Source organism: Orcinus orca, chromosome 2 (genome assembly GCF_937001465.1).
Source record: "Orcinus orca chromosome 2, mOrcOrc1.1, whole genome shotgun sequence".
NCBI classification, from domain to species: domain Eukaryota; kingdom Metazoa; phylum Chordata; class Mammalia; order Artiodactyla; family Delphinidae; genus Orcinus; species Orcinus orca.
This window is the reverse complement of record NC_064560.1, coordinates 117,616,155-117,758,545: the sequence shown is the minus strand read 5'-3', so window position 1 is coordinate 117,758,545 and position 142,391 is coordinate 117,616,155. Positions and strand designations below refer to the sequence as shown.

General features: G+C 45.7%; 3 protein-coding genes and 1 long non-coding RNA gene across 15 annotated transcripts in view; 2 read left to right on the top strand and 2 right to left on the bottom strand.

Moving 5' to 3' along the window:
• The window catches only part of BMF (Bcl2 modifying factor), a 21,186-nt gene extending 17,530 nt beyond the window's left edge, over nt 1-3,656 (bottom strand). For 2 of the 4 annotated variants that reach the window (XR_004485443.2, XM_012534526.3), the window contains exons 1-3: nt 3,501-3,656; nt 2,991-3,118; nt 524-820 (exon numbers count right to left, since the gene is read on the bottom strand). Coding sequence is in view for 3 of the 4 variants with exons in the window: in XM_012534526.3 (XP_012389980.1) it covers nt 524-815 (292 nt within the window). In the remaining variant the exon portion in view is untranslated. The other 2 variants (XM_049705748.1, XM_033435827.2) reach the window with 2 other exon arrangements.
• A 33,563-nt stretch (nt 3,657-37,219) lies between these two features.
• Nucleotides 37,220-94,778, top strand: BUB1B (BUB1 mitotic checkpoint serine/threonine kinase B). 3 transcript variants are annotated; one of them, XM_004274006.4, is made up of 23 exons: nt 37,220-37,459; nt 39,984-40,130; nt 46,782-46,841; nt 47,202-47,346; nt 51,289-51,485; nt 58,723-58,892; nt 60,319-60,533; nt 60,706-60,797; nt 62,333-62,562; nt 68,976-69,088; nt 69,621-69,736; nt 70,319-70,368; nt 71,497-71,557; nt 71,689-71,794; nt 74,877-75,151; nt 83,404-83,537; nt 83,835-83,975; nt 84,332-84,432; nt 86,707-86,856; nt 88,481-88,623; nt 91,519-91,690; nt 92,697-92,803; nt 94,225-94,778. In XM_004274006.4, the coding sequence occupies exons 1-23, from the start codon at nt 37,425-37,427 to the stop codon at nt 94,454-94,456; spliced, it is 3,192 nt and encodes a 1,063-aa protein (XP_004274054.1). In that variant the 5' UTR covers nt 37,220-37,424; the 3' UTR covers nt 94,457-94,778. The 3 variants fall into 3 exon arrangements, with proteins under 3 accessions (XP_004274054.1, XP_049561101.1, XP_049561092.1); XM_049705135.1 differs by lacking the exon at nt 37,220-37,459 and adding an exon at nt 38,519-38,618; XM_049705144.1 differs by lacking the exon at nt 83,835-83,975.
• Nucleotides 88,773-103,846, bottom strand: LOC117202910 (uncharacterized). The gene is made up of 3 exons (XR_004485442.2): nt 103,709-103,846; nt 97,028-97,099; nt 88,773-88,857 (listed from the first exon to the last, which is right to left on the bottom strand). It is a non-coding gene; the product is annotated as an uncharacterized LOC117202910 (long non-coding RNA).
• Nucleotides 103,847-106,878: 3,032 nt separating this feature from the next.
• On the top strand, nt 106,879-141,844 carry PAK6 (p21 (RAC1) activated kinase 6). 7 transcript variants are annotated; one of them, XM_033435821.2, is made up of 12 exons: nt 106,879-107,509; nt 108,257-108,329; nt 118,039-118,154; nt 127,098-127,307; nt 129,409-129,617; nt 130,481-131,116; nt 136,698-137,195; nt 137,319-137,452; nt 137,819-137,945; nt 138,046-138,171; nt 138,644-138,778; nt 140,246-141,844. In XM_033435821.2, the coding sequence occupies exons 5-12, from the start codon at nt 129,414-129,416 to the stop codon at nt 140,411-140,413; spliced, it is 2,028 nt and encodes a 675-aa protein (XP_033291712.1). In that variant the 5' UTR covers nt 106,879-107,509; nt 108,257-108,329; nt 118,039-118,154; nt 127,098-127,307; nt 129,409-129,413; the 3' UTR covers nt 140,414-141,844. The 7 variants fall into 7 exon arrangements, with proteins under 7 accessions (XP_033291712.1, XP_033291711.1, XP_033291713.1 ...); XM_033435820.2 differs by lacking the exon at nt 127,098-127,307 and having other exon boundaries at nt 106,881-107,509; XM_033435822.2 differs by lacking the exons at nt 108,257-108,329; nt 127,098-127,307 and having other exon boundaries at nt 106,881-107,509.
• Nucleotides 141,845-142,391: the final 547 nt, after the last annotated feature.

Sequence of the window (142,391 nt, the reverse complement as noted above, 5' to 3'; positions counted from 1 at the left end):
CTTTCTCCAGTTCCCCTTCCAAGCACAGAAAGTCCCAAGTGACAGCTGGGGGCCACCTTCTGCCTTCAGGAACCTACCCTCCCAGAACAGGCTGGGTTTTTCCCTTCAGTGTTAACAGCGAGTCACAGATCCCCCAGCCTTCCCCACGCAGCGTTAGCCACTTTACAGAAGGTACATCACTATCACTACACAAAGGGCTGGGCCACACAACAGGCCACAGGATGTAAAGGCCGAGACCCAGGTACCCTTCTTCCAACCCAAGGAGACACCATGGACCCAAAGATCCTTCCAGAAAGGGACAAAAGAGCAGAAAGAATGGCAAGGCAATCTGCCCTGCTTGGGGCCTGAGGAGCACAGGTGAGGAGCAGTAACAAGCAGAGAAGCAGCAGGTGAGAGCTGAAGAATCGATAGCCCTTGCTGCTCAATTTGGGGAAGGAAATAGCAAAGCGCAGGTTTGGGGAGGGAAAGTCCCCTCTTTTCCCCCAATCTCTAAGGGAGGAGTCCTGAGGCTAAGAGCACTCACCATAAAAGAGTCGCTGGGGTTCCTCAGTCACCCCACAAGGCAGCATGACACCCTGGCTTGGGGAGGCTGGACTGAGAGTCTGGGTAGCCTTGTCTTCCTGGCTGGTGGGTCGAAGCCCAGGGCCACAGCAGTGCGTGAGAGGGAAGAGCTGCAGACGGCTGAGGGGGCAGTCCAGCTGGCTCTGGGCAAACAGGTCAGCAGAGAGCAAGCTCCCAGGCTGGGTCCCCGGCTCCCCATCCTCTGGCTGGAACACATCATCCTCCAGCTCCTCCACACACTGGGGTGGCTCCATCTCCCCTGTTAGGGTGCAATGCAGGCATCCGGGAGGCTGCCCCCACCCAGGCTATACCTGGAAGGACTCCCCTCCCCTTCCTTCTCTCCTGCTCCCCCTTCTTACGTGGAGAAGCGGGGTCAGGTACTGATGACAGACAACCCTAGAGCTAAAGCACTGCCAAGGGTGACACTGCCCCCTCATGTGGGCTGCCTCGCAGTTCTGAGACTCTCCACGCTTCTTCCCTGGGCCCACTCAGAACCACCTTCCCTCCCCTCGGCCTCTTCTTCTAACCCAGGCTGGTCACGGTCATGCAGTTTGACTGCTATCGACTCTGAGCCATAGAGGGGTATGATCAGCTGCTACAAGGTACCTGGAGAAATGTCAACAAGACTAGCCTCTATGAGTAGCTGTGGGAGGGCAGAGGGCGCTGTGACTGGCTGTACACACAGTGCTCACAACACACACGCACACTCACTCACCGGCCTGAGGAGTAACCACCAAACTCTCATCTCACTCTGAGCTGAGCTCCGGGCTCAGCAGCAAAAAACAAAAGCCAGCAGTCCTAGAGTGGCCAGGTTCCCTCCAAACCTGCTAAGCCCTACCCAAGACCCTAGTCTCCACCCCCTGCTTGCTCAACACAACAAACAGGCTGAACGATGTGGTAAGAGTGTGTCCTGGGAGAGAGAGCGGAGAAAAACCCAGGTTAGTCATTGCAGCTGCCTTCTCAGCAGAGTACAGCTGTCTGCCCACCACAGCTTAGCCTAGAGGGGAGGTCCAGCATCCAGCAAAGCGGCCAGCCTACCCCAGCTCAGTCTACTCACTAGTCTCCACAACTTCAAATCTTCCCCCACAGCCTACCACTCCTGTCAGCGCTGAACCTGAGATTCGTACAACCTGCCTCACAGAAGGAAGTGAAATTTAGCCCTCTGTCTGTGACCTCACTCGCCGCCTAAACTCCTCAGGTTGTTGACATGAGTTTCTTGCTGATAAAGAAGTTCCACTTGCTCCACCCGATGGCTCTTGGAAGTCTGAGCGTGGAGCCACGCAGCATCGTGAGCTCCCAAGCCAACCCCTTATACACACACCAGGAACCCCTTAGGGTCCCTGAGGCAGCCAGAAAAGCAACTACCTGAATGGTTAAGGATACAGAGAGACAGTGTTTGTCATTGCCAGAGTCAATTAGAGGTCCCCTGGGAATTCTGTCTCCCAGTCTCTCGCCTTTGAAGAACAAGCCAAATGGTCTGTGGGTTGGTAAAGTATTTAAGAAAGCTCAGTTAAATTCAGAAATCTTGGCTTTCTCAAATGCGAGCTCTCTCTGAAGTGCTTGCTTCAACCCTCCCTCCATCCCATCCTGTCCTTGAGCTATCTGTGGTCCCTATCCTGCCCTCTTCCCTGGACAGCGAGGAGATGCCCGCTTGGATGGCAAAACAGGCACACGGTATTCTTTGGACAGTGTTTCCCAAAGGGGAGTGAGAGAACTACACTTTATCAGTACCAGGAAACAAGGTTTCCCGCTGAAAGGGCCAAGTGCTGTCCTGCCAGTCACCTGGCAGGGGCTCCCCTCCTGCCCTTCCACCTCCTCTCTGCAAGTTGGCAATCCCAACCTAAGATGGGGCCCTCCAAAGCCAATCACAGTCAGGAGTCATTGTCTTGGGTTTTCCTTTGAAGCCTATCACCTCCCCCACCCGCTCCCAGCAAAGCCCCAAATTCCACCCTTGCCTGGACTGGACAGTGGGGGAGGTGCAGCCAGAGGGTGTGGCTCTGCAAGCCTGAGGGGGACCCTTCCCACTATCCACAGGAACTGCAGGTGGCTCTTCTGCAGGTGGGAGCCTCTGGACAGGTGCTGGACAAGGTCAAGTGTAAACTGAGATACAGTAAAGAGACCTTCTTCTCCCCTTCCCCTGAGCTGAAGAGGTGGTGGTGCAAACCGGCAGGAGAAGGGCACTTCCTAAGTGCACTACCAGGGAAGTCTTTATTCCTAGCAAAGGGATCTAAAGCCTGCTGGAGCCGTCCCAGCCCTTAAGGACTCTAACAGGGATGCTGAACTCAGAGTCCTTCTCCTAGGAGAAGCAGTAGCTAGACATTCTGAACCTCGACGAGGGCTAAAATCTGGGAACGCACACATACATACACACACACACACACACACACACACACACACACACTCACGCACTCACACAACACACAGCAGACCTGGGTGACTCCAGGAGAGAATCTCGGCCTCCGAGTCGTGATGCCAGGGCTCCGCGCCAGGGTCCAGCGTGATGAGCACTCGGGGGCTTGGCGCCCAAACTCAGTTGGGAAGGAGGGAAAAAGCCCGGCTGTTAAGGAGAGGAGCCTTCAGACTCCGTAGGGATGCAGGACGTCCCACAACTCCCTGCCCTACCCCAAAGTCAGATCCAGAGGCCGGGCCATTCTCGAGCGCCCAGGTCTGCTCAGCAGTGCACCGCAGGTTCCCCTGCCCACCTGGACCCAACTCCTTGGAGCCTCAAATGCTACTACCCCCACGTTCCTTCGTGGAGCAGCGCACTTAGATGTGGGTTTTGTACCCCGTTCCCATACCCCAGCGCCCCAGTCCATGGTCACTCTAGACGCCCGCAGCCCAACCCTTCCCGGGCCCCCACGCGCAGCGCGATCCTCTCCCCACTTCCCCAAGGAGGTGCGATCCAACACCGCCCGGCCCCCTGCCGCCCGGGCGCTCACCGGGCTGCGGCGGAAGGCGGGAGGCGGGAGGCGCAGGCAGGGGCGGCGGCGGCGGCAGGCGGGCTGGCGCGGGTGGAGGCCACTCTGCACCGCGCGGTATTGTTTCCAAAATACGCCCGCTCGGGGCATCCCGCAAACAGCTGATGAGGCCCCGCCTCTGGCGCGTCACACCGACGGCTGGCCAATGGCGAGTGGAACCCCAAGTCCCGGGCTGGGCGGCTGCCAGGGACGGTCACGAATGTACGAACCTTCCCTTGGAAACACTGCAAGGGGCCGAGCCAAATTCCGACCTCCTGCAGAAACGCAATTGGAGCGCCGTCGCCCACGCAGGTTCGGTTCCTAAAGCCGGCTCGGGAAGCACTCGAGAGCCCTTGAGTCCTCCCTATTAGGAGGGAGACAGAGGGCGCCAAAGTGACTTTTGTCTTCTCTTTCAAGGGGCCGAATAATTTTGGCGCGTCCAGAAAGGGAGTGGAAGAGGAGGAAGCGGGGAGTGGCAAAGCATCCTCCTGGCTGCTGGGCAGGTCAGAAGAAAGCTCCAGCCCCAAAGCTGTAGGAAGGTTGAGAACACGTGTGTCTGACATTGTTATCGAGTAACATTCAGATCAAACACATCCAAAGGGACCCTCATGTCCTCTTCTTGACTGGGCGTGGATAGTCAACATTAACATCTGGCCGAGGAGATGCAGGGGCTGCTTGGGCAGTTGACACGCGTCCTGTTCATGGCAGCACCCAGAGATGGTTCTGGGGCTGCAAGGAAAGCAACGTGTCCTGCAGACCGCAAACTATCGGCAAGGGAGTCTCTGGGCTATTTCATAAACATTTATTGAGCACCTACATTGTGCCAGCTACTGGGCTAGGTGCCAAAAACCTGGTGCCTGCCCTCAGAGAGCGTATAACCTACCTAGAGAAGTAGACCGGAAAATAATGGAAAGCAACATGAAATGTGTTAATGCCAGGGATAACGGCTGCTGGGAATGCAGAAAAATTCAGAATGCAGACTGGGGAAGGTTTCAGGGAGGTGGCTTTTGACTTGGACCTCGAAGGATGGGGCAAATTTTCAATCAGGAAAGCCAGATAAAATAGCCAAGACCTAGCTTGAGCAGGATAAAGAGCTGAACTGGAAAACTTGTCCAGGGAGCAAGGGCAGGCTTGAGGACAGGATCATTGGGTACACACCCGGATTGAGGAAGGGTGGGCATGGGCAGGGAGGTTCAGATCAGATTACAGAAGTGTCCCTGGAATGGCAGGCTGGGGAGTCTGCATTTTATTCCGGAGGCAAAGGGGAGACAGCAAAGATTTTATAGAAGATGTCTCACTTGACCAAGCCTGGACTTGAGGAAAGATAAACGAAGAGACCAGAAATCAGTGAGAGGGAGCAGTCCCTGCAACAGATTAGGTGATCAATGATGGGACCTGACCCAGGGGACAGTGGGGACTGGCAGTGCTCTGACCACCAAGATGCTCTTTCTGGGTTGTAAACTCAGACAGATTTAAGCTAAGTGGAGCTGGAACTCTTAGCTCAGTGGAGTCTGAAGTCTCCTTGTACCTTTTTCCTACCAATTCTTTCCCTAGCTCCCTCGAAGCGTACCTGAAAGAGAGTGGACAAGGCATGAGGGCTGTGGTTGCTAGAATAGGAAAAACTGTCCCCAAAAGGATGGAGAAGAGGGAAAAGGGAAAAGGGGGAAAGTCAAGCTTGGCCATCAGCCCAGTCCCCACAGAAGTTGACAGATGTCCAGAAAGAGGTGCCGGAGCAGCTTCCCTGGTGGCGCAGTGGTTGGGAGTCTGCCTGCCAATGCAGGGGACACAGGTTCATGCCCCGGTCCGGGAGGATCCCACGTGCCACGGAGCGGCTGGGCCGGTGGGCTGTGGCCGCTGGGCCTGTGCGTCCGGAGCCTGTGCTCCGCAGCGGGAGGGGCCGCAGCAGTGAGAGGCCCAAGTACCGCAAAAAAAAAAAAAAAAAAAAAAGGTGCCGGAGCCAAAAGGAGGTATGTTATTTTACCAGGAGGCTTGGCCAAGAAGGAGTGTCAGAGCTGGTCAGGGTGACCTAGCGCTCATGCCATATGTGGGCAGATGAGAAGACCAAGCCCAGCCTCCATGCAGGGCACTGGGGAGCCCTCACCATGTTTGCCACACACACACCTCCTTCCGTGCATCCTACTCTTCTTAGTGGCTCTCCTCCTGGGCCAGTATCTCAGGCAGGCCAGTTGGGCCTCTGGGCATTACTTAGGGTCAGGAATAGAACTGAAGGACAAACCAGCTCTGAGTCTGTCCTCTGGGGCAGCACAGGCTCCAGGGGGCAGGGGTCATCTTGATTCTCCCGACCCACCTGCGCTGCAAAAGCTCTGTCTGCTTCACCATAGCCCTGCAAGGTGGAATTGGGTTCACGAGGCAAGGAAGCTGATAGAGAAACGTTTTAACCTGGGATCCATGTATTTGCCGGACTCACCAGGGTCTCCTCAGCTTTAGGGTCTGTGAACCCCTGAAACTGGCTAAATGGTGTTTGTGGGTTCACACAGATATTTTTGTGTGGGGGGGTGGCTCTGTGGCTTACAAAAGTTTCCCAAAGGAGTCTGTGACTCTATAAAAGGTTTAAATACACCACTGTAGGGGAATGAGGCTGGGGAGCAGAGGGGATCATCTTAGTGGGTCTGGGCAGGTTGCAAGATAGCAGGGTCACACCCTCTAGTGACATTTCTTCTCCGTCCTCTCTCCCAGGCCTTCCCAGCCTGCTCCCTCGGGTTCCTTCTGAAGGACACCCCGTGGCTCGGCCTCCTGTGCTCTCAGCCTCTAAGGTCAAGCAGCAGGGGCCCAGCCTTCTGAGCCGGAGGGACCAGAAAACACTGTCAGGGATAAAGGGGTCAGGGAGGTCAGAAGCCTCACTCCCCACTTCTCATCACCGTCAAAGCAGACCCCTCCCTCTGTGCCCTTTCTCCCCTTCCAGCACAGGGCAGACTCCGCAATGTCAGGACCTGCTGGGCTGGAGATCTGGGCTCGGAGCCCCCTACCAAGAGCAGCACCCTAGGAACAGAAGAACCCTGGACTGGTGACTGGGCTCAGAGCAAATGTACCTTGCAGCCACAGCAGCAGTTGTTTTGAAGAATCTTTTCTCTCTCTCTCTCTCTACCCACTCCTTGCCCCAGCTTGTTTTTCTTCTCTGCTAACTGATGCTGGCTCTAGGAGGCAAAACTTTGCCCAGAGAAAAGCAAAGTTACTCCGAAAGGCATCGGCTGGAGGCCTGAGAGGGAGGCACACCACTCCCGACAATCGGGGAGGGAATGCAAAGAGTTAAGGGGAGGCTGCTTTCAGCAGAAGAGAAAACCCAGCTCCCTGTAGAAAGCAGGCAGGAGCCCCCTCCATTGTTTCACCTGGCTATAGGGTTTCTCTCTGAGACAAGGAATGGGCTCTAAAACTCTGGTAACGGGATCACTGGGAAGGGAGGTTTTTAAAAAAACAGCTGACAGCTGAATAATAGGAATTACCAGGCAGGCCGCCCTGGGGTTACTGAGGTTTGTAACTCAACCCCAAGGGAGGGGTTAGATTGGAAACTGATTTATGGGTAAGGTGGGTGTCTTGGTGGAGGAACCCAGAGTGCTCGACCCTCTTGCCTCTTAACTCCCTCTGGGAGGGATCATGTGTGTAAGAAAGGCCAGGAACCTGGAAGGCTTGGTGTCCTCCCTTGCTGGACTTGCTCTAACAGAGTGAATTTATCTCTCTGTGCATCATTCCATCTGTCTGCAAAGGAATAGACCCTCTCTTCTGAGTTGCAGAGGTGTGTGTGTGTGTGTGTGTGCATGCGCGCATGTGTGGCGCAGGGGGGAGCGGGGGTGGGGGTGGGGTGGAACCTACCTAACAGACAGATTGGCTTCTGCTAATTGAGTAAGTGGAGAGACTTGATTTCCTACTCAGTGAACTCACTCCTTACCAATCACTGGAGAGTGGGATTCAAATCAAAAAAGCAGGCGCTAAAGAGAAAATATTTGGGAATTCAGAGACCTGGATGTAAAGGGAAATGCAGAGACTGAGGCTACCATGCGAAAGCCCAGTGGAACATAAGAGATTAGGTGAAGTCTGGGATCACATGCTTATGACAGGCAGCACATAGTTTTGTTTGGGGGAATACTCAAAAAATATTTGCTGAATGAGTGAATGAATGTACATCTCCACATTTAGAAAATACAAATAATTTTGTGTTTGGGGAGTGGGGAAAAAGCTGCAGTGGAAGATTTTCCATAAATGTCCTATCTACATTGTCTTGGCCTCTTAGCATGGCTGGCCTTACCTGAGTTTCTTCTCACCAGCAGAGGCTCCTCTCAGGAGGCAAAGGTGATGCCATCAACATCTTGGTACCCTCGGACCACCCTTTTCCAGGCTTGGCACGTGACGGAATTTACTAAGTCTGTGGAGACGAATTTACAGAAGAACTACAAGCATGGCCCTCGGGAAGTGTCCTCAACTCTTGCCCAGTCCAGGACTCAGCCTGCCCAGCCCATGGAAAAGAAGTTGGCTTTATCCTGCCAAGGAATGAAGAAATCCAATCAAAATACTCTTCCTTTTACTCTACATCCCCCAGGATGCAGCCTCTTTCCTGGGCAAAGTTATGTTAGTATGTTAGTACATACTTCTCCTTGGGACTGGCAAGGACATCTCAGAAATTTCCAGCTGAGGCCAGAGAACAATCAATTGCTATCAAGGAAACCTGCCACCGGAAGAGCTGGGGACCCGTTCTTTCTGGGCTTAGAGTGCCTCTCAGGTTTTGAATCTGGTGTTCAAGAGGCTCTGGGCTGAGAAGTGAGTTGGATCAGCTGTTTCCCAGCCAAGCTCTCTGCCCCTGCTGTCCTGGAGTGGGAGAGGGCCACTATCTGACAATGAGCGAGGGGCTCACTCACCCAGTGTGAGTTCACCAAACATTTACCAAGCACCTGTCATGTGCTAGGCTCCACACCAAGGGCTAAAGGTGCAGATACAATCCCTGGAGGGGGAATCCTTGAGCATATCTGCACCCTTTCTTCCCACACATGAACCTTCATCAACACACCTACACACAAGCTCAAAGAGAAACCGGGGGCAGGAGGAAGGTATGGCAGGAAGAGCTGCAACCGCACGAGCTAAGGGAAACCCGCTTCCCGGGGAGGCTGAGCATCCCTGGAAGTGGCCTTGCCTTTCTTTGCACAGAGCATCCTGGAAATGCCTGATGCCCCACTTCCCTGTTCCTAAAGCCCACCTATCATCAGGTTGAGTAGAAAGAGCTCTAGACTAGATGTTCAGTTCCCAGCTCTGCCATCAACAAGTGACCCTCCAGCACTCACATCTCCATCCTTGCCCCTACAGATTCAGACGTGGCATAACTTGGGTAAACACGCTGGCTCAGGAGGGGCAACACCAGCCTCTTTAACCAATCCTGCCTTAGGTCCCTGGGCTATAATCAAAACAACTCTCACCTGTTGAGCATCTACTGAATGCCAGACACATGGCAAAAGACAGTTCATTTAATCCTAAACAATGCCAAGAGGGATCTATCACCATCAGTGCCATTTTACATTCAAGGAAGCTAAGGTCCCTTCTCCAAAGACAGGCAACAGAACCCTCAGATGTGATTTAAGGTCACATCTGTCTGGCATGGAAGCTAGCGCTCACACCCCCTTATCTACGGCCTTAAAGACACACCCAACCCCTCCCCACAGGCAGGATTCACTCCCCTTCCCCCTCAATAACACACTGTCCCCAGTGCCCCCAGAACAGGAAGGCCAAGCCTGAGGCAGCCTAGCGAGGTGAATTCCAGCCTCTCTTAATTGCAAACACTCCCACCACTGCCACCACCTGCAGCAGAAGCGATTGCATCACCCGCAGGAAGCGGTCCAGCAGCCCAGCCTCTGCTCTGGGGCACATTTTCAGTTCCTGCTTCTCTCCTTGCATACGTTGAGCACACTACCTTATCTTCTACTCCTGCGCTGGCTCCGTGGGTTCAAGCTAACGTGCATGTCTGGACAAAGGACTGTGGTTTGTTGCTTGGATGGGATTTGTACGGGACCGACAGGGGCCTCTCGTCCTTTTTCTGAGCGCTGCTGGATGGGGGAGGGGAGGTCAGGCTGAAGGGGCTTTCCCAGACAAGGACCAATCAGAGATCCCGTGGGCTCAAAGAAAAAGTCCTCTTGGATGCAGGAGACAAGTCCCAGAAGCCACCATTACCTCGCATCTGCCTTTCAAGGATGAGTGCCCACGTCTGGGCCACGTGGGCTGTCAGGTGGGCCAGCAAGAGAAAGGGGCTGAAGAGCCCGCCAACACAGCCAGGATGTCTCTGGTGTGGTGTCTCAGGCCCATTAGACAGGCAGACACACTGCACTGGGCTATGCTGCCCTCCCTACATTGTCATGGAATCTTCTGGAACAGAGGATAGATCCTTGCCCCTGCAGTTCCTCTTCTGCCCATCCTGGACTTCCTTTCCCTCTCTGCCAACTTCCTTCTCCCTCTCCCCCGTGCAGCATCTGTCTCCTTAATCTCTCTTCCTACCCTGCTTTCCTCCTGCATTTGTCACCTCTCTCTGGCCTTGCCTTGGGCCACAGCAAGAGCAGTCAGCCCTTCATGGGCTCATAAAATGCTCAACATTTTAGTGGAAATCATCCCGTGTGGAGGTTGTGTGCTGCTTTTTAAAATTTTATTTTTATTTTACTTTACGTTGTTTTACTTTTAGTCATGTATTATTTAATTACGTTCATAACTGGTCATTAAAGACAAGCAGAAAATACAGCAATGTTGAAATACAAATTAATGAAAATGAATCTGTTTATTCACTTCAAGATACTCTTCACCATATATCTAAGCTGTATTCATCCAAAGTCCTCATGTAGACCACTGAGATGTCTCCAGTTCGAAGATACTGGTGCCTCTCAGAGAGGGAATGGAAAAATCACGAGGCTGCTTCTTTTAACGTTATCATCCCCATTTGAAAGTGGTTTGCCTGAGTCTGAGTGACATTTTAAACAGCTCTACGAGTGGGGTTATTACTGTCTCTTCACCCAGAGAGATAGCTATGCTAAACCAGTGACCCTATATGGATCTCTCCCAGCTCTCAGATGCTCTTTGTACCACAAACCTGACTTACTCCTTGGCAGGGGTTAGGACACCAAAATCAGTGATTTGAATAAATATCAAGTTGTTCTTTTAGGACCAGCCCAGCCTTAAATTACCAATACTGGTTTACTTTGTTTAAAGAAATGTCAAACTGCAACATGAAATTGGGTAATGATAGCACCATTTCAGACTCTCTCCTAAGGATTCAGAGTCATTAAACCTGTTCTTGATGTGATAACCTCTATGGAATGAAGGGGGAACCCAAGGACTCTCAACTCTTCCCCCAGATCAGACCAGGTTATGGAGCCTATTCCAGGTTTCATATAAACTCCTAAGCATCATCTGAGACTATGTAACTTGTAATGAAGAAGCTAAGTATCGGGATCAATCCTGGTTTTCACAACTGGAGAAAAATTCCCAGATGCTTCAGAGTAGAATCATTTTTTCAATCCTGATCCCTCTCACAATAAAATAAACAAAACTGACCTCTATATAAAGCCCCTGGCATAAATTCTTACTGACTTTGGGGAGAAACTACTTCCCAGCTTACTTCAGCTCCAAGACAGGGTCACGGACTATGACCTTCACTGTGACTTTGGACTAGGTAAGCTCTCAAAGGGGAGGAGAACAAAACAATCTCGGGTTTAGAATGTAGTCCCTACGAAAGCATTCCTGGAGTTTACCAGTTTCCTTGTCTGCAGGAAGGAAGTTTTTGCTTAAATGTTTATTGTTCAAATATTCCCTGTAGGCAGAGAGCTTCTGTATTCCGTTTCTTTGTACTTGAAACAAAGTTTGTGTCATTATCTTTGAAATGTGATTTTTTTAAAAAATTAGTCTTATGTTTTGGGGACCTTGTTTTATTTGATCTTTTTTGATTCTTTGGCAATGGGGCCTGCGGGGGGAGGGTCTCTTCCTATTTCTACACATCCCCAACAGGTTTAACTGGAATCACTATTGCTTCTTCTCTGCAAAGAAACTATCTCCTTTACATTGAGTATTTATTGAGCACGTACTATGTGCCTCAGACTATCTGAGGAGTGTAGAGAGGCCATGAGGTATAAGACACATTTCCTGCCTGCCTTCTCATTGCCTGCCCTTATAGTCTTTATTGAGATATAATCGAGTTATAATCCACCTACCCTAAAACTCATCCATTTAAAGTGTACAATATAATGGTTTTTAAAATATTCACAATTTTAGAACATTTTCTTCACCCCAAAAAGAAATCCCATATGCATTAGCAGTCACTACCCAGCCCAAATAACCAAGTAATCACTAATCCACTTTCTGTCTCTATAGATTTGCCTATTCTGGACATTTCATATAAATGGAATCATATACCGTGGTGTTTTTTTTGTTTTTTGTTTTTTTTTTTGCGGTACGCGGGCCTCTCACTGCTGTGGCCTCTCCCACCGCGGAGCACAGGCTCCGGACGCGCAGGCCCAGCGGCCATGGCTCACGGGCCCAGCCGCTCCGCGGCATGTAGGATCTTCCCGGACTGGAGCACGAACCCGTGTCCCCTGCATCGGCAAGCGGACTCCCAACCACTGCACCGCCAGGGGAGCCCCCGTGTTGTCTTTTGTAACTGGCTTCTTTCAGTTAACATAATCTTTTCAAGATTCATCCATGTTGTAGCATGTATCAGTACTTCATTCCTTTTGATGGCTGAATAATATTCCCTTGCATGGATATATCACATTTTGTTCATTTGTTCATCAGTTAATGGACATTTGAGTTGTTTCCACCTTTTGATATTATGAACATTCATGTACAAGTTTTTGTTTGAATACATGTTTTCCATTCTTTTGAGTATACATCTGGAGTGCAATTGCTGGGTTGAGTGGTAACTTTATGTTTAATCTTTTGGAGAATCATTGTGCGTTTGATTTGCATTTAAGTAATGACTAATGCTGTTAAGGAAGTTTTCATATGTTTATTGGCCATTTGTATATCTTCCTTAAAGTAATGTCTATTCAAATCTTTTGCCCATTTTTAATTTAGGTTATGTGTCTCTTTTTTTTGCTGAGTTGTAAGAATTCTTTATATATTTTGGATACAAGTCGCTTATCAGATATAAGATTTGCATGTGTTTTCTCCTGTTCTATTAGTTATCTTTTTACTTCTTGCCTTGATGATGTCATTTACAGAACAAACATTTTAAATTTTGATGTAGTTCAATTTGTCTGTTCTTTCTTATGTCACTTATGCTTTTGGTGTCATATCTAAGAAACCATTACCTAACCCAAGGCCACAATGATTTACTCATATGTTTTCTTCTAGGAATTTTATAGTTTTAGCTCTTACATTTAGGCCTATGCTCCATTTTAGCTAATTTTTTTTTCATTTTAGCTAATTTTTGTATAGACTATTAAAAAGGGGGTTTACAAAGTTCAGTTTTTTATGTGTGGATATCCAGGGGTCCCAACACTATTTGCTGAAAAGACTATTCTTCCCCCTGTTGAATGGTCTTGGCAGCTGTGTTGAAAAATCAATGTCCAGGGTTTATTTCTAGACTATCAATTCTATTCCTTTCTTTTATTTATTTAATTTTATTTTATTTTTAAATTTTTGGTTGTGTTGGGTCTTCATTCCTGCACGTGGGCTTTCTCTAGTTGTGGTGAGCTGGGGCTACTCTTTGCTGTGGTGAGCGCGCTTCTCATTGCTGTGGCGAGCGCACTTCTCATTGCTGTGGCTTCTCTTGTTGCAGAGCATGGACTGTAGGCACACGGGCTTCAGTAGTTGTGGCACGCAGCCTCAGTAGTTGTGGCACATGGGCTTAGTTGCTCCACAGCATGTGGGATCTTCCCATACCAGGGCTCGAACCCGTGTTCCCTGCCTTGGCAGGCAGATTCTTAATCACTGTGCCACCAGGGAAGCCCTATTCCTTTCATCTACATGTCTATCCTTTATTCCAGTACCACACTATCTTGATTACTGTTGCTGTATAGTAACTTTTGAAATTGGGAAGTGTGAGTCCTCCAACTTTGTTCCTGTTTTTCAAGATCTTTTGGATATTCTTGGTCCCTTGCATTTCCATGTGAATTTCAGGATACGCTTGTCAATTTCTACAAAAGAGCCATCTGGGATTTTGATTAGGGATTGCATTGATCTGTAAATTAATTAGGAAATATTGCCACTTTAACAATATTAATTCTTCCAATTCATGAACATGGGGTATCTTTCCATTCATTTAGATCTTAATTTCTTTCAACAATGTCTTATAGTTTTCAGTGTATACATTTTACACATTAAAAAAACTTATTCCTAAGTATAATATTTTAATTTTTGGTGCTTCTATAAATACAATTATTTTCTTAATTTTATTTTCATATTGTTCATTGCTAGAGCATTGAAATACAATTAATTTTTGTATATTGATCTTGTATTCTACAATCTCACTGAATTCATTTATTAGTACAATAGTTTTTGTTTGTTTTTTTCTTTTTTGAGGACTCCTTGAGCTTTTCTATGTACAAGATCAGATCATATGTGGATAGAGATAGTCTTACTTTTTCCTTTCCAATCTGTATGTCTATTATTTCTTTTTCTTGCCTAACTACCCTGGCTAGAACCTCCAGTAAAATGTTGCACAAAAGTGACAAGAATAAACATGCTTATCTTGTTCCTGATCTTAGGGCAAAAGCTCTTAGTCTCTCACTATTACGTATGATGTTAGCTGTGGGGTTTTTGTAGATACCCTTTATCAGGTTGAGTAAGTTCCCTTTTATTACTAGTTTATTGAGGGTTTTTATCATGAAAATATGGTGGATTTTTGTCAAATGCTTTTTTTGTTTCTATTGAGATGCTCATGTGATTTTGTCCTTTATTTTATTGATATTGAGTGCTATATTGATTGATTTTATATATTAAACCAACCTTGCAACCTTACAGATTCCACTTCATGTATAATCATTTCTATGTTGCTAATAACAGTTTGCTAGTCTTTTTTTACTATAAATTTATTTATTTTTAATTTATTCTTAGCTGTGTTGGGTCTTCATTGCTGCGCTTGGGCTTTCTCTAGTTGCGGTGAGCGGGAGCTACTCTTTGTTGCTGTGCGCAGGCTTCTCATTGTGGTGGCTTCTCTTGTTGCGGAGCATGGGCTCTAGGTGTGCGGGCTTCAGGAGATGTGGCACATGGGCTCAGTAGTTGTGGCTCGCGGGCTCTAGAGCACAAACTTGGTAGTTGTGGTGCACGGGCTTAGTTGCTCCGCGGCATGTGGAATCTTCCCGGACCAGGGCTTGAACCCGTGTCCCCTGCATTGGCAGGCAGATGCTTAACCACTGCACCACCAGGGAAGTCCCAGTTTGTTAGTCTTTTGCTGTTATATTCTTTTGAGGAGATACAATTTACACAGAAGGGATAGAAGACATTAACACAAAACAGTATGTAACCAAGTACTATAATATAAGGTAGAGAGCATCAGTGCTATTCTAGTAAATATATATTTATTGTGTACCAACTATGTGTCAGGTATCATGGTTTGAGGGCATAAAAGGTGCAGGGGGGCTTCCCTGGTGGCTCAGTGGTTGGGGGTCCGCCTGCCCATGCAGGGGACACGGGTTCGTGCCCCGGTCCAGGAGGATCCCACGTACCGCAGAGCGGTAGGGCCCGTGGGCCATGGCCGCTGAGCCTGCGCATCCGGAGCCTGTGCTCCGCAGCGGGAGGGGCTGCAGCAGTGAGAGGCCCGAGTACCGCGAAAAAAAAAAAAAAGGTGCAGCGGCCAAGGAGCTTTTGGTTAGCTCCCTCCCTGCCATTCTAGCCTGCATCCCGGAAGTCATCAAGACCCCACCCCTACCACTTCTCCACTCCTGTCATGCCCAGGGACCACTGAAAAGGGAGCTAGGACTCCTTGGGGATTTAATTAGGTGGCCAGAGATAATGCTGTGACCCAGTTAAGAAACCAAAAGGTAAGAAGAAAACTTTGGAGTCAGACAGATAGGCATTCAAATTCCAGCAAAGGCACCTACTGGTGATTTGGGACAAGTAAATTAACCTCTCTGAACTTAGTTACATCACCTGTCAGATAGAGATAATTATAGCTCCTCCTCAGGTGGTTGTTGGGAAGTAGAAATTGTAATAAATTATACAAAACACCTAGCAGAGTGCTTTGGTACATAATAGATGCTCAACAAATCAGCTATTACTATGTGTTCAGCACTGTGTGACAACCATAGGCTAGGGAAAGAAAATCCAGAAGAAGAATGGAAAAACCCTTGACCCTGTTTTCAGAAGGTGCATGTTCCAGTTAGGGAGTCAAACCTAGCACATACAGAATAACTGAAGCATTATAAAAACAGCATATAAGATACCTAAAAAATTATTATATAGAGTATGACTACTATAGGAATAAATGAGGCTATAATATGTAAAATGCTTAACACCAAAGTCTTAAGTGACATATAGTAAGTACTCAATAAGTGGTAGTAGTTATTATTATTAACAGTTGCCTTCACCTTAAGAGTCTGTCTAGAATAGTGGTTTTCAAAGTGTGGTCTCTGGTCCAGCAGCAACAGCAGCACCTGGAACTTGTTAGAAATGCTAATAATTCTTGATCTCCTTCCCAGACGTACTGACTCAGAAACTCAGAGGGTGAGACCCAGCAATCTGTGGTTTAATAAACCCTCGAGGTGATTTGGATGCAGTGGTTTTCAACATTAGTATTACCTGTGGAGCTTAAAGAAAATCCCAGTGCCCATTGCTGCCCTTAAGACCAATTAGAATCTCTAGGGATGGGATCCAGGCCTTAGAATTTTGTAAAGTTCCCCAGATTATTCAAATGTACATCTGGAGTTTAGGACTATACATCTAAATAGAGCCTTGCATTAAAAAGGAGAAGAGACGAAGATTCAACCTTTAAAATTAATACTTACTAATGCAGGTTGTGGAAGAAGCCCTAGAATACCCCTTTTCCGTCTTATGCCCCTTCTCCCAAATCTGCCTTACAAGAAGAGAAAAACAAGAGAAAACAGAGCCTCTTCCCTAACCTGAGCTTGAGCTAGGGGGTGTGGAATAATGCATCCAGTCTGTTCCCCTCCCCTTAGGTGGACTGCCATCCCGGGGAGCAGACACTGAAAGCTCAAGCCTGATGTTCATTTTTTTAAAAAATATATTTATTTATTTATTTTTGGCTGCGTTGGGTCTTTGTCGCTATGTGCGGGCTTTCTCTAGTTGTGGCGAGCGGGTTTCTCATTGTGGTGGCTTCTCTTGTTGCGAAGTACGGGCTCTAGGCGTGCAGGCTTCAGTAGTTGTGGCACACGGGCTCAGTAGTTGTGGCGCACGGGCTTAGTTGCTCCACGGCATGTGGGACCTTCCCGGACCAGGAATCGAACCCGCGTCCCCTGCATTGGCGGCAGGTTCTTAACCACTGCACCACGAGGGAAGTCCCCTGATGTTCATTTTTAATCACTCATGTTAAATTCCCTCTGGAGGACTAGGTCTGCCTTGAACACAGAGGGTCTCATGTCAGCCAAATCCTTAACTTATTCATGAAACAAGAAAGATCCTTCATCAGCCCCAATCGTGCACCAGAGGAGCCTGATCCAGATTGTCCCAAGATGCAGCCTGTTCACCACATGTATGCTGGCCACACCCTGCCTGACCTGGTGTACCTTTGGTGCCTTCAAAGTCCAAGACTCCTTCTCAGACAGAAAGAGAACCTGGTGTGGAGCTCAGCCGAGTGTGGAAGTGAAATGGAAGCCAGGGTAGCCTAGAGCCCATGTGTCATCCTATGTAAGTGGTTGTGCAAGATACGGCCTCTGGAAGCAGCAGATATTTGCCCTTAGCCTTGCCTGCAATTATCAAGAATAGCCACCAGTCTCCTGCCAGTAAAGCAGAAGCTTCCTCTGCCACAGGCCGTTTTAGGGAAGTAGCTAGTAGTGAAAAAGGGTGTGGAATCTCAGACACGAAGAAATCCTGCTGTGCCCCTTATAAGTTACTTAACTTTTTTGTGTCCTAGTTTCTTCATCTGTTTATAAGAACTGGGGATTAAAAATGAGATGACATACGTGCATGTCCTTAGCCTGGTGCCGATTACATGGATGCTCAGGAAATGTTAGTTTCCCTTCCCTTTCCCAGAAAAGGGAAGGAGCAGGAGGGGTATGATAGGTCAGCTGCCTGAATCTCCTCTGTGACCTCCCAGAGCCACCAGTGTCTCTGCAACTCAGTGTCTGTGTCTTTCAGAGATATTACTCGTTAGAAACAGGGTAAGAGGGGCTTCCCTGGTGGCGCAGTGGTTGAGAGTCTGCCTGCCGGTGCAGGGGACACCGGTTCGTGCCCCAGTCCGGGAAGATCCCACATGCCGCGGAGCGACTGGGCCCGTGAGCCATGGCCGCTGAGCCTGCGCATCTGGAGCCTGTGCTCCGCAACGCGAGAGCCTACAGTAGTGAAAGGCCTGCGTACCGCAAAACAAACAAACAAACAAAACACAGGGTAAGATTTACGTGCTAAATACCGCTCTGGTAATTCTCCAGCCAGGGCTGCAGCAAACTTGTGGTTTAATCCACTTTCAGTGCATTCTCAGTACATAATTTAGAAACTCAAACTTCAGAACATAAATTTTATTTTAATTCCAAAATGATTATTGTAAAAAATAATATGACAATCTTGTGACCCTATTTCTTCACATGGGAGACAGTGCCTTACAAGCTGTACCTATTCCCATGAGGACTGGGGGCTTTTTTCTAGGCTTTCAATTTTGGGTTTGGGTTCACATTTCTCCATTCTCTCACAGAGTCTAGGGCTGAATTTCTAAAAGAAAGAAGAAAAGGAAGTACAGGGAAAATGGGCTTTTTTAAGAAGGAAATGGTCCCGTCTTTTAAATTCCCCCAGCCCACATGAACCCCACATGAACCCCACATTCCCAGCCAGGGAACCTGAACAAAAATAACACCAAGCCTCTTGGGATAGCCACAGATGTTGTGCTTATTTGCATACATTTGCATACACTTTTAAGCAAATGTGCACAGTGAATTAATTCGGGTGCCCAGTGGTGATTGCAATCAACCCTAATATTACAAGCTGGCCTGTGAAGCAGGTGGCATGACCACAGGGCAGAGCAGGACAGTGCTACAGCCCAGAAGTAGCTACTGCTCTGGGGTCTCCCTGAAGTGAGGCCAGAAGCCCAGTGCCATAGAGACCTAGTGTTCTCCCTTGACCTCGCTACCGTCTTAACTTCCCTCTTCTTCCCCCTTCAGATCCAGATCCATCTGCCCTCCCCTCTTCTCCTTCCAGATCCAGGGGAAGCTCCCCTGACAGCACTGAGTTAAGGCAGGCCTGAGCCCCACCGGATCCTCAGGCTGCAGGGAGCTCCCCAGTCTGGGAACAGGGGACCTGCCAGGCACATATCCCTTTGGCAGTGCCCACACACCCAAGAGAATATGCACAGCACCTACCGTGGGACAGACATGTAGGAGCATGCCAGCAACATGGAGCCTTGTAAGGAAATCTCCAGGAAGGCAAGCAGAGGAGCAAACCTAGGAGCCGGGGGTTTGGGGGGTGGGGTGGAGTTTGGCCCTGATCCATTACACCTGCCTTTAAAGTACACCATTAAAGTTTCACGCTGTTTTCTTCTGCAGAGCCCTTTGTTCTCTGGCCATTGCTGACCAGCCTGGCCCCAGACAAAGCCAGACAGATTGTTCTGAAGTTTGGATTTCCACTGGCTCTCTGCATCTAATGAGCTGTCACTCAGAACTCTGCCCTAGAAGTCTGGCAGTGCCTGGAGGAAGTGGGAGGGGACAGCATTTATGGCAGCATCCACAGCTGGGCCTGAGCCTCTCAGGGTTAGGAGGAAGTCTGACCTCTGGCCTCATAGTCCACTCTCAAGGAGCTCTGTGCCCTTAAGCCACTGAGTTACCTGGTCTCCTGAGGTCAGAACCCAACCGTGAGTAAGGTCTCTAGATCCTGCATGACCCTTAGGCCAGAGCCACCCACATGGCATTGCTAAAGTTATCTTCTCTCTTCACAGGATTGTCCACACTTAGACCAAGATGGAAGTTGTCAATGTGGAATGATGTGAGAAGTGTCCCCAAAACTCTGGGTTCCCACAGCCTTCTCTGAGGCCTGCAGATACCACAATTGGAATCCTTCTTTTGGAGTATCCAGAAGGTCCTGTTAAGATGCAGTTGCAGTTAACATTATAATGTATTTCTCCCAGTCTTTTTCCTTGCATAAATATTTGTAGTCTATTTTAAAACATTGGAATATTTCTGCTTAATGTATTAAAAATATCTTTTCCTACCTTAAAAAAAGAAAAAAAAGATGCAGCAGTTGCTAGAAGAAAGTCTTAGAAAAAGGAGCCGTCGCCTCCCCTATAGGAGGTGCTGTAGCTTCTCTGGGGTAAAATTCAGCCACAACCTCCTCCCGAGGACCAAGGGATTTTTCCTCCTTTGACCAAAGCCATGGGCCAAAACCTCCCTTTTTACCTTCCTCCACTCCCCTCTCCCACAGGGGCTTCACACCTCACGTGTTCAGTTGGTCATCATGGGACAAACTGCTTTAGTGCGGTGTGCCTCATAAGCGATTAAGCAGAATCAGCAAGTGGGGTATAAAACTTACTAAGGAGGATAGTTACAGCCACAGTGAGGAGAATGCCAGGTGCATGTCCACAATCCCTCATCCAAAATTCTGAAAGCCCAATGTTCCAAAATCTTAAACAAACAAAGAATCATTTGGCATCAAAGCCTATTAAAATGGTGTGAAACTATTCATAATTCCTATCCCATTTAGGGTGATTAATACTATATTTTTTCTGCCAAATTAGCAAAGCATTTACTAATGGAGTGCTGGCCCAGACCCTGCTGGAGGTGGTAACAAAACACATGGCATATTGTCTGGCCCCAAAGTGTTCAGATAAGGGATTGTAAACATGTATGAAAAGCTATTACAGGTGGAGAAGAAACTATACCAAGATGTATAATTACTAGGAGACTATATAGACTACGTTAAGAAAGTAGGCTGTGACTGAGACCTGCTGAATTCAAATCCTAATTTTACCATTCACTAGCTGTGTGACCTTGTAAACTTTGTGTGATCTCTCTATACCTCCTTTATGGATTGAATTGTTTCTACCCCAAAATTCATATGTTGAAGCTCTTACTCCCAGCGCCTCAGAATGGGACTATATTTGGAAGAAGGTAATTAAGTTAAAATAAGGTCATATGAGTGGACCCTAATCCAATCTGACTGGCATCCTTATAAAAAGAGGAGAGTAGAGTACACAGAAGACCCTGGGGAAGCATGCCTATAGAGGAAAGGCCATGTGCAAACCAAGGAGAGAGACCTCAGTAGAAACCAAACTGGACTTACTTACTTAATCGTGGACTTACAGCCTCCAAAACTGGGAGAAAATAAACTTCTGTTGTTTAAGCCACTCAGTCTCTGGCATTTTGTTATGGCAGCCCTAGCAAACTAACATACCTCCCTTTCGTGGATACTAATAATAGAACCTAACTCTTAGGGTTGTTGTGAGGACTGAATAAGTTAACATTTGTAAGAACACAGTACAATGCCTGGCAGAGTAAACAATAAATGTTAGCTACTAATATGTTAAACCAGACTGATGGGATTTATTGCATTCACACACTCATTTATGAAAACAAAAAAAAAAAGTGTATAAACCCAGCCCTTTTCTCTTCCCTGAACTGCAGATCAAGGGCCTCCTCAACATCTGTACTTAGATGGCTAAAGAGTACTTCCAACAAACTTGCTCTTCTTCAAACTTCCCCATGGCAACCAGCAACTTCATCCTTCTGGTCACTCAGGCTAACACTTTGGAGTCATCAGTTCCTTTTACTTCACATGTAATCTGTCAGTATACCCTGTTGGCTCTGCCTTCAAAATGTATTCAGATTTTAACGCTTCTCACCATCTTACCACTATTCCAAGCCACCATTATCCTTTGTGTGGACCGTTGCAATAACTAGCCTCCCTAGTCCTTCTCTTGCCCCTTATAGTCTATTCTCATCCCAGCATCCAGACTGGATCCTGTTAAAACCCATACCAGATTGTGTCATGCTCTGCTCAAAACCATCCAGTTGCTTCCCATCTCACTCAGAGTAAAAGCCAGTCTTTCCAATGGCCTACAAAGTTGAGCACAGACTGACTCCTGGTTGCCTCTCAGACTTCCTCTCCTCTTCCTCTACTCATTCATTCTGTTCCAGTCATGTTGATCTTCTTGCTGTTCCTCTAACATCTAGGAGAGTTCCACTTCCAGTTAAGATGTAGAAAGATATGGAAAGCTTTTGCTTACCACGGTCCCAACAAGAAAAAACAGACAAAATTAAAATCATACTTTTCTACTGAGCTAGTAAAGAGCAGTGGATGCATGGAAGCCTCGATGAATTGAACCCCAGGAAGAAACAAGTCTTTCCCAAATGTGCAGAAAGTCACAATAGCTTACTTACCTGGGGGTGTACCCAGTCTGGCTGGGTACAATCATGGCAAACCATAGACAGAGACTCTGTAGGGATGAGAGGAAATCAGCTGAGCTGTATCGTGGGCTGGCATGACATATTGGAATCTGGAAGAGCCCCAATGTAAAAACAGATCATTTGGCCTAGTAATTCTCCACAAACACCCCCCCACACACACACACCCCTCCTGAATTTTGCCACAAAAGTGGCAGCGGATGAGGCACTGGAGAGAATAGCATAGCCCTGCACATTTTCACGGTGCTTAGATTCCAGGGTCCTGCCAGAGTTGAGTCCAAAGATGATTCAAAAATATCTGAAACTGGGGTTTCCCTGGTGGCGCAGTGGTTGAGATTCCGCCTGCCGATGCAGGGGACATGGGTTCGTGCCCCGGTCCGGGAGGATCCCACATGCCGCAGAGCGTCTGGGTCTGTGAGCCATGGCCACTGAGCCTGCGCGTCCGGAGCCTGTGCTCCACAACGGGAGAGGCCACAGCAGTGAGAGGCCCGCGTACCGCAAAAAAAAAAAACCAAAACAAACAAACAAAAAAATATCTGAAACTGTAGCCTACCCACTCTCACCTCAACTACTAACACATAAAAATGAGGCAGAAGTTTGGGGGCTAGGCTAATCAGAACTAATTAGAATGCAATATAATTAAAAAGCAGTTCAACTCCAGCTCAATTCTACCCTAGAAGAAATCTGAATGGTCTGCTTCTCAGCCCAAACACTAGACAGAAGAAAAGTATTGCACTTTCTGAGAAATACACACACACACACACACACACACACACACACACACACACACACACACACACACATATTAGCCTGTAGTGTTCTTTTATACAAAATTTCTGGAATACTATCTTTTAAAAAAACATGAAGTGATTAAAGAAGCAGAAACATGTGACACATAATCAAGAAAGGCAGATCCACAGATGATCCAGTTATTGGAGTTAGCAGATAAGAGCTTTAGAACAATTATTATAAATATGTGAAAGTGTTCACAGGAAAAGATGACTATAATGGGTGGATAGAAGGGTTATTTCAAGAGAGAAATGTAAACTCAAAAAAAAAAAAAAAACGGAAGTTCTAGAACTGAAAAATATGATATATGATATCAAAAATTCATTGGATTGGGGGTTTCCCTGGTGGCACAGTGGTTAAGAATCTGCCTGACAATGCAGGGGACACGAGTTCGATCCCTGGTCTGGGAAGATCCCACATGCCGCAGGGCAACTAAGCTCTGTGTGCTACAACTACTGAGCCTGAGCTCTAGAGCTCACGTGCCACAACTACTGAAGCCTGCACGCCTAGAGCCCGTGCTCCGCAACACGAGAAGCCACTGCAATGAGAAGCCCGCACACCACAACAAAGAGTAGCCCCCTCTCGCCACAGCCAGAGAAAGCCCGCACACAGCAACAAAGACCCCATGCAGCCAAAAATAAAAATTAATTAATTATAAAACATTCATTGGATTAGCTTAATAGCATATCGGACACTAGAGAACAAAATATCAACAAACCTGAAGATTAAATTATCAAAATTAATCTAAATTGAAACAAAGGGAGAAAAAATTAGTGAACAGAGTATCAATGACCTATAGGATAATATCTAGTAGTCTAACATCTGTAATTGGTATCCCAGAGAAGAGAGGAGGATAAATAGTTTCAACAATATTTCTGAAGAAATAATAGCCAGGGACTTCCCTGGTGGCACAGTGGTTAAGAATCCGCCTGCCAATGCAGGGGACATGGGTTCAAGCCCTGGTCCAGGAAGATCCCACATGCTGCAGAGCAACTAAGCCTGTGTGCCACAACTACTGAGCCTGCACTCTAGAGCCCACAAGCCACATCTACTGAGCCTACGTGCCACAACTACTGAAGTCCGTGTGCCTAGAGTCTGTGTTCCTCAATAAGAGAAGCCACCACAATGAGAAGCCTGCGCACTGCAACAAAGAGTAGCCCCCACTTGCTGCAACTAGAGAAAGCCCACACAGCAACAAAGACCCAACACAGAAAAAATAAATAAATAACTTTATTTTTTTAAAAAAAGAAAAAGAAATAGTAGCCCCAAAATTACAAATTTGATGAAAAGCAGCAACCTACAGATTCAAAAATCTCATCAAATCCCAAGTAGGATAAAATACACATAGGAACGTCATAGTCAAATTGTTGAAAACCAAAGATAAAAACCAGCTAGAGAAAAAAAGGAATATTATAATGATAAGAATGATGACTAACTTCTCTTTAGAAATAATGCAAGCCAAGAGACAGTGAAATGACATATAAGGAAAGAAACAGAAAATCTAGAATTATTTCTTTTTCACTTTTAGAAGCACAAGAAAAATAGCTTTTAAAAGTGAAAAAGAAATAAAGACATTTTCAGGTAAGCAGCAGCTGAGAGAAATCCTTGCCAGCAACCTGCACTCCAAGAAATACTAAAGGAAGTTCTTCAGGCTGAAAAGAAATGGTATGAGTGGGAAGCTTAGATCTACCAAAAGGAATGAAGAGGACTGGAAATGGTAAATATGTGGGTAAATATAAAAATTATTTTAATTTATTTTAAAAGACGATTGTTTAAACATGAATAGTAACCATGTATTATGGTATGTTTTTACATATACAGAAGTAAAATAAATGATGAAATAGCCAAAGGATGGGAAGAAGTAAATGCAAGCATAATGTTATAAATGTCTTACATTATTTGCAAGGTGGTATAATATAGATTCAGAACAGACTACAACATGTTAAAGATGCATATCACAATCCCTAGAGCAATCACTGAAAACAAAACAGAGGTGTAGCTAAAAAGAGATCAAGGCAACAATATGGGATATTAAAAAACAATCAGTCCAGAAGAAAGGAGGAACAAAGAAACAATGAACACATGGAACCAATAGAAGTTAATAGCAAAATAGTAGACTTGAACCCAAACTGTATCAATAATTAAATTAAATGTAAATAGACTAAACATGCCAAAGAAAAGGCAGAACTTGTCAAACTAGTTTAAAAAGTAAGATCTAACAATGATTGTTTACAAGAGATGTACTTTATTTTTTTATTGACGTATAGCTGATTTACAATATTGTGTTAGTTTCTGGTGTACAGCAAAATGATATAGATATATATATATAGATATATAGATATATAGATATATATGCGTTTTCAGATTATTTTCCTTTATAGTTTACTAGAAGATATTGAATATAATTCCTTGTGCTATACAATAGGACCTTGTTGTTTATCTATTTTTTATATAGTAGTTTGTATCTGCTAATCCCAAACTCCTAATTTATCCCTCCCCCTTTTCTCCTTTGGTAAGCATAAGTTTGTTTTCTGTATCTGTGAGTCTGTTTCTGTTTTGTAAATAAGTTCATGTGTATCATTTTTTAGATTTCACATGTAAGTGCTATCATATGATATGTCTTTCTCTGTCTGACTTATGTAGTATGATAATCACAAGAGATGTACTTTAAATAGTAAGACAAACTAAAGTATGTAAAAGTAAAAGGATGGAAAAAGATACATCGCACAAACACTAATCATGAGTAAGCAAACATGATTGTATTAACATCAAACAAAGTAGACTTTAGGACAAGGAGTGTTGCCAAAGGTAGAAGGAATATTTTATAAAGATGAAAGGATCAATTCTTCAAAAGAAATAGCTATCCTAAATGTGTATGTAACCCAATAACAAAGCTTCAAAATACATAAAGCAAAAGTTGATAGAACTAAAGGGAAAAATAAATCAGTAATTGTAGTTGGAGATTTTATCACTCCTTTTTCAGTAATTGGTAGAACCAGTAGACAAAAACTCAGTAAGGATACTGAAAAAGGTATAGAAAATTTAATAATACTGTCAACCCACCTAATCTAATTGATATTTATTAATCACTATAAGAATAACGGTAGAAAGCATATTCTATACACATGGAACATTTATCAAGATAAACCATATGCTGGGCCTCTAATATCTGGACGTGCTCCTACTGCAGAACCTTTGTACTTGCTGTTCCCTATCCCTGGAAAAATTTTCCCTCAGCTATCCACATGGCTTATTTCCTCACAACTTTTATATCTTTACTCAAATGTCACCTTCTTAAGGGTCCCTTCCCTCACTATCTTATTTTAGTTTGTAGCTCCTCTCCAGAGCAACTCCCAATTTTTCTTTCTGTGGCCCCAGAGGAGTTGGCTATCCATGGAGTGCCAGATCTGGGATATGCTCACTCTTCCCTGGCTTGAGCCTAAGGCCTGAGACCTCTGAAAGGGCATTGCCCAAACACTGCAGCTTGTCGTGAGCAGTAACAAAACCAGGCACCAGATGCCTTATCATAGCCCTTTCTATTACTAAAAGTTCACAGCTGATGTAGAATGTGTAATAAGGGGCTCAAGATGTCCCTGAGGACTTGACCATGTAGCCAGGAGGGCTGGAAGGTGAAAGAGGAGAAGGCAGCTGATGGACAGGGGCTAGGAAGGGGAGGAGAAAGAGCTACCATTGCCATAAATTATTATCATAAACACTCTTTCTGTGCTGAGGTCCCCCTACCACTGGTGGCTGCTAACCCTCCATATCACCTGATCTCTCTCCTCCTCTGCTGGCATCTACTCATCAGAGGCAGAAGAGAAGGTGACTGGAAACAAAACAGGTTCCCAAGGCAACACACCAGGCTCTGTCCTTCCTGGGCAATGGCAATGGAATATGAGCTGGGGAGGAATGTGTGAAATCTACATAATCCCTACCCTGAAGAGCTTATAGTTTAATGCGGACAGTAAAACAGACACACAAAGCATATCATTTCAAAAGTGCATTGCCTCTAACCATCCATACTGTATACCCACCTCCTCGCTCAAGCCAACATTTAAAGAGTGTTATGCTGAATGCCTAGGACAGTGTGCTCAAACCTCACTGAATCACCTGGAGATCTAATTACAATGTAAACCACACTTTGATTAGCAAGGCTGTAGAGGATCCAAACACCTTCCCTTTAAGGTAAGAAAACACCAGACTCAAACCCAGGCCCAGTGTTCTCTGGAAGAGCCCACAGTGCTTCCCTTTCCCTGGAGCTGAGATCGTGAACAAGGACAGCTCCACAGTCCTCATAGAATCATCCCTGTACCCACTCTGCAAGGTATGAGGGACAAAGAGAAGAGAGGCAAATCCTCTGCCTGGGGTGGAAGGTGAGGGGCGAGAAGGATTGGTTTATCAGTTTGGGGGCCATCCTCAGAGGCCAGTAGGCAGGACTGTGTGCCTGGTGACTCAATCTCAAGAAGCAGAACCACTTGGCTGCTGAGAATGGTAGAAGTCATCCTAGACTGCAATCCCCCAACATGATGGAGGGCCAGCAGGAGTCGGGTCCAATGGGTACCACCCCAGCGTTAGGAAGACCTTGTGTCTGGGTTTGCCTAGGACAATCCCAACACATAATATACAACTGCTACCCAAGCATAATTATTAAAAGTGCCCCCTTTCGCTACACATCACTACTATTATTTTAGACAATCATTTCTCTGGTCACCATGGAGTAGCTCCAAGTTTCTATCTGGTGTCCGGGTCCCCCCTTTGGTGAGAGTTATGGAGAGAAACCCTAGACAAGGTCAGAAGTTTGCCCTGCCAAGTCTTCCTCAGAATTACTCCCTCCGAATATGATACTTCTGCTGAATCACTGACCCCACTGTATTGCAATTTTCTTTCCCCCTAGGCTGTCGTCACCTGCTAGGCTCGGCGTGACTTGGGACAAGGATCGCATCTTATTTGTGACCCCATTGCGCAGTTGGTGCCTGGCATGTAGTAGCAAATGCTCAATAAGGATTTGCTGACTGAGTGACTAAGCGAGCGACTGAATAAAGGAATGCGAGTTGGGTTGTGCTCTCACTTTTGCCCCCATTATACTGTGTGACCTTCTAGCAAATAACTTCTCTGAACCTTGGTTCCCTCGTCCGTCGATTGAGAGAGTTGCACTAGAAGATCTCCAAGACTTCTTCTCATTCTGACACTCGGCGATTTTTAACTCCCATCACAGACCAAAGAACTCCCACTTCTGGAGTTGTTTCTTTGGATTGAGGTATTAGCTATGCAGATATCTCCTGTTAAAATGTGCATACAACCACATGGGGAGGTTATCATAATAAAAAAATACAACAGCATCACTGAGGAAAATTCTCTGGTGTTTATAAATAGCGGGCCCCAGAAACAGGTGTCTGGAGGAAGGGGGCAAAGGGGAGGTCAGTGTTGACGTGGATAGGAGAGAAAGTCTGAAGCAAGGTGAATTGTGTATACTGGGACTAACTGAGATTCTGCAAGAAATAGAAAGGAAGCTAGGAGTCTGGGTAACTGGAACACAGGGGACATAAAGACACTGGAGAATTGTGGGACACAGAAAGTTGCCAGAGAAAACACCATCAGCTGCCTAGGTCTGTCTAGCAGAATAGCTGAGCATGACCAGCCAGGCTGTGGATCTCAGAGTCGGGTTGGGGCAGGGATGGATACCTTGTTCCCAGAGGGCAGACCAGGGCACCTGATGGAAGGCACCTCTGGGGAGCAGGTTGTCAGGATGTGGCCTGGAGGCATTGACCTTCCACTGTGATACCCCATGGGACAGTCCTTGCATGGCTAAAACTGAGCAGAAGAGGGAAAAGCCTGTCTCCCGCGCCTTCCAGACCCACCTCCGCTCTGCCCGTGCAGGGAAAGAGTCAGACCCAAGACAAGTGGCATCTTCCCAGGGTGCCTACTTTTGTCTTTTTGCTTAACCTGTCACATTCTCTTCCCCTCACAGATATTTTTGCCATGAATATAATGGTATCACTTTATTATTAGTCACTGACCCTGCAAGTTCACATTTTTTTTTTAACCCCAGGTACATTGGATTAATCACAATCCTTTGTCTATAGCTCTCTTTCTTCACCGATCCAGGTGTGGCCCACCTTTGTGTTTATTTCTGTTTAATAAATTGTTTATTTCAAAATAACATAAAAAACACCCATGAACACCCAGTGCTAGAACTAAAATATGGACCACAGCCACCTCTACATATGTGCTCCTTCTTCATCCTATCCCTCTCCTCACCACCCACTACCCTCCACAGATTTTTTTTTTTTTTTTTTTTTTGCGTTACGCGGGCCTCTCGCTGCTGTGGCCCATCCCGTCGCAGAGCACAGGCTCCGGACGCGCAGGCTCAGCGGCCATGGCTCACGGGCGCAGCCGCTCCGCGGCATGTGGGATCCTCCCGGACCGGGGCACGAACCCGCATCCCCTGCATTGGCAGGCAGACTCCCAACCACTGCACCACCAGGGAAGCCCCCTCCATAGATTTTTTAAAAATTTGCTCTCCAGGGCTTCTTTGGTGGCTCAGTGGTTAAGAATCTGCCTGCCAGTGCAGGGAACACGGGTTTGAGCCCTGGTCCAGGAAGATCCCACATGTCGCAGAGCAACTAAGTCCGTGTGCCACAACTACTGAGCCCGCACTCTAGAGCTCGCACCACAACTACTGAGCTCGCGAGCTACAACTACTGAAGCCCACACGCCTAGAGCCCGTGCTCCGCAACAAGAGAAGCCACTGCAGTGAGAAGCGCACGCACCGCAATGAAGAGTAGCCCCCGCTCACCACAACCAGGGAAAGCCCGCATGTAGCAATGAAGACCCAACGCAGCCCAAAATAAAAATAAATAATAAAATAAATAAATTTATTTAAAAAAATAAAAATTGGCTCTCCAAGGTTGATGAATTATTACACCTACTACCAGAGTTTACTCACCAGGACCACAACCCAGTGCTTCTGATTTCCAACTGGCTGGATGTGCTTATGCTCAGAGGGGCCCCAGACTCAGTGGATGACACGTATTCACAGCATCATGGCTGGAGTCACCAACTTACTATAATATATTTCCCATTGTTTTAACATTTTATCTAAGCCTGGGTTTCTCAGCCTTGGCAATACTGACATTTTGGGCTGGATCATTCTTTGTTGTGCAGAACTGTCCTGTCCATTGTTGGATGTTCAGCAGTATACCTGGCCTCCACCCACTAGATGCCAGTAGTACCTGTGCCCCCGCTCCTCTAGTTGTGACAGTCAAAAATGTCCCCTTGGGGCTTCCCTGGTGGCGCAGTGGTTGAGAGTCCACCTGATGATGCAGGGGACACAGGTTCATGCCCCGGTCCGGGAAGATCCCACATGCCACGGAGCGGCTGGGCCCGTGAGCCATGGCCGCTGAGTCTGCGCGTCCGTAGCCTGTGCTCCACAACGGGAGAGGCCACAAAAGTGAGAGGCCCGCGTACCGCAAAAAAAAAAAAAAAAAAAATGTCCCCTCAGGGAGGAGGCAAAAATCACTCCCCATTGAAAACCACTAATCTAAACAAACATTTGGCAATATCCAGTTCAACAAATTCTGCAGATAAAATGCCCCCCTTAAAAGAAAAGACATGCACATTTGTGCTGTAAAGCCTTGCTTTGAAAAGTGCGGTCTTGAACAAGCAGCGTGAAAAACACCTGGGAGCTCATGTGAAATACAGATTCTCAGGCCCCGACCCAGGCCTACTGAGTCAGGATCTGCATTGTAACAAGATCCGCAGGTGATTCATGTGCTATGAAGTGTGACGAGCCCTGCTGCAGGGATTACACAAACTGCACCCTGTGAATAAGGTGGGCCCCGATGCAGTGTCTCCCAACAAGGGAAGTTACTGCCTTTTGGGGGGGACAATCCATTGTTCTGTTGGGTTGTCCCCTGCTTTACAGGGTATCCCTGCCCCATCCCCATTAAATGCCCACACAGTGCTCCTTGGTCTCCAAGGCAATCAGAGCTACCCTCACCCTCCAGATGCCCTCTGAGGAGCAGAACCACCTCAGGGTACAGACCCCTGGAGGGGCGTGTTTCTTGCAGCATGGACAGTGTGTCCGACAGCGGGCTGCCTCAGTCTACAGATGGGTCCAGGAGGCAAGGAAAGATGCAGAAGTTAAAACACCGCAGTGCTCTTCACCACACCCCCGAGGGGTGGAGGGTACCAGCTGAGGAGCGCTGGCCCTGGAGGAGCCACCCCAGCCAATGGGAACATGGCAGAGCTGGGGTGGCGGAGCAGAGGAGGGGAGCAGGGGAGACACAGAAGCCCTGTGCAAGAGACAGAGCTGTGACTGCAGCCCAACCAGTCAGACCAGCTGGGGCAGTCCCCCCTGGTCCTGGCAGCCTCAGTGGCCTAGTCGAGATAAAGCAAATAAATGACAACAGGTGGGCATCCGAAAGGCCCGTCTGAGCTGTCTGAGGTGAGGAAGGGAAGGCATCCAGGTGGGCGAGGTGCCCATTCTGTGCCCTGCCCTGTCCCCTTCTCACCTGGGATGGGGGAGAGGGATCCTCAGGCCCTTCCCAGAGCTGGGAGGAATAGGTGGCTCAGTAGCTGGGAAACCTGAGAGCTCTGTGGAAGAGATCCAGCTTCCAGACTGCAGCTGGACGCCTGCCCTAGGCTGGAGCAGAAAGGGCTGGGTTTGCCCTCCAACCTTGCCATTTGCCAGGTGCAGTGAGTGAGGGCATCCTCAGCCAGGTCTGCACACCCCTCCTAAGCTCCTCCCATTATGACTACCTGCAGGCCCCTCAGACACCTGCACACTCTCTCTTTCTCAGGGAGGCACATTAGCTGTGCTGTTCCTTCTGCCTAGAAGCCACTTCCTCTCCTTCCAGTATCTCCTACTCATTTTCCAACACCCCTCTCGGGGAGTTCTTTCTGACCTCCCCTTCTCTCAGCCCCTCAGCAGAGGAAGGAACTATATCCTCTTTTGAGTTCCCCTAACTCTAGGCACATGCTGGGTTTTAGCTCATAAGCTGCCATGCTATAGATTGTTTTTTCAACCATAGGACTTGTGCTATTTTTCATATTTACATGAATATGTGTCCATACCTGTCAGGTACAGCACCTGACATGAAATATTTATAAAGTGTTTGTTGAGTGAATGAAGGACATCCTGGAGTACTTGGTCTACCAAGGTCATGCCACAGAAGTAGAGAATGGACTTGAGGACGTGGGGAGGGGGAAGGGTAAGCTGAGAGGAAGTGAGAGAGTGGCATGGACATATATACACCACCAAATGTAAAATAGATAGCTAGTGGGAAGCAGCCCCGTAGCACAGGGAGATCAGCTCGGTGCTTTGTGACCACCTAAAGGGGTGGGATAGGGAGGGTGAGAGGGAGACACAAGAGGGAGGAGATATGAGGATATATGTATATGTATAGCTGATTCACTCTGTTATACAGCAGAAACTAACACACCATTGTAAAGCAATTATACTCCAATAAAGATGTTAAAACAAACAAAAAAAAGCTCTTCTCTTTTGTTTGCTCCTGTCAGTCAGTCAGTTAACCAGTGTTGATTGAGCACCTGCCTTGGGCCAGGTCCTGGGAATTCAATGAAGAGCCAGAACTGCCACACCCTGTCTCATGGCTCTTACACTCCGAGGGACACACGGAGGAACGCAGAACCTTTGGCTGCTCGGAGGAGCCAGCAGGTCCAATATCTGTTGGCAGTTGAGGAAGAAACTGCCACCCACAGATGGGAGGCCTGAGCCTCTCTCATACCTGACTGTGAGGCGGGGTCCTCCCCATGACAGCCACCATAGGTAATATATGCCCAGGGTCTGTCTGTTCCAGACACACGTCTTACAATTGGCAGAAGCCGGCCTTTCAAATATCACAGGTCCCCTGGTGAAATCACAGCTGGCAAACGTCCCTGCCACTTTTCTTGGCATGCCCACTGCCTTCTCTAACTCCTTATAAAGGGGCTGGATAGAAAATCAGAAAGAGGATCAGATTGTCTTTAGCTGTCACATTTGTCTTTAGCTGTTAAGAGATGATGTTTTTCTAACTCTGCCTGTCCCTGGATTCTCTTCTCCCTCCTTCAGTTTGGGAGCCTGTGTTGCAAGAAAGACATTGCAACTTCCCAGAGGCAACATGTCCTGAAGACCTCTGTGGAGAAAGGAAGCTTGTGTGGTTGTGATCTGGCTCAAGAGCCTGGGGTTCTTATCACTGGCATGTTCAAGCCCAGGAGTGAACCTGGGATTCTGAAATGTGAAGAGTTCCTCTAACATTGCTCTAGAAGTGGCCCAAATTCAGGTTTCCCACTGGCCCTCAGTCTCAGAATTGTTTTAAGAAAGGAAGAATGTTGACCAGTCCTGAGAGGACCCACACCTCCAAGCAAGGACCAAAAAAGGACAGCTTTCAGGGGAAAAGGTGGAGGTGGCAGCAGAGGCCAGATCGCTTGTCACCTCACTTAATTCTCTGAATCACCTCACATCTAGCCATGGCCACTTCTCACTGTACAGTCCAAACATTTCCATGCTTGGCTCCCAAACTAAGTTGTTTCCACTCATCTCATCCTGTCTCAGCCTGGGGGCCTCTGACCTCTGACCATTTCTTGGAAAAGCAGCGCATAGCCCAGATCCGCAGAATGTCTCCCACAGCTGGGCCCCTCAGAATGTCAGAAGCAAACTTTCCACAGTCTGCACCAGGTCCCAGGAGGCAACATCTGAGAGAGGGAGCGAGGAAGCTTGCCAGGTGTACAAGCCATGGGAGGTGGGGTACCCACGCCTACACACTCCATCCTCCTGTCAGTTTCCCATATTGGTTGGCTCTGCCAAGTGCCATCCCAGGTGTTGTCCCCCTGTCATGGTATCAATACCTCCTCGAATAAGGACAGACCAGTACATAACTCATTCCTCAAGCCTCAATGTTATGCAGCCACGTGAACATGAGTAATGAAAATTCCACTGGCTCTTCCATAGGATCTCCAGGCCCAGGGTCATGGCTAGCACACACAGTGCTTTGTGTGAATTAGGAAAAGGAGGCCCCTCTGGGCAGATGAATTTTTTAAGGTGCCTACTCTGAGCGAATGAAGCAGGAAAAAGTGTCTCCATTCATGCCTCTGGCCAGGCACTCTTGGGTGTGGCATAAATTGAACAACTATACATGCAGCCCTGAATCAGCCTCCCTTTCAAAGCCTCCCCCAGGTCATCTGGGTGTTTTCCAGAGCTCTGGCTCTCACAAACCAGTCCATTCCCCACTGCAACCACCCAGTATCTGCCATGCTCTTCCTTTCCTGCTCTAGCTTCCGGGCTGATGGCCTCTACCTCTGAGGCCACTGGAGGGTCTGTCCCCTCTGCTGCATCCTGCTGTGAGGGTGCTGATGACCGGGTCCAGGAGTGGCCTCCCAGTGTTCTCAGAACGGCCAGAACTTGAGATGCTGGAGCTGGGCTGTACCCTTGGCACCTGGGCATGAAGACAGTGCTGGTGGAGCCCAGCATCACACAGTACCAACTTCTACAGCCTTTGCCTACCAGCCCTCTCTCTACGAGGCCAGGGGTCCTTGGGGCCAGGCCAAGGAAGGGTCGCTGCTCAAGACAGATATCAAGTGGCCCTCCCCATTCCAGTTCTCCCCAAGTCCGCGGTTCCACTGTTCTTATTCCTCAAAAGCACACAAAATTGCCTGCCAGGGGCCCCACCCACTGTTTTCTGGAAATATCTAACATGTTAGGGTAAGTGGAGGCTCCCACTCCGTATGATGCTGGTTTCCTCCCCCAGAATTTGGCACCCAGAAGCTGACGTTTATTAAACTTGGGTTGAATGAATTAAACATAAATTAAGGTTGAATCCCTTAATTTAGAGCTTAGGTTTGTGGCGCCCAGAGTACTGGGTTGGAAGTAAGAAGCTGGCAGTATTCAGATCCTACTCTGTTCTTCCTTAATAGCTGACTCTCATCGACACTTTACTTCCTTGAGGTTGAATCAGCTCATGTGCAAATTGAGCACAAGGATGAATATTTGGGAACCTTCTAGATTCTCCAAGACCTTCCTGGAGCACAAAACTCTGGTCAGGCTAATTCCAGGGCAAAAGAGCCTAATTTTGTACTTCTTATTAGCAACATAGCTTATTTAGCTCTACATCTTAACTTGTATCTTAACAGCCCTGCCATATGACTGCTTCTGTTCTCAGCTTGTGGTCCATTCTGACCTTTTGGTCCTTTTCTGCCAGATGCAGAAAAGTTGATAACTGATATCTTCTTGTTCAGTATGTATATTTTTTACATATATCAGTGTGGAAATTCTGGGTCAGGCAATTTCCAATGATTTGAGAAGACCCATGAAAAGTAGGGTGGTTCTGCAGAAAAGCAAAAACAGAGTTCAGAAAGAAGTTTCCATGGAACTGGAGAGAGACCCAGCTCCTAGGAGATTCCCTAATACCCTGTAATAACAGCTACTGTGAGATGCAACTAGGCAGCAGCCAGTAGCCTCCAGCCTTGGGGCTAATGCATCTTTTCACCCTTCACCTCCCTTCCTCTTGGCAACACAAGATGGTTTGGATTATTATGCCTCCTTCTCATTGGTTCTTCTACCTCATCACTGGTAAATAAAAGACGCAGCTGCTGCTCTGATTGGCTGATCTGTTGCTGGGGTAAAGGCCAGCTTGGTGATGCTGCTTTGCCAGATGTGGTCTCCTTCAGGCCCTGAACACACACACCCTCATTCGGTCTCTCTTGACCTTCCTCCCACCCCCAGATAGTCCCTCTCTCTTCCTGTGGTTGCACAGTAAACAAGCAGTTCGTCCAAGGGTTCCCTGGAGACCCAGAGGTTTTCATCTTTGTAGCGTTTAGCCTGCTAAAGTAGGACTTTGCATAACCCATGAAGGCAAAGTTGGGGAAAATCAGCCTTTGACAATCAAGAACACACACATCTCCACAAGACCAAGCAAGAGATCATAGATTTTGACACCTAAATCCCTCTAACAGCCACTGATGCCCATAGGTATGGCTTTGCATATAAATGGGTGAAAATGAGAGTCCCCAACAGCTACCAGTTCCCACTGTACCTGAAATTCCACCATTAATATTTATTCCGTTATGAATTTTCTTCTCCTGGGACCTACTGTTAAAACACAAAGAGCTCCAAATCTGTTCTGAAAGATGTGTGAAAAGGTTTATGGTCAAATAAGTTTAGAGATGCCAACATATTTTAGCACTCCCTGTGGCAGGCAGAATAATGGCCCCCAAAGACGTGCATTCCTAATCCACGGAACCTGTGAATATGTCAACTTACATGACGAAAGAAACTTAGCAGGTGTGATTAAGGTTCAGGACCCTGAGACAGTTTATATGGATGGGCCCAATATAATTACATGAGTCCTTCAAAGCAGAGAGATTTTCCTGACTGTGGTCAGTGAAAGAGATGTGATGACAGTCACTGGGTCAGAGAGATGCTATGCTGTTGGCTTTGAGGATGGAGGATGGGGGCCACAAGCTAAGGAATACCCATGAGTGTTTCTAAAAACTGGAAAAAAAGAAACAAATTCTCCTGAAGGGCTTCCAGAAACAAAGTCCTGCCAACACCTTGTTTAGTGTGAAACTCGAGTCTAATTTCTGACTTACCAAATTGCAAAGTAATAAATTTGTGATGTTTTAAGCTGCTAAGTTTATGGTAGTTTGTTAGAGCAGCATTAGAAGATGGAGTGCACCCCCTCCCTCAGAGATTCATAGTGTGCTTTAGCTATTAAGGGTCTAGAGAGCCTTTCAGGACTCCAGTGTAGCTGGGCTTGTTCAGCTTCCCAGCTACATCTGAGGCTACCATAGTTTCTTCCTTAGGAAATCAGAACAGTGGAGGTTGGTCTGCTGAAGGGGAAAAGAGGTAAAACCTAGGGAGCTGTGGAATAGCTCCGTTTTCTGTCTGGGACTGTGCAGCAGAGAAAGCAACGCAATATCACCGCATTATAGACGAGGAAAATCAAAGGTCAGAGAGATTATGTGGCTTGCCTAAGGTTGCACATTTGGTACGATTCTTACAGAACTAGAATCCGGCTTTTCTCAGTTCAAGCGTGGGGCAGGAAACAGCTGGGTCAGAGCCGCCCTAAGAGCTCATGTGTGAGACTTGGGGCAGAGGGGTGGTCATAGCCTGGCCAGCCACCCCAGAAAAAAGGCAGGCCAAGCGCAAGCACTCAAAGATATCTCACTATGCTCATGACATCAGAGAATCCTGGTGCTTAAAATGTCCCTCGCTAGGCTCAAAGATTAGCTCTAGAGCCTGGACGCAGAGAGCACCTAGAGAGAATTTACACCGCCTAACTCTGCAGCACCTGGACAGCCACAGTCCCCCGGAAACTACCACTCCCACTATGCACGGCGACAGCGTGGACTAAACCTGGGATAAACTACAACTCCCAGAATTCCTTGGGTGGGAGGCGCGAGCGCGGAGGAGCGGAGGGGCGTAGCACGCTGTCCGCGCGGGACCGTTAAATTTGAAACTTGGCGGCTGGACCTGAGGGCTTGAGGTGGCTGGTTCGCGAGGGAGTCAGGTGCGTCGTTTTTTCGGGAGCGCCCTCCGGTCGCTTCAGTACGTCGAAGGGCAGGTTGCAGAAGGACGCCCAGGCGGTCTGCGGCCCTGAAGAAAGGCCCTCGGCAGGACGAGGCCCTGAGCCGGGAATGCAGGATGGCGGCGATGCAGAAAGAAAGGGGTGCTCCGAGGTAGGTACCGAAGAAGGGCGGCCGGGAGCTGGGCCTGCGAGCTCCGAGGGTGCCTGGCAGGTGACAGAGGCTTCGCTCAGAGCAGCCCAGGAGAGCACCGGCACGGTCAGGAGAAGAGCAGGCTCGGCCGGATCCTCCTCCCTGCTGGAGTCGGACGCAAGCGGTGGAGGTGAAAGCGCAGAGCAGGGTTAGCACCGACCTCAGTGGGGTGAGGGCGCGTGAGAATCATGCTGCATCCAGCTTCAAAGCCAAGGAGGCTGTGGGACGCCAGGGGTCCAAAGAGCTTGGAATTTGTCGTGTGTTCTGTGTTGGTATCTCAGCCCAGACGTTTGCTAGCTCTTTGACCTTGGACACGTCTTAATATGGAAAACGCTGCTGCTAACGCTACCATGCCGGGTTCTGGGAGAATTCAGAGTAGCTGTAAAGTAACTGCCTCCAAGTAAGTGCTCAGCACACGGTAGGTGCTAGCATTAAGCTAGTAGCACAGTTAGAAATCTAAAAAGCCCTTGTCTGCATGCTGGCTGCTCTTCCTTATTTATACATATATAAGCTCTTACTCCTGCCCTCCTGAAGCTTAAGTTCTGGGGTGGGATGAGGGTAGGGGCAACAGACAATAGACAAGATAAATAAGCTAAAAGATGGTGGTCGGTACTAAAAAAATAAATAAAACATTTGGGGGGTGCAATTTTCGATAGTTTTGAACAGAGGGCCTCACTGAGAAGGTGTCATTTGGGTCAAGACTTGAAGGAAACTCAAGAGCTAGTCCAGCGTAGATCTGGGGGCGGGGAAGTACAAAGGCTGGTGGGTGAGAGTTGCGGGAGGGAGGTGCACTGGGCCAGTATTTGGAGCAGAATGAACCAGAGTAGAAGGAAGCGAGGTAAAAAAGGTGAGGATGCAGACATTGTAAGGACTTGGCTTTTACTCTGTAGTTGAAAGTCATTGGAAGGTTTTGAGCAGAGGAGAGACATGATCTGACATGTGTTTAAATGGGATCACTTTGGCTGCAGTGTTGGAAAGACTAAAGGTAGAAAAGGGTGGAAGCAGGGAGACCGGTTTAGAGGTTATTGAAATATTCCAGGCAAGAGAAGATGGTGGCCTGAGCCAGGCTGGAGACAGTGGAGATGGTGAGAAGAGATTAATTTCTGGATATGTTTTGAAGGTAGAACCTACAGGACTCACTGAGTGACTGGCGGGGTGGGTGGTGGGTGAGTGGAGTGTCAAGGTTAGCATTAAGAATTTTGACTTGAGCAACTGGAAAAATGAAATTGCCATTTATTTGAGATGAGGGAAGGACCAGGTCTTTGAGGAGGCAAGAGGAGGAGGAGGAGGGATGGAGGAAGCAATCCAGCTCAGTTTTGGATACTATTTAATAGAGATAATGGGCTTCCCTGGTGGCGCAGTGGTTGAGAATCTGCCTGCCGATGCAGGGGACATGGGTTCGTGCCCCGGTCCGGGAAGATCCCACATGCTGCGGAGTGGCTGGGCCCGTGAGCCGTGGCCGCTGAGCCTGCACATCCGGAGCCTGTGCTCCGCAACGGGAGAGACCACAGCAGTGAGATGCCCGCGTACCACAAAAAAAAAAAAAAGAAAAAAAAGTAGAGAGAGTTTAATTGCTATTTTAAAAGCAGGAGAAGAAATTTAGATGAACTTAGGAAATATTTATTCAGTGCTAACTAGTGTTAGATCCTATATTAGAGCATGAGAAAATAAAAATAAATGACATGGCCCTTACATTTACAGGATTCACACAAAATAGTTAAAAAGATATGAGTAGTTAAAACCTAAATTATTATTAATCACTTACAGTTTACTTTCTTGAAGGAAGTTTTCAGCTCTCATCTAGACTGAGGTCTCACATAACTTTCACTTTGTTTTGAAGAATAGTGCCTATCTGTTTTAAACCCAGAAATAGTGTCTCTCAGCCAGAATTAAGCTTCTCTTTGACCATTGCAGAGCTCTGAAGTTCAGAGTACATACCCTTTGTAGTGATTACCTCCAAAAACCTTTTGGGGATTCCCCCCATAGAATTGGTAGAATTGGGGTAGCCATTTGTGACCAGTAAACTGTATTTTTGTCTGTTTCTGCTCTTGGCTACCCGTATACATAAACTTCAGTTTTAAGTCATCAGTTGAAACATGGGGTGTTAGTCTGATAAACACGTTGCTAATTTTAAATTAAACTAGATGATGCATTCAGTTGTAGGCATCGAACTGCTTTTTGTCTACTTTGCCAAATTTATAATACTTTTTTCCCTTTTTTCTTCCTGCCATAAACTTTCTTCTTATAATATTGTTCACAATACCCTAGCCATGTTCTCTCCTCCATTAGGCAATAGTACAGCCGTAAACTTGGCAACCAGGTCACAGAAAGGCTCAGAAGCTTAGGAGTATAATAACACTACTAATGTGCCAACCCACTATATTCAACCCAAAGATCATGATCACTTTTCTGAAAACATTTACAATAATCTAGTGTTATAATAACTCAGTGTTGGTATGAGATTTACTTTTGTTCCTCTTCGCAGTGAAGTCATGTCCTTGGAGGGAGATGAATGGGAGCTGAGTAAAGAAAATGTCCAACCTTTAAGGCAGGGGCGGATCATGTCCACACTTCAGGGAGCACTGGCACAGCAAGAAGCTGCCTGTAACACTACTCTTCAGCAACAGAAACGGTATGTAGAATGGTTGGGGCTCAACCTGTCATCATTTATCCCCAGTTTGGTAGGTAATGTGGGTGTGGACCCGTGCAGTATGGCATGAGGAGTACTAAACTACTCTTCAAAAGCTGGTAGCATGAGACTCTGTTCCTCTCCTGCTTTCTCATCACACAACAGCTATCTAAAGATCTCCTCAAGTGCACTTAAGAACAAGAGCTATGGGATTTCATTTCATTGTGGAGCAGCCAAACTCTTGTATCAATAGAAATATTTCTCAAACAGGGGGAACTGATAAGTAAAGCAAGTATCATTTTACAATATTTCACAAAAGTATTATGTCATTCTGGATCCCTAAACAGAATGAACTCTTTGAGAGTAATCAGTTAATGAAATTGCTTCTTTGGATTCTGAATACTGAGGGAGAGTGAATCTGCTATCTTTTATGTGTACTCAATTATTAACTTTCTAGGAAAGTATTTTCGAGAATGTGCCAGAAAGAAATAGTGGTCTCCAAAGAAAATGTAAACCTCAGAGAAACTGAATTTAACAAACTCAGGATAATGAAAAGCTGAAAAATACCACTACATTATTCAAATGGACCTATGGAACTTGCTCTCCTCTGACAAATGTTTTGATAAATATACTTTTTTCAAAAAAGTAAAGTATCAGTTTCTACCTTCAATCTCGTGACAAAATTCTGATATTATAGGCAAATTATCATTTTTTATACATACTTTATTTATTAATTTTTTGGACGTGCCACGTGGCATGCGGTATGTTAGTTCCCGGACCAGGGATCCACCCCACAACCCCTGCAGTGTAAGCGCGGAGTCTTAACCACAGGATGGCCAGGGAAGTCCCCAAATTATCATAACTTTGATAGAATGTGATGAATATCCTTGTTCATCTCTTTGGATCTGTAAAAGCATTGAATTTTATGGCTTTGTTTCGCAGATGGTGTTCTATTCTTAAAGCTTCTTGGTTCTGTGACGTTGTGCTAGTTTTTCCACGTCACTAACTACTCTTCCTTTTTTCTTGTTGGCTTCCTACTGCATTTTATCTAAGTCTCTGTTCTTTGTCCTCCGTTCTCATTCCATATTCAAATTTTCCAGGATTGTTTAACTACTATTTACATCTCTTACTTGCCTTCTATTGATAAATGTCTTTTTATCTACCTGTAACATATAATTAGATAAATGTTTCACTAATATATTAAATACTGAATCTTTTCTCTCATAAATGACCTATCTTTTTGTACTCCATTTTGATTAATGGTACCAAAACTCATCTGAATGATCTTACCTCACTGCCCTCTCACTCTAATTTTATTTAGTCAATTACTAAGGATTTGTGGTTTAAAATTTTTATTTATTTATTTATTTATTTTTTGCGGTACGCGGGCCTCTCACCGTTGTGGCCTCTCCCGTTGTGGAGCACAGGCTCCGGACGCACAGGCTCAGCGGCTATGGCTCACTCGCGCAGCTGCTCCACGGCATGTGAGATCTTCTCGGACCAGGGCACGAACCCGTGTCCCCTGCATCGGCAGGCGGACTCCCAACCACTGCGCCACCAGGGAAGCCCATGTGATTTTTATTTTTAAAGTATAATTTACATGCAGTGAAATGCTCAGATTTTTAGTTAGTTTTAAGACATTTCAAGACACAGAACATTTTTATTACCTCAGAAAGTTTTCTCATGCCCCTTCCCAGTCAATCTTCCTCTCCCTCATGAAGCAACCAGTGATTAGATTTCTATCACCATAGGTTATTTTTGTTTATTCTAGAATTTTATATAAATGGAATCCTACAGTTCTTTCAGTATGTTTTTTAGCCTTTTTCATGTTGCATGTATCAGTAGATTTTTTCCTTTTTATTACTGAGTAGTATTCCATTTGTTTATCCATTCAGTTGATGGACAAGTAGATTCTTTCCAATTATGTGCTTTATGAATAAAGCTGCCATGGGCATTCTTGCATAAGGCTTTCTGTGGACATAGATTTTCATTTCTCTCGGAATAGAATTGCTAGGTCATAGAATAAATGTATGTTTAATATTTTAAGAAACTGCTGGTTTTCCAAGGAGGTTGTAACATTTTACACTCCTATCAGCCATGTATGAGAATTTATTTGCTCCAAATCCACTCCCATATTTGATGGGGTCATTTATTTTCATTTTAACCATTCTGGTGGGTGTATAATAGTATCTCATTATGGTTTTGCTTCCCATCTCCCAGGTGACTAATGATGGTGAGCACTTTTTCACTTGCTTGTTGGCCTTTTATATATCTTCTTTTGTGGTGCATTTGTTTAGATATTTGGCCTAGTTTTAAAATTGGATTGCAGGAGTTCTTTATATAGTCTGTATACAAATCCCTTATCTAATATATGTGTTACAAATATTTTCTCCCAGTCCATGGCTATCTTATTTTCTTGGTGGTATTTTTTGACAAGCAAAAGTTTTTTGTTTTTGTTTTATTTTTGAATTTTATTTATACAGCAGGTTCTTATTAGTTATCCATTTCATACATATTAGTGTATATATGTCCATCCCAATCTCATCCCACCACCACTTTCCCCTTTGGTGTCCATACGTTTGTTCTCTACACCTGTGTCTCTATTTCTGCCTTGCAAACCGGTTCATCTGTACCATTTTACTAGGTTCCACATATATGTGTTAATATACGATATTTGTTTTTCTCTTTCTGACTTACTTCACTCTGTATGACAGTGTCTAGATCCATCCACGCCTCTACAAATGACCCAATTTTGTTCCTTTTTCTGGCTGAGTAATATTCCATTGTATATATGTACCACATCTTCTTTATCCATTCGTCTGTTGATGGGCATTTAGGTTGCTATCATGACCTGACTATTGTAAATAGTGCTGCAATGAACATTGGGGTGCATGTGTCTTTTTGAATTATGGTTTTCTCTGGGTATATGCCCAGTAGTGGGATTGCTGGGTCATATGGTAGTTCTATTTTTAGTTTTTTAAGGAACCTCCATACTGTTCTCCATAGTGGCTGGATCAATTTACATTCCTACCAACAGTGCAGGAGGGTTCCCTTTTCTCCACACCCTCTCTAGCATTTACTGTTTGTAGATTTTCTGATGATGCCCATTCTGACTGGTGTGAGGTGATACCTCATTGTAGTTTTGATCTGCATTTCTCTAATAATTAGTGATGTTGAGCAGCTTTTCATGTACTTCTTGGCCATCTGTATATCTTCTTTGGAGAAATGTCTATTTAGATCTTCTGCCCATTTTTGGATTGGGTTGTTTGTTTTTTTAATATTGAGTGGCATGAGCTGTTTATATATTTTGGGGATTAATCCTTTGTCTGTTGATTCGTTTGCAAATATTTTTTCCCATTCTGAGGGTTGTCTTTTCATCTTGTTTGTAGTTTCCTTTGCTTTGCAAAAGCTTTTAAGTTTCATTAGGTCCCATTTGTTTATTTTTGTTTTTATTTCCATTACTCTAGGAGGTGGATCAAAAAAGATCTTGCTGTGATTTATGTCAAAAGAGTGTTCTTCCTATGTTTTCCTCTAAGAGTTTTATAGTGTCCAGTCTTACATTTAGGTCTCTAATCCATTTTGAGTTTATTTTTGTGTATGGTGTTAGGGAGTATTCTAATTTCATTCTTTTACCTGTAGCTGTCCACTTTTCCCAGCACCACGTATTGAAGAGACTGTCTTTTCCCCATTGTATATTCTTTTGCCCATTGTGCTTCCTTTGTCGTAGATTAGTTGACCATAGGTGCGTGGGTTTATCTCTGGGCTTTCTATCCTGTTCCATTGATCTATATTTCTGTTTTTGTGTCAGTAACATATGACAGGCAGAAGTTTTTAATTTTTTTTTTTTTTTTTGGCTGCATTTGGTCTTTGTTGCTGCATGCGGACTTTCTCTAGTTGCGGAGAGCGGGGACTACTCTTCGTTGAGATGCGTGGGCTTCTCATTGCAGTGGCCTCTCTTGTTGCGGAGCACGGGCTCTAGGCGCACAGGCTCAGTAGTTGTGGCTCGCGAGCTCTAGAGCACAGGCTCAGTAGTTGTGGCGCAGGGGCTTTGTTGCTCCGCAGCAAGTGGGCTCTTCCCAGAGCAGAGCTCGAACTCGTGTCCCCTGCATTGGCAGGTGGATTCTTAACCACTGTGCCACCAGGGAAGTCCAGAAGTTTTTAATTTTGATGAAGTTTAATTAATTACTTCTTTCTTTTAGTGCGTTTTGTATCTTCTCTAGGAAATCTTTTCCTGCCCCAAAGGTGCAAAGATATTCTCCTGTGATTTCTTCTAACTTTATTGTTTTAGCTTTTATGTTTAAATTTATCCTTGAGTATGGTGTGAGGTTGGAGTAAAAGGTCTTCTGCATCCACCCCCACCCCCACCCCCACGTGAATATCTAGTTGTTCTGCCTCCGTTTGTTGAAGAGATTATTTTTTTCTTTCCCCATTGAATCATTTGACTGTATATGTGTGGATCATTTCTGAGCTCTCTATTCTGTTCCGTTGATCTAATTGTCTTTCTTTTCACCAATTATATATTGTCTTGATTAGCTTTATATAGTAAAGACTAGAATCAGGTAGCGTGAGTTCTCCAACTCTTGTTCTTTTTCAAAATTGTTTTGGCTATTCTTGGTCCTTTGCCTTTCCAAATTTTAAAATCATCTTGTCAGTTTCTAGAAAAGAGACTGCTGGGATTTGGGTTAGATTGCATTGAATCCATAGATAAATTTGGAAGATTGCTGATTTTTATCAGTAGTGTACATAATTGTGTCACCTTAGCTACATAATTGTGTACCCTTTTCTAAGTTTTCCTTTTCTTATAGTGTTGTTACCACCCAGGGTTCTTGGACTCTTTAATCAATAGAAATTGATAAGGGGCCAGACCAGAAATTCAGGCAAGGCTTTATTGGGACTCGTGCTGCAGGGAGCAAATAACAGGTTCCCCTGAGCTGGGGCGAGCTGGTTTCTTAAATGGGGTGAGGATAGGAGTGGGTCCAAGGGTTGGGCCAGAGGGGTGACTTGGGTGATCTGCCCACCCCCTTGGTGGTGCTGTGTGCAGGGATCATTAGCAGTACTCTGCTTTTGTTCCTGAAACCTCAGAAGTGGTGGGTTTTGGGTCTTTTTGGATCTTGTTGTTCATAATTTGCCCCAACTGCAAATGTACACAGTTATTTTTAGTCCCTTATAGTTTCTTTGTATTCTGTTGCACAAGGAGACTTTTGTCCAGGTGCCAGCACTGCGGCAAAGGGTCCCAGGTTCCAGCCTGTCTCAGTGTTACCTGATTAGTCTTTTTGAAATCTTTACTTACCATGTTCAAGATACTCTCCAATTGAAGAACCACTAGTGGCTTGAACAGGTAGAATCCAAACTCTTTAAATTTACATTTAAAGCATTCCCTTCTTACCTCTCCAGATACCTCCATTTATTCCCAATACTGACTTTATGTTATAGCTTAATTCCCTCTGGGTTAACTGTCCCCTTTTGACAATTTTATTCAATACTGATTTCCCTCTCTCTTGGAAAATTCCCTTTTTCTTTCAAATCTTATGGTTCCTTCAGAGTCTCACCTTCTAAGATTGCTTCTATGATACCTCCTTTTGACTTCATAAAGCCTTTACTATCCATTCTTGGCAATTGTAATATACTGCTCTGTATTATTAATTTTTCATTTATGTATTGTCTTTCTTATTAGGGCATAAATTCCTTTGTGTCAGGGACTATTCTTTATGTCAAACATAACCCGTTATACAGTTTTTTTTTTTCCTTTTTTTTTTTTTTTGCCCCGGACGCGCAGGCTCAGCGGCCATGGCTTGCGGGCCCAATCGCTCCGCAGCATGTGGGATCCTCCCAGACCGGGGCACGAACCCGAGTCCCCTGCATCGGCAGGCAGACCCTCAACCACTGTGCCACCAGGGAAGCCCCTTATACAGTTTTTATTGATTAAGCATTTATCTAAATTGTGGTTTATTACCCAATACTTCCCCTCTATTCTAACTGGTCTGTCTTAACTTAGTCTTAGCCCTCTGCTTTCCCAGCTCTTTACAAAGTCATATTTTGCACTTTCTCTGAAGCATTCCTCCGATTTATATGTGGTTTAATTCTTCTCTGACTAATGTTACCCATGGAATTTTTCTTTAAGATTCTTATTTCTATATATATCTGTATGTGTGTGTGTTTAGTTTTTTTTCAGTGCTATCAGATACATATAAAATAATAGCTGTCATTTATTGAGTACTTACTATGTCTAAACACTACACTTAAGACTAGTCAACCTAATAAGATAGATAGTATTATTATCCCCATTTTATAGATGAGGAAACTGAAAACAGTTTAAATAGCTTTTCTAATGTTAACTCAGCTAGTGATTACTGGAGCTGCATTGGAACCTAGGGAGTCTTGTTCCAGAGATTTAAACTGCTGTGTAATACTTCTTTTCTATATGTTGTCTTGGAATTTCTCTAATTTCTGTATATTTTATTTCTTCTGTTATATTATCAGGCAGAATCCTGATTGTTTCTATTCTTTTTCTTTCTGTTTAATAAGCCCTCAAACTCCGGTGCAGTTATGTAGGTTGATATTAAACACTTAATAATGAATAAAAATGAAGGTGATACTTATTCATTTGGCTTTTATCACTATTGCTTATGCTCACATTTTCTGTTTAAATTTCAGGGCATTTGAATCTGAAATTCGATTTTATGCTGGAAATGACCCTCTGGATGTTTGGGATAGGTGAGTCTTTTTATTTAACAAGGGCCATAGAAACTTAACAGGTGAGCCTTTATGGCCATGCATCTCAAACTGGATGTTTTGCAGACACAGATAAGCAAAATAATCATAGTGTATCTTCCTGAGGTGTGACTGTGAGCTATACCTGTCTATCACCATCCCCATTATTTCCCACAGGTATATGTTAGCAATATTTGGAAAAGTTTGAGGTATACAGGCTTAGGGCATGTCATTGAGGACCTCTAAATATACTGGTAAATATATCAGTATATTAGATATTTCTGCTTTAAAAAGTCCAGAATGGGTCTTGGAGCAAGATAATGTTAAACTTGAAAAATATTCTTTTCCTCTCTTCTCATTCAGGTATATTAACTGGACAGAGCAGAACTATCCTCAGGGCGGGAAGGAGAGTAATATGTCAACATTATTAGAAAGAGCTGTAGAAGCACTACAAGGAGAAAAACGATATTATAATGATCCTCGATTTCTTAGTCTCTGGCTTAAGCTGGTAAGTCTTTCTCAAGTGCCATCTGAGTTTAAAATATTAAACCAAGAGATTTTCTCTAGAGGTATCTTGTACACCAAAAAACTGAGCTGTTCAGTAGATACTAAACATTTAATAAATATTCAATATTTGTTAAATTGTTTCTACTTTAGAGGTGGATTTTACTATAAGGTTTTTTTATCCCTTTAAAAGTGATCATAAGGCCTGTCTTATTTCTCTGTAGGAGTGGGTTATTTATTGATTTTAAACATCATTGGGCCATGCAACTGTACTGGGGGAGGATGTGTAGGAGCCAACACATGGCAGTGGTACGATTGTTTGGGGAAACGCTTTTGTAGGTGATTCTGGTATCCCTTTCTCCCAGCTTTTGAATCTTCACCATAAAAAAAAGTGATGTTTATTTTTCATCTGTCTTTGGGTTTCTTTCACCTAGTATGTTGCTACAATTAAAAATATTGACCTGACCACTTTGTACTATCTTACTTGACATGTAGTTCTTTTAAGAACACTCTTAAGGATTTTTTTATGAAAATGTCTTTGTAAAAATTATGGCCAGGGTTTCTTAGACATTAATTTCATTGCTTTTATCCTAAAAGAGATTAGAAAAAAAGCAAGTGATAAATATTTAGAATAGAATTTTAGATGATAGAATTAGATATTGGATAAAAAAATTTTAAGTAAAATATATTTAAAAATTAAAAATACATTTTTAAGAATTAAAAATTTATTAAAAATAAGTAATTAGATAATTCTAAATAACAGAATATTTACAACCATTGTAATATGTTAAAATACTAACACTGGAAATTAATAAGATTTCTGGCTAAAATATATCCCTTGGGGAGGACTTAACTTAAACTTCAAATAGTTACTAATACAGGAAGTTAGGTGAATCCTGAAGATATCATTATCTTGATTTCTGCAGGACATTTGACATATCTTGGCATCCTTATACAAGTTGGTGAAATTACCTTAGGGATAGTAGTTGGAATTTATAACAAAAGATGGCACACAAAGAATTCTAAACAGATTTGTTAGTATGGAGACTGTGGTTTCTGGTGGTATACTAATGGATTTTGTTCTTCATTCTATTCTATATAATATTCTTATGTGTGATTTATTAGAAGGTTGAACTAAATAAACCTCTAAAGTGACTTTTAATCCCAGGTTTCTATGACTATATTTAGTTGGAGCTATTAAAAGTAACAATTGGAATAATTTCTCTGTTCACTTGTGTTAACCTGGTGCTTGGACTGAAAAGCAGTGATTATCATAGAGTAAAAGATACAGTCTAAACCAGTACTCCTGAAAGAATGGTCTGTAGACTGTTCAAGATAAGTACAAAAATTGAGAGTAAGCATTTAGAAATTTTGTTAACAGTTTAGCATTGGCACAACATCTAAGCACATCCTCATTTTTCTGGTAACTTCTCTTTTTATTGTATTTTTAAAAAATATCAGTCAGTACCTTGATTTCAATGTGGTGAAACCTTGAACGGGGAACCCAACTGATCCTGACTCAAAAAACTGTAAGACAGTAAACTTGAATTGTTTTATGCTACTAAATTTGTGGTAATTTATGATACACCAATAGATGAATGCAATGGAAAAAAAAATCAGCAATGGAATGGAAACTTTTAAACACACACACACACACACACACACACACAACTGTCTCCTTCACCACAGGTAATCTGAGAAGGACTGGTCTAGATAACCGTCAAATTCAAATTATCAGCCCTAGAGTGATCAGCAGTAATTTAAACTTTGCACCTGGAAAATAAGGTCCATATGAAACTATTTTGCTGTCTTTCTTAGTCAAGAGGAGTAAAGGTGGGTTTCTCACACTACTCTTTTGATTTGCAGAAAGATTTCTGCAGTCAGAGGGTTTTTTTGGGTTTTTTAAAATTTATTTTATTTTATTTATTTTTATTTTTGGCTGTGTTGGGTCTTCATTGCCGCATGCCGGCTTTCTCTACTTGCGGCCAGTGGGGGCTACTCTTCGTTGCAGCGCTCTGGCTTCTCATTGTGATGGCTTCTCTTGCTGTGGAGCACGGGCTCTAGGTGCGTGGGCTTCAGTAGTTGTGGCACGCAGGCTCAGTAGTTGTGGCACACGGGCTTAGTTGCTCTGCGGCATGTGGGATCTTCCCAGACCAGGGCTCAAACCCCTGTCTCCTTCATTGGCCACCAGGAAAGCCCCAGTTATTTTTATAAAGGATAACTACAATCTAGCTAAGGAAAAATTTGTTCTTAGAAAATATCCAGTATTTTTAGTTAAAAGTGTAAAATTGTTTTAATTTGGCTTTTTAAGGTTACCAAAAAGGTATGTTTAACTTTTGAATCTATTAATCTCACCATCTTATCCTTTTATTGATATTTATGTTATTTCTTAAGTGATCTCATTCAGCAGTCTGGAATAACCTGATATGTACTGGCTATCCCATGCTGTACCACAGCTATTCAGAAAGCCGTTAACGAAGTGCAGTCAATTTTAAGCTTTATTTATGTAGTAATAGATATCGAGGACTGGATCTTATACTGATAACGCATTGAGAATTATAACTTTGCTTGAAACACCATCACATATGGGAAAACATCTCTAATTCGGATAAGCAGAAAAACTGCATTTACTAAATTACTGCAAAATTAAAGTATAAAATACTAATTGTTTTTGTCAAAGATATAAATGGAGCATTTCATTTTTTCAGGCTTTTTCTACCAGACTCTGGGTAGGGACCTGAATATAGTAGATAGCAATGTTTTCTGCCTTCGTGGAGTTTACTTTTTTGAGGAAGACAGATGGTAAATGAACAGGAGAAAATGTTATCCTCCGCAGTAGTGAAAGAACTCCTAACTAGAACACTGAAATGCTACTTTCTATATGAAAGGAGAAACTTTTAAAAATAAGTATTATCTGTGAAATTATATTTGGGAATAACTGCTAACATTTTAAATTTGTAAAACCGTCTTAGAAAGCAATTTACTTTTTAACATAGTTCTACTTATAGGAATTTAAGGGAATAATGTAAATTGTGAAAGGCAGTATGCTTAAGGATATTTATTATACAATTATTTATATTAGGCAAAATTAGAAGTGGTTTATCAAAAAAATAGGGGAATAATTAAATGATGGAAGATCTACTAGATGGAACATTTTTCACCCATTTAAAAATAATAATGAAGAGTAAGTAGCCGCATGGAAAAATGAATGATGCACTATCAAATGGAATAAAAACATTTAATTATGATTAAAACTGTAAAATGACAAAAATCCTTTTATCCTGGGTAAAATGATATATGTTCCTTTTTTTCCCTAAGGGAAAAACAAAGACTGAAGAAAATACATAAAACTGTTAGTGGTGTGGGATTTTTAGTGATCCCTCTCTCCTCCCCTTCTTGCTACTAGAATTATCTACATTGTAACTGGTCTTATAAGGTCCCTTCTAAAATATAGATTTGACCATGTCATTTCTTTGCTTATAGCTCTCCTACCCCGACACATATAACATTGACTATCAAGTATATTTAAAATTGATTAGCTTGACTTTCAAGACTGTTCAGACCTTTTTTTCCCAAACTCCTGTCTTGCCTACACCCCTACAAATTTCTAGTCTTTAGTGTCTTTGCTTATGCTATTTTCTCTGCCTAGAATGCCCTTCGTTTTCCATTGTCTACCTTATGTAAGTCTATTCTTCCTTAAGTGCCACACTCAAATGTCATACCTTCTTAAAGTCTTTCCTCCCTATCTCTTTTTCTTACAAATTAATCTCTTTTGTCTATGTTTTAGGTCCTCCCAATATATTCCTTATAACATTGTATTATAATAGATATATTTTTTTCAGTGCAGAAACTACATATAGTATCTCCAGTGATTGTTTGGCACATAATAGACACTCAGTAAGTGAAGAGAAATTGGTTAATTGCTAACGCTTTTCATTTGTTACAGGGGCATTTATGCAATGAACCTTTGGATATGTACAGTTATTTACATAACCAAGGAATTGGCATTTCACTTGCTCAATTCTATATCTCATGGGCTGAAGAATACGAAGCTAGAGAAAACTTTAAGAGAGCAGATGTGATATTTCAGGAAGGGATTCAACAGAAGGCTGAACCACTGGAAAGACTGCAGTCCCAGCACCGGTAAACTGCTTCCCTGGAGCTTGTCTTAACTCGTTAAAACTAATAACAGTCGTTTTGCATCTGAATAAAGTGCTCTCTATGGATTGGCAAGTTAACTTCATTACTATTCAGTTTTTTAAAAGACATATTTAAATATTTTCCATTTAACATTCTGTAAAATGTACTCTTTGGTGTACAGTTCTATACATTTTCACAAGTGAGTAGAGACATGTAACCATTACCATAATCAAGATATAGAATAATTTCATCACTCCATAGAATTCCCTCACGTTATCCCTTTGTTGTCAACACCTACTCACAATCCCAACCTCTAGCAACCACTGATGTGTTCTCCAGCCCTATAGTTTTGCCTTTTCCATAATGTCATATAAATGGAATCATACAGTATATAGTCTTGATTCTGGCTGCTTTCATTTAGCACAATGCATTTGAGTTGTAAGAGTTCTTTATATATGCTGAATACAAGCCTTTTGTCAGATGAGTGATTTGTAAGTCTTTTCTCCTAGCTTAAGTCTGGGAGTGTTTTTTATAGACCAAAGTTTTTAATTTTGAAGAAGTTTAACTTACAATTATTTCTTGTATGGATCGTGCTTTTGGTATATCTAAGAATTCCATCTAGCTGAAGGTCACAGAGGTCACTCCTATGTTTTTATCCTGAAGTTTTATAGTTTACTTTTTACATTTAAATCTGTGATCCATTTTGAGTTAATTTTTGTAGAAGGTATCAAGGCTGTTTTTTTTTTTTAAGGCTGTTTTTTTTTTTATTTTGCATATGAGCCTCCATTTATTCCTGTGCCACTTGTTGAAAAGACTTTCTCCATTGAATTACCTTTGCATCTTTGTCAAAAAGCAAGTGATCATATTTGTATAGGTTTATCTCTGTTACTCTGTTTTGTTCTGTTGATCTCTGTGTCTGTCATTGGTATATATCACACTATCTAGATTGCTGGAGTTTTATAGTAAGTCTGGAAATCAGGTAATATGAGTCTTCTAACTGTTCTTTCTAAGTCTTCTAGTTCCTTTGACTCTGTGTATAAATTCTAGAATCAGCTTCCTGGGATTTTGATGAATATTGTGCATGAACAAGGTATATTTCTCCATTTATTTAGATCTTTGATTTCTCTTAGTGGGCTTTGGTAGTTTTTGTCTTTCAAGGAATTGGTCCATTTCATCCAAGTGATGAGTTTATGGACATAGAATTGTTCATAGTATTCCTTTATTATCCTTTTAATGTCTGTAGGTTATGTAGTAACCCCCCTTCTTTCATTTTTCATATTGATAATCCTGATATTGGTCTTCTCTTTTTCCTGTCAGTCTGGGTAGAAGTTTATTGATTTCTCTTGATCTTTTTAGGGAATCAGCTTTTGGTTCCATTGATTTTTCTCTTAATTGATATTCTGCTCTTAATTTTATTAATTTCTGCTCTTTATTATTTCCTTCTCTGTGCTTGCTTTGGGTTTAACTTGCCCTTCTTTTTTTAATTTAAGGTGACACTTAGAGCACTAATTTCTAGAATTTTCTTTTCTAATATAAAAAATGTCTGTCTAAGGACTGCTTTAGCCGTATCCCACAAATTTTGATATAATATTATATTTTCATTTTCATTCAGTTCAAAATATTTTTTAATTTTCTTTATGTCTTCCTTTTGATCCATGGGTTATATAGAAGTCTATTGTTTAATTAGGACATGTTCGGAGATTTTTCAGATATCTCCCTGTTACTGATTTCTAGTTTAATTCCATTATGATCAGAGAACATAATTTGTATGATTTCAATTCTTTTGAATTTATTAAGGTTCATTTTATGGCCCAGAATATGGTCTATCCTTGTGAATGTTTTGTGTATACCTGAAAAATATGTCTTTTCTGCTGTTTTGGAGTAAAATGTTCTGTAAATGTCATTTAGGTTAAGTTGATTGGTAATCTGTTCTAGTCTTCTGTATCCTTGCTGATTTTCGGTCTACTTGCTCTATCAGTTACTGAGAGAGGAATTTCGAAGTTTCTTTTATTGTGTTTTGGTTGTTTGTTCGTTTTTCTTGCCGCGTGGCTTGTGAGATCTTAGTTCCCCGACCAGGGATTGAACCTGGGCCCTCACCAATGAGAGTGCAGAATCCTAACCACTGGACTACCAGGGAATTCCCTCTTTTATTGTGAATTTATGTTTCTTCTTTGAGCTCATATCAGTCTTGCTACATATATTTTGAAGTTCTGTTGTTAGGTTTATACACATTTAGAATTGATCCCTTTATCATTATATAATGTTCATCTTTATCCCTGATCATACTCGTTCTGAAGTCAGCTTAATCTGATATTGATATAGGCAGTCCAACTTTCTTTAGTTTGCATGGTACATCTTTTTCCTTTCTTTACTTTTTTTTTTTTTTAACAGTTTTAGAGTTGTGCAGCCATTGCCACAATCTAATTTTACAACATTTTTAACACCCCAAAATGAATTCCATACTTATTAGCAGTCACTCCCCATTCCCACTCACCCCAGTTCCAGGCAACCACTAATCTGCTTTCTCTCTCTGCATTTGCCTCTTCTGGACATTGCACGTAAATGGAATCCTACATTATGTGGTCTTTTGTGACTGGCTTCTTTCACTTAGCATGTTTTCAGGGTTCATCATAGATGAACATAGTTGTGGCATATATCAGTATTTCATTCCTTTTTACTGTTGAATAATATGTCATTCTATGGACATACCACATTTTGTTTATCCATTCTTCAGTTATTGGGCATTTAGGTTTTTATTTTTGGCAATTATGAAATAATGCTGCTATAAACATTCACATTACAGGTTTTTGTGTGGATTCCCTTTTACTTTTTTCTTTTTAACAAAGGGAGTTCTTTTTTTTGTTGAAGTATAGTTGATGTACAGTATTGTAAAAGTTACAGGCGTACAATATAGTGATCCACAATTTTTAAAGGTTATACTCCATTTATAGTTATTATAAAATATTGGCTGTATTCCCTGTGTTGTATAATATGTCCTTGTAGGTTATTTTATACCTAATAGTTTGTACCTTCCAATTCCCTACCCCTATGTTGCCCCTCCCCCTTCCCTCTCCCCACTGGTAACCACTAGTTCTCTATATCTGTGAGTCTGTTTCTTTTTTATTTTATTCACTAGTTTGTTGTATTTCTTAGATGCCACATATAAGTGATAGCATACAGTATTTGTCTCTGTCTCTGACTTATTTCACTTTGCATAATCTCCTCCAAGTTCATCCATGTTGTTGCAAATGACAAGATTTCATTCTTTTTTATGACTGAGTAGTATTCCACTGTATATGTATACCACATCTTGGTTATCCATTCATCTGTTTGTGGACACTTAGGTTGCTTCCGTATCTTGGCAATTGAAAATAACACTATTCTGAACACTGGAGTGCATTTATCTTTGCAAATTAGTGTATTTGGTTTTTTTTGGATATATACCCAGGAGTGGAATTGCTGGGTCATATGGTAGTTCTGTTTTTAGTTTTTTGAGAAACCTCCATACTCTTTTCCATAATGGCTGCAGCAATTTACATTCCTACAACAGTGTACAAGGGTTCCCTTTTCTCCACATCCTTGCCAACATTTGTGATTTGTGTTCTTTTTGATGATAGCCATTCTGACAGGTGTGAGGTGATACCTCATTGTGGTTTTGATTTTCATTTCCCTGATGATTAGTGATGTTAAGCGTCTTTTCATGTGCCTTCTGGCCATCTGCATTTCCTCTTTGGAAAAAAGCCTTTTAAGGTCTTCTGCCCATTTTTTAATCAGGTTGCTCCTTTTGCTTTTAACCTGTCAATGTCTTTATATTTAAAGTGGTTCTTACACGCTAAAGAGTTGGGTGTTGTGTTTTTCTCAGTTCTTGCAGTATCTTTTATGTGGTATACTTAGAACATTTTAATGGAATTATCAATTTTGGGGGATTTAGATCTGTTATTATTTGTTTTCAGTTTGTTCTCTGTCTTTTGTTCGTCTGTTGCCCCTTTCCTGTCTTCTTTTGGATTATTTGAATTTTTTTTTTATTTCATTTAAATTTATTTTATTGGCTTTTTGTCTGTTACTTTTTTAGTGGTTGCTCTAGGGTATATTATACATATATCTAACCTTTCACAGTCTCCTTAGAGTTAATATTGTACCTTCAAGTAAAATATAAAAGCTTTATAACCATATAGGTTCTTTATCTTCCCGACTTTTTTGATATACTGGTTGTATGTATTATATTTACATACATTGAAAACCCCATCCGGGACTTCCATGGTGGCGCAGTGGTTAAGAATCTGCCTGCCAATGCAGGGGACACGGGTTCGATCCCTGGTCCACGAAGGTCCCACATGCCCCGGAGCAGCTAAGCCCATGAGCCACAGCTGCTGAGCCTGCTCTGTAGAGCCTGCGCTCTAGAGCCCGTGAGCCGCAACTACTGAGCCCACGTGCCACAGCTGCTGAAGCCCATGCACCTAGAGCCTGTGCTCCACAGCAAGAGAAGCCACCGCAATGAGAAGCCTGCACACCGCAAGGAAGAGTAGTCCCCGCTCGCTGCAAGTAGAGAAAGCCCATGCGCAGCAACAAAGACCCAACACAGCCAAAAATAAATAAATAAAATAAATAAATTTTTTTAAAAAAGAAGAAAACCCCATCAGACAATGTTATAATTTTTGCTTTCATCAGCCATACATATTTTAAAGAACTTAGGAGAAAAATAATCTTTTATATTTACCATTTTTGTTCTTTCTTTATTCCTGAAATTCCAAGTTCTCCTCTGGTGTCATTTCCTTTCAGCCCAGTGAGGGGTTTTTTTAGCCATTCATTTAGAGTGAGTCTTTTGCCTAAAAATTATCTTAGTTTTGTTTTCATCTGAGAATGTCTTTATTCATCTTCATTCCTGAAGGATATTTTCACTGGATGTAGAATTCTGGTTAACAGTTCTTTTAACATGTTTCTATCTTCTGGACTCCATGACTTCTGATGGGAAACCTGTAGTCATTTGAATGGTTCTTCCCCATTTTTTGTAGTGTGTTGATTTTCTCTGGGTATGTTTAAGGTTTTTTTCTTCAACATTGCTTTTCAGCAGTTTGATCATGATGTGTCTAGGTGTGATTACCTTTATGTTTAATCCATTTGGGGATTACGGCACTTTTTGAATTTGTAAATGCATGCCTTTCACAAAATTTGAAAAGTTTTCAGCCATTATTTTAAAAATATGTGTCTAGGGCTTCCCTGGTGGCGCAGTGGTTGAGAGTCTGCCTGCCGATGCAGGGGACACAGGTTTGTGCCCTGGTCCGGGAGGATCCCACATGCCGCGGAGCGGCTGGACCTGTGAGCCATGGCCGCTGAGCCTGCGCGTCCATAGCCTGTGCTCCGCAATGGGAGAGGTCACAACAGTGAGAGGCCCACGTACCACAAAAAAAAACAAAAGCAAAACGTGTCTATACCTTTTCTTCTGGGACTTCAGTTACACATATGTTAGACTTTCTGATATTGTCCCACAGGTCCCTGAAGCTCTGTTCATTAAAAAAAAAAATTTAACCTTTATTCTTTCTGTTCTTTAGGGTGGCCAATTTTTATTTATTTGTTTTCAGGTTCATTTACTCTTTTCTCAGTCTTCTCCATTCTGATAATGAGTATATCCAGTAAATTTTTTATTTCGGATACTGTGTTTTTCAGGTCTAAAATTTCCATTTGATTCTTTTTCATACTTTCTGTGTGTCTGCTGAGAACTATCTTTCCACTCATTTCAAATGTTTTTACCTTTATCTTATGGAGCATCATTATAATAGCTGCTTTAAAATCTCTGTCTGAAAACTCTAACACCTGGGTCATTTGATGTTTGTATCTGTTGATTTTTTTTTCCTTTGAGAATCGGTCACATTTTCCCAGTTCTTCGTGTGTGACTTAATTTTGGATGATATCCTGGACATTTATCCTGAATTATTCGACTCTAGGTCCTGTTGGTTGATGTTCTCTGGAGAATGTTGATGTTTTTGTCTTATTAGGTAACTAACCTTCAGATATCATAATTTCTTTTTCATCTTATGTGGGTATTGGTTCCAGTGTCAATTCAATTTTCCAAAGACCTTTGGGTCTATCCCATGTGTCTGTTGCTCTGGGGTTAGTCTAGGACTTGGGCAGTGGTTTATACTATAGTTCAATTCTCAAAGCCTTTTCTCTGCTGCTTTGGGTCTGCCCTGTGTATGCATAGCTCAGGGGTGAGTCCAGAGCTTGTGCCAATTTATGTATAGAATTAGGAGATCCCTTTCTTCAGCTCATCCTCTCCAATGTTTCTCCCATACTCATTGGCCCTCGGAGTCCTGTTTTCCCAGTCCTCTGGCCAGAAAGATGAGGTTTCTCTAGGAGTTTTAGCTTCCCACACCACCAGTGTAACAATTCAAAGTGAGGAAAAGAGATGAAGGGGAAAAAAAAAGAAACCAGGAAGCAGCCCTGTGTGGGTTGTTTCTTCAAGTTTGACTCCTCTCCACAGTCCACTTGCTTTTGTTTACGTTTCAGAGATCTCAGTTGCTTTTTTGTATTTTGTCTAGAGTTTTTAATTCTAATCAGTGAGAGAGAGAGAAGCTATCATGAGCTTGTTCCATCTTGGCCAGCGTTCGCAGTTTATTCAGTTTTTTCACCCTTTTGATAATGCTTGAAACTTGGGCAGCAGCACAGGAAGTTTAGACTTCAAACTTCTGCCAGCTTTACTAAAGTAAAATGTCCTGTTGGATGCAACTTCATTTCATCTGATTCAGGAAAAATGGTGGGGTAGGGGGTAGGGTGGGGATTCTATGTAGAGAGAGAAAGACATGCAGCGATAAAAATAGACGTGGCAAGATGTTAACAATTAGTGAATCTAGGTAAAGGGTATATGGGTGCTCATTTACTCTTTCAACTATTTCGTGAGTTTAAAAAGTTGGTGGGAAAGTCTCATCTTAATAAATTCTATGATCTTAATCTTAGACATCCTGATCTGATCCTGAGATCAACTTACTCGTGCTCTTCAGAGTATTTTTAATTGGTCAAGTTTGGACATACAGAGGGGGAGCTAAATCATTCTAGCCAAAACCTTTTCTGATTTCAAGGTGGCTTTCTTTATTCCTGAGAGATTAAACACTTTCTTTTGGCTATTTGTATATATTTCTTCCCTTATCCCACTTTTCGCCCTTGTTTATTTAACAAATTAAGAAATTTGAATCTGGTGAGTAGTGTTCATCTCACCAAATGTTAATTGTCCATTCTCTTACTTTAGACAATTCCAAGCTCGAGTGTCTCGGCAAACTCTGTTGGCACTTGAGAAAGAAGAGGAGGAGGAAGTTTTTGGATCTTCTGAACCACAACGAAGCACATTGGCTGAACTAAAAAGCAAAGGGAAGAAGACAGCAAGAGCTCCAATCAGCCGTGTAGGAGGTGCTCTCAAGGGTAAGTTTGTTAAGTGTTATTATGGGAAGCTCTTCGTCTCAGGTGGTAGGCAAATTATGTAAGGAGAACATGTATAAATATATATGTGGACATTGTCCTTCTGTTCTGAGTACTAGGTAGCAAAAAAGAAAAGTCTAAGGAGAACTGAGATCACAGTGTGCAGTAACACTAAAACATGTCAGCATTTTGTCTCTTAATTAAGAAAAACCCATTCTGAGGCCCTTATAATGCAAAAGAAAAAGAGAGAGAAAAAAAACCTAACCTAATATACAGGGAGCATCTAGAGTTTCTCAGTTTTAGTTGTTAGTTGAAAGAATATATGCAATAATGTAGCAAGTATTATCAAAGTAAAGCTTACATGTACCAAATCCTCAAAGAATGTTTTAACTTGGTCTTCAGGTTTTGAGGGGTCAGAAATTGGGCTGTCTTTGTATACCTAAAGATGATCAGTAATAGCTTTTTTAAAAATTCACTATTTTTTAGGGAAATTTAGGTTTACAGCAAAATTGAGTGGAAGGTACAAAGATAAATAATTATTAACCAAATTTATAGCAGTTAGACATGTAGACCAGATTTTTAAAAGATCTCTTATCCCTTTCCTGATATCAACTTTTAATACTCAGAATGGGGACTTCCCTGGTGGCACAGTGGTTAAGAATCTGCCTGCCAATGCAGGGGACATGGGTTTGAGCCCTGGTCTGGGAAGATCCCACATGCCGCAGAGCAGCTAAGCCCATGCACCACAACTACTGAGCCTGCGCTCTAGAGCCTGTGCGCCACAACCATTGAAGCCTGTGCGCCCTGGAGCCCGTGCTCCCCAATAAGAGAAGCCACTGCAATGAGAAGTCCGTGTGCAGCAACAAAGACCCAATGCTGCCAAAAATAAATAAAAATTAATACTCAGAATGTTCTTTGGAGATCTGAGAATTAGGGTATAAGGAATATAGTCTTAAAGAATATTTCATCCAGATCATGATGAAGCTTGATTCTAATAAGCAGCCCCACTAAAGAGAATACCACTAATAAGTGGGCTAATTTGCTTTTTCTAGATTCAGTACATTTCAGCTGATTTCCATTGAGAGAAAGTTTTAAACTGAAAAATGAAGATTAAGATTAGGTTAGTCTGGTAAAATTAGGCAATGTTAGAATGATGACTGAAGGAAGATGTAGAATTTGTTTCTTGGTTATCTATGCATAAAAGATTACAGGTGAGGGAAAAGAGGTAGGGTATAAGTAACATACAGAATGGACTTAAAAATTACTAATTTGATCCATTAAGGTTTTTAAAATTATTATTTAAAAAAATCTATGATTGTGTGGTAGTAGAAGTAATCTCCTTGATTTGGGAAAGAATTAGGTATACCTTCTTGGGCATCTAAATTGATAATTAAAGATTTTACATGGAGTTTTAATATTTTTCTCTTAGCTCCAAGGCAGAACAGAGGACTCCAAAATCCAGTTCTTCAACAGATGCAAAGTAATTCTAGAATTACTGTTTTTGATGAAAATGCTGATCAACCTTCTAGAGAGGAGTCATCTAGGCCTACAGGGCAGCCATGGATAGCACCTCCTGTGTCCAGGGCCAAAGAGAATGAGCTGCAAGCTGGCCCTTGGAACACAGGCAGGCCTTTGGAATACAGGGTAAGGACTCTTAGATCCAGTTTATTTGCTGACATAACAAAGACTTCAGAGTTAGAGTAGATGAGTATTTTTAGCATCTCTCTTAATTCCTCTTGAATAATTAGGCATGGTCTGCATATGTTGTGTCAGAATGTAAAACCATGGTAATTTTAGTTTTCTTCTTCATCGCCAGCCTCGTGGCAATGCAGCTTCTATGACAGCTGTACCCTCTGTGCTTCCCAGTTTTACTCCATATGTGGAAGAGACTGCACAACAGCCAGTTATGTGAGTTTGGTTTCCAGATATTTTGAGGTGGGAATTATGAAGAGTGGGCAGGGGCACCTATCCTAGTTCCCAAAGGCATTTTCTTCTTTGTGGGGATGAAGGTAAACCAAAGTTTTATTTCCTTTACATCTATATTTTTTTGAGTATGTTAGGGCTAAAAGACTATTTGTTGGTATTATTAAGGAACAAACTTAATAGGTTTATATTAACATTGCTGTAGTCAAAGACAGTCACTGTGATTTAAATGAGGTGTTCTACCTTTGTTATTGACAGTAATGAGAAATTATGGCAGTTTTTCCTCGTAACCTGCTTTTTCTTTCTGGATGTCTTTTTCTTCCTAACCCTTGGCATTTCTGTTTATAAGAAAAAATAAGATAGATGATGATTAAATAAACAGGCAGTCTGAGATTCAGTCTAATATGTAACATTGTGGAGTTCTAATATTAGGTCGTATTTTGCACCCCATGGCAAGAGTTTCCTCATAACTAAGCTATAACCCTTCGTATATGCTAGGTATGATGTTTGTGTGGGATTTTCATAGAGTCTTTTATCAGTTGAGGAAGGCTTTTAAGCATGTAGATGCTTGGGCCATTCAAGGTTCTGATCCAGTGTATCTGAGGTGAAGACCAGGTATCTTTAGTTGTAAAAAGGTACATAAGAAAATAAAAGATACATAAGTGATTCTGATCCATTGTCCAGATTGAGAACATCTGCCCTATCCCGATTGAGGTACTTTATGCTTCATTCTTTTCAAACCGATATTACCACTCTCATTCTTCCCCCTCAGCTGAGAACATTGAATTTCACATCATCAGTTCCCTAAATGCTATATTCCTAACTCTAATTCTTTGGGGTGCTAAACAATGGAAAATGGGCTGTATTGCATAAGTTAACTTCATTTCATACACTGGCTTTGATTTAGATATTTCCACAGACATAGAAAATAAACTTATGGTTACCAAAGGGGAAAGATGAGGGGAGAGATAAGTTAGGAGGTTGGGATTAACATATACACACTACTATATGTAGAATAGATAACCAACAAGGACCTACTGTATAGCACAGGGAACTATACTCAATATTTTGTAATAACTTATAAGGGAAAAGAATCTGAAAAAGAATATATCTATAAGTATATATATATATATATGTATAAGTGAATCACTTTGCTGTACATCTGAAACTAACACAAATCAACTATACTTCAATAAAAACAATTTTTTTAATAAAAATATTACCTCCTTTAAAAAAAAGATATGGTATTCAGATTTATTTTTACCTGTAAGTAATAAAAGCTATATGATGACCCTAACTTACACCTAATTTCCTTCTTCATCATAGTAGTACTCAGAACATAATTGTTGATGGACCATGTAAATTATTTTTAGCCTGTTTTCTCAGTCTTTTTTGTTTTTGTTTTTTTGGAATCGCTCACATGTAGCCTCACTACTGACATTGTCCCTGTGTTCTGTCAAAACGTAAGAAATAACTCATTTGATCTGTATGGTGAATAATAGTTATCTTGCTTCTTTTAGGACACCATGTAAAATTGAACCCAGTATAAACCACATTCTAAGCACAAGAAAGCCTGGAAAGGAAGAAGGAGATCTCCTGCAAAGAGTTCAGAGCCTTCAGCAAGAGTCTGAGGAGAAGAAAGAGAAAATGATGTATTGTAAGGAGAAGATTTATGCAGGAGTTGGGGAGTTCTCCTTTGAGGAGATCCGGGCTGAGGTTTTCCGGAAGAAATTAAAAGAGCAAAGAGAAGGTATGTGTATTGATCTAGTTCAAGTTTGTAAAAATAACTTAGTTGTAGGAAGATTGAGTTGATATGTTAAGTCTGAGGAAAATTACCCCATTGTGTGTACCTTTATGTGATGCTTCTGTGGTTTCTGTGTTTCTCCATTTAGGCTGAATTTCCATTGTTGCTTTCCATGAAACCCCTGAGGAAAAATATTAAGCAACTAAGTTTGTGTTCAAAAGTAAAGGAACTGCATGACCAATTCATAATTTCCCTGCAGTCGGCAGACAGAGTGCTTTTCCTAACATTTCCTAAATATTTCACTTTACTTTTGATACTTCAGCCGAAATTTCTCCCAGGGCTTATTTAGGTTAACATACTCACTCATTTAGATGATAGTGATGTGTACTGTTTAGTAAAGACATTATGTTCTTTCTAAGTTAAGGGAAGCTTCGCTATAAATTGAAAAACTGGGAATTTGGGGGAAGTGGGAAGTGGTTCTGATTCTGAAGCCTAGAAGTACTTGGGGGCAAGAGGTGTGCAGAATAGGCTGAAAGTAGGGAAGTATAGCATTTGGAGCTTAAGGCATTAGAAGATGCGCGGGAGTACAGAAAGGGAGGTAGGGGAGAGTCCAGAAATAAATTTCATTCATTTAGACATTTTGACTAGGATCTATACCAAGAAAGAAGAAATTTTTTTTGTTTTTAAACACAGGCATCCAGAGTAACCTACTATTGCAGCTCAGCTCACTTAAGGAGACGTGGCATTCATAAGGCTAGCTGGGAAACTTAGCCATCACTTGTAATTTGTTTGGGAAAAAAATATTTCAGAGTTCCAGGTGATAAGTTAGAAGCAAACGTCTGTAAAGCAGACTGTACGTTTGGAATTGCCCTATTTGTTACATCAACTGGTGCCTTCCAAGGTTGACAGAAGTGCTCTGGGCTCAAATAATACATTGAAAAATGGAATCTACTTGTCTAGGTAGGAGACAGGGAATGGTTAAAAAGCAAGGAGCTGGTTGTGTAAAGCTTTTCAAAGTGGGAACCACCACAACAAAGAAGTAGGCTAGCAGAGTAGCCAAATATGAGCTGGGAAAGGAACTAGGTACTTAGATTAAAACTACTGCTTCCTAAAGGGAAGGCTCTAGCTATGCCAAGTATATACAGGTAAAATAGTACATTTAATTCTCAACTAGCCAAAGAAGGACCTGAGCTAGGGTTAGTTGGGATTTGAGTAGTTAAAAAAAGTATTGACCTTTGAGGATATTTTAATACTCATTTCCTAAACTTGTCTCTTAATCTAGTTTGTACTCTTATAAATCCTTATGCCTATAAGAAAGAGGTTTCTTCTTATACTGAAAATTAGCTTCAAAGATTGTTGCAGACTTTCACTCTCAGGTAGGGATATGAGAAATGAGGAAGCCACAGGTTGGGCCTAAAGACAAGGCTGTTATCCTTTCTTACCATTGCTACTTCCAAACCATATTCCCCCTCCTCCTTCAAAAAGCTTCTTTCGGATTCATGTCTTCCAATTCTTTTTCTTCTGCCTCTTCAACCTCCTTAGTGTTCTCACCTCAGACTTTTTAGTCACTCCCTGTCACTCATTAACTGACTAAGCACCTGGCTCATATCTTACTTTCTACTCCCTACATCATCCACTATACTGTATTCACCTGGCAGAACCTCAACCCTGCTTAAATCCAGCTCTCTGCTCACACTCTGTACCTGCATCCAAGTATTGATAGTTTAAATGTAGCTGGAGAAAAATGCAACTGTGTGCATCGGTCTCATTTCAAATTCTTTTTTTTGTGGGGGGGTATAGTTGTTTTACAGTGTTGTACTGGTTTCTACTGTACAGTGAAGTGGAGTTCCCTGTGCTATACAGCAGGTTCTCATTAGTTATCTATTTTATACATATTAGTGTATATATGTCAATCCCAATCTCCCAGTTCATACCACCCCACACTTTCCACCCTTGGTAGCCATACATTTGTTCTCTGCATCTGTGTCTCTATTTCTGCCTTGCAAACCAGTTCATCCGTACCATTTTCCCAGATTCCACATATATGTGGAAATATATGCACATATATTCCACATATATGCAAATATATACCATATTTGTTTTCCTCTTTCTGACTTACTTCACTCTGTATGACAGTCTCTAGTTCCATCCATATCTCTACAAATGACCCAATTTCATTCCTTTTTATGGCTGAGTAATATTCCATTGTATATATATACCACATCTTTTTTTTTAATATATAAATTTATTTACTTTTGGCTGCATTAGGTCTTCGTTGCTGTGCGCGGGCTTTCTCTAGTTGCAGCGAGCAGGGGCTACTCTTTGTTGTGGTGCCCGGGCTTCTCGTGGTGCGCGGGCTTCTCTTGTTGCGGAGCACAGGCTCTAGGCACACGGGCTTCAATAGTTGTGACATGCAGGCTGAGTAGTTGTGGCTCACTGGCTCTAGAGCACAGGCTCAGTAGCTGTGGCACATGGGCTTAGCTGCTCCGCGGCATGTGCGATCTTCCTGGACCAGGACTTGAACCTGTGTCCCCTGCATTGGCAGGTGGATTCTTAACCACTATGCCACCAGGGAAGCCTGTACCACATCTTCTTTATCCATTCATCTGTTGATGGACATTTAGGTTGCTTCCATCACCTGACTATTGTAAATAGTGCTGCAATGAACATTGGGGTGCATGTGTCTTTTTGAATTATGGTTTTCTCTGGGTATATGCCCAGTAGTGGGATTGCTGGGTCATATGGTAATTCTATTTTTAGTTTTTTAAGGAACCTCCGTACTGTTCTCCGTAGCAGCTCTATCAATTTACATTCCCACCAACAGTGCAAGAGTGTTCCCTTTTCTCCACACCCTCTCCAGCATTTATTGTTTGTAGATTTTCTGATGATGCCCATTCTAACCGGTGTGAAGTGATACTTCATTGTAGTTTTGATCTGCATTTCTCTAATAATTAATGATGTTGAGCATCTTTTCATGTGCCTCTTGGCCATCTGTATGTCTTCTTTGGAGAAATGTCTATGTAGGTCTTCCACCCATTTTTTGATTGGGTTGTTTGTTTTTTTGATATTGAGCTGCATGAGCTGTTTATATATTTTGGAGATTAATCCTTTATCAATTGCTTCGTTTGCAAATATTTTTTCCCATTCTGAGGGTTGTCTTTTCATCTTGCTTATGATTTCTTTTGCTGTGCAAAAGCTTTTAAGTTTCCTTAGGTCCCATTTGTTTATTTTTGTTTTTATTTCCATTTCTCTAGGAAGTGGGTCAAAAAGGATCTTGCTGTGATTTATGTCAAAGAGTGTTCTTCCTATGTTTTCCTCTAAGAGTTTTATACGGTCCAGTCTTACATTTAGGTCTTTAATCCATTTTGAGTTTATTTTTGTGTATAGTGTTAGAGAGTGTTCTAATTTCATTCTTTTACATGTAGCTGTCTAGTCATTTTAAATTCTTGACCACAAATCTCAAATGAGCATTTACCAGTGCCTAACAATCATTCTAGTTTCCTGGTAGGTGAATTTCTTCTTTCTGCTAAACAACTAATTTAATTTTCTTTCATATTTTCAAATCTGCATCCCTGTCCCTCCTCACCTATAATCTCGTTTCTAATTTCATTGAGAAAATAGAAGGAATGTAATGGTAACTCCATTTTCTTCCACCAAATCTACCATATCTGCAGTCTGTACCTATACACTCATTCTTTCTGTTAAAATTAACGTTTCCCTGGGGCTTCCCTGGTGGTGCAGTGGTTAAGAATCTGCCTGCCAATGCAGGGGACACAGGTTCGAGCCGCGGTCTGGGAAGATCCCACGTGCCATGGAGCAGCTGAGCCCGTGTGCCACAACTACTGAGTCTGCGCCCCTAGAGCCCATGCTTCGCAACAAGAGAAGCCACCGCAATGAGAAGTCTGTGCACCCCAACGAAGAGTAGCCCCACTCACAACTAGAGAAAGCCCGTGGGCAGCAATGAAGACCCAACATGGCCAGTAAATAAATAAATAAACAAATTTTTTAAAAAAATTAATGTTTCTATGTTCTTATCAAAGGAGTGGCCCTTTTTTCTTCCCCTTCCAGTATTTTCCCTTTTTACTAAACCATTCTCACTAATTTATACATATATACTCTAATGTCCCCATTCTTTAAAAAAAAAGAAAAAGAAAAAATCTCCATTATCCTCAGTTCTTCTCTAGCTACTACCCTGTTTTTATACTCTCTTTCACAGCAAAATTTGGGGGGAATTGTAATCATCTTTTGCTGCCTATTATTTCCTCAAGCATCCCTTCTATTCCAGTGATCACGGTGACCAGAAACCTCCTTTTTGCCAAATCTTATGGCTCTTTCTCAGTCCTGATCTTTATTGACCTCTTGGCTTCATTTGGCACAGTTGATGAAATACTACTTTATGAAATGCTTCTCTTGGCTTCTTCCTTGATGTGTATTCCCATTCAGTTTCCTTTACTCCTGTTCTTCTCATTCAGGACCTCTTCCTGAGGCCCAGGGGAGAGTTCTGAAGTATCCCAATTATCTTTTCTTTCAACAGCTATCTTTAGGTAATAGATTAAATACTGTTTTCAAGCCATGGACTCTCAAATTCATATCCCCATCCCTGACATTTCACCTGAACCGCAGACTCACATTTAGTTGCCTGCATCTATTGGCTATCCTAATAGACATTTTAAACTCAACCTAACCAAAAATAGTTACTGGGACTTCCCTGGTGGTCCAGTGACTGACACTCTGCACTCCCAATGCAGCGGGCCCTGGTCCGATCTCTGGTCAGGGAACTAGATCCCACGTGCTGCAACTAAGAGTTTGCATGCCGCAACTAAATATCCTACATGCCTCAACTAAAAGATCCCGCATGCCGCAAGGAAGATCCTGCATGCTGCAACTAAGACCTGGTGCAGCCAAATAAATAAAGAAAAACAAAGTTAGTGATTTCTGTCACAAACCACACCCCAATATGCAAATGTACCACAGGATTCCCTATCTCAGTAAAAGGCATACCCATGCACACAGTTGGTTCAAGCCAAAAAAAGTCCAGAAGTCATCTCTGATCCCTCTTTCTTTACCATTCCCCCACATCTAATGAATAAGCCTATCAACTTTACCACCAAGAAATTTCATAAATCTTTTATTTATCACCATTCCCATTATTACCTCTATCGAAACCACAGTCTTTTAGCTGGACTACTGCGATTAGACTTTCTGCCCTCATTCTGGCCTTAACACAGTCCATTTTATTCACAGCAAATTATCTTTTTTAAAAAGTCAGATCATGGGCTTCCCTGGTGGCACAGTGGTTGAGAGTCCGCCTGCCGATGCAGGGGACACGGGTTCGTGCCCCGGTCCAGGAAGATCCCACATGCCGCGGAGCGGCTGGGCCTGTGAGCCATGGCCGTTGAGCCTGCACGTCCGGAGCCTGTGCTCCGCAACGGGAGAGGCCACAACAGTGAGAGGCCCGCGTACCGCAAAAAAAAAAAAAGAAGTCAGATCATGTCACTCCTTTATTTAAAATTCTCCAGTGTTTTTTCATTGTCTTAGAATGCAGTACAGTGTCTTTACCCCTACGTGATTTGGCCGTTGCCTACCTCTCCAACCTCATCTTTTACTTTGTTCCCTCTATCTGTGCTACAATCATGTTGGCCTTCTTTTGGATCCTTGAACACAATAATCTTGTTCCTGCATTAGGGCCTTTGTGCCAGCTAGTCCTTTGGCCTAAAATCTTTCCCCAGATCTTTATATGACTGGCCCCTTTTCATCCAGGTTACAGCTTTCTAATGTAACTTTCTTAGACGATCTTCCCTGATCTCTGGTCTTAAGTAGCCCCTGACCTCCATCCCCTTACCCAGTGACACATTCTCACATCACCTATTTAGTTTTATTTTTAAAACTGATTTTTCTTGTTAATTTCTGTGTTTGTCCCAAATTGAACGTTAGCATCACATGACCAAGGACTTTGTATTATGTACCACTAAAACCTAAATTCTTAAAGTTGTGCTTGGCACATAATAGATATTCTATTTTTTATTGACTGAATAAATAATAGAGACCTTGGGGCTTCCCTGGTGGCTCAGTGGTTGAGAGTCCGCCTGCCGATGCAGGGGACACGGGTTCGTGCCCTGGTCCGGGAAGATCCCACATGCCGCGGAGTGGCTGGGCCCGTGAGCCATGGCCGCTGAGCCTGCATGTCCAGAGCCTGTGCTCCGCAACGGGAGAGGCCACAACAGTGAGAGGCCTGTGTACCGCAAAAAAAAAAAAATAATAATAATAGAGACCTAGACCTCAAGTTGAGGGCTTTGCTCCATTTGTATCATTCTCATCTGTAATATTAACATACGTTGAGGACATGAGCCCCAAAGACAGTTTTTGACAGGATAAATTGCTCTGAGGAGTAATGCCTCAGCCAACTTCACTGTTTCTAGCTGAGCTACTGACCAGTGCAGAGAAGAGAGCAGAAATGCAGAAGCAGATTGAAGAGATGGAGAAGAAGCTAAAAGAAATCCAAACTACTCAGCAAGAAAGAGCAAGTGATCAGGTCATTCTCTTTTTCAATACGTACAACTAATGCTTATTGAAACAAATTTAAACAATATAAAAATATAGAAAGTAAAAAGTCCTGTCAGACCCACTCAGTTTCTGATAGTTTCTTTGCTATTAGTATCAGTAAAGTTGAGCAGGAAAGTAATTTTAACAGGTGACTTCAAATGGAATTTGTGGCATATAAGTGATGCAATTTATTGACTATTGACTTCTTAGTTATACTCTAAATCACTATTCTGTTACGTCTTACTTTAGATTTTTATTCTGGTTATGTTCCATTAAAATGAGATTAGCTAAAGAAATTTAGTGTGTATTTCCGTGCCACTACTCAGTTGAGTACAACAGTACCAGTTTATACTGGGAACATAAATTATTGGGAAGAACTTTTGTGGTACAGACATTTTATGTGGTTAATATATGTCTAGGGGAAGAGTATAGTAAAGTTAATTTTGGCACTAAAACTTGAGAATAGGTAGCATTTTCTATATAGGAGGGACACATTGATTTTGTTTATTTAATGCAAATAGCAAGAAGAGAAGATGTCTACAAAGGAGACAGCTGAACTGCGAATTGTTTCAGAGTCTCAGGAAATACCAGGAATGGCTCTATGCAATTCTGTTTGCCCAGTAAACTCTTGTGCCAGGTAGGACCGCATTGGTGGGAGGGATGGTGCTTATAGGAGGGCATCTAGAACTGACCTTTGACTCTCTAGTGACTTGAAGTCTCCTTAACTTTTATAGTATTGAGACATGATTTTTCCAAGTCTTTGTCACAACATAAGCTTTGATGCTGATGAGGGAGGTCTGGGTGCTGGCTTTTTTCCATTAAAAAAAATACATGTTTCTTATAAAAACAACCAAACAATTTTTTAAATGATAATACCACCCATTTCTACTACCAAGAGATGACTAGTATTAACATTGGTATATTCTTATTTGTTGTTTTGGTTTTGTTTTATAAAAATGAAAGCTTACCATTTTGTAATCTGCTTATACTGTTAATGTAACTTAATATAACTTAACATCTGTTATCAAATATAATTCTATGACAATTTTAATGACTGAAGGTTCTATCTTAAAGAATTTGGTTTAATGGTACTAGAATATTTTCTTTATCTTAGAGTGAAGAAGATTATATTTAATAAAAAGACCTCTTGGACTTTTAAGAATTAAATAATTCTTTCTGTGGGTACTAAGCACATGTTTTAAAACAAATTTCTTCACAGGGAAACTTCACTTGCAGAAAACATTTGGCAAGAACAGCCTCATTCTAAAAGTGAGTTTTATTTGACAATCTCATGAAGAACTTACTGATACAAAGGCATTATGTAATAAGTGTAAATACTTTTCTTGGTTGTGGTAAAAGGATTTGAAAGAAAGCAGAGAGAGGGACTAAGGTACTGTTATATTTGAATCATGGAATTCAGTTATAAGCATATGATTCAAGATATGTTAGACATTTGAAAGAATATTTTTATAAAATAACTCATTGCTTTAAAATATTTGGTTTAAATGTAATTTAAATTTATACTAACTGCAAAATAATCTTCCGCTTTAGTTAGTGTACTCTAGCTAAGCATATCAGTAGTACCCAGCAGCCAAGAGTGGAAAGTGGTTTTTTGGAAGAATGAGGGGGGAAAGCTTAAAACTAAAGCTATTTTATATTCAAATTTGTTGTCTTTTCAGAAACATTTTAAAAGTGGTAGAAACATGAATATCCATCTATAAGTAGTTAAAAAAATTCAGTAGAATCTGATTAAACCTCTAATTCTAACCATTAATTTATAGGAAATGCAAAGCATAGAAGAACATGTGAAACAATATAATTGGCAAAAAATCCAGCATTATGGGGCAAACAACCCAGTTTCTAAAATAAAAAATTAATAGCAAAAACAAAAACCCTATAAAATAAAAGCAATTTAAGAGGCATTTCAACTAGTCACAGTGTATGAATCTACTTTGCATTCCTAATTCAAACTTTCTAGAAAGTTTTGGTAAAATGTGAAACCTCTGACTGGATATTTGAATACAGAAATTGTTAATTCTATAGGTATGATCATGTTTTGAGATTATGCTTTTTAAAAAGAGGCTATCTCTTTAAGAAATATGTACTAAAATATTTATATATGCAATGATACGGTGTTTTGTATTTGCTTCAAAATAATCCAGAATTGGGTTAGGTTTGGGGGAGTAGTAGTGGGAAATAAAGATGACACAAGATCATCCATATTTAGGTAATTGTTATTAAATGATGTCTACTTTTATATATTTGAAATTATTTATTATAAAAGATAAACAAAATTGTCTTTATGCTTTCAAACAGCAAAAATGTTAATTGACCTAGTTGTCTTGAAAAGTAGGGCATTTACTCTTAAGAGTGTAAATTTAGTCTCTCTTTCTATAGGTTCCAGTGTACCTTTCTCCGTTTTTGATGAATTTCTTCTTTCAGAAAAAAAGACTATCAGGTTTGAGGGGTTTTTTGGTTTTGTTTTGTTTTGACAATTAAAAGTTTTCTATTATAAATGAGGATGAAACAGGGGGTTACTGTTATCTATGTTAAGAGAAAAATTGCTAAATGAAATATGTCTTTTTCCAGTCCCTCTGCAGATCCCCCACGGGTTTTAGCCCAACGAAGACCCCTTGCAGTTCTCAAAACTTCAGAAAGCATCACCTCAAATGAGGATGTATCTCCAGATGTTTGTGTAAGGAGCAATATCCCTAAGTTTATATAAATGGACTAGTGGATAGTTTCATTCAATTCTCACAAAAGTTTAGGGTTAAAATGAAAATTATTGGCTTGAAATAAGCACATGAAAAGACGCTCAAAACCATCTGTTATCAGAGAATGAAAATCAAAACCACAGTGAACTGTTGCACACATGCTCTAGGATGGCTATAATCAAAAAGACAAAATAACAAGTGTTGGTGAGGATGGGAAGTAACTAGAACCCTCATACTTTGCTGGTGAGAATGTGAAATGATGCATCCTCTTTGGAAAACAGTTTGGCAGTTCTTCAAAATGTTGAACATAGAGTTACCATATGATCCAGCAATTCCCTCCTAGGTATATATCCAAAAGAATTTAAAACATATCTTCACACAAAAAGCTTTACATGAATGTTCATAGCAGCATTTTTCATAATAGCCAAAAACTGGAAACAGCCCAGTGTTCGTCAACTGATGCATGGATAAACAAAACGTTGTGTATCCATACAATGGAATATTATTCAGCCATAAGAAGGAATGAAGTACTGATATATCTTACAACATGAATGAACCTTGAAAACACTGCTAAAATGAAGCCACACACAAAAGAACACATATTGTATGATTCCATTTATGTGAAATGTCCAGAATAGGCAAATCCATAAAGACAGAAAGTAGATTAGGGATTTCCAGGGGATTAGGGAGAGAGTGGGTTGGAAAGTGACTACAAATGGATATGGTGTTTCTTTTTGAGGTGATGAAGATGTTCTGGAGTTAGATGGTGATGGTTGCAAAGCCCTATGAATATACTAAAAACCACTGAAATGCACACTTTTAAAGGGTGAAGTTTTTGGTATGTTAATTATATCTCAGTTTTTTAAAGTGGGGGAAAAATCACTGCCTTGAAAGCCAAGGATCTTATAAAATGTTTATGAAACATTGGCAATGAAAGAGTTATGTGAACCAACCTTTTTTTTTTGTAGTAATGTTTTATTTTAATCACTGTGGACTAGTGACATGATAATACTTAGGATAAAAAAAGACCCTGTGTAGATATTCAAGACAAAGTAAATAAACTTTATCAGTGACATTTCATTGAAGTCTTAAACCAGCATCTGGAAACTTGTCTTGAGATTGAAGGGAACTGAGTATGTTTAATCTGAAGACTTTTAAGGGGAGACATGATCAGTAGCTACAGTGATTTAAAACACTGATTTAAAACAGTATATTCTCCACATCCTAGGGAATGACTCAAACATGTTTTTGTTTACTTATTTATTGAGGTATATTTTATATTCATAAACTGCACAAATATTAATTTTTATATATGTGAATATCTGTGCGGTCTTCACCCATGTCAAGATACAGAAAATTTCCAGCAACCCAGAGGAACCTCGGGAGCCATTTATGACTAAAGGTGCTCAGGCCCCATTCCAACTATACTGAATTGGAATTTCCAGGGATAAAACCCAAGCATGTATTTTTATTTGTTTTAAATAGTTTCCCAGGTAATTCTAATATAGGTAGTCCACTGACTGCTATGAAAAGATAATGATGTAGAAGAGTAAGTTTTACATACTGTGTTCTGGAGAATACCACCAGAGAATAGATGGATAGGCTAGATTTGGAGGTAGTGGTTCTAGGTACAGCTGTTCAAGGATGGACTAAATTATTAAAGGGGTAAGTCTCAATCTAGTTTTTTTGTCTTAAACCTCTTACTTGAATTTTGTTAATAGGTACCTACCAGGATTCTTTCCCCTACCAAAAAAAAAAATTTAAAGTGTCTAAACTAATAGGGCCATAAGTAGAATTTGCATAAAATGTATTCTTAGACTGCAGACATCTATTTTACTCTAATCTTACAATTTTTTAGTTTCACTTATTGTTTCTTCTAGATGTGTCTCACCTCTACTAAATAATGTTGAGTCAGAAATTCAGAGTATATATCATATTGGTAATGATTTAGAAAATTAATATCTAGTATCTATAAGGGTTAAATGAAATAGGCACTTTTGTGTACTTCAGGTAAATGTATAAAATGGTACAATCCCTCTGAGGGCGGTATGTATAAAGACACTTAGTGTTCAATTACCCTTTTGACCTGATAGTTCTACTTTTATGAATTATTCCTAAGAAAGTTAACATATTCTTAAAGATTTAAATCTACAAGAATATTTAAAATAGTTTTATGACAGTGAAAAACAGGGGATAACCTAAAACATTAGGTCAACTTCTGATAAACCCACAATGTTACCATCATGTTTCTAAAGAATTTTTAATAGCACAGAAAATATACTAAAAAATATAATGAGAAGGAATAATATAGACTAGCATAGATGCTATAATTTCACTTGTTTTAAAACCTCTTTTTTAAATGCATAGAATATGCTTGTGCATGTATCCTACCAGATGTATATGGTCATAGCAGTTGCCTCTGGGGAGTAGTAACTGGAGTGGAGACGTCAGGGGGAATCAAGTGTGGAAAGGAGACTTTTTCACTATATATCCTTTTAAACTAGTTGACTTTTTAAAACTATATACCTGTATTACTTTTAAAGACAAAGGTGTATTTTTTTTATGGCGACAAAGGCGTATTTTAAATGTTTTCCATTATTTTATACTTTTTTTCCCATATTTTCTACCATGATCATGAATTACCTTTAAGAAATAAAATAGAAATTAAACATTTGTCAAAGAAAAAGACTTAAAAGCTAGGAGGATAGCAGATTATTGGAACATATTCTAGGCCAAAGCCAGAAGAAAAATAGCATTAGTCCTCTAGTTCCTAGGTGAAATTGGTTGGGAAAAAAACATTGTCCAGTATTTTTCCTTTGTATGGAGAATCCTCACAGTGTATTTTTTGATGAAATATAATTTGCTGTTTTCATAATACAAAACCTTTTTCCTCAAATGTAATGATGTGCTTTTTAAATTTGTCTTTCTCTAGAGATTCTGATATGATGCTTTTGCACCCTGTGTTAAAAATCACTTATCTAATATGTATCTCTTTCACTAAAAAAGATAGGCCATTCATATGCTCACTGAAATGTTTGAGCTAAGTTTTTTGTGGTTTTTCAGGATGAATTTACAGGAATTGAGCCCTTGAGTGAGGATGCTATTATCACAGGTTTCAGGAATGTAACTATTTGTCCTAACCCAGAAGACACTTGTGACTTCGCTAGAGCAGCTCGTTTTGCATCCACTCCTTTTCATGAGATAATATCCTTGAAGGATCTCCCTTCTGATCCTGAGAGACTGTTGCAGGAAGAGGACCTAGATGTGAAGACTTCTGAGGACCAGCAAACTGCTTGTGGCACTATCTACAATCCAACTCTCAGCATCAAGAAGCTGAGGTGACTAGTGATTATAGGTTGTACAAATCAGGTTGTTTGAGGGCTTTCTTATTCTGTGTGTGCTTGTCAGTTATAGCAATCAATTATGAAGCTTTTACTACCTGCTGGGTACTGTGCTAAGTGCTTTACCTGACAGCTGGGCTCCTCCAGATAAAGTGTTAATGGGATTTAGTATCTGATTTGATTCTAAGGGTTAAAAGTAAATTTTGCCGGATATGGTATCTTTGAGAAAACTCAGCAAAGTGTACCTGATTGGTAGAGACGAGGCATTTATTTTTCCTTTAATATTGAGGTTAAAATAATGGTAGAGTAGGTTGATGCTAATTTCAAATAGGCAATTAGAGACATGTTTTTGGTTTTCTTTAACATCTTTATTGGAGTATAATTGCTTTACAGTGTTGTGTTAGTTTCTGCTGTACAACAAAGTGACTCAGCTACATGCACACGTATATCCCCATATCCCCTCCCTCCTGCGTCTCCCTCCCACCCTCCCCATCCCACCGCTCCAGGTGGTCGCAAAGCACTGAGCTGATCTCCCTGTGCCATGAAGCTTCTTCCCACTAGCTATCTATTTTACATTTGGTAGTGTATTCGTGTAAGTGCTACTCTCCCACCTCGTCCCAGCCCACCCTTCCCCCTCTCCATGTCCCCAAGTCCACTCTCCACATCTGTGACTTTGTTCGTGTCCTGCCCCTAGGTTCATCAGAACCTTTTTTTTTTTTTTAGATTCCATATATATATGTTAGCGTACAGTATCTATTTTTCTCTTTCTGACTTGTATCACTTTGTATGACAGACTCTAGGTCCATCCACCTCACTACAAATAACTCAGTTTCATTTCTTTTTATGGCTGAGTAATATTCCATTGTATATATGTGCCACATCTTCTTTATCCATTCATCTGTCAGTGGACACTTAGGTTGCTTCCATGTCCTGGCTATTGTAAATAGTGCTTCATTGAACATTGTGGTACATGACTCTTTTTGAATTACGGTTTTCTCAGGGTATATGCCCTGTAGTGGGATTGCTGGGTCATATAGGAATTCTAGTTTTAGCTTTAGCTTTTAAAGGAAGCTCCATACTGTTCTCCATAGTGGCTGGATCAATTTACATTGACACCAACAGTGCAAGAGGGTTCCCTTTTCTCCACACCCTCTCCAGCATTTATTGTTTGTAGGTATTTTGATGATAGCCATTCTGACTGGTGTGAGGTGATACCTCACTGTAGTTTTGATTTGCATTTCTCTAATGGTTAGTGATGTTGCGCATTCTTTCATGTGTTTTTTGGCAATCTGTATATCTTCTTTGGAGAAATGTCTGTTTAGGTCTTCTGCCCATCTTTGGATTGGGTTGTTTGTGTTTTTGATATTGAGCTACATGAGCTGCTCGTATATTTTGGAGATTAATCTTTTGTCAGGTGTTTCATTTACAATTATTTTCTCCCATTCTGAGGGTTGTCTTTTCATCTTGTTTATGGTTTCCTTTGCTGTACAAAAGCTTTTAAGTTTCATTAGGTCTCATTTGTTTATTTTTGTGTTTATTTCCATTTCTCTAGGAGGTGGGTCAAAAAGGATCTTGCTGTGATTTATGTCATAGAGTGTTCTGCCTATGTTTTCCTCTGTGAATTTTATAGTATCTGGCCTTACATTTAGGTCTTTAATCCATTTTGAGTTTATTTTTCTGTATGGTGTTAGGGAGTGTTCTAATTTCATTCTTTTACATGTAGCTGTCCAGTTTTCCCAGCACCACTTATTAAAGAGGCTGTCTTTTCCCCTTTCTACATTCCTGCCTCCTATGTTCTTGGATTGGAAGAATCAACTTTGTGAAAATGACTATACTACCCAAAGCAAAGATAAGGTGACCATGTGTGCATGGGTTTATCTCTGGGCTTTCTGTCCTGTTCCATTGATCTATATTTCTGTTTTTGTGCCAGTACCATACTGTCTTGATTACTGTAGCTTTGTAGTATAGTCTGAAGTCAGGGAGCCTGATTCCTCCAGCTCTGTTTTTCTTTTGCAAGATTGTTTTGGCTATTTGGGGTCTTTTGTGTTTCTGAACAAATTGTGAAATTTTTTGTTCTAGTTCTGTGAAAAATGCCATTGGTAGTTTGATAGGGATTACATTGAATCTGTAGATTGCTTTGGGTAGTATAGTCATTTTCACAAAGTTGATTCTTCCAATCCAAGAACATAGTGTATCTCTCCATCTGTTTGTATCATCTTTAATTTCTTTCATCAGTGTCTTATAGTTTTCTGCATACAGGTCTTTGTCTCCTTAGGTAGGTTTATTCCTAGGTATTTTATTCTTTTTGTTGCAGTAGTAAATAGGAGTGTTTCCTTAATTTCTCTTTCAGATTTTTCATCATTAGTGTATAGGAATGCAAGAGATTTCAGTGCATTAATTTTGTATCATGCTACTCCACCAAATTCATTGATTAGCTCTAGTCGTTTTCTGGTAGCATCTTTAGGATTCTCTATGTATAGTATCATGTCATCTGCAAACAGTTGACAGTTTTACTTCTTCTTTTCCCATTTGGATTCCTGTTATTTCTTGGTCTTCTCTGATTGCTGTGGCTAAAACTTCCAAAACTATGTTGAATAATAGTGGTGAGAGTGGGCAGCCTTGTCTTGTTCCTGATCTTAGTGGAAATGGTTTCAGTTTTTCACCATTGAGGACGATGTTGGCTGTGGGTTTGTCATATATGGCCTTTTGTGTAGAGGTAGGTTCCCTCTGTGCCTACTTTCTGGAGAGTTTTTATCATAAGTGGGTGTTGAATTTTGTCAAAAGCTTTTTCTGCATCTGTTGAGATGATCATATGGTTTTTCTCCTTCAGTTTGTTAATATGGTGTATCACATTGATTGATTTGCGTGTATTGAAGAATCCTTGCGTTCCTGGGATAAACCCCACTTGATCATGGTGTATGATCTTTCTAATGTGCTGTTGGATTCTGTTTGCTAGTATTTTGTTGAGGATGTTGCATCTATGTTCATCAGTGATATTGTTCTGTAGTTTTCATTTTTTGTGACATCTTTGTCCGATTTTGGTATCAGGGTGCTGGTGGCCTCATAGAATGAGTTTGGGAGTGTTCCTCCCTCTGCTATATTTTGGAAGAGTTTGAGAAGGATAGGTGTTAGCTCTTCTCTAAATGTTTGATAGAATTCGCCTGTGAAGCCATCTGGTCCTGGGCTTTTGTTTGTTGGAAGATTTTAAATCACAGTTTCAATTTCAGTGCTTGTGATTGGTCTGTTTATATTTCCTATTTCTTCCTGGTTCAGTCTCAGGAGGTTGTGCTTTTCTAAGAATTTGTCCATTTCTTCCAGGTTGTCCATTTTATTGGCATATAGTTGCTTGTAGTAATCTCTCATGATCCTTTGTATTTCTGCAGTGTCAGTTGTTACTTCTTTTTCATTTTTAATTCTATTGATTTGAGTCTTCTCCCTTTTTATCTTGATGAGTCTGGCTAATGGTTTATCGATTTTGTTTATCTTCTCAAAGAACCAGCTTTTAGTTTTATTAATCTTTCCTATTGTTTCTTTCATTTCTTTTTCATTTATTTCTGATCTGGTCTTTAAGATTTCTTTCCTTCTGCTAACTTTGTGGTTTTTTGGCTCTTCTTTCTCTAATTGCTTTAGGTGTAAGGTTAGGTTGTTTATTTGAGATTTTTCTTGTTTCTTGAGGTAGGATTGTATTGCTTTAAATTTCCCTCTTAGAACTGCTTTTGTTGCATCCCATAGGTTTTGGGTCATCTTCTTTTCATTGTCTTGTGTTTCTAGGTATTTTTTGATTTCCTCTTTGATTTCTTCAGTGATCTCTTGGTTATTTAGTAGCATATTGTTTAGCCTCCATGTGTTTGTATTTTTTACAGTTTTTTTCCTGTAATTGATATCTAGTCTCATAGCGTTGTGGTCGGAAAAGATACTTGATAATGATTTCAGTTTTCTTAAATTTACCAAGGCTTGATTTGTGACCCAGGATATAGTCTATCCTGGAGAATGTTCCATGAGCACTTGAGAAGAAAGTGTATTCTGTTGTTTTTGGATGACATGTCCTATAAATATCAATTAAGTCCATCTTGTTTAATGTGTCATTTAAAGCTTGTGTTTCCTTATTTATTTTCATTTTGGATGATCTGTCCATGGGTGAAAGTGGGGTGTTAATGTCCCCTACTATTGTGTTACTGTCGATTTCCCCTTTTATGGCTGTTAGCATTTGCCTTCTGTATTGAGGTGCTCCTATGTTGGGTGCATAAATATTTACAATTGTTATAGTTTCTTAGATTGATCCCTTGATCATTATGTAGTGTCCTTCTTTGTCTCTTGTAATAGTCTTTATTTTAAAGTCTATTTTGTCTGATATGGAAATTGCTACTCCAGCTTTCTTTAGATTTCCATTTGCATGGAATATCTTTTTCCATCCCCTCACTTTCAGTCTATATGAGTCCCTAAGTCTGAAGTGGGTCTCTTGTAGGCAGCATATGTACGGGTCTTGTTTTTGTATCCATTCAGCCAGTCTGTGTCTTTTGGTTGGAGCATTTAACCCATTTACATTTAAGGTAATTATCGATATGTATCTTCCTATTACCATTTTCTTAATTGTTGGGTTTGTTATTGTAGGTCTTTTCCTTCTCTTGCGTTTCCTGCCTAGAGAAGTTCCTTTAGCATTTGTTGTAAAGCTGGTTTGGTGGTGCTGAATTCTCTTAACTTTTGCTTGTTTGCAAATGTTTTAACTTCTCTGTCAAATCTGAATGAGGTCCTTGCTGGGTAGAGTAACCTTGGCTGTAGGTTTTTCCCTTTCATCACTTTCAATATGTCCTGCCACTCGCTTCTGGCTTGCAGAGTTTCTGCTGAAAAATCAGCTGTTAACCTATGGGGATTCCTTTATATGTTATTTGTTGCTTTTCCCTTGCTGCTTTCAGTATTTTTTCTTTTTATTTAATTTTTGATAGTTTGATTAATATATGTCTCGGCGTGTTTCTCTGGGTTTATCCTGTATGGTACTCTCTGTGCTTCCTGGACTTGATTGACTATTTCCTTTCCCATGATAGGGAAGTTTTCAACTATAATCTCTTCAAATATTTTCTCAGACCCTATCTTTTCCTCTTCTTTTTCTGGGACCCCTATAATTCGAATGTTGGTGTGTTTAATGTTGTCCCAGAGTCTCTGAGAGTGTCCTCAATTCTTTCATTCTTTTTTCTTTTTTTTTTTTTTTTTTGGTACGAGGGCCTCTCACTGTTGTGGCCTCTCCCGTTGTGGAGCACAGGCTCCAGACACGCAGGCTCAGCGGCCATGGCTCACGGACCCAGCTGCTCCGCGGCATGTGGGATCTTCCCAGACTGGGGCATGAACCCACATCCCCTGCATCGGCAGGCGGACTCTCAACCACTGCGCCACCAGGGAAGCCCCATTCTTTTTTCTTTATTCTGCTCCCTGGCAGTTATTTCCACCATTTTATCTTCCAGCTCACTTGTCCATTCTTCTGTCTCAGTTATTCTGTTATTGATTCCTTCTAGAGTATTTTTAATTTCAGTAATTGTGTTGTTCATCACTGTTTGCTCTTTAGTTCTTCTAGATCCTTGTTAAATGTTTCTTGTATTTTCTCCATGCTGTTGCCGAGGTTTTGGATCATCTTTACTATCATTATTCTGAATTCGTTTTCCGGTAGGTTGCCTATTTCGTCTTCATTAATTTGATCTTGTAGGTTTTTACCTTGCTCCTTCGTCTGTAACAAGTTTTTTTGTCCTTTTTCTTTTTCTTTTTCTTTTTTTTTTTTTGATGGGTGGTGTTGTATTCCTGTCTTACTGGTCGTTTGGCCTGAGGCGTCCAGCACTGGAGTTTGCAGGCAGTTGGATATATCCAGGTGTTGGTGCTGAGATGAGGACCTCCAGGAGGCCTCACTCCGATTGATATTCCCTGGGGTCTGAGGTTCTCTGTTAGTCCAGTGGTTTGGACTCGGAGCTCCCATCACAGGAGCTCAGGCCCGACCTCCAGCCTGGGAACCAAGATCCCACAAGCTTTGTGGCAGGATAAAAAAAAAAAGGAAGAAAGAAAGAAAAAAAGGAGCAGTACAATATCAAAGAATAAAAAACAAAATAAAATTAGAAAGATATAAAATATATTAGGAAAAATAAACTAATTGAAGCAACTGCAACAAGGCAAAATAAAACCACAGCAGAAAAAAAAGGAAAAAAAGGGGGGTGGGGTGGGAAAGAAGCCAAAAGGAGAGATCACTAATAAAGTGTAAAAAATAAAATAAAATTAGAATAATAAAAGGTTTATTAAGAAAAATAAAAATACAAAAGAATCAACAGCAGTGAATCAACAAGGTAAAACAGAACCCAATCTAAAAGAGAAGAAAAGAAAAGAAAAAAAGCCTTGACTCTGGGGGAGGAGTTTAGGCGGGGGTGGGGTTTAGGGTGGGGCGGGACCTAGGGCATGGGGGTGACGTTTGAGCATGGGGTGGGGCCAAGGCGGGACAACGTTCAAGCATGGGGCGGGGCCTCTGCTTAGGACCTGCACTGAAGGGGGTAGGCAGCACGTGGAAAGAAGGACCTCTAGAGTGTGGCATTCGGGAGTTTGGAGGTAGAGCCCTGAGTGAGGGTGTAGGGGCAGGGCTTGGGCTCTCGGGGGCAGGAGGGAGGCTCTGAGGGCAGAGGATTAGGCCCTGGACCCCAACAGGCTTCCCAGTGCCTAAGTGGACAGGGAAGGCACTGGCCGTGTTACCTTCCGTTTCTTCATGCCCCTCCCCCATGGTCTCTGCCAGGGTCTCCCGCACCCGCCCCCCACTGGGCCACTGGACCCCTAACCATGGGTGGGTCCTGCTGGGTGTAGGAACTCCTCCTCCCCCAGACACCCCTCAGGGGTGTTGGTCCCTGAAGTCCAACCTTTACTTTTGCTCCCCCTTCCCTGCCTCCCACTCCCTCAGGACCCGTGCGTCTGGAGAGGGCCTCAGTGGGGAGAGGATCAGGCCCAGGGTCTCAGCAGGTTCCTGGGGGTCCAAGTGGGCAGTGGAAACATGGCCATGCTCCCTTTTGATCCTCTGCCCTCCTAATGGTTCCCCAGTTTCCCCCTTTTGGGGTGGGATCCCTTACCCTCCCCCAGCTGCCCCTCAGGGGTGCCAGTCTGGTCCCCCTCCACTTCTCTTCCTCCTTCACTCCCCCCACACCTCACATCCTACCCGGTGGCTGGGGGTTCCTCCCGTCCCCTGAGATGTCTGTGGTCCCCCACCAGTGCCTGGTAGGTGCCCTAGTTTTGAGGAGACACGAATTTCTCGTCCTCCTGGTAGCCATGTTGGCTCCACTGGAGACATGTTTTTTAAAATATCTTTTGATAGAGAGGTAGAAATGAATAAAGAAGAGGGGGGGAATGGCATAGAGAGCCAGGGACTAAGCCTTGTGATCTCTCTATATTTAAAAGCCACCTGATTTAAACAAACTTATTCCAGTTTTAGGAATAGTTTTTTGTTTTTTTTTTAAGGAGCAAGCTGCTTTTTTATAAATTTTATTTTATTTATTTATTTTTGGCTGCCTTGGGTCTTCATTGCTGTGTGCGGGCTTTCTCTAGTTGTGGCGAGTGGGGGTACTCTTCATTGTGGTGCGTGGCTTCTTATTGCAGTGGCTTCTCTTGTGGAGCATGGGCTCCAGGACGGGCTTAAGTAGTTGTGGCATGTGGGCTCAGTAGTTGTGGCTTGCAGGCTCAGTAGTTGTGGCGCACGGACTTAGTTGCTCCGCGGCATGTGGGATCTTCCCGGACCAGGGTTCAAACCCGTGTCCCCTGCATTGGCAGGTGGATTCTTAACCACTGCGCCACCAGGGAACCCCAGGAATATTCTTTAATTTGCCATTTTGTACTTTTAAAACTGTATTTTCAAACTTTTTTCACATTTTCTAGCATGTATTCACCTTGAATAATTTCGCTTTTTCTTTCTTGACCTTTGCTTATTGAAGAGTTAAAAAGTCCAAAGAAAGGATAAAGAGGAAGGAAGTTAGTGTCTTAGTTTTTCTCAGTCAGTTTAGAATAGACGTAGAAGAAGGCATTTCCTATAGATTAGGTTAATAAAACATAAATTTAATGCTTGGCATTGATTTTCAACCAGAGTAGATAAAGCTACCTAGATTCTGATTATGAATCTTTTTTTTTTTCAGGAAAATAATGGACTTTAAAATTGAGGCTATTGAATAGCAAATAAAAGTATAATAAAGATAAGTTGATATAAATTACCCCCTTGAGGATTGACTCATCTGTGGTTCTTTCAGCCCAATTATTGAAGACAGCGGTGAAGCCACACACTCCTCTGGGTTCTCTGGATCTTCTGCCTCAGTTACAAGCACCTCCTCCATCAAATGTCTTCAAATTCCTGAGAAACTGGAGCTCACTAGTGAGACTGCAGGTAGGTTCATATATACCATTTGTAAACAAATATCTATATCCATGTCCAGTGAACACTTATTTATCAGAGCAAACTGAGGTATAAGTATTTCTTCTCTAGAAAAGTTGCCATAAATTGTGAAATCTCTAGAATAAGTGAGTACTAACTGAATTCGGTATCATAAAGACCTGAGATAGATGAGTCTTGTTAGGTTAGCAGTATTGATCATGCAATCATGGTTTTTTTCCCCCCCTCCTCTGTTATAATACCCATTTTAAGTTTTGGAATAATTTTTTTTGAACATTTTTTTTCCCGCAGACAGCCCTACTCAGTCACCCTGGTGTTCACAGTATCGCAGACAGCTACTAAAATCGCTACCAGAGCTGAGTACCTCTACAGAGTTTTTTGTAGAAGATAAACCAATGCCTAATTTAGAAATAGAGAAGGAAATTGAATTAGGTAAGTATCGTTGAATGCATGTCCTTTTGTGTATGACAGTATACAAGCAAGTGATTATTTGTACTTGAATTTGATGCTTAAGTACAATCAATATTTCTAGAATGTAAGAAACAACATTATAGGAGTTGACACATTGATAAGTTCATGTCCCAGTAACAATAGGAATTCTGTCTTCCCCTCTTTCAATTTTTTTATCCCCTCTTTCAGTTTTTAACAAATGATTTTGAAAAGTATTCTAGATGCTACTAACTGGCAAATATAAAGTGAGTGCCTTTAGCCCTTAAGCCAGGAAGTAAAAGCTAGGGGGCTATATATATTCACAGTGATTTTGAAATGGAATCAAACCTTCTCAACAGATAATGAGGATTATTGCATTAAACAACAATACCTGATATGTGAAGACTACAAATTATTCTGGGTGACGCCAAGAAACTCTGCAGAGTTAACCATAATAAAGGTGGGACTGATTCTCTGTCATTTCAATTTCTTTGTAAATAATGTTGGTTGAAGCAGTAACTGTGACCCCATGGTACCATAAGATCCTTTTCATAGTCTATAAGCTTCCTTATAGGAAAGTCAGTGATGCATAAAGAAATCACTCACCATTATATGCCAAGATGAGATATCAAAAATGAGAGGGTAGGGCTTCCCTGGTGGCGCATTGGTTGAGAGTCCGCCTGCCAACGCAGGGAACGCGGGTTCGTGCCCCGGTCCGGGAGGATCCCACATGCCGCGGAGCAGCTGGGCCTGTGAGCCATGGCCGCTGAGCCTGCCCGTCCAGAGCCTGTGTTCCGCGATGGGAGAGGCCACAGCAGTGAGAGGCCCGCGTACCGCAAAAAAAAAGAAAAAATGAGAGGGTATTGTATAAATCTCTCAATGTGTCCAAACATGTCAGGTGTTACATCAATTTTATCTTTTTGAGGACATCTGAAATTTTTTGGCTCACTCCAATCTGGACAAGTTACATTCTAGGCTTGACACGTACACACACACACACACACACACACTATATTACCTTGAAATTTCCATTCACCATCATTCCAGGGATTCACATGACCTCTTTTTTATATTGAATGCCTAGTTACGTTGGATCCCATTTTCTTTTTCTTTCTTGGTTTAAGTCCTCATATTTTAGTAGCTTCCTGAGAAAGGATGCATAGGATGTAAATTTTTTGAAACCTTGCATGTCAAAAAATTTCTTATTCCACATCTTTATTTGATTGGTAGGTTGGCTGGATATTAGAATTCTAGGTTCAAAACTTCTTTTCTTTAGAATTTTGAAGATAAGCTCCATTAGCTTTTGGCTTCTAACCTTGCTTTTAAAATCTTTTGCCATTCTCTGTGATTTTTTTTTTCCCCCTCTCTCTGGATCCTTGTAGGATCTTATGTTTGTCCCCAGCATTCTGAAATTTCACAATTACATGCTGTGGTAAAAGTGTACTTTCACCCATGTGCTAGGCACTTGATGGCCATTTCAATCTGGAGGCTCCTTCAGTTCTGAGAAATTATCTTCAAAGAAAAAATTATTTCTTCCCCCCAGTCTTTTCTGTTCACTTATTCTAGAATTCCTTTTATTAGGATTTGGGGTCTCCTGGACAGATTCTTTAAAACCCTTATCTTTTTTTCTCCTATTTTCTCTTTGTCTTTTTGCTTTACTTTCTGAATGTTTTGTCAACTTTATTTTCAGTCTTTTTACTGGGTTTTTCATTTCTTTTATCATGTATTTAATGTTCTTTCTTTGTAGCGTTCTGTTCTTCGTTTCAAAGATGAAATATTCCTTATCTCTCTGAGTATATTAATGATACTTTAATTTTTTTATTCTCCCTGCATCATCTGTTTCCTTTTGTCTGTTTTGATCTCTGTCTTTCATATTAGAGGCTTTCTTCAAGTCTTTGGCTGTCTCTTCATATTTAAGCGTGGGATGCTAGAAAGCCAGTTGAAAGCTCTGTTATATGGTGGGACCTTGACAGCTGTAGGCTTCACTGTACAGTGATCTCACTTGGCCATTTTGTTGGAAAATCCTCAATCTTTGGGTCTTTTGAGCTTATCAGATTCCTTAGAGAAAACTTCTGGTTTCCTGCCTAGAGCATGTAATCCTGGCTGCTAGCCTCCTGAAAGCTGCATGGGGAAGTTAGTCTGGAGAGTAGAGGGGCAGGAAGATGCATCTTAACATTTGACATATAATAAACTTTTTCCTCTTCTCCATGTGGTATTCCCACCCTCAACAATGCACGGTGTCCTCTAGTCCAGAGCCCTTCTGTTTTATATTCTCTAGGAATAAACTTCTGGTCTTCAAGAATGAGAGAGAGGCAGGGCTAGGCTGGGCTACAGGAGCAGGAGGGGAGTCTGGGGACTGATGTTCTCTTTACAGAGTTCAACCACCCCTCTTTTAGCTCCACCTTCACCCTTACTTCTATAGGTAATTAGTGCCACCAGTTTTATATTATAGGGAGATGGTCTTGTAGTATAAATATGGTTGCTTTCAGCTTTCTCCACTGCTAGAATCACCTTTCTTGGGTCTGTTAAGTGGATTGTTACCTCTTATTATTCTCTTTCCAGCTTTCAGAATTTCCTGCTGCTCCGTCCTTTATTATAGATTTCTACCTTTTAAAATATCCCTTTACTATCATTTCTGTTGGGATATAGGAAGGGCTGGAGGGAATGTTTTCATTCTGCCAACTATAACCATAGATTCTAATGACTCTTATTTTTAAAATATATTTTCTTACAGGTATCTTCCCAACCTGTCCCATGGGACTTTTATATCAACTTCAAGTTAAAGGAACGTTTAAATGAGGAGTGTGATAATTTGTGTATCTGTTATCAATACCAAGATGGCTGTATTGTTTGGCACCAATATATAAACTGCTTCACCCTTCAGGTTTGCAATAATATGAAAACATATCATTTAAAGTCCTCAAGTAGAGAGATTTGTGCTCCATTTAGCAAAGGAATTTAGTACAGAATTCCTATTAATCTTCTAGAAATAGACCAATTAAATTATGAGTTTAAAGCATTGTTTTCTTTTTCCAAGTTATTTTGACCAAGAACCTCCTTTAACTTTTTATTATGTCAATTTTCAAACATATAAAAGTAGACAGAATTGTGTAATGACCTGGTCATCTAACTATGACCATCACCAGCTCATGTCCACTTTTGTTTTAAATTCCTGGTCTGGTAATTCCAACATCCCTGCCGTGTCTGGTTTTGATGCTTGTTCAAATTGCATTTTTTGCTTTTTGGTATGCCTTGTAATTTTTTCTTGATAGCCAGGCATGATGTACTGGGTAAAAGGAGCTACTGTAAATAGGCCTTTAGTAATATGATGATAAGGTGTAAGGGGAGGGAAGGTGTTGTACAGTGCTATGATTCATCGTCTTTTGCAGCGAGCCTATGCCTTTGGACTGTGAACTTCACAAGTTTCTCAGTTTCCTACCCCCATACCCCCCACCACCCGGCTTAGGTAGGACAAGATGGCTGGAGTGGGCTGGAATTGTGTATTTCCCTTCCCCAGGTCAGGTAGGCTCTGAAAATGCCCCAGCAGGTTAGGCTCTGGTTAACTAGTTTCCCCTGAAGGCAGGCCTTGTTAAAAAGAACAGAGCGCTGTGGCCTATTTCAAATGGTTCTTTTTCCCCCTCCCACTGCTGGAAGCACTAGGGGAATTTTTCTGTGATATTTACTGTGAGAACCTGGTCTGGCTCCTGGAGGTAAAGTTCACAAAAATGTGGGGCCCCCCTATGCTTACAGATCCTAAAAGAGTTGTTGATTTTTCAGTTGGCTCAGCTTTTTACATGTTAGGACAGTGGTAACTTCCAAGCTCCTTATGTGAGGAATGGAAACCAGAGGTCTATTTTTGCCACTCTTGTTCTATCTATATTTTCCCCCTGGATCATTTTTGGAACCCAAACACAATATATCTTTTTTGGCCACACCACACGGCTTGCGGGATCTCAGTACCCCAACCAGGGATTGAACCCAGGCCCTTGGCAGTGAAAGCCCAGAATCCTAACCACTAGGCCACCAGGGAACTCCCCACAATATATCATTTTATTCTTTGGAATGTTCTTAAGAAAGTTTTACTGCCTTTTTTTAGTTTAGTGTTTCCGAGTTTTTTATTTCTCATCTCTTTTTAAATTGAAGTATAGTTGATAGACAATGTTATATTAGTTTCAGGTGTACAACATAGTGATGGTTTTGCTGCAATTTTGATGGTAATACAAATTCTCCAAAATGGTTGGAATGATGGTATTTTAAAACTACCATTTATAGAGCACCTATTATGGGCCAGGCTCACCCTTGATGCTCTTCATCCATTATTTCATTAAATCCTTATAAACAATCTAATTGGAGAGCAGCATTATTAAAAATGGGACAAAAACCCAACCTACAAAGGAGCCGACATTCTAATAGAGAACAACAAGGAAGAGTACAGGGCAGTGGTAAGCAAGGTATTGAGTATAAGTCACCCCAAATTAAGAAATAGTTTTCTGTCCTTCTATTTCCAGGATCTTCTTCAATACAGTGAATTTATTACCCATGAAATGATAGTGTTGATTATTTGTAACCTCTTGACAATGATGGAGAAACTACACAAAGCAGAAATAGTCCATGGTGACTTGAGTCCAAGGAGTCTGATTCTTAGAAACAGGTTGGTCCTTTTCATTCTCTTATAATTCTATCAGCTTTGTCGTAAAACATGGATAGTTGCCATTCTCTTTTGCCTTTTGATAAATGCCATATTAATGAACACAGTACGTTAAGAGAATATTTGCTACCTAAAAGTCAATAGTCACTGGGAATAGTTTAAAAGAATTCAACCAAAAAAAACACGTTGAGGAAAAAATCCAGAAAAAAAGAATTAACAACTCCATCGTGATGATTCCTGTCAAGAAGAGATGTAAAATGTGAGTATTTGGGGAAATGTGAAGTAGATTGTCTAGTCTTTCTTTGTGTGGGACCAGTGCGGAGCTAGCAAGGATGCTAGCAACACTGAGGCACTGCTCAGTTTCAAAGACCAAAGCTTAAGTCACACCAAATTGAGGTAATTGCCAAGAGAAGTAGGTAAAACCAGAGTGCAAATGCAAACCATGCCAAGAAAAGGGGCTTAGTGTTCAAATTAAATCCAGCTTAGCCATCAGGTTCAAGGGGTGAGCACGGAGCAGGAAATAAGAAATGAAGCCCAAATACTAAGAACTGAGAAAATACAGACAACATTGAGGCATAAACAAGGCAAAGATGCTCAACAATTTTTGTCTTATGGAAAGGACTAGAGGACCAACATACCCGTCTAATAATGGGCATTGATCTCATGGTATTTGAGTGAAGGAGTCTGGTTTAAAGATGCTTTGTCTGCCCCAAGCCTGTGACTTGGGTAAGCAGTTAACTTTCTCTCTGAGGTCATTCTTGTACACTAAAAGCTGGAATCATTCTTTACATTTCTCCTGACTACTTATTCTGTAAGAAGAAACTGAATTAGACTCTAAATCATAGTTGGCATGGAAATTAAAAGAACCTTCAATGTATTTCTGCAGTTGTAACCAAAAAAACTAGAGCATCCTACCTTCTTTCCTGAGATGGCAGAGTCCTAAAGGCTTCCCCAGGCATAATACAGCAGCATTTCTCATCCAGGGCACCATAGGTACTTTGGATGAGATAATTCTTTGTGCAGGTCTGGTCCAAGCATGTCAGGATGTTTTATATCTATTTCCCCGTAACTACCTCTCACCCAAACACAAGTTACAATCCCCCAGCCATTGTGATCACCAAATATCTCCCCATATGTTTCCAAATGTGAGAACCCCTGGTATAGTTTTTATTTTCATTCTATTTCACAGCACTGAAATTTCAGAGGATAGTGCTAGAGTTCTCAGGACTTTTCATGGAAATTGTAAGCAAAGAGATTTTCTAAGCCTTTTTGGGATTAGGCATTTGTATGCTGTGTATTCAAATATCCTTCTCTCAGTCACTAGAGGACTCCAGGAAACCACATAGTGTTGAAGGGACATTGCCTTTTACTTTGTCACAACTTTTCAAATTTGATAGGAAATTTCATATAGATGCACAAGGAATTGAAAGAGCCTTTTTTTTTAACATCTCTATTGGAGTATAATTGCTTTACAATGTTGTGTTAGTTTCTGCTGTATACCAAAGTGAATCAGCTACATGTATACATATATCCCCATATCCCCTCCCTCTTGCATCTCCCTCCCACCCTCCTTATCCCACTCCTCTAGGTGGTCACAAAGCTGTGAGCTGATCTCCCTGTGCTATGCGGCTGCTTCCCACTAGCTATCTATTTTACATTTGGTAGTGTATATATGTCAATGTTACTCTCTCATTTCATCCCAGCTTACCCTTCCCCCTCCCCATATCCTCAAGTCTATTCTCTATGTCTGTGTGAAAGAGCCTTTTGAAATCATTTAATGCAGTTTCTACATTGTGTGTGTGTGTGTAAAATGAGATCCAAAAAAGTGGAATGTCTTGCCCAGGGTAACAGTGAATGGATGATTAGAGAGCTAGGAGACCCTCCTGCTTCTTTTTATTATTCTCAGAAACATTTTTCCTACCTCTCCCAAGTTTTGAAAACATTTGGGAATTATAGTTTTATGATGGCCAAAAACAAGTTGTAGTAAGGAATCATAAATTTTAAAGTAAAATAGATCATTCTGTGCTGTGGAGGTATATGTGATAGGATTAATCAAACCCTATATTTAGGAATATAAGACCTGCCACTGATATCCATCAGGGATTTGAAAACACCAACTGAGAAAGCAGAGAAACAGAAGGAACACAAAAATAATCCATTTTTTCCTCACATAAATAGTTCCTATATCTCTTTGGAGAATAGCTTTATTACATGGAATAGATAAGCCTGAGGAAAATCAATAGTGAATTAGTGCTATAAAGTTCTTTTCTCTCTTTTTTTTTTTTTTTTGGTAAGGAAACAGGATTGGAATTACATATAAGAGGAAGACAGTATGGTATTAATTTAATATAAACAGGATGGTTTACAGTATTTTGTAAAGGTATCACTTTACCAGAAAACAGCCTTATGTTGTTTTCAGTTAAACTCTGGGAAGGAGGGATCTGAATGACACTCGGAAAGCCTAATCTAATAGCAAACAAGAAAGACTGTGACATCTATCAAAGCTTAATTTCCTCCATCATAATTCTTGTCAGTGTATAAATCATTGCTGTTATATATGTCAATATGTTCAGTGCAAGACAGAGGCCTGCAGTCTACTTCCAGTATTTAGTTTATATAATATGGAAACTTGATAAATGTTCTGTGGTGGCCATGCACAATGGCTTAGATATAGCTTGGGTCACTAAACTCATCTTAACGTTCCCCAGTTGGGTGGATACTGCCACTGCTCTTACAGGTGCATTTTCATAACTAACCACTGGAGGGAGCTATTGGCATAGCTAAGGCACACCTGCAGTACCTCCTTTTTTTTCTTTCTTCTTTTTTTTTTAAAGACCAGCTATGCAGCTTCTTTCATGGCCTATTTTTATTATCTCCTTCTCTTACATCTGGGCTTAGAATCCACGATCCCTATGATTGTAATAAGAACGATCAAGCTTTGAAGATAGTGGACTTTTCCTACAGTGTTGACCTTAGGGCACAGCTAGATGTTTTTAACCTCAGCGGCTTTCGGACTGTACAGATCCTGGAAGGACAAAAGATCCTGGCTAACTGTTCTTCTCCCTACCAGGTAAGTGTAAAACAAGCTTGAGCAAATGTGGAGAGGGCTTCTTAATCTCTTTCTTACCTAGATAAGCCAGGAAAGCTAGTGTTTACTGATATTGTCTCTCCTGGAACAGATGACCTAGTTTTCAGATATCACCAAGTCAAGCAAAATGTACCATTTTTCTGTCACAATACTGAAGAATTTACACATACACGTGCGGACACATGACTAACTCAGTAACCTAAGTGTCAGGGCCATTTCTACCACTTATCTGTGTTGTCTTTTGTAAATCATTTTCTGTGATCTTCTCTGTAAAATAAAGATAATAATCAGCTCTGTTTACATCAGAATTCTTGTGAGGATTAAATGCAATAATGTATATAAAAAGACATTAGGAGAAATATAAAGTGTTTTATATGGTGGCATTATATGCAGAAATCCCTTCTGACTCAGCTCTGGATATATGGCATTTTGCTGACTGAATATGTAGCATAGCCCTGAACTAGTCATATAGAACACATTTAGATCACAGCTAGAGTCCATGCAAATTTAGTAGGTGTACAAATTTGAATTTGGCAGTCCAGATATATTTGTCTTCTTTTTTTTTTTTTTTGCGGTACGTGGGCCTCTCACTGTTATGGCCTCTCCCGTTGCGGAGCACAGGCTCTGGACGCGCAGGCTCAGCGGCCATGGCTCACGGGCCCAGCCGCTCCGCGGCATGTGGGATCTTCCCGGACCAGGGCACGAACCCGCGTCCCCTGCATCAGCAGGCGGACTCTCAACCACTGTGCCACCAGGGAAGCCCTATTTGTCATCTTTTGTTCTAGGATGATTCCTAGAGTTGGCTCTACTGATCACTTCTTTGGGGAGTTTCTCTCCTTACTGTAAGGATAAGGAACAGTCTACTAAAATGTATGTCATAAAATAAACTTAGCTAAGCACTATGGTACCTGTCAACTTCCTACATAAATAAATTGCCATGACAATAGCAGAGAATGATTTTAGCTGATGGTGTTTTTTGTGATTTCAGGTAGACCTGTTTGGTATAGCAGATTTAGCACATTTACTATTATTCAAGGAACACCTGCAGGTCTTCTGGGATGGGTCCCTCTGGAGACTTAGCCAAAATATTTCTGAGTAAGTATTGGTGGTTTCAGGGTCTTTGCCTGTCCAAATAATGTTCTGTTTATCTTGGGTGCTCTCTGCTTTGACAGCCTTGGTTTCTTAGTCCAAATGCCATGATTTCATTAATTTTAACCAGTTTTCATTAGAGTATCAGTGGAGCACCTTGTGCAGGACAAAGGAATTGTTCATTAAAAATGGGAATCAAGCTATTCGGACTTCAGGACATCATTCTGGACCTAGATGTATCATAGACATATAAACCGTGACTAGAGTATGGAAGCCTCTCAGTTTAGAAGGCTTAATAGAAACATTTTATGAGAATAATTTTCTAATCAATTGGTGTTAGTCTTATGGCCCTTTTTAATAGCTTTTGTCAAAAGTTAATAAGCATCTCTTGAAGAAAGCTATATTTCTAAATTACATACTAATTTTAGGCTATTATTTATTTAATGAATGGGTGAAACCAAAGCAGAGAACTGAATCTCCTTGGTGAGGAAGTAAATGCTCTCTTAATAACAGCTGCTTGGTCTCAGAACCTTAGTACTCCCTCAGGCCTGCTCATAATACTTATTAAATATCCCATGTTCTCCCTTACCTTATCATAGCTATTAACTTCGCAGAATAAGCTTACCAATCTATCACTTAAAGAAAAGAAAAATCAGTGTTGAAAATTTAACACCCCTTCACCTCCATTTTCCCCTGCCAACAATTGAATTGTATTTTTTTCTTTATTTAATTCAGAATTTGGCCAATCTTATTTGTCTCTAACATGTACTTTCAAAATAGGTTTGAAATATAATGTAAGGCATATAGGATAGATTCAGGTTATCTCCAGTTGGTTATGGTCCTAGGTGGGTCTTACACAAACAGAAGCAAGTGGGGTCAGGTGGGGTTTCCTAACAGCCTTGCCTTTTACAATAATAGAAGCTTCTCTGATCTTTTAAAAAAAAACGTGCAAACATCATAGACTTAAGCAGTAGTTACTTTACTTGAGCTTAGGATTCTGAGAAGGTTGTAAAGATAATAAACCCCTGGGCAGGGGGAGAGAGGAAGCTGTAGTCTTTCTAATGACCTAGACTTTAGAAAAGTTAGAAGAGAGGAGACAAAATTCGTCTTTCTTCTATTTGTAGAAGAGAAATGCTGCATCTTAGTACGTGGAGGAAATTTATAGATTCAGATGAAAGATTTTCTTTCCCTTTATGTGCATTATATTATGGCTCTTCCCACTATGGTAGTCTTTTTTTCTTTTTTCTTTTTTTTTTTGTAGTTTGACCTTGGGTTTTCAAAGGACACTACTTGAATGATCTCTAACCCTAGAGTTAGGTATTACCTTAAATCATGTTGGTGCATAAATGTACCACTGAGTTAAACACAGAAAGAATTCTAACTCCTATATGCCTAATCTTGATGAAAATGGTTTTATATATTTTTAGGCTAAAAGGTGGTGAACTGTGGAATAAATTCTTTGTGCGGATTCTGAATGCCAGTGATGAGTCCACAGTGTCTGTTCTGAGGGAACTTGCAGCAGAAATGAATGGGGTGTTTGACGCCACATTCCAAAGTCACCTGAACAAAGCTTTATGGAAGGTAGGGAAGTTAATCAGTCCTGGGGCTTTCCTCTTCCAGCAAGATAGGCAGTCAAGTCTCTCGCAGATTCCTGCCTAAAACCAATGGTGGTACTGTGGAACACTGGACCTGTATATGCTATGACTTAATTTAGGTACACTACTAACACTTTTCTGCTTTTTGGTAGAAGTATATTTCTAGGTAACTGGCATTTTCTACTCAACAAGGTACCGCCTCTTGGCCTTGTCTAACTTTAACAAAGAACTGTTTTATTCTAAATGGATTCCATATTAATGGGTACCTTGTTGTCATTTAATGCATTTGTCTCAACTTTTCCCTGTGCTTTTCCCGTTTGTAATTTGTGACCTGTGCCCTTATGATCACTATGTATTTTGTAAATAATAAAATAGTATTTGTTAAATTTGTGCTTCTAACATCTCATCTACTTTTTGCTAACTAAGGTAATAAATGGCCTGATTTTGCAGACAGGCGCTACTTTACCATGGAAATGTATATATTCTAGACTTGGAACTGTTATGATAGGATCGTAACGAGACAGAATAGCCAACCATTCCTTTAGGTGTTCCTGACCTTGCACTAAATGGTCTAGATTGAAAAGCAGATAAAATGGTTTACACAAGGCCAAATTTTCTTAAATTTCAAGGGGCAAAATTGTTTGTTTTTATTATATTTTAATGTTTTCATTTTTTATCCACCAAGCCCCTTGGTCTACTTATATAATCTAGCAGTGCTGCTGCTGCTCGGTCTCTTGATTAGGGCTGTGCGAGTTAGAAAAGAAAAGGTTTTGAATGGGCTTTAGCAACCTTTCAGAAATGGAATAATTACCATTCTGTTACATGCAAAATGACTTGGTGGGGGCACGGTTAATGAAGGAATAGAAGGAGATTTTGTTGTTTGGAAGATTTGAAGAGGCAGAATTTTAGAATAAAAAGATGACTTTGAAGCATGGAATCATTTGGGAGAGAATAGGTCTAAATGAAGTATTAGACTGCTAAACAGAAGCATGAATTACACCAGGTCTTGGGTATAGGGAAGGAAATTGGTAGAAAAGGGCAATGAAAATTAACTATTTCATATTTAAATATCAAAATTATCAAATGTGCCTCTATGCTGGTGCCTGATTTTTTTTTTTTTTTCACTCTAGTTGTCACTGTTACTGCTCTAAGATTGCTGGAAAGCAGAAGATTCTAAGTATATCTCAGCTAAAAATATTTAAGCATATATAGTTGAAGCACTGAAACATGACTTGGCTCTGAAGGATAATCAACTTAGAAATTTTTTGCTCTTAACCAAAATATGATTTTTCAAACATTTTCATGTTTGCTTCTTATACAACTAAGGATATGAAATTATATATCTGTATCTTTTATGTAATCGAACCCATCTACCCCTCTGCTCTGCTCTCCTCATTTCTCAATCTACCTCTTTGACACATAAAGTCATTTGAGGCTGGATGGTAAATTTAGATTCTTTCTCAACATAGGCTTAGCTACCGTCTAGTGAATTTTTCAGCAACCTTGACAGCAAGACTGACAAACCAGTGCTTTATGGATAAAGCTTTGATTCTGAAAGTCCAGTCTGAGGAGAGGGAGGAAAATCTGAGGAAGCTAATTTATTAGAGAACTTGCAACTATTTTGCTACCTCTTCCTCCTTTCCCCATCCCCTCCAATCCTGACCTTTCTTCGTAGAGGGGAGAAAATAATACCTGACCAGTTAGGACCTATGATGTCTTTGTTTTCTCTTTGCCTGAGCATAAAACCACAAAGCGGGCACATTTCCGTTTTCCTTATATTTTATGTTGTTTGTCTTGGGAGAAGGAAGCGGAAGCCTCTATTTGTTGGCTGAAGCTTTAAATGGTTCTTATTTCTTGTCTCACTAAGGCAGAAATAGCCTAACGATAGACCTGAGAAAAAGAACATAGCTGAAAAGACAGGATCTTCACTTTTGTTTGAAAAGAGACCATGGAATATATAGTGCCTCACCATTCACAAAGTGTACATCCACTAATCTTCTACCACTGTTAGAACCTTCATCCCCCTGTGGCAGCTGTACAAGAAACCTTCCACCCAAGTCAGAGTGCTCTAACTGATGCCAAACCTGAATCTGGAAATAAAAAGATTTCCTTTAGCATTAGGACTTTAGACTGTTAGTTGGGCTATTATCTCAAGGTAGATAAGAAAGCCTTTCAGAGGGTTAGCACAAAGCACTTTGAAATGACTCGTGTTCAGGCTAAAATCTTTAAGCAAAGACAGCAAAGAAATGCTTCTTGTCTGTTGCATTTGGAAAAGAGGAATTCTTCCTCCAGCTGCACCAACTCTTATACCAAATTCACTTCCAGTCTGGCTCATAAAAGTAAGATTTCCCTAGTGAGGAAGATGCGTTTTTAAAAAAATTTTTAATATGGCAAACTTCGACCTTAATGAGGTTCTTGTTTCCACCAAAGACACAAGAAGCTATGAATATTTAATAGGATAAAGGTGGCATTTCAGAAAACTGGTGTTGAAATAATGGATTAGAGTTTGAACTCTATCACCAGCGCCACCACTAGTTCATACAGCACCTTTGTGCAAATTAGAAGTCCCCTTCCTCTAGTGGATTTAGGACCTCCCTGTGCACCATAGCTTGACTGGATTTCAGTCCGCACTTACCCTCTCAACCTGGTACCCTTGTAAATAAATTGCACAGCCATATGCAGTGGTCTTTCCTGTTTCACAGCTTACCTGCAAAAAAAAATTTAGATCAAAAATGTTAATGTAAAAAACTGAAAATATAAAATAGTAGATGACTCTGTAATTTTTTGTCTGTGACATAACACCAAGATTTATCCAGGAAGATTGCTATTTATTACTATAATAGATAAAAAAATAAAACCTAACATAGTCACCTGTCTCTCCCCTCCCCCCCAAAAAAGAAAACCCCTAAACGCAAACTAGGAAAAATTACTTGCCACACATTTGCATCATTTTTCACTTGCATTATCTCAAGGTCTCATAACTAGTCTCTCTGCTTCCCCTGCCCACCTCCAGTCAAATCAGAACCCTCCAATGGCTTCCCATCTCACACAGCACAAAATCGGAAGACTTCTCACAGCCTGCAAAACCCTACCAGGTCTAACCCTGCTATTCCCTCACCTCTTCCCTGACTCCTCTTTTCCTTGCTCACTCCACTGTAGCCTGCCTACCTCCTTTCTGTTCCTTAAACATGCCAACTAGTTTCCCTCTTTATGAACTTTTTGCTTTGTTTCTTCTGCCTGGAATGTTCTTTCCCATAACTTCACATGGATTACTCCCCTACTCCCCTTCAGATGTCTTCTCAGATCTCCACCTTATCAGAGGCCTTCCCTGGCTATTCTGTACAAAATAGCATCCCATACACACACTGATGTTCTGCTGTTACTCTCTATCCCTCTTTACCCTGCTTTATTTTTTCCATAGCACCTATCACCTGTTTTTTCCATAGCATATATATATATATTTTTTGTTCTTCTCCCCTGTATCCCACTACTAGAATTTAAGCTCCTTAAGGGCAGGGATTTACTTTTTTTCTTGTTTTAACCCCAGTGCCTAGAGCACTGTCAAAGCACTATTTTACCTAAGGTACAAAGAACTCGCTTAAAAAATTGAAAACCAGTAGAAATAGACAAAGGGCATGAACAGTCCACTAAAAACATTTTGATGGCCAGCATGTGAGTTGTTCACTCTCATTCCTAATTAAATAAAATGCAAAATAAACCTGAAATTTTCATCATTCAGATAGTAAATGGTTGAAAATTGTGTTTGTGAGGGTGAGGGGAAATAAGTACTCATGTTATTAGTGGGAGTGCAAATTGGCACACTATTAGGAGGTGATTTGGCAATGTTTATTTAATTTAAATATTCATTCCCTTCAGCTGAGAAATTTTTCCTAAGAGTTTATCTTAAAGAAGCATTGGCACAGATGCTCAAAGATAAAGCACTGTTTGTAACAGTTGTCCTCCCTGCTTCCAAGGCTCATTAGTCCCAGAGGGATAATCCATGTGACAGACCCTGCGGAAAGAGGAGTCCTGGAACTAATGCAGAGGTGAAGTCAGACAATTTCTGTAGATGGCAGGGATGCCTTGGCATTGGTGCCAAGAAGATTGGTGCCCAATCTTCCAATCTGGCGTGAGCCTGTAGAGTTAGGCTTTGAAAGTTGAATTCCAGACATTTCAGCTTATGTTTAAAAAAAAAGCTGAGGGGAAAAAGTGGTTGCCTTTGAGGAGAGTAGGGTAGAGAGGGGAACGAATAAAGGCTTTTACTTTTCAATTTGTGCATTTCTGAGCATTTTGAACATTCTGATCACTTTTTTTTATGTCTATGGGATAATCTAGGCTAAGAAATTATGGGCTATGGTTTTGTCATCTTTTCCCTTCTCTACATTAAAAAAACAAAACGCCTAATATGTGTTAGGTGTTTTTATAGTGGGAAATTTGGGAGACTTTATCATCCAAATATAAAAGCAAGATTAATTTGGAATTAAAATGAGAGCAGGAAAACAGTTTTAAATTATTGAAGATAATATATCTAAACTTCTATTTTTAGTATGCTAAAAATTCATACATGTTCAAATGTTTTATAATGTTTCTATTCAAGGTGCGCTTTCTAAAATTATCTTCCTACTGTTACAACTTCCTATGTCTGTGAATAAGGAATTGAATTACATAAAACTTGACTTTTTTCAAAACAAAATACATTTTATGGCTCTCGTATAAAAACTTGAGTTTCCACAAACTGACATTGTATGATTAAGAAAGGAACAAACAATGATGAACTCAGGCTAAATGTCTATAAACATACTTTTTTCCTGTCAAAGCGTACTACTTCCGGTAGTCTTGCTCTTTAGAGGCTCCTGCATCAGATATTCAGCTGCCTAGCAGTGTTGTCCACTAAATTCAAATTGGCTTTGAATGGGGAGCAGTGGTTGCCCAGTCACACTGGTAGTTCTCAAACCCCTTGAGAGCAAAGGACTGTGTGTCTATTAATTTTATATAGTCCTAGAAATTAGTAGTGAATTAAATACGTAGTGAGTTAAAAAAATAAGTAGTGAATTAAAATGTTGGAAAATAGTGGCCACAAGTTCAAAAACTAGCTGTATTAGAGTCTTGGTGAGGGGGGAAAGGCTGTAGATATGCCTGGAATCATAATCTCACTTTCATTTCTAGTGTGTCACTTTGTGTATGTTTCTTTAACCTGCTCTTGTAATCGACTGCTGACCTTACATCAGGATACACTTCATTGTACTGTTTACTCTTTTCAAAATTAAATGTTATTTTCACAGGTATGTTTATTCCATCAAAGTGTGTACTTTATTTTCCGTGTGTGTATAATTCAGCCTCACATTCACTCGAAACAGTTATGTGAGTCAGTGTATGCTGCAGTTTCAAAGTAGTCTAATCTTACTGGCCTGGTCATGTGATGCGTTTTATTTAATTGCTTCAGTCCTGCAAGTAACAAAGTGAGGGTGGCATTTCATAAAAACAAATACCCATTAAAATCTGTGAACAAAAAGACAAACATACATTTGCTTTTGCATTTTAAAACAAAATTGAAAAATAAACTGGTAATGCTAGAATAAAGTGATAAAGATATTGACAAGGATGACACATGAAGGTTCAGTGAGACTGGCTCCTTCCAGGAAATGAGACAGCTAAGGGTGAGTACATGTGTGGTACAGCAAGTCAAGGAGTCCCAGTGAATCTAGGGGATCAGGCAGACAGAAATAGGAGCTAGGCAGAGCAGACAGACGTTAACTAGCATTGCTGGGAGAGACCTTCCTGATCAACTACTCTGTCACTGAACAGATAAGGAAGCCACTTGCTCAGGACTCACCCAAGCAGGCACATCCAGAACCCTACCTAGCTTGTGGACCAGTGGTGTAGGCCACTAGGGCAGCCCCATAGCACCTGCCTGCGTTGTATCATCAGTTGCCTTGGACAGGTACATGTACATGCCTTACCTCTCTAATTCAGTTGAGCTCTGTGGGACAGGAACTGTGTCTTTTTATACTCCAGTTACATCTTGCATGTGGTGCTCACATTATAGGGGGTCAACTTCACAGGCCTCGGGCCTGCTAGAACCTCCTCAGTATTGAGATGGCCCCTTGCCTGTGGTGCCAAACCAAATGCTAATAACATGGTTAGAGATGCTGCCTCTACAGCCAGAATGCCTGGGTTTGAATCCTGGCTGTGTGACAATGAACAAGTTACTTATCCTCTCTAAGCCAATATTGTCCTCTATGAAATGAGGATAACCCAAGTGCCTACTTTACAAAGTTTTGAGAACTAAATAAAGCTTTTAGTACAGGTGCTTGTAGATGTTTGTATTGATTTAGTTCTAATGTGGTCTAAAGTTCTCTAGAAACCTCTCAAGTAGATTAGAATCCCAGCTAGATTGGAGCCTTACTGTCTTTTGAATTTATTTAAGTACAGAGTACAGCTAAATCTATAATATAATAAAGGTAGGTGAAAGAAACATGGTGTTATCTAATCTAAAGGGGAAATGAGTTTCTACTGGGAGTGACCTTCAGGGAACCAAGTATTTGTACTTCAAGAAGACAGACTCAAGATAAGCCAGGTACCAAGCTATCAGGAAGATCCGTCTAGTCCCGTCATCAGCCCACAAGGCTGTTTCAGTCCGAAGGTGGTCTCTGGCTCACAGCTCTCTGCTGCTTCTGTGCCATTTTCAGAGCACAGGAATCTTAAATGCTGCCTCTGGTCCTGTTTGCTCTGACAGTACGTAACAGGCAGGTCTTGCTGCCCACATTAGTGGGAAGCAAGATGCAGATCCCTTCCCTCTAGCCACCTGCAGATGTATCTCACTCCTCTCCCCCACCAGGGGAAGCACTCTCTGACTTAGGGAGCAGGGTCTACTCACCCCATTTAAGGCCAAGGCATTTAGTCTCTTCCTGAGACTCTTGCTGCTAGAGCTTAGGCTTTCAGAACTATTTCTATATTACCCTCTGCTACATCCCTCTCCTGAGCCAATGGATAAAAAGTGACCACTTAGTAGGAAAAAGGAAAGGCAGAAAATAGGAAGCCCTATAAATTCGATTAATGAACTGGAAAACCTGGGTTCCAACCCCAGTTCTGCTCCATGCTGGCTTCTTTTTTTTTTTTTTTTTTTTTTTTTTGCGGTACACGGGCCTCTCACTGTTGTGGCCTCTCCCGTTGCGGAGCACAGGCTCTGGACGCGCAGGCTCAGCGGCCATGGCTCACGGGCCCAGCCGCTCCGCGGTATGTGGGATCTTCCCGGACCAGGGCACGAACCCATGTCCCCTGCATCAGCAGGCGGACTCTCAACCACTGCACCACCAGGGAAGCCCCATACTGGCTTCTTGATCAGGGCAGGTCAACCTGCCATCTATAAATTAGTGCTGAGGCTTCTACCCCAAAGGGCTGTTGTGAGAATTAATAACACAGTATAGTTGCTAAAATGAAAATTTCATGGCTCCTGGCAAGCAGTGGATTTGGCTCTGTCTGCCCAACAGCCAACCCAGAGCTGGGCACAGGAGGCAGCCGAGCTGGTGTAATCCATCGTTGTGGAATCTAAGCTACAATGGAGATGCCTGACATTCTTATTCACTCAGGCCTTCAGCTGCAACCTGTTGACTCCTGTTTTACTCTGTTGATAAATGTTCATTTACCCCTTTCAGGACAGCAAGTAATCTCTTGGAATGTGGCAAAGATGTTTAGCCAATGAATGTTTTTAAACTCTACTGGCGCTCCACATTTAATGACAGGCACCATGAAGGATATAAAGAAATGTAAGACATGCTCTCTCCCTTCAGGGAGTTTATAATTTAGTTAGCAGAACAGGATATTACAGGTTAAAAGCCAAGAGAATATCGAGACAAGTAAGTCAAAGGACATCTCAAGGTAAGGCAGATGGAGCAGATATGTTAGGACACTGAAGAAGTGAGGGTCAGCATGGGTTAGGGTGTCCTGGGAGCCATCAGGGCATGGCAGGGATTGGAGCTGGTCTGTATCGGGTAGTTTTCAGCTGCAAAAATCAGAAAACCGAAACTAGTGTAAAAGGTAAGAATATCTGTTATCTCACATAACAGCCTGAACCCAGCAATTCATGGAAGACCCATGTTGTTTCCACCTATTCTGCCATCCTCAGCATGTTGGCTTTTGTCCTCAGGCTGGGTCCCCTTCTAGAACCCAGTTGGCTACCACAGCAAGCTGTACAACTTGGAGCAGCACAAGGAAATTTTTCCCAAAAACTCTCCCAGCAAACTTGCACTCCTGTCTCAGTTGTCACATGCCTAGGGCCTAAACCAATCCCTGGCAAAAGGAAGGGAATTAGCAAGACTGGTTTAAACTAATCAAGATTCACCCCTAGGGCTGGTGCTGGGGAGGGGCCCTTCCCTGAGCACACAGGAAGGAGAAGAGTATACATCCAAATAAGTTGGGTTTCTTCCAGCAAGTAAGAAGGGACAAGCAAGAAGGGAAGACCATACGAAGCGGTGCCCACCTTCTGCTTCCCAGGCCATCTGCTAACACTGCCATCTTCTCTGGGTCTATCTCCCCGTTGGCCACGACCCTATTACCCTTTCTTCTTGCTTCCCCCAGTTGCCCCAGAAGCCGGGGCACTGTGGGGTGGAAGCATGGGGGACGCTAGACCAGCTTCTCAGGGAACAATCCCTGACTTCCCTCAGTCTATGCCGCGGCCCCTTGGCTTCCTCCCCACCTCCCCTGCCCATCAGCGTGCAGGCAGGTTCCGCAGCCCAGCCTGGGCTACCGGAAGGCCTCGTCATTCCCTCTTTGCTTCTAGGCAGAGGGACAGCGTTGGGCCTTCTGATCAAAGCCAGAGGGACAGTGGCAGGGCAGCAAGGCCGTTGGCCGGCAGCAGTAGTAACTCCTGGGCTTTTCCAATTTGCTTTTGTTGAAGAAGAGTTCCTGGAGAAATTCCCTAATACGCAGCCCGGCAGGCTCTCCTACTCCATGGAGTGTGGTGGAGAGAATTCTGCCAGTCACACTCTCGGCCCTCTGCCGGGAGTCTTCCACACACCTTGCCCCGCTACCAGAATACCCGATTACCCTGGCCTCCCTGCCCCCTCCACACCCACAGGAGGGAGAAGGAGCAGGGCAGGAGGAGAGGCACAGAAGGGGCCCAAGCATCTGACAAGGCCCCGATGCTTCCTTCCCACTGAGGACCACCCCCAGGACTCGATTGGTCACTCTCCCTTTTGCTACCATCACCTTGGAGGGTGGGTGGGTTCTCTGGAGGTATCTGCTCCCTGGGAACCCCACCTGCCCTGTGGGAAGCCATTTGGGAAAACCTCTTGAAGGTGGGGCCCCTGCCTCTTACCTGGAGGCCCAGGGCTGAGGGGCACCTCTGAGGTAATACCAGCCCTGGAACGCAGGACACAGGCCCCAGTGACAATACCTGCCCCTTAATACCAGCCCTTCCCTTCTGGAGCCTGCCCCAGCTTGGGATGGTAGGGGGTGAAGGCAGGCAGACCTGTTCCTCCCTTCCTGGCCCTGCGGCGAGAGATGCTGACGAGTGTGGGCAGGCGGAGACAGGCCCACACAGCCGTCAGAAAGGCCCGTGTGAAGCACCCTCTATACACACAGCACAACGGGGGGTGGGAAGTGTGGGGAAGAATCTAAAGATCGAGAAAAAGTTGGCAGTAAAAAGGCATTTTTCCCACACGCTGGAACCCTAGACTTTGTTTCTGAAACTTGTCATTCTTAAGGAAAGCTGGGGAAGCATGCGTCTACGAAAATGTGAGGACGTCGCTGTTAGAGGGCCTTTCCAAACCCATCCCCAGACGATTTGCTTAAAGCCGTGCGGTGGGACACTTCGGTGTAAGCAGTCAATCCAACGGAACCTGACTCACCAAAATGGTACAGATGAGGCAAGTTGCTTTTGAGGCTTTAAGTATATCTCTATTTTCAAAAGCAAAATGGAGAGTAAAGTGAAAGACTTTATTGTAAAAACACCATTTTGGCTGATTCACATGCTGCCACTTCCTGGGAGCCAAGAGTAAAAGGCAGAAATGCCCACAGTGACAGCACCGCTGCTGCCTTGGACTAAATTACAGATACGTCACACTCGGGGCTTGACCTAGAACGGGCTGCATGGGCCGCAAAGGGAACAACGGGCCTGTGAGGAGGAAAGCAGAGTTGCAGTCCCGACTCTGCCTCTAATTTCCTCTGTGGCTTTGCTGAGTCACTTAATCTCTGGGGGCTGCAGTTTTCTCACCTGCAGAAGGCGGGGCAGGGCTGATGATTCTAGAATTCCTTTCAGCCATGATTCACTGTATTCCAAGTAAGGGTGACCAGAGCACAGAACCGCTTCATGCATTCACTCATTCAACAAAGTTTGCAAAGGCATCTACTATGTACCGGGCACCATGCTGGGTTTCCTGCCCTCGAGAACGCAGCCTGCTGGGATTAGCAGAGGTGACTCTGCTGGGATAAGGAAGGGCACAGGGCATACCACAGGCCCAAGAACACAGGCATCTGGCCAACTGCCTTCTACAACAGGCAGCCAAGCCTTTGCAGGATTTCTTCCATTGGCTGGCAGATACCCCTTTTCTACAACCTGTGAGGAAAGGGATCTAGGTTGGCAGGTGTCCTCACCAAATCAAGAAGCCATGCAACATGATGGTAGAGGAACTAGTTCCAGCCTGTGCAGGTATCAGCTTTCCGAAATCCCTGAAGACAAGACTAACAGAATCGACAATGATAGATTATCATGCTCAGGAATTTTAAAGGATGAGAAAATGTAGCCAAGACCCATGGTGACCCTTGGCTGGTTTATGGCCTCCAGCACCCTAATCTTCTTCCCCACCTCATCTGGGTAATGGGAACATTTGACCAGGCTACCCTCCCCTCTGCCAGGCCAGAGGTGGACACGTGACCTGAGCCTCCAACCAGACTCCCCCTGCTCTTGGACCAGGTGCCGAGGGAGGTGCATCAGGTGGTGTGCGTGGTGGGAGCACCTTCCATCCAGGTGGGGGAAGCGTGGAGACTCTGGAGTTAGGTCCGATGTCTAGAGACCTCAGGGCTGCCCGGCTTCTGTCCTGGACTTGATTCTCCAGACTTATCAGTGCTGGGAGTTAGTTACCTGATGGCTGTCAAAAAATCCCTTTCCTGCTCAAGATGGCTGGTCATTAGAAAACCTAACTGAGTTTTTATGATTAATGCCACATGGTCCAATGCTGTGCAGCTCAATCAGAATGTCTGTGTGTGCAGCCTGAGACTGTTACATGGGAGGTGACTGGAGTCATGGTTTGGAAGATGGACCTGCTGCTGTTTGGTGTGTGGATAAGAATGGGTGACAAAACGAGCACAGCCATGAAGCTGAAAGCTGAGAACGTTGATGTTTTCTGAGCTCTCAGGATGAGCAGTTCCTATGCCAGGAGCTTCGTTCATTTATTTCCCACAACCCTGTAGGAAGGTGAAATCATCCCCATTTTATGGATGAGGAAATTGAGGTCCAGGTGATTAAATAACACGCTAAAGGTCACTCAGCTGATGAACGGTAAAGCTGGGATGTGAACTCAGGAGGAAAAACTCAGAACCTGGGCTTTTAACCAAACACCACGTTGTTTCCCTATGGAAGAAAATTCATGAAAGAGTTTTCAAAATTAACGCGAACAGCTTAGTGCCGCCATGGGCTGGGGGGTGAGAAGCGTCAAGGGGAACGGTGGGTTTCCATCTTCAGCAGCAGTGGGCACTGGGGCGGGAACCGGCAGGTCAGGGTGGTGCCTACACTGGGGCAGCTGTGACTTGGGCTCTGGAGTGAGCATTTCCAGGTTGACGGTCAAAGCCATGGAGAGGATGGTGTTCCAGCGGGAGTGTGGGCAAGTGTAGGGGAGAGGAGCCGGGGCCGAGACTGGGCTTGGGCACTGGGAGAAGAAAAGGAGCCAGTGAGGGGACAGGTGGGTCCAGGGACCAGGAGGGCACTGTAGAAGGCTGAGCTCTGCCTGGCCCCTGGGGAGCTCAAGTTCTCACCTGCAAAGGCCCCTGTTTCTGATCAGGGTCTGGGAAACAAAGGGTCCCTGCCGACCCCGGAAGCCGGTGCCCATGCTGCCCGCCACCCCCTGCGTGCTGCTTTCTCACCCTTCACAGCAAAACCAGCCGAGACTCCTAAAGGTGAGCTCAGCCAGCTGTGGCTGGGCAGCCAGGTCCCAACCCCGAATTCTGAATCCTACATCTCTGGGAGTGGGGAGCCTGGGAGGTCTGGCTTCCCAGGGGCTGAGGGAGGCTTGCACTGAGCTGGGCAGGCAGCCCTTCCCCCCACCTCCCCCTCAGTAAAGGAAGGCAGGAAAAAAACGTGTTTTTATAAATAGCTCCAGCCCCAGCTGATTTGTAAATTCAGTGGGCTTTTTGTGTCAATGACATCACCCTCCTCCCCATGGCAACCTCCGACGATATCAAAATTGCCAAGCAACGTTGAAGCAGCTCGGCGCCCCAAACGAGAGCGGGTTGATGCCTGAGGATTTAATGGAGAAATCCCAAAGTGAACCGAGGTGTTCCGTGGAGGAGGCGTGCGTGGCTGGGGTGGAGGCCAGAGCCCGCCAGTGCCGCTTGCCAGGAGCCCTGGGCCAGCTGGGGCTCCTTGGCCATGCTCCCTTTGACAGCCTGCTGCCGGCAGCAGGGGGAAGGACATCGCTCCCTGCCTGATGTGCCAGGAGCCAGGAGCAGCCATCCAGGTGACTAAGCCGGCCCACGGGCACTGAGTCACCGCTGGCCTGGAGGTTTCTTCCTTCCCTTTTGCATCTGATTATTTTGGGAACTGGAAACTTGGAGCTGCACCTGAGTCCCACCCCTTCTAGCTCTCCCCTCCCTACCTGGGGCTCCAAGGAAGATGGGACCTGCCACGAGTCTGCCGCCACCCGCTAAGGATATGGAAGACGCTGTGGGGGCCTGAGGGGCCAGGGAGAGATGTCAGCCGGCAAAGTGCAACGGCAGATATGGTGATGAGGCTGCCTGTCCTCTGGAGGTGTCGGGAGAAGGGGAGTCTGGTCCATGCTGACTGGCGTCCTCCGGGCTGGCTTTGAACTCACCTCCTAAGGGATATTTCTGTAAATGAGCAGCTCCTAGGGTCCGAGTGGCATTTGGAGAACGAGGCTGGATTGGCTTAGGCTGGCCTGGGCAGGTAGGTGGCTGTGCGCCGGGTGCGGCCCCATGTGTGTGTGAGAGGAGCAGGTGTGTGTGTGAGAGCGGGCCGCAGGGGAGCTGGCAGAGACTGGGGATGAGGGATTTAGCAGCAGTTCATCCTGACTGATGCTGGGCCCGCCCAGGCCCCAAGATGGGTGCTGTGGAAAAGGACACCAGGTGCCTGGCCTGAGCAGGTGCGGAGCAGCTCCAGCTCCGACAGACCCAGGCCCCACTGAGTCCACGGGACAGAGATACGGCAGGGTGCCAGGGTAGGGGGTGGTCCAAGGATGGAAGCCAACCCGCTGGGGGCACCGGATGGTGCTTGGGCTGCCTCCTCTTCTGACAGCCCTAATTACCAAGGCACTAAGGAAACAGCTTCCTACCAGGAATTCTGTCCCTCTCGGTGCAGTGCCCATCAGCAGCTACGTGTGTCCTCCGCCGAGCTCTCACGGGTGCATCCCTGGGAAGGATGCTGCCCAGGGCTCTGCTCCCCCATACTCAGGACACAGCAGGGCCACTGATCAGGCTGGTGCTCAAGCCAGCGCCCCGGACCCCTGACCCCACAGGACGTGCTCTGGTGTGGGTCCCCCGCCTCCACACCAGTGAGTAAGCTGCTAGAGGGAGAAGGCTATGTGCCCACAGAGGCAAGACGACACCAACCAGGAGCCTTCGGGAGAAGCGGCTGGGCGAGAAAAGCACTGAGGTTTTCTTTTTCTGTTCCTTTTTTTTTCTTTTTTGCCCGAAGGGAGTGCCGCTTCCTGGGCTAGAGGCAAGCACCGGCCTGCAGCAGGGAGCTCGGGGCCCAGAGGACGGCCAAGGTAAGGTCCCTGCTGCCACAGCGGCGCGGGCCTCCCTGGCGGGGTGGGGTACCAAGGTGTCCAGGTTGCCCCCCATCTGGGACGGGGCGGGCAGCTGTGGGTTCCTGGGCTAAGGAGCCCCACACCCCGCCCAAACTGCCACTCCCTTCCCAGATGGATTTTGAAGCACCCCCGTCCAAGCTGGCCTCTGGCTCCCTGGCCAGAGAGAGATATGCTTACTTCTGCTATTCCTGCCTTTAACTGGGACACTCAGTGCCACCGGGACGCCCCTCCAGGAGGCCCCACCGCCTCTGGGACACTCCCCCCATGCGTGCATCCCACAGATATTTATGGAGCATCCGCTGGGTCCCGGGATCCAAGTCACGCCCCTGTGCTGAGCTTGACTTGGCACAGACTCTGACTCTGAAACTCAGCCTCAGGCCGGATTCAGGGGGCTGCCTGGCTGAGAGCACCGTGTTTCCTCACAGACCTCAGACTCCCCTGCAGTGTTAAGGACCTGGTTGGCTCCGGGGACGTCAGGCCCAGTGAGCTCGGGTTTCTAAAGCACTGGGGCCCCACCAAGAAGCAAGGCTCATATAGTGTAGTTTGCTCTTTCCCTGGCATCACACACCAAGGTTGGGGGGTCCTGCTTGGGGTCTTTCCCTGAGTGGTTTTGGTGGGAACCGGGTTCCTGAAGTAGAGGATGAGCTCTGGGCTGCATGGGCCCCGGTGCGCCTGGGACTCGGCCCCACAGAAGCTCATCTAGCTGAGAATAAGGCCTTTGGGCCAAGCAAGGGGTCCTCTCTGCAGCTCAGGAGTGACAAACCTGGGAGCCCTGGTGACCAGGGTGCCTAGTCAAGAGGGGTCGGCACCAGGAGCAAGCTTTCTGGGAGCCCCTGATTTGTGTGGAAAGCTCTGTGCACCTGAGAGTGGCCGCAAGAGGAGAGTATGGTGGCCGCATGGACAGTTCGGTCCCCCAAGGACAGACATTCTTGGTGAGCGGAGCCCCCTGGGATGTACCAGGCACAGAGAAATATGCAGGCAGGTCTGGGGCCTCCGGCCATGGCAAACCCACTCTGTGCATAATTCCCAAGAATGACCAGGAATGCCCCCTGTCCTGGAAGAGCCCATGGGACCAGAGTCAGGATGAACCCAAGTGTCTCCCACTCAATTAATCCCCATACCTGGCTCCAGGAAGAGGAAAATGGGAGTATTTACTAGCCGTGGGGTTACCAGCTTTGGGCGTATTCCCAGCTCCTGGTGAAAGGCCACTCCAAGCCTGGCGGTGCCCCGTGTATGCAGAGCTGAGCAGCAACTGGTGCCCAGGTGGGGACAGAGTGGCAGAGGCTGGGGAGCACCGGACAAACAGCAGGCCAGCAGGGTGGCAGCTGGCCGGCCCAGGAGGGAGCGGAAGGCAGAGGCCAGCAGGAGAGGAAAAGCTCAGGGAGGACTCAGGACGACGGCTTTCTTATACCTACCGCCTTGGTGGGAGGGCCGGGCTGGGCGGAGGCGGAGACCCTGAGAGACCTCATTCCTCACCGGAACGGCCCCAGAGGCGCCTCTGCGCACTGTGTCCTGGGCGCAGAAGGCAGGAAGGACTCATGGGAAGCTGACCTGTGGCTGGAAGTGGAGCCCTTCCTGTAGGATGCATTCCACACCTGAGTGGGAAGGAGACTCGGGCAGTAGGAAGGCTGCTAGCAAACCTCATTAGCAGGCCTTCTGCAGCCTGTCCCTAAAAGAAGTGGAGTAGCCAACAGGTTGGAGTAGAGCATGGAAAATGGAAGCTTCGGAAGAGCTCTCAACTTCCTGAAGCAGGGCTGACCCTCCTGCCCGGGGTGAACAGGCCGACTGGTCCTGGGAAGCTGCCCCTTCCAAGCTCAGCCCGAGGGCCCACTGGGGGCTAAGGTGAGAGGTGTGAGGTGTGGGATAAAGGGGGACTTGGCTTTTCTGGGCAGGGTGTGGGCTCTAGGCAGCACTAGGTGGTGGCCACTGGCACCTTGTTCTGGCTCAGTCGCTTGCAGGCAGGAAAGAGCTATGGCCTGACTACGAAGTACCAAACACCGGTGGCAGGATGGGGGACGGGGTGGGGTGGCGTGCTGGAGCCCTTGCCCCGGGGGAACTTACAGGCTTCAACAGAGCAGTGGAAAGGAAAGCTGAACAGGACAGACTTTCATACCCTGGGGAGAATTAGCATGGAGGCAGGGACCATTCCCTCGCAACTGCAAGGGGCCACATCAGCCCCAGCAAAAGGACACTTACACTGGTCAGCATTTTCTATAAAACCTCACTCTGACCCACCAGGCAGTGCAGAGACTTTACAGGGGGACAGTGATGACCTTTTTTTTTTACACCTGTGGTTTCTCTGTGGTTAAACTTTCCCCCTCGAAGTGCTGCCTCAGTCAGCAAACACTGGCACCTTTCAGCCTGGCTCTGGTTTGCCTGAGTTTGCCAAGCACTTGGGCCCCGGGCCTCTGGCTAACGGGGTGAAGTCAGGGCTGTGTTCTCTGTCCCGTGGACTCAGTGGGGCCTGGGTCTGTCTGAGCTGGAGCTGCTCCACACCTGCTCAGGCCAGGCACTCAGGCTGCCCAGGACCTGGGGGCGGCCTCTGCGTGCTCAGAGAAGCAGGCCCAGGAAGCTCAGGTCAGCTGGTTCGTTCGTTGTTCTGGTCTCTGACCCCCGTGCACCCGGAACCCAGCCCACTCACCCCAGGGCAAATAGCAATGAACCAGTCACCTTGCTCAAGGCCCCTGCTGCTTGCCTGTCCACCCAGCCCCTGAGGCTCCTGAGTGCTGCAGCGGTGGCAGCGGGGTTAAAACCGGGAGGACTGGTTCTCTGGTTCAGTCCTGGCATGGGGCCTCCAGCCTCCATTTTCTTTCTTCCGGCTTCGAATGAGGCTCCGTATGGAATTGTGCAAGAAGGCACAGAGAGTGCAGGGAGCCGGGGACCAACAGTGCATCCAGAGCACGGTCTCGGGTCAGTGGGGAGGAGCGCAGAGGAGGAAAAGGGCTGCCCCAGAAAGGAGCTAGCCGCCTTGGACTGCTGTAGTACATTCAAGCCAAAGGGAGGCCCAAAGAATGTTTAATGCAGCCTTCATAATTTCATAGAGGGAAACAGAACCCAGAGAAGGTAAGTGGGGTCCTAAGATCACAGAACTAACTGGTGACAGAGTCAGCTTCTGGCCTGGAGGTCCTCGCCTCCCAGTCTAGGTTGCCTTTCCATCAGCAGTATTAGCAAACGCACCCCCAAGCAGGGACAGGTGAGAGCTGCCAGGTAACAAGATGGCTTGAGAGAGGCGGCCTGGCCTAACACAGTAGGAGGACAGGTCCCCTTACTCCTCTGTGCCTCCTGCCCACCCCCAGCCCCTGCATCTCGATGGACCTGGAGCCCCAGCTCAGCCCACGCTTATTCACCAGCACCCCCCAAGGAGAGGCCCGGCCCACTCCTGGGACCCAGCCACTCTCTGATAAACAGATCCAGCTAATTTGTAAATGGATAGACTCAATTTCTTGTCCCAGGAAGCATTTTACATTTTAAACAGAAGCCTGTTAATGTCTTAAGCCAAAGGAGGGGGTAATGATAGTAGTATCTAGGGATGAAAGAGATTCTGGGGCAGACCCTGAGCGGCAGGAACACGGGAGACCTTTTACCTCAGGTGGTCTTTTCACCAGTTATATACCATGACCCCAGGCAGGAATTTAAACACCCACCATCAGAGGTCAGATCCCAGAAGCAGGTGGCCTGTTGTCTGTCATTTGTCTCCCTGACCCCAGGCACGAGCTGGACAAGAAGTCTTTTGTATTCCACTATAGTGGGGTTTGTTGGAAGATGGGGTGTCAGGGGTCAGGCAAGGTGGAAAAAGGTAGAGGTCTCGGACTCTGGGAAAGGGTGGAGCCAGACCCAGGGGCAAGAATGCAAGGCCAGGCAGTTAGCAAGCATGTGCAGGGCTTCTGTAGAGGACAGGACGGTCAGACAGGAGGAGGGGCTGCCTCAGATGGTCCATCGTCCCAGCAAGAGCCACTGGGGAGGGCGGGGCAGTGCACACCAGGACCCTTTGCCTCAGGGTTCACATGAAGTTCCCACAGGCCCACCCCAGGGCAGTCAAGGTGTGGTCCAGAGATTAAAGAAGGAAAGACCCTGAGAAAGGATGGCAGTAGCTGCCTGCCCCACCCGCTACCCTAGGACCCTCTAAGCAGAGCCCAGCCCAGCCAAGTGGTAGTTAGGTCATGCCTTCTAACCCAGGGCAGACGCAGAAGGTGGAGTTCCACAAGCTCTGCAGCAAGTTCCCACGAGGCCACGTGGCCCAGAGCCTGTAAACTTCGTGCATTTAGAGCTAAGGTGTTCCCGCCAGATGGTTGCGGATGGGGCTTGGGCAGCCAACATCATGCTTCCTGAGACTCTTTCCTTCCCTGGACTCTGGCTGGGGCTCTTACCTGGTCTGGCACAAGCCTTCCACTCCCCCAACTCACCTGTCCTTCCTGAAAGTCAGGCCCTGGGCTCCAGGGCGTGGGTGCCAGTCGCAACCCTGCCCTGGCCTTAGACTGGGGGCAGCTGCTGGAGGCTCAGAGCAGAGAGGAAAGGACGATGAAGGGCATCCATTCAGGAAGCTTCCCAGCGGTCAGTTCTGCCAGCAGAAACGCCAGCCAGAGAGCTGAATTGCCAGCAACAGACAGTTGGATGGAACTCTGGAGCCCATTAAGAGCAGGGGCTGCGAAGCGATCATAGTGAGAAGATATTAAAGGAATTCATCATGTCTCTAAAATGAGTGTCCTTAGCACAGAGGTAGCTCCTTCTGTTGCCACCCTCCCCAGCGTAGCTCATGCCCCCATGCACCCGGGAAGGGTGCCACAGCTTGCCCTGCCCCTGCTTTAGCTCCTTGAGGTGGGTGGACAGTGGCTTCTGCATCTGGGTGGCTCACCCCAAGTCACCAGATCCCTTTGGAACTATCAGGCAAGTTCAGCCGCCAGTGTCAGTTTTCATTTAGGGGAGACAGGCCTATATATTCTCATTGGCACAGGAAGCCTAGTACATATATACACTTGAGAAAAAGGCAGAAAGAGGCTGGAGGCTTCTGGGTGTGGTCATTTCCTTCTGCTGAAGTTCAGGGTGGCAGAGGGACACATCTGTCCGGCGGCCAGGCAGGAGAGTCCAGTGGACTTTTCCCGAACACCTAACTGGGCCCAGATGGTGCTGCCAGCTGGAGCTGGGGTTCTCTCTCCAGGATCTGGAGTGGATAGACCTGTTGTGTTGATTTAATAGCAAGTTCTCCTGGAAGAACCCTGGGACTCTGCCCCCATGGCACACTAAACCGGACTCCATTGCTCCCTGTGGCAGCTGTGTGCACGCATGGCGTGGGGGAGGGGAGCTTCCTCCTTGGTCCCTTCAGCAGCTGTGAGGGCCGAGGGCCAAGAACTCTCACCCTGTTTGGGGGTGCTGGTCCTTGGGGCCCCTGTACCCCAGTGCTCTAGACCTCATCATTCCACCACCTTCCCAAAGGAGAGGGGCACCCTCTCCCCCGCTATACACATCAAGAAACTAAGGCTGAGACACGCTGGAAGTCTAGAAAGGCAGAAGGGCTCCAGTCCTGCAGGAGCCCACGGTCTCTGCAGCTAGATTCTACCTCCTTCCTGCCTAAGGACCCCAAGGGCTTAGCAGCCTCAACTTTCTCAGTTCACGCTCCCAGAACCTGAGAGGTTCGCACCTGCCTCCCAGCCCCAGCAGCAGAGAGATGGATGGTCCCATCAGGGTGAGGGGCACTGGCCCAGGCCACCCCAAGAGCAGGAAGGGACAGGTGTGGGACAGCCCAAAAGAGAGGGGGAGGAAGGGATCTGCTCCAAAGAGTGCCTCTCTCCTAGGGCTGGGGGCTCAGGGTGAGTGGGCAGCTACCCCCCTGGAGCCCAGGCCCCAAGGGGCTCCTCCAAGCAGGTAGCAAGCAGGTGTGCAGCCCCACTTCCCCAGCAGTGCCTGCATGTGGGCCTGATGGCGCCTGGCCCATTCTGGGTCTGTGAAGGACAGATGGCTTGATTCAGGGACTTCAGGCAGGGTGCTGGCTCATGACTCAGTGAGAGGGTGGTGGAAACTGAGGCCCCCCTCTGCCCCTCATACCCAGTGCCATGTGGGCGTCCTCATGCCCTCATCAGAAATGGAGGAGGGATATCCCCACCCCACCTCCCGACTTCTCTGTGTCGCATGACATACCCGTCCTGGGTGGCAGGCAGAGTTGGCACAAAGAGGCAAATTACCAGCACCTCCCCCACCAGCTGCTCCCAGGGACCTGACCCCACACGGTCAAGTCATATCAGACAGTCCCTGGCACCAGGAACCTCTGAGCAGGACAGAATTAAGAGAACGGACTGGGGACAGATACCCTTGGGTTGAAATTCCGGCTCCACCGCTCAAAAGCTTTAAGACCCTGAGCTGATTCCTTAACCAGTCTGAGCCTCATCTGTTTCCTCATCTGTAAAATGAGAATAATAACAGTATAGTACTTCTGTCCCAGGGTGGTTGTGAAGACTTGAGTGATGACACGTGTAAATAGCTTAGCATGGGGCCTGGCCCACCTGAAGCGTTCAGTAATCGGCAGGCATTATTATTACTATTATTAGAGAAGGGCAGTCATCCAGAGAAAGGACGCTGAGGAAGCTTTTCAAGTCACAGAGCAGAAAGGTGCCAGGAAAGGATAATGTGTTTGTGTTTCTAAACCACAAGTTGATCTGTATCTTTCCTCTTTGGCCCTAACCCGGGTTCTCAGCCCTGGCTGTAGGTACTCAGATGTTACAACAGGCCCCAAGAGCCACAGGCTGAGAGCCAGGCAGTGCCTGCCCTGCCCATGTGCCCTCCCTGACAGCCTCCCAGACCAGAGCTGGCAGAGCTCCGAGCGCCATTGCCCACAGTGAAATGCCACTTCTCAGTGCCCCTGTCCAGCACTCCTGCCCAATTTGTGCAATGGCAGTGCGTGGACAACGCCCTTGACCAGAAGGCCTATGCCAGCTGCCAAGGCTCTTCAAAGGAGGGTGTGCCTGGTCCCTCTCCCTGCACTTGGCACGGCAACCTGGGAATAGGCCAGAAGGAGGCATGTGGATGCTGGAGGAGAAGCTGTCTCTAGACCGTCCCTGCCACTTCCTGAACTGTTCTGCCCCCTCCTCCTGGGCAGGGCCGAGTTGGGTGTGGATCAGAAGAAGATGGAGACGGGGGTGGGGGGAGAGTCACACACAGAAATTAATCACTCAGGACCCATTCTGCACATCCCAGCCATTCCAATATGCAGACGGTCATCCAACCCTCTGCAGCCGACCCGCCGTAGACCCACCTGGAAGGGCAGAAATGTGGGGTTGTGATGCACCCAAGAGGCCCCCTACTCTAGTCTGGTATCCACTATGGGAACCTTTTCTCTAGCATATCTGACTGACAGTTATCTGCTTCTTGAATACGTTCAGGGATGGGGGATTCATTACCTCCTCAGTCAGTCTTATTTGGGAGTCCTGTCTCTCTCAAGGCACCAAATGCCATTGCAGCTCTCAAAGGTGAGAGGCCCCCAAGGTACCCTAGACTCTCTCCCTTTGGGGTAAGGAGGGGACTGGGTGTGTAGCCTTTTTGGGATACCCAAGCCTGAATTAAACCAAATTAACTACCGTTCATTTCTGATAATATTCTAATGTTCACACTTTATTGTAGTGTAACAGTTCAAAAGTACTGCTTGGAGCCGTGGTTCTGGTATATAAGGTATTTGTATCGAAAGGAAATAATTCATGTGTGTCGGTAAAAAATAATTGAGGGTGTTGATTCTAGGTTCAATAAAGTAATGCATTTCATTCTAGCTTTGGTTCTTGGTTCATTTCAAATCCTCAGCAGCCAATTCCCATACCCACCCCCCAACCCAGCACAACCTCCTTCCCATAGCCAGCGCGTCTCCACCTGGCATCACCATGCCTTCCCCGGGAGGCTGAGGACATCAGGGCTTTGGATGCAGCCAGACAGGGTGCAGGCCTGTTTGGGGTAGTGAATTCCCACTGGCCACCTCAGCTCTGTTTGGTGGGAGCCTAGAGTAAACTGTGCATAAGCAATTGAGCCTATAATGCAAATTCTTTATCCATAAATTGCACTGATATGTCTAAAGAATCAGTGAATAAAAACAATACATGGCAATAGTGACCTCAGTACCTAAAGTTTGAGGTGACCAACAATGACAGAAATTCCTCCACTTCCTCCTTCGGGGCAGCCATCTGAGGTCTAGATATACTGAATTTCCATGCCAGACTCCCCTCAGCACTCGGGTGGACACAGCCCTCCCTGGGGACCTGGAAGTCTTCCCACTTCCTTGTTTGGGGAAGAGACAGATGGCCCCTGCCCTCCTCCACAACATATAAACACAGGAGAAACCACCCTCCAATCCAGAAGCAGGGCAAAGGGCAGCCCAGAGTGAGCCACTTGGGACAGCCATCCTAATCCTAGGCCAGGACACTGCTGGGGACAGCTAGGAGATGCTGACTCTGGAACCGTGCCTTATCCTCTGTTTGCAGGTGCAGGGCTCCTGGAAGCTTTCTTTTCCTAGAGGTCCCTTACAATCCTGAGGCCCGAGGGCTGTCAGTACTGATCAGGGTCTGACAAGGGCATTGGAATCTCTTTAAATCCCACTTTTCTGCCTGCACAAGGGGGCTAACCCAAGACAGCCGTAGGGCCTTGTCGCGCGATGGGACAGGATAGGCCAAGGTGGTAGGTTTCAGGATTCCAGCCGGGCTCTCCAGGGTGGGCGGGCGGGACGCGCCGCCCGAGTGTGCGTCGGCAGTGCAAATTAAGGAGCTAATTACACAGAGGCGCTGGGCGGACAGTCCAGGTCAGGCCTCTAGGCCGCAGCCCAGGGTCCGAGGGGCCACGTGTACGTCACAGCGGGCGGCCGGGGCCAGCACCGGAAGGCAAAGGGCCGGCGGGAGCCGGAGCCGAGCGGGTAGGGGGAAAGGGTTGAGAAAGGGGGTGCCCCTCGGGCAGGGAGGCTCCTGGCCGCGGCCCCTGCGCCCCTCGGCGGCTTTTCCCTGGCTCTGCGTTCGCGGCGTCCTACCTGAGGCCACACCCCGAAATCAAACTCGCGGCAGGTGAAGCCGGCGCTGCACGAACATGTAAGCGCGGCCTCCCCCCGTCGTTCTCGGAGCCTCCCGGCGGAGGGCGGGCCGGGCTCCCGCGGCCTCTCCCAGAGCTCCGGGCGCTTCCCGCTCGGCAGGTGGGTGCCCCGACCACCGGGGTGCTGCAAGCCCTGCCCGGGTAGGGGCCGGGGCGGGGAACAGGCCTCCCCTCACGCGCGGCTCCCGGTTCTCGGGTGTTAATTCCCCGAAGTGCGGGGCCGCCGGCGCGGGCCGAGGGAAGTCGGCGGCGCCGGCAGCGGACCTCGCTCCGCGTGGGCGCCCGGCCCTCGCGCCCAGGCTGGCGGGGGGCTTCGTCCCAGAGGGCGCCTCACTCGGGCGGCCGAGGCGGGGCCGGTGGCCGCGCTGGGTCGGAGCTAGGAGAGCAGAGTGGCCGGCAGCGCTGAGCCCGCTGTCCCCTCGTCCCCGTGCGCCCTGCGGGGAGCCCGCCGCCTCCGCTGCTCGCTCGCACCTGAGAAGGTGGCTCAGCCGGAGGCGGGCGGCCGGGGGTGGGGGGCGGGGGGGCGGGTTCCCAATGCTCTGGATTCCGGCCAGTCGCGAAATCCGCGGGGACACTTACTACATCGGCCACAATGAATTTCTGACCTGTTTCCACCCAGGCCTTGGAGGACCGGCCCGCGAAGGTCCCCAGTTCCCTCTCCTCGGTGCCTGAGAGCTCTGCCCACTGAAGAGTGAGGAGTCCGGAGAAAGAGGAGGCAGGGAAGGCGGCCCGGAGGTGAGTAGCCCTGGGAGAGTGTCCAGGGGCCTCTCGGGACCTCCGTGAAGGACAGGCCGGGACAGTGGGCGGGCAGGTGGCCCTCCTGGGCTGCCCCGTTCTCGGTACTGTTAGGCAGTGGTCCCTACTAGGTGCCATTTCTCAGTCCTTAGTGGATGTGCCTTGTTACTTCACCCGCCTCGGCCCACTGGAGGCGCGCACGGCTTCAAATGCCCTGCCCTGGCTCCTGGCCTAGCCTCCGCCTGTCCTCCCGTCCGCTGCCGGTCAGGGGCGAGGCAGTGTCACCAAGGCCAGTGCACTAAATTCTTGTTTGGGAAAGAGGCTCCCAAACAGGAAGGGCAGAAGCAGGCCCAGCGTCCGTGCCGAGCAGACCAGGAGGCAGCCCCAGCCAGAGGTGCTGCTGGGCAGATCCCAGCCTGCCGTCAGCTCATTCCCCAGCTGCCCAACCTGCTAAAATCTCTCCAGCTTTGCCCACACCCAGTGAGTGGCATCCACCCCGGGAGCGAGATGCTGCTGGGAGCACCAAGGGCTAAGACATGAGGAGTTCCCAGGGTGTAGTCTGTGTTTTCTGTATCTTGCCCCATTCTGGTACGAGCTCTCCTCAGGCCATATATAGGACAGGGGTAGAGAACACATTTGGAACCAGAAAGAGCTGGGTTCGAATTCTGACATTTTGCCTTTGATTCCTTAAGCAAGTTTCTTTACTTCTCTCCCAACTTTAATGTCCTTATCTATAACATGGGGGTGATCGTGCCTTCCTCATAGGGCAGTTGTGAGAAGTCACAATGATAACTGATAAAGGAGAACAGCCCCAGCAGGAGGCTATCTGCCTAGCCTCCAGTTTTGGGAAAGGTTAAGCTCCCCGAGCCCTCCTCTCTGGGAGAACTTTGAGAATGGTCTGGCTGTGTGGCAAGAGATTGTGGAGGACATTAGAGCAAAGCAATGGGAATAAAGTAACGGCAGAGGGTCTGTGCAGGGTGGGTAGTAAGGTGGCCCCAGAGAAGGGGCCATTTCTGGAAGGGAATCCCACTTTGGAAGCAGAAACAGCAGCGTGCTCTGGACACATCACACAGCTTCATCTGTCCATAGGTGACCCTGGACACACTGTTACCACCTGTGCAGCCTGGGGCAGAGAGAGAGACTCTGGCTTGAGGCTTCCAGTCCTATCTCTGCCCAGAGTAGTTGTGTGATCTGGGGCAGGTCATTTGACTTCTCTGGGTGCACTAGGCATGGTGCAAGAGCTTGGAGCTTGGATTTGATTCCCAGCTAGCTGCACACTCACCATATCAGACAATTACTTCTCTCTCAGCCTCAGTTTCTTCACCTGTAAAATTAAGCTCGTAAAACCTACCTCGTAGAGTCGTGACCATTAAATGCAGTAATGAAAAGCGCCTAGTACAGTGTCTGACACATGCGAGGCACTTTATACACGTGTATGTGTAGCTTCCCTTTCTCAGCTCCTCCTTCCTCTCCCCAGTCACTTGCCATTCTTAAAACGCACCCAGTAAAACAGGTTTAGCCCATGTCACTGCAGTATTGTGAACTTGGAGTGAGGAGGTATAGTGATACAGAAGGTTAAGGGCTGTGAAAACATAATCTCTTTGTGACTAGGGGACTTAATCCTGTGACTTGGGGACTCTGGAGATTCTTTCTGGCTAGGCACTGAGGGCTCTGTGATGAGGTCTCGAGCCTCTATATGTGGAAGCTGTTGAAAATCTGGGGTAGGCTTCCCTGGTGGCGCAGTGGTTGGAGTCCACCTGCCGATGCAGGGTACGCGGGTTCGTGCCCCGGTCCGGGAAGATCCCACATGCCGCGGAGCGGCTGGGCCCGTGAGCCATGGCCGCTGAGCCTGCGCGTCCAGAGCCTCTGCTCTGCAATGGGAGAGGCCACAACAGTGAGAGGCCCGCGTACCGCAAAAAAAAAGAAAAAAAAAAAGAAAATCTGGGGTAGTGAAGAGGTGGCTGGCCTGCAGCTCTCCCAGTCTTCACTCCTCCCTTGGAGATTATGCCATGCCCAGGAAACCCCAGTGCTGCGGACTGGGGAAGCGGTTAGGATTCCAAGTACAGTGAACAGAGGTCAGAGGGCTGCTCTGGCTTGAGCCGCTGCCGGGCGGCGGCAGCACAGCACTTGCAGGCTGGAGCTGGGCCCAAAAGGCAGGCCTGAGTCAACATTGACCTTCCCTGGCTGGCCAGCCTAGCTCTTCGGCCTCTCATTCAGCTGGAGTGTTGACACAAGTGATTGAATGAGACTTATTATCATATTCTTTTCAACAACAGCCCCATTATCTTTCCCCTGGGGATTCACTGGGACCTGTAGTGTGGGAATGACAACAAGGGTGGGGAGCCCGGACATTTTGGCGTGTTCTGTGCACAGTGCCCCCGGCCCTGCACACTCAGCTTCTCTCTGGGCCACTCGAGTGCGTCAGAAGGACCTCAGGGTACTGCTCTACATCCCGGAGATGCTCCACACTTCCACACAGCGGCCCTGGGAAGGTCTTAAATAGTGCCTGTGGGCAGTGGCAGTAAGGGCCACAGCCTGGGTCTAGGCCCCATCCACCCTACAGGGGACAACTGGGCAGAAGAGCAAATGAAATTCTCTTCAGGCCCTTCCCCTGGTATATTTCTAGGGGACAGGAAGAGTGCTGGGGTGCCACCTCTCATGTCACGTGAAGAGGGCAGATGGCAGGCCTGGACCCCTGGTGGAAGCTGAGGGAGGACAGAGCTCAGCCCCACATGAAGGATGAGCTGTGAGGGGACAGAGAGACAGAGGGCAGGGGCCTCCGAAAGGGGGAGGAGCCCCCCATCACTGAATTCATTGGAGCAAGGTGAGAAGGGCGTGGACCAGCTCCTGTCGGGAATGCCACCGAGGGATTGAAAATTGGGCAGGGGCGAAGGGGAGGCCATACCCCATCAGTAAGTCCCACAGGTGGGTGGTGCAGGTCAGGATGGGGTCTGGCAACATCTATTTGGAAAAGCCAGCTAAACTGCACGAGAGCAAGGATTTTGTTTTGTTCACCATGGTCCCCAGAGCCTGGAGCAGAGCAGATGCACAGCAAATTAATTTATCAAATAAGTGAATGAATAATATAATTTCATATTTAAACTAACTCCAGAAACTAAAATTTGAGAAAGATCTTCCTGGCTGATGAGAATATTCCAATGAAAGACTGGCTTCTGTCCAGGATATTCTCAACCAGGGGCCTTCGAGGCACATTCCTTTTCACGGAAAGGTGTGGGATGTCAGTTCCCAAAGGGCGTTATGAAGAGGTTGGGCAGCAGACCTCGGGGTGGAAGGGCCCAGCTCTGGAGGTGGCAGGGTCCTCCATCAGCCCCTCTGTGACTGGATGGTGGCAGTAGTGGGGGTACCTTTGTAAGTGCTCTAGGACTCAGGGGCTTACCTCTATCTTGATGTCACAGAGCGTCTTGCGTGGGTCTGAGAATGACAGGCTGGGGTGGTGGAAGGTGACAGCTAACTGCAGCCTTGTTCACATCTGGATCAGACTAACAGGGGTCTTCCCCTTCTTTGCTGCTCCACTTGGGCCAATCACTTAATCTCTCTGAACAAGGGTTTTCTCATCTGCATAATGGGTACAGTCATAGGCCCACCTCCCCGGCTTGCAGCGAGGATTCTGTGCGTGAAATGCTCAGCCCAGAGCCTGGTGCTTATACTAGGCACTCCCTGAGTGACAATTACAAAAAATACCCAAAACAGCCCCTCCAACTAGGACAGATGCTGTTTCTTTCCTCACTGTACCTGGAGATGCTGGCAGAAGTGAATAAGTCCATGCCCCTGTTGGCCCCGGAAACGCTGAGGCTTAGAAAGGAAGAGTGGGCCAGGATCACAAGCGGAACTCAGGAACGCCGCGCCCCAGGTCCACGCTGAGCCCGCACTCAGCCCTGACAAGCCGACGGTGCCTCCCTCAAGGGGGGCATAGGCATGCACCCCACTCTCACTCTCTGGCCCTCAGAGGGAGCAGGGCCCCAGGTGCAGCTGCCTTCTCTCTTCCCACTCGTCTGGAAATGGAGGGGAATCCCACCAGCCTCATCCTAACAGACAGTTTACATCCCAGAACTCACACAGCCGACCAAATCCTCCTCCCCTCAGAGTGGCTGCAAGCTCCTTCAGACTTGCTGTCTGGAAACCACCTTCCCAGCCTGTAGGGCGTTCTTGTGAATCCCTTCAGTGGGCTGAGTGTCCTTTCCTTGAAAGGAATTCGATGTGTGGGAACAGCCAAAACTCACTGGAAGCCGGATCTAGGCGGCAAGGCAACCTCGTTGGACACCAGCTCTTCTGGTGAAAAGCAGAGGCCACAGGTTAGGAAAACACTTGATGCTGGCCCAAGATGGGCCCCAAAATTGATTCCCAGGAGGACTTCTGAAAGTCCTGGAGCACATCTATAACAGGCGGTTTCACTTCCAAGGGTCTGCCTCAAATGGCAGTGCTCACTGGAAAGTCTGTGCTCTGGTTTGAGGTTTAAGTGCAGACTCATTTCTCCATGGTTCTGGTTGGGGAACCAACAGCTTGGTGGCCCTGGAGCCCCAGGCCCTGGCAGACGGATGTCTCCTCCCCAAGAGGAAAAGCAGTTTGAGGGGGTGACCCACCCAGCACAGCTATCTGCTGTCCCTGTTGTAGACCCTGGACCAGCTGAGCCACAGTGCCTGGTCTGGGGGCCCTCACCACCCAGACCCCATGGTACGGTGGGACACTAGCACAGGCCTGCCGGTTGCCTGACTTGAGGCTGAGACCCTACTGAGGGGACGTGGACCTGTGCTGGAGAAAATACCCTCCTGCTGTTTCTGCGGCTCTTTCCATGTGTGCCAGGCCCTGACATCACAGCTGCCAAGGCGAGCTCCTTAGAACACCCCACCACCACCACTGCAGGGCAAAAAAAAACAGACAGACAAGCCCTGGTTCCAAACAAAGTAAGGGTCAGACTGCAAGTCAAGACAGCGCCAGTCTCCCTTGGCCTCTGACTCACAGATCAGCCCAGGAAAGAACCTAGTAATCTTGATTGAGGGAGCTGGCCCGGGCCCATCCCCTTCTACACAGACTGCCCAGCCCCTTTCCTGTTCACAGAGACCCCTGGGAAGGAGATTAACAATAGCCCGAGTCCCTCTGAGTGGGCATGGTGGACGGAGCAGGGCTTTGGAACCAGATCTGGGTTTAAACACCAACTCGGTCATTTCCTGGTTCTGTGACCCTGGGTAAGTTATTCAGGCTCCCTGAGCCTCATCTGGATTTGTGGATAATAATAATAGCTCCTACCTCCCAGGCTTGTTGTGAGGATTAAATTAGTTGGTGCTTGGAAAGGGCCTAGCAGGTAGCATGTAGCTCAAGAAAAGTTACTTCCCTTTCTCTCTGGAGTCTCCTGCTCCTCTGACATGATAGTCCCACCCCTCAGTGACCCCAGGCCTGTGGCTCCCTGAACTCTCCCACCACCTCCACCCTCAGTTTTACTGGGTGTGACAGCATTTCCTCCAGAAGCCTCTGCCAGGAACTGACCTGCCCCATCTGCCAGGCTCTGGCTGGAGGAAGCAGCCTCAGCAGGAGCTGGGCCGCGGGGGGGGTGGGGGGGGAGGCTTCCTTCTAAAGCTGGTTGGGGCAGGGCTCTCCCCTCCCCTCCCCTCCCCTCCCCAGTGATGGGCATCCTTCTCTGGTCCAGTCATGGGCCAGCCTGCTGGCTGGAAAGTGATGTCCTCGGCCATTCTCAGAAGAGGAATATTCAAAGCATTCCTCGGTTGTAAAGGTGCATCCCAGCCTGAGAAAGACTCCTCAGCACCTCCCCCCACTGCATTGGAGGGACTCGGGAAGCGGAGGTCCCCCTGAGCCAGAGCTGGCGCCCTGCCTCTGCCCATTTCTACTTCAGTGGCCAAGGCCCACATCATTTCTGTCAGGCTAGGCAGAAGGAAAGGCAGGGACTGGCTCTCTGAAGGAACAGCATCCTCCTTCCTCCTCCAGAGTACCTTCTTTAGGGAAAGCTCTTTCACTAGGTGAGTGGAGTGTGGATGCAAAGAGGTGGTGCTTCTCGGATGGCAGTTTTAAAGGCGGGCATGGCCTGATTAGATTTAACCTCACGGCTGACTCAGCACCCCCTCTCCCTCAGCCCCAAGGTCCTTGGGCTTGTCAGAAGGTGGGAAACTGGGTGAAAGATGGAGACCTAGGAATGGCAAGTGAGGGCCCCTCTCTGGGCATTCGTGTGTATGTCCAGGACATGGAGCTGGAGAGATGCAGGGGATGCTTGGGTCGCAGGTGATTGACACCCAGTGACCTGGCAACATCGGATACTTAAGCGGGTGAGTATCTCTTAGGAAACTCAGTGCTCGTGGATCACTCTTCTCTTTCTTTAAAAATATTTTGTTTTCTTTAGAAAGGCAGCCCATCATCTTTAAGGAAAGTTCAGAAGAGTAGAAAGATGGGGTAGGAGGAAGTCACCTGGAACCCCACCAGTCAGACACAACAACAATGAATATGTTGCTGTATTTCCTTCAAATATTCATTATATTCATACTGCATTTACAAATTAGTCTAGGTGAAATCTTTAGAAAGAATTTCCTACTCCTAACCTAGGCCTGCTTTGGACAAAGAAAACCTTGATAGTTTAATTTGTCCTCGGGACCCATGGGTGTGGATAGGTTTGGGCCCCAGCAGGTCAGGGGCTCCAGGAAAGCCCATCAAATTTGGGCTCACCACAGTCACTCACAGCAGACCTGGGGCAGGGGATGGCCAGACCAGGGGTTACCCTCTCTCCTGCCCCCCACCATCACTCCCACCAGCTTCATTATTTTTACCTTTCACATTTAGATCCAGTTAGTTTGGGGATAGGATATGAATTCATTTTTCCAGACTCCTTTTTTTTTTCATATGGATATCTAATTGCTTCACCTACATTTATGGAAAAGATCATCTGTTCCCTACCATACTGCAGTGTCACCTTGTCATAAATTAAGTGACCTTACGCGAGTGGGTCTATTTCTAGATTCTCTTCTGTTCCACTGGCCTCCTCATCAGTCTTTGTGCCAATTTCACACTGTATTAATTGTGGTTGCTTTATAATAAATCTTGATATCTAGTAGTGTAACCCTCCAACTTTGTTCTTCAAGATTGATTTGACTCTTCCTGATTCTTTATGTTTCTCTGTACATTTTGTCAATTTCTACCAAAAGAAGTATGCTGGGATTTTGATTGCCATAACTCTGTAGGTTAATTAGGGAATAATTGATATCTTTATAATATTGAGGCTTCCAATCTATGAACATTCTTTATCATCTTTAATGTTTGATATTTTTCAACGTAGAGACCTTGCGCATCTTTGATTCGATTTATTCCTAGGTGTCTGATATTTTTCATGTAAAGTGGGAAAGGGTGTCTGAGGGGTTTTTCCCTAATAACACTTCTGACAGCAAATGAGAGGGTTTTTCTCCTCCTGAGATCATTTATCCAATTCTCTGACACCAACCGGGTGTTCAACAATTCAGTTTGATTCTGACACTAACTACCTGGATTAGCACAGACTCCTCAGGCTCAGCCCCACAAACTGCCCCCCACCTTGGACTCAGGTTCCAAGGCCCAGGTCCCCGTACCTCTGACCAGCTGGCTAATAATTGAGGTTCCCACGACCCCCTCCTCACATTTGATAATTTGCTAGGATGGCTGGTGGAAGTCAGGAAGGCACTCTACTATTACCAGTTCATTAAGATGCAACTTAGGAACACCCAAATGGAAGAGATGCATAACGCCTAGGGCAGGGTATGGGGGAAGGGTGCAGAGCTTCCATGCCCTCCCCAGACGCGTCGCCCTCTCAGGACCTTGAGGCGTGCACCAGCCCTGAATCCTCTCTCTCAGGGGTTTTTATGGAGGTTTCATTAAGTAGGCACAATTGATTAAATCATTGGTTATTGATGATTAACTCAATCTCCAGCCCCTCTTCCCTCCCCAGAGGTGGGAATGGGGAGGCTGAAAGTTCCAACACTCTTGTCACTCTGGGGATTCCAAGAGGTTTAAGAGCTCTGTGCCAGGAATAGGGGGCAGGGTGTGGGGTGTACAAAGACCAAACGTCTATTTCCCATTGTACCACAGCATCTTTTTTTAAATTTCATTTTCTATTTGTTTGTTGCTGGTATGCAAGAATACAATTTTTTTTTATATTGACCTTGAATTGGGGACTTCTAAAATTCACATTTAATCCCCAAAGTTTGTATGTAGATTTTTCTATGTACACAGTCATACTGTCCCAGGCAGTGTTGGCCTCACCATGGTTTTGAGCAAGTCCTGGCAGCCTCCCTTTAGGTGTGGATTTCCCGCTAGCTAAGTGGCTGGCTCTGATTTCTAAATCTCTACTCCCCCTCCGCCAAAGGCTGAGCTCAGTTCATTGCTTCTGTCAGCTCCCTACCTCCCCTGTAACCCCTGGATCCTAGGACTCTGCACTGTCCTTCTTTCTCCTCAGGCCCTTCCTGCTGCCTGTGGGAAGAACTTATTCTGGAATTGCTGTTAGGGTGGACTCAGGAGGGGCATCCCAGAGTCATGTAGACCATTTGCTAAAGATGCTTTGCAGGAACTTCCCTGGCAGTCCAATGGTTAAGATTCCATGCTTCCACTGCAGGGGGCGAGGGTTCCACTGATCCCTGGTCGGGGAACTAAGATCCCGCATGCTGCGGTACAGCCAAAAACAAAAAAACGAAAAAAAAACAAAAACAAAAAAGATGCTTTCACCGTGCATTCCTGCAGCAAACGCTGGGCCTTTGGGTGCGGCCGGGGAGTCGGGGCCAGGGATGTTCTGGTGGGGAGAGAGGGAAGTATTAGCCACCTGTTTTGCAACTCTAGGCTGTGTCCCTACACCTCCAGAAGGGTTTACAGAGTGGGGAGGAGAGTGAAACCATCAGCTGAGCTAATCCAGAGATAGAGGGTCTGTCAGGACAGAATTGCAGAACTGAGACTCTTCTGTAGCCAAAGACAACAGGGAGGAGGTCAGGCTTTACCAAGCCATGAAGAGTCTATGTCGTGGAGCGGTGACGAGGGCCCCAGAACAAGAAATCAGGAATGACCACTGCCAGGTGACTCCGAGAGGACAGGAGTTGGGCATCACTCCCAGGCTTGGATCTGCTCACCTTCTGATGTCTGCAGGGACCTGAGCTGAGAGACAGGATGCACGGAGAGGTAACATAGCAAGAGAAACAGCCCCTTTTTCCTGGGAATTCGCTCACTTAACACTCCCTAAACTCTGTGCATTATTTTTTATTAACCCCATTCTATAGATGAAAACACTGAGGCTCAAATCATTAAGGTAGCTCGCTCAAAGTCTCCCCAAATTAGTGGAAGACTCCCTGCAACTCACCTGTAACTCAAACAGTTATATTTCATCCCAAAGTCCTTGGTCCTTGGGGCTCCTGCACATGTGGCTTTGCCTGGTGGGAATGTTTGGTAGATTTCCTGAACCTCAAGGTCCCCAAAAGTGGCTGCCATTCCAAGAGGTATGACATGGATTCAGATTGATTCATGCTTGGTGGATGCCTAGTGGAGAGACTTGGCTGTTTGAGCCCCCTGCCTTCCCGAGTGGCACCAGCTGCCTCCCAGATCTGTGACCTGCTCCAGAACCTGTGAATGTGACCAGGAAAATTCTCCCTCTGGAGCAGGAAAAAAAAGAGAGTGCCATGGCACAGATCTATCCAGTTCTGTAGATAGATGAGTGATCCAAGCATTCAATTCAAGAAACACACATGTCTTGTTGAAACAAACCTAGAAGTGACTTTTCCAGCTGACACAAGAGCCCACTGAGTGTCCTTAGCTCCCATCGCCCCACACAAATGCACTGAGCTATTCTGAGCCACTTCAAATACAATAGCATTCTAGTGGGTACCCCCAACCCTGTCCTCCATGTGGTCCCAGCCCAGGGCTCCCTGAAGGTGAGGCCAGAGCAGCACTTTGGAAGAGTCACTTTGCCTCCTGGGTCTCCAGTCTCCCTCTCTCAGATCTGCGTGCCGGTGTCACTCAGATCTGTTGTTAGAGCTTAATAGGGCCTAAGGCAAACCCAAACCAGCAAGGCAAGGGATGGAGGTTTGACTGCAGGTGATGTTTTGTACAATCAGAGTTCTGAGACCAGAGAGAAGGGGACCCAGAGGGAGGTGGGCTCTCTCTTCCTGGAGAGCTTTTCCCCTAAGATAGCTGCCCTCACCCACCCCAGCAGTGCCCTTAGCTCAGGGCCTTTCCAGAATTAGGGCCGAGCACCTGGGGACCATAAGGGCCCTTTTAGTTTGGTCCCTGATGGGGCAACAGGTCTCTGAATCAGCAGCTTGACTTTTTATGAAGTTGTATGTCACATTAGCAGTTTTTGGTTTTGAACCATCCTGGGACAAACCCGAGTTGACTGTGTTATAAAAGAAACAAACAAACAAACAAAACCCTTTAACGAACAATTGGATTCAATTTGCTAATTTTGTTTAGGATTTTCATTTATGTTCAGAATTGAAATTGGTTCAAATTTTCCTTTCCTTTTACTATTTTTTTTAATTTATTGATTTTTGGCTGCGTTGGGTCTTCGTTGCTGCACGTGGGCTTTCTCTAGTTGCTGCAAGCGGGGGCTACTCTGTTGCAGTGCGCGGGCTTCTCATTGCAGCGGTTTCTCTTGTTGCAGAGCACGGGCTCTAGGTGCGCAGGCTTCAGTAGTTGTTGCTCGCGGACTCTAGAGCGCAGGCTCAGTAGCTGTGGCACACGGGCTTAGTTGCTCCGCGGCTTGTGGGATCTTCCCGGGCCAGGGATCGAACCCGTGTCCCCTGCATTGGCAGGCAGATTCGTAACCACTGTGCCACCAGGGGCCTTCCTTGTACTATTCTGATCTGGTTTAAGAATCAAGATCATACTTCATAAAATGAGTTTGCCAGCTTTCCTCCCTCTTCCCCACCCCCCTTTTAATTCTTCGACGGTGGAATGTTATTTGTCATGGGCTTTGGATCTTATAAATACACACCCCCCGGGTCTGCCTCCTCAGCAGGGGACTTAGCGCAGATGAGAAGACAGACACCTCTTTTCCTCCTTTGTAGTCTGTGTTGGCTTATTTATGGGGCTTTTGCTGCTTCTGGGACTGCTCTGCGGGGAGCTAGCCATTTCCCTGAGGGAGTAGGCCTGAGAGGTGGGCCGGTGCAGGGGGTTGAAGTGGGGGAGGGAGTCTGGGGCCCCAGTACCCACTGCGGCCACCTGTCCTTCCCGGGGCCAGGCTCCTGTGAAGCCCCCTCTGGAACTCAGTCTGACCCTCCCCATGCAGGCACCATGTTCCGCAAGAAAAAAAAGAAACGCCCTGAGATCTCGGCCCCACAGAATTTCCAGCACCGCGTCCACACCTCCTTCGACCCCAAAGAAGGCAAGTTCGTGGGCCTCCCCCCACAATGGCAGAACATCCTGGACACACTGCGGCGACCCAAGCCCGTGGTGGACCCTTCACGCATCACCCGGGTGCAGCTCCAGCCCATGAAGGTGAGGCGGGCATCAGGGATGGCGGAGGGGGAGGATTCAGACCATCCCCCTTCACAGAGGGCTGCTGGCAAGACCACACAGGCACCTGAAGAACCACCTGATTTATCAGCTATCAGTTAGCCAGGATGTCTTCATTCCCTGCTAATCAGCCTCTCGTTCTCTCCCTGGGTGACCCAGGGAGGAGGATCCTGGGGAGTCCCTCTCCACAGGGTGGTAGGGTTGCCAGATTTAGCAAATAAAAATACAGGATGCCCAATACAATGTGAGTTTCAGATAACAAATAACCTTTAAGTATGTCCCATGCAAAATTTGGACCTGCAGCCCCTGTGGGGCTGGGGCTGTCACAGACCCAGGGGATTAAGTTGTGTGGGTCAGGAGGGGTTGATGCAAGAGGCTGATAGGGGTTGGGGTCAGGGCCCTGTCAGGGTTTGGAGGCCACAAGGCCATTATGTGTGGAGGAGAGCCCTGGACTGGTGCATGTCCCCTGGAAGGCCACACACAGAGCTGGAGAACGGCAGCGGGCCCCAGGCAGGGCCTGCAGTCTCCCCAGCTCCCGAAGCTCAGCTGCCGGCGCCATCAGGCACGCTGGATTGAACGCCATGGCTACTCACCTGTCTGCCCTGCTAGACTGTGGGCCGGTGAAAATGAGGCTTCTCCCTGTATCGGTCCGCCAGCACAGGCCTGGCCCACCGTGGGCCCTGGGTAGGGGCTGAAAAATTAAGAATAGATGGATGACACAGCAAGGGAGGTCCATGGTGCTCCTCCCCAAGGCCCCCCAGGGAGGCTCTCTGACCTGGTCCCCGCCCAGCGCCCCCTCCCTGCCATGACAGGAGGCTTACCACGCTCTTCCCCCTCCCCTGCAGACAGTGGTGCGGGGCAGCGCGGCGCCCATGGACGGCTACATCTCGGGGCTGCTCAACGATATCCAGAAGTTGTCAGTCATCAGCTCCAACACCCTGCGCGGCCGCAGCCCCACCAGCCGGCGGCGGGCACAGTCCCTGGGGCTGCTAGGGGATGAGCAGTGGGCCGCCAACTCGGACATGTACTTGCAGAGCCCCCAGTCTGAGCACAGGGACCCCCATGGCCTCTACCTCAGCTGCAACGGGGCCGCACCAGCAGGGCGCAGGCATGTGCCATGGCCCGAGCCACAGAGCCCGCGGGTCCTGCCCAGTGGGCTGGCCACCAAGGCACAGTCCCTGGGCCCCACCGAGTTCCAGGGCGCCCCGCAGCGCTGCCTGCAGAGCTCCCCAACCGGCACCTCGGCCTCCACGGCTGCGGGCAGGCGGGGGCCCAAGACTGCCGGGCATGGCTCTGAGGAGGCCCGGCCACAGTCCTGCCTGGTGGGCTCGGCTGCAGGCAGGCCGGGGGGGGAGGGCAGCCCCAGCCCCAAGACCCCGGAGAGCAGCCTGAAGCGCAGGCTGTTCCGAAGCATGTTCCTGTCCGCTCCTGCCGCCGCCCCTCCAAGCAGCAGCAAGCCAGGCCCTCCACCACAGAGCAAGGTAGGTCAGGTCGCGGCCTCCGCCGGGGCCACTCTCGACAGGGCAGGGGGCCTGGCCCGGCAGCATCCACTGGGGACACAGGCCCTGCCCGGCCTTCCCCACCTACACGGTCTGATTGGGGAAAGCGTGAGGTAAACAGATCGTCAGCTGAGGATTCTACCCTGAACCAGCGGAGCCCTAGCGCTCCAAAGGCTTCGCACGTGTGAGTCAGATGTTGCAAGCCAGGTCATTTTCCGGGGGCCTCTGCGGGGCTGTGGTACGCCTCAGCTGACATTCCTGCCCTCTGGGGTGTATCTAGGCGGACCACACGGGGAGGCAGGCACCCCTGAAAAAGCAGCACCTTTAACCACAAGCCCCGACCCTCCCCTGCCCCCAGTGCCCAGCGACCCCACCCAGGCTCCAGCCCCGGGGGGCGGGGGGGGGGGCAGGGTCTCTCTGGCTCCCTTTTCTGATCTTTTTTCTGCCTGGACCCCCAGCTTGTCCCAGTGCTCGCCTGAGGTCATACACAGCCTCTCTGTGCTGCTTCTCCCAGAGGTTTATGTTACCCCTTCTCTAGTGAGGATTCTTCCCTCCCTCCCTCCCTCCCTCCCTTCCTTCCGTCCTTCCTTCCTTCCCTTTTTCTAGTAGTTCTTGCTTTGTTTGACATTCCTGTAGTTATTTATTCTCATACCGTGTGTCATATGAAAAGCTAGAGGATTGAATTTGCCTGGGTCTGGGAGCAACAGGAGAGCTGACTTTTGGCGTGTGACAGCCTCAAATGCACATATTTTTCTTGTAAAAAAGGAAACAGTGAAGGGAGCCCTAATGGTGACATCTTTGGGCAGGCCGAGGAGAATTTTTGCTTCTTACGTGCCCTATGACATCCTGTCCGTGGTGACAGTGACATCCTTTCCCATTTGGCAGATGAGAAGACTGACTCAGAGAGCGTGGGACAACCCCCTGGTGTCGCCAACGAGTCAGCCGAAGGTGGGAGGGAAGGCTTTTCCATGAAGGCATCTTTTAGCTCCTCCCTGAGGGTCAGGCAGAAATGAGCTTAGGCTGCAGCACAAGGGTTGTTAAGTCTCACCTAAGAAACCACCACTGACAGCGGCATGAGTAATGGAGTCCCCTCTCCCGGGATGGCGTCAGTGTGTCCAGCCCAATCGTGGAGGGGCGGTGGGGAGTTGAGGGGTGGCCTGGACCCTCAAACCCATATAGGTCACTGCCAGCCCAAGGCACCCAGGGAAGGTTCTGGGCTTTGTGCCCTCCAGTCCCCACTGGGACAAAGGACGGTAGGCTGGGATCCCCTGCGGGGCGGGGGCTTCAGGGAGGAACAGATGAGACGTGGCTTGATATGCCCCGTGAGAAAACATGAGTGCCTGTGAGCCGAGGGGTCTCTGGAAGGCTGTACCCCTGGGGAGACATTCCCCAGAAAACTAAGGTGGGAGCAGGACAGTGCACCCTGCCAGGAAGTGCACTTCGAGAGTCCTGCTGGGGTGGGGGGGTGGTTTCAGGGATTTGGAGAAAGGGGGTGTCAAAACTGGTATGCATGGTCCTGGGCTCCTGCCAGCACCCCACAGCAGGGGGCAGGCCAACCGCCCCCATCCCCGCACAGCCACAAAGCACCTACTGTGGGCCACTGCTGCGGGCTGTACGAGGTCTCCCCTGCCCCTGAGGAAGCAGGTGGTGCTCATCCGGGGCTCAGAAACACCACAGTTCCAAATCCAGGGGAGTGGTTTCCTTCTTGGCCCCCTGGGCACACCTTTCTAGATGGATGTTCTCAAGCCAGGCCTCCAAAAGGCGGGGCCGAGACCGCCCCACAACCGCTCTGGGCCAGGGCTTCTCAACCCTGTACTATTGACGTTTGGATCAGTATTGCAGGGGCTCTTCTGGGTGTTGAAGGATATTTAGAAGCATCTCTGGCCTCTATGCACTAGATGCTAGTAGCACCCCTCAGAGGGGACAACCCCAGATCCCTCCAGACATTGCCAAATGTTCCTTGAGGGAAAAAAAAATCACCCCCAGTTGAGAACCACTGCTCTCAGCAAATTACCATATGGTTGGGAAGCATTCAGTTTCCTCCTCCTCCCCCAAGGCCTGGGCCCTGGGAACCCAGACCAAGCCAGCAGCCAGCCCTCCGCACTCAGCACATCCCAGAGGTTGGCCCTGGACACTCACAGCAACTCCTAAAGCAGCAGTCCATGCACTAGTGCCCTGGGAGGGCAGGCCACCAATAGCCACAGCATGCCAGGTGTGGCTGCAGGAGGGTCTGTGACCCTAGAGCTCTTGTACTCAGCCCCAGGCAGCTTGGCCTGCACTCACTCGCTTTGGCTAAAGAGCAACAGGAGACCTCAAGTGGGGACAGAGAGGCCAAAGAGGTAAGACAGTTAGGAGCTTGGGAGATTTAGAAGTGGTCCCACCTAGCGGCAGAAAGGCCTCGTCAGAAAGACCTCAACAATCAGCAAACCTTGGTTGAGCACCTACTGTGTACCATGTACTCGGTTACATGCCAAGGACCCCCAATAGGACCACTGCATAGGGATCAGAGGTTAAGCTGACCAGGGCTGAAGTCTGGCCTTGTCCCTTACGGCTTAGTGACTCTAGGCAAGTTACTTAACCTCTCTGAGCCTGTTTCCTCATCTACCAATTTAGATAATAATATTACCCATGGGCTAATAAAACAGTCCACAAGGCTATGAGAATTAAATGAGATAATGCATTTAAGGCCCTTGTCAAAGTGGTAAGCCCTCAATAAAATGGCTCCAGTATTTCTTAAATATTATGAAATGGCCTCTGCCTGGGCGGCACTAACAGAACAGCCCCCTGAGCCCACAGCTGGAGAGCCTGGCCCTGTCTTCTTAGCCTGGGAAGGGAACATGAGGCATCATTGTAACTCCATGTACAACTCTTCTTTCTAGTGGCTTCCTGCGCAAGAAGAGGCCTCAGTCACACAAGTAACTCCAGAATTAATCCAGAGCCCCTAACAATTGATTCCACCTTTTGTCCCCCTTTCCCTTTCTTGGAGCGGTTTAACACATTTCATCTGGTCCTTTCTTGTGGTTACGTTAAGTAAAATCTCCCTCCTTGTGGAGACAGGCAGCAAGGGCCACAAAGGGACACTTGGGACCAGACCCTGCTGAGGTGAAGACCAATCCTGGCCCGACCACCCCCGTGTCCTATGTCCCATGTCCCAGGCCACGTCAGAGCTGGCCGCCTCCCCCAGATCCGTCTGCTGCTTCCATCCACCTGCTGCCTCCTCGGCCCCTGAGCTCAGCCAGCACCTGCGGCAGGGTCTCCACAGGGGCCTCGACAGCAGGGGGGGAAGCGAACCCACCTCCTCAGCCCCTCTGCCTGACTTGTCCCCACCCTCCCGTGTCCACTCATCCTCAGAGCAGAGAGCTCATGCGGGAGGCCGGGAGGCCAGAAGGAGAGGGAAACGGTTTTACCGCCTTCCTTAGAAATCCAGAGTGGAGAGAGGTCAGGGGCCGTGAGAGCAATCTCAGGAGCAGCTTTAGGAGCTTTTCGGATCCCCAGTCTCTGCCCAGCCCCACACAGATGCTCAGAGAGCACATTTTCTGTGTTAGGTCCGTGCCTCACAGGCCAGCGGGCAGCCTTTTCACAGAGCCTTGGAGGCTGCTACCGGGTGACATCTCATGGTCCTTCTGCTCCTGGTTGTGGCCTCACAGCCTTTGTGGTGGCCGTGCTCCCTCCACCCCGAGTCCCAGCCCTCCCACAGGCTCCCCAAGGCCATGGAATTGCAGAGCTGCTCAAATTGTGGGCCAAGGTTCCTCTCACATCCAAAGCCACGGGCCTTGTTAAACTGCGGAGTCCCTGCTCTAGGGACCTGCTGAAGCCGTTACCAAGGCCAGGGAATCTGCATTTTATCCAGCTCCCCAGATCACCGTGCCTTCACAGAGGAGACTGGGGCTCAGAGAGGGGGAATGGCCTAAGATTCATCCCAAGTCAGAGCGGAGCAGGACTGGAACCCAGGTCCTGACCCCCCAGTCTGGAGTTCCCACTGCTCCGCCACAACAGAGTAGGGAAAGGGGGGTGAGGTCGGGTGCTGGTGCTGGCGGGGACAATCCATTTACTGCACACATGTGCTTGCCGGGCGGGGGTGGAGTAGTCACGGCAGTCCTGGGAGGTTTACCTGGCTCCTTCACCTCGAGGGCTGAGCACGAGTCAGGCACGGCCTGGCAGAGGCTGGAGCACACTCAGTGCGCCTGCGGGGCTGGGGGTGGCAGAGCCCCACAGCATGGCTGTCGCCAGAAGAGGCACCGTGCACATGCCTGATACAAGGCAAGGCCAGGGACTGGGATGAGAGCCCTGAAGTCTAGGTGGGAGGGGTGCTGAAGAGGTTGTAAAGGCCCTGGCTGAGCCTGGTAGCGCCCAAGGCCCAGATTCAAGCAGCCCAGCCCAAGCTGAGTGCTTGAGTAGATTCCCTGGAATCTGATTCAGTTTTGAGGATGAAGACCAGCACCCTCTGGGCACCTAGACAACCGCCTATGAGATGGGCTCTGAGATGTTCCGGGAAGGCCCCTCTGCAGCTCCTCAGGTGTCCCCCGTTAGGTCGCATATGGCCGTCTCCAGGTGGCCCTTTTAAGCATACACAATCCCTGGGAAGGGTCCTGCTGCACTTCACCAGCTCCTTGGGGACACCCAGGGATGGGACCCTTTCCTGCTGGGGCTGCCCAGAAGGCTGGGCCTGAGCAAGACTCACTGGGGGCCCAGCCTGCTGCTCGATTCCATTTCCCTCCCTCCCTCCCTCCCTCCCTCCCTCCCTCCCTCCCTGCCAGAGACCAGAAAGATAGGCCCCCTGTCTTCTCTTCCTTCTTGGGGGGTCATCAGCCAGGAGTTCCATGTGGCTAGTGGAGGAGCTCCTCTGGGGAGCCCTGAGGAAACCCCCTCACCCCTGGCCCCAAGGCTTGGGTTTGGCTGGACCTACCCTCCTGATTCCAGATCTCTGTAGCACCAGATCCCCAGCCCAGGAGACACCTGAGGACCCCCCAAGATGGTAACATGGCTCTGTGGTCCTCTGTTGGGGACTTAATCTCACCGCACAGACACGCAGACTCCCCGTTGTCAGGAACAATCGGGACTATTAGACGGCAGCCGTGTGTCCTGGGAGTCAGTCACAGCTGCCTCGCTGCAGCCCCTGCCCCTACGCCCAGGGCCTCTTCTGCCCGCATGGGCCCTTGGGTAGGGTAGCCACGGTCGTGAATGCCTCTGACCCAGATTGCCTCCTGGTGGCCTCCCTGGGGTCTGGCTGTCAGTCACCCAAGGAAGAAATACCGGCCCAGGACACCCCAGGGACTCGGCTTTGTCTTCGCAGGAAGGACAGTGTGGATATAAAGAGCTGTTGTTTTGTCTGCTCACCTGGGAACACTGGGGGTTGACTTCTCAAGCAGGACTATGGTTTGGCTTCAGCTCCATTTGAAAATCTTTGCTTGCGGCACCTCCCACATGAGTCTGATGCCCATCCCGGCTCTGCCCAACCCTGCCAGTGTCCAGAGGTCACGGCAGCCACCCCCTGCCTCTGGGAAGGGTACTCCAAATGCTCCCACAGCCAAACCCCTTTCTGTTTCTTCCTTTCTCCTTGCAGCCCAACGCCTCTTTCAGACCGCTGCAGAAAGACCTCCCCCCAAGCCTGGTGGCCAAGGCCCAGTCCTTGCCCTCAGACCAGCCCGTGGGGACCTTCAGCCCTCTGGCCACCTCGGATACCAGCAGCCCCCAGAAGTCCCTCCGCACAGCCCCAGCTGCCGGCCCCCCTCCAGGACGGTCTTCCCCGGCGGGCTCCCCCCGCACCTGGCATGCCCAGATCAGCACCAGCAACCTTCACCTGCCCCAGGACCCCGCAGTGGCCAAGGGTGCCCTGGCTGGTGAGGAAACGGGCGTTGTGACACACGAGCAGTTCAAGGCTGCACTCAGGATGGTGGTGGACCAGGGTGACCCCCGGCTACTGCTGGACAGCTACACGAAGATTGGCGAGGGCTCCACGGGCATCGTCTGCCTGGCCCGGGAGAAGCACTCGGGCCGCCAGGTGGCCGTCAAGATGATGGACCTCAGGAAGCAGCAGCGCAGGGAGCTGCTCTTTAATGAGGTGGGAGGAGAGGGCGTGGCGGGGCATTTGGGACGGGCAGTGATGGTGGAGGCAGGCTGGACGTCTGCAAGCAGGGGCAGTGGGGAGGGTGCCCGGCACTCAGGCGTCCCCTCCTGCCCCCAGGTGGTGATCATGCGGGACTACCAGCACCTCAACGTGGTGGAGATGTACAAGAGCTACCTGGTGGGCGAGGAGCTGTGGGTGCTTATGGAGTTCCTGCAGGGCGGGGCCCTCACGGACATCATCTCCCAAGTCAGGTGGGCAGCTGGGAGGGCTGGGACCCAGCGCTGGCTGCTCCCGCCACTGCCCTGGCAGGGATGTTAGGCAGCCTCAGGCCCGGATGATTGGGGTGCCCGGCACGTGGTCCCGAGCCACCCTGCCCACCCCCATCTGTTCGGGTTAACAGACCCAGGGGTCTCAGGGCAGTGGGGAAGACACGAGGGCTCCAGCCTAGGCCCAGGCCCGTTTCCACCAGGGCTCTGGCCTGACTGGGCTCCCACACACATCGTCCAGGAGCTGTGGGGCCCCGTACCAGGGGCACCTACTCTGCCCAGCCCGTCTTCCCTGCAGCCCCGCCAAAGCTAACATGCTCTTCTGCTGATGGCTCTGCCTTCCCCGTCCAGGCTGAATGAGGAGCAGATTGCCACCGTGTGCGAGGCCGTGCTGCAGGCCCTGGCTTACCTGCACGCCCAGGGTGTCATCCACCGGGACATCAAGAGCGACTCCATACTGCTGACCCTCGATGGCAGGGTAGGGCCCTTCCCACCCTGGCGCACCCACGACCCCACTTCACGGCTCCTCCTCCCTAGTTCACCATCACTCCCCTTTCTCCCTCTCACCCCAACCCCAGGTGAAACTCTCGGACTTCGGATTCTGTGCACAGATCAGCAAAGATGTCCCTAAGAGGAAGTCCCTGGTGGGAACCCCCTACTGGATGGCTCCCGAAGTGATCTGCAGGTGTCTGTATGCGACTGAGGTAACGGCTCCCTCCACCACCCAGCCCTCCCAGAAGAGGCTTGGGGACACATAGCTCTTCTACTTGTGGTCTCCTCCAGAGCCCCCCACCCCGAATAGCCCCGGTTGTCGGGTTCCCACTTAGTCAATACCCTACCCCAACGTCCACTGCCCCCTTCCCACTCTTGGTTGGATCTTCTCTGGCCTGTGACTTTGCTGCCACAAACTGGTCCCCAGAATGCTCTCCCCCAAGCGCAAGGGCAGGTTGGGGTATGGCCGGGCTTCCCCATGTGTGGTGGCCTTTCTAAGAGAGTGGCTGACAGCTGTGTCCCTGCAGTCAGTGGTCACTCACGCAGGTGGTAACTGACCACAGGGAAGGTGACCAGGAAGGGGGCCGACTCACCAAGGACCAGCTGCTCCCCTCCCCCTGCAGCATGTTGCTACCAAGGGGCCAGACTCTGGCCAGTGGAGTCAGGGACATTCTCCTCCTGCAGGTGGATATCTGGTCTCTGGGCATCATGGTGATTGAGATGGTAGATGGAGAGCCACCCTACTTCAGTGACTCCCCAGTGCAAGCCATGAAGAGGCTCCGGGACAGCCCCCCACCCAAGCTGAAGAACTCTCACAAGGTCAGTCGGTACACAGGGTGTGACCCTGCAGGCCCCATTCTTCCTGAGGCTTCAGGGATCAGAGTCCGGGCTGTGAGGCCCAGCCTCTCCCTCCCACAGAAACCAGAGGGCCCGGGCTCCCAGAAGAGGCTCGTCTTTCTCCACACAAATCCCGCACCTTGGTGTGGAGCCTAGTCACAAACTCCCGTGGTCACGCCAACAAGTTTCCACCTGCGGACAACTGACAGGAGCCTGAAAGAAGGGAAAGCAAGGCCAGCGGGAGTCCCTGATGCCCTGGGAAAGAATCTAGAGAAGTTAACTGAGCAGTAACGCCTCTACCCCATCTGTCAGGGGAGGCATGCCAAGGCATACAGTGTTCCCAGTCTCCATCACAGAGAATTGGCTTGCCCTCCATCAATGTACATCCTAACCACATCTGAGCCAGCTTTTCCCTTAAAACCAGTGTGTGTGTGTGTGTGTGTGTGTGCGCGCGCGCGCGCGCGCGCGTGCGTGTGCGTGTGTGTGTATGTGTGTGTGTGTTTGGTATGTAACGCTTTTCTGGCAAATCCACCCAAACCCACAGTCCTTACTTGTGGGCACCCCCTGCTGGTAGCCAGCTCAGCACAGGGCTGCAGAGTGGCACTGCCATCTGGTGGCCAGAGTGAGAAATGTCCCAGACGGTTGAAGCTCAGTCTCTAAATACGAAATAGTTCCGTAGCCCTGCTGGATGCGAGGAGAGACAGGAAACACTTTCTGAGACAGCTGGTCCTTGGAACCCGCACTCCTGACCCCCTAGACTAGCAGATATTTCTAACTGGCTAATTCCCCAGAGGATGCAGCCTTCCATTACAGCCTAAGACAGCCTTATCCCAAAATATTGACTCAAAATGAACCAGGGTAAGCCCTTGACTTAGACTCTAAGGCTTAGAGAAATAAAGGAATCTTCCTTTTTCAGGTCCCACTTTGTTCTTTTCTATTTTTCAAAACACTCCCTCCTCGCTGACCTCTTTTTTTTATCTTCACTAAAGACCTATGTAGCAGACAGGGAAAGCACATTTTATCATTAGCCCATTTTACAGATGACAAAACTGAGCTCTAGAGAAATGTACAACTTGCTGGAGATTAGGGATAGACCCAGGACTGGATCACTGGGTACCAATCCCGTGCCCCTTTCCACAGAGCCTGAACACTGAGCGCCCTGAGAAGCAGCGTGGTGCCTGGGCTGTATTTGGAGCCCAGCTCCCCAGCTCTCCTGGTATCCTAATTCCATTGCTCACCAGCACCCACTATAGGTGAACTGGCCACCTTTCCCGGACTGATGCTGACTTTCTTTACCTACCTGATAGTCCAGAAAGTACTGAGCCTGGGAGGAACCAGGAAGTAAGAAGCGAGAATTTAAGACTTTCAAATGACAGTGGGGCCAGGCAGATTGGGTCACCCCAAAGTGGCTGCAAACCGTGGCTTCCTCTCACTGCCCTGCCTCCACAGGTCTCCCCAGTGCTGCGAGACTTCCTGGAACAGATGCTGGTGCGAGACCCCCAGGAGAGAGCCACAGCCCAGGAACTCCTGGACCACCCCTTCCTGCTGCAGACGGGGCTGCCCGAGTGCCTGGTGCCCTTGATCCAGCTCTACCGCAAGCAGACCTCCGCCTGCTGAGCCCAGCCCCAGAGTGCGCCTGCCACCTGTGCCCACAGGCAGGGGACACTGGGCCACCAACTTGCCAACAGGGCCTGGCTGCCTGCCTCATTCTCTCAGTATTCTCTCCAAAGATTGAATGTGAAGCCCCGACCCTGCCCTCCTGCCCCTCAGCCCACTGGGCCAGGCCGGACCTGCCCCTCAGTCACTTTCCCTCCCAAGAGTCCCCAGTTGCCTCTGGGATGATGGAGACCTCTTCTGCAGGATGACCCTTTGTTATCTGCACAGGGATATTTCTATGAAACATGGAGACCAGTGCTTCTGGCCACTGTGGCCAACACAGCAGAAAAGGCTGCTGAGGTTTTTTTTTTTTAAAGTAGTAGGACACAAGCATCCCAGGTCACCCAAGAGGCAGACTGCCTGTCTTCATCAGGATACTTGCTGTTCTCAGCTCCAATTCCAAATCCTGGGGTCTGGAAGGTGTTTATTGCCTGACTCCATCTTCCTCCCTTGTGTCTGACTTCCTGAAGGCACAGTCGCACCTGCACCTGCTTCCCGACCCACCTGAGCTGACAACACACTCCCTGCACAGCCCGCGCCCAACTGTGAACAGCCTGCTCGGAGGCCGTGACGGGGAGGGGAATTTTCTGGGTGAAAGAGGAAGAAGGCAGCTGGTGGTAAAGTAGTCTCACTTCACAGGATGCGGGTGCGCACACACGTGTGTGTGTGTGTGTGTGTGTGTGTGTGGTGTGGAGGAAGGTCACCCACGACTGTCTTCGGTTAGGCTTCTCCATCTTCTCTCCCACTAAACTCTGCTCTGAAGGTGACCTGCTTCCTTGGCCCGGTTTCCCACCTCTTAAGTCCCGGGGTTCTGCCTGACCAGCGAAGAGGTCTGTACTGAGTCGAACACATCCTGGGGGCCTGGCCGGTTTCCGAGTTTCTCCTGTACTGTGGGATCTGAGAGCCAGGGACCAGAATGGTGAGGGAACAAACTTGTTTTACCTGTGAGCTTCATCTCAACAACCAGGTCATCGGGGACCCATTCTTCTTTTGTGTGCTTGGGGGACCTGTTTTCAAAATCCCGGTCTGGGAGAGGTGAACCAGCTCCCACTTCCATCATGTCACTGGAATGGGCAGCCCATTTGTGCGAACCACGTGCCCCTAGCTGCCTCCTCAGACACCTGTCTCCTTGTCCCCCTCCCCTCCCCACCTTCAGGGCTGTTGTGAGACAGGGAATCCCAGGGAAGAACTCCAGGTGTCTGGACCCTATCTAGATAATATTTTTAGATTCCTCTATCCCTAGTGGCCTGCTTTGGGGCAAAAAAAAAAAAAAAAAAAAAAAAAAATTGCAAGGACTTTTTTTAAGGGTCAGAGTTTTAAAAACAAAAGCATTGTCCCTTTTGTGAATTGTTTGCACTTGTGCCTGTTTTAAATTAAACGGAGTGTTCAAAACCTCTGGCCTTCCTGTCGTCCCTGGGAATAGAGCCAGGCTGTCTTCAAACTGGACACGCTGTAGTGGGTGTCCAGGGTGGCCCTCCCTCCTCCCTGCTGTGAGCCCCCCGACGGTCATTCTGATCCGCAGAAAATCCTACTCCCTGGTGGCATGTGGGCCTGAAATGAGGGCAGAGAAGAAGGGAAACAGGAAGTGAAAGGCCCTCGGGACTGAAAGAGCTGAGAAATAGACAGGGCTCCTTCCCAGAGGAGAGGAGCCCAACCCGGAAAGCCAGGGCCGTGGGCTGTGCTTGCTGGTGCCACAGGGGCTCTGGGGCAGCCACCAGGGCTGACGGCCACTTTCTGCAGCAGCATCTCCCTTCCCCCGTTTGCTTCCCCCACGCCACCTCCCCGGAAAGTCAGAGGCTGCTCCCCTCAAACTGTCCATAGGAAGTGGCCTGGAACTGCTTCCAGTGAGAAAGCAGTCTCTGCTTCGGTTCTCACAACAGAGAGTGACCGTTAGGAGCTGTGAAAGAGCGCAACTGGAAATCAGGAAACCTGGGTCTTT

Bases quoted from the DNA above. Each gene is read 5' to 3' on its own strand.
- BUB1B (XM_004274006.4), top strand. From the start codon at position 37,425: ATGGCGGCGATGCAGAAAGAAAGGGGTGCTCCGAG. The intron at 70,369-71,496 runs GTGAGTTTTATT...CTCTTTCTATAG, and splicing joins AGAACAGCCTCATTCTAAAA to GTTCCAGTGTACCTTTCTCC. The intron at 92,804-94,224 runs GTAAGTATTGGT...ATATATTTTTAG, and splicing joins CTTAGCCAAAATATTTCTGA to GCTAAAAGGTGGTGAACTGT.
- PAK6 (XM_033435821.2), top strand. From the start codon at position 129,414: ATGTTCCGCAAGAAAAAAAAGAAACGCCCTGAGATCTCGGCCCCACAG. The intron at 137,453-137,818 runs GTGGGCAGCTGG...TTCCCCGTCCAG, and splicing joins GACATCATCTCCCAAGTCAG to GCTGAATGAGGAGCAGATTG. The intron at 137,946-138,045 runs GTAGGGCCCTTC...CCCCAACCCCAG, and splicing joins TGCTGACCCTCGATGGCAGG to GTGAAACTCTCGGACTTCGG.